Source organism: Chaetodon trifascialis, chromosome 10 (genome assembly GCF_039877785.1).
Source record: "Chaetodon trifascialis isolate fChaTrf1 chromosome 10, fChaTrf1.hap1, whole genome shotgun sequence".
Classification (NCBI taxonomy): domain Eukaryota; kingdom Metazoa; phylum Chordata; class Actinopteri; order Chaetodontiformes; family Chaetodontidae; genus Chaetodon; species Chaetodon trifascialis.
The window spans coordinates 20,022,255-20,162,327 of record NC_092065.1 but is presented as its reverse complement, the minus strand read 5'-3'; the positions used below and the strand labels follow the sequence as shown (position 1 = coordinate 20,162,327).

General features: G+C 42.3%; 12 protein-coding genes across 17 annotated transcripts; 4 read left to right on the top strand and 8 right to left on the bottom strand.

The window, feature by feature from the left end:
* Positions 1-4,686: 4,686 nt before the first annotated feature.
* cotl1 (coactosin-like F-actin binding protein 1) lies at positions 4,687-12,781 on the bottom strand. The gene is made up of 4 exons (XM_070972647.1): positions 12,310-12,781; positions 11,396-11,478; positions 6,825-6,982; positions 4,687-5,812 (listed from the first exon to the last, which is right to left on the bottom strand). The coding sequence occupies exons 1-4, from the start codon at positions 12,384-12,386 to the stop codon at positions 5,702-5,704; spliced, it is 429 nt and encodes a 142-aa protein (XP_070828748.1). The 5' UTR covers positions 12,387-12,781; the 3' UTR covers positions 4,687-5,701.
* A 6,373-nt stretch (positions 12,782-19,154) lies between these two features.
* klhl36 (kelch-like family member 36) lies at positions 19,155-27,098 on the top strand. Its single transcript, XM_070973209.1, has 9 exons — positions 19,155-19,295; positions 20,413-20,514; positions 21,832-22,026; positions 22,231-22,353; positions 22,734-22,955; positions 23,853-24,158; positions 24,336-24,563; positions 24,776-24,933; positions 25,693-27,098. The coding sequence occupies exons 2-9, from the start codon at positions 20,434-20,436 to the stop codon at positions 26,264-26,266; spliced, it is 1,887 nt and encodes a 628-aa protein (XP_070829310.1). The 5' UTR covers positions 19,155-19,295; positions 20,413-20,433; the 3' UTR covers positions 26,267-27,098.
* An 846-nt stretch (positions 27,099-27,944) lies between these two features.
* Positions 27,945-35,425, bottom strand: LOC139337813 (aldo-keto reductase family 1 member B1). The gene is made up of 10 exons (XM_070972586.1): positions 35,299-35,425; positions 32,981-33,157; positions 32,562-32,678; positions 32,072-32,149; positions 31,559-31,675; positions 30,834-30,946; positions 29,553-29,640; positions 29,395-29,478; positions 28,372-28,454; positions 27,945-28,286 (listed from the first exon to the last, which is right to left on the bottom strand). The coding sequence occupies exons 1-10, from the start codon at positions 35,386-35,388 to the stop codon at positions 28,253-28,255; spliced, it is 981 nt and encodes a 326-aa protein (XP_070828687.1). The 5' UTR covers positions 35,389-35,425; the 3' UTR covers positions 27,945-28,252.
* A 1,892-nt stretch (positions 35,426-37,317) lies between these two features.
* On the bottom strand, positions 37,318-43,368 carry tat (tyrosine aminotransferase). The gene is made up of 11 exons (XM_070972877.1): positions 43,071-43,368; positions 42,619-42,723; positions 42,378-42,445; positions 41,762-41,920; positions 41,489-41,627; positions 41,266-41,318; positions 39,098-39,250; positions 38,866-38,994; positions 38,430-38,513; positions 37,610-37,708; positions 37,318-37,458 (listed from the first exon to the last, which is right to left on the bottom strand). Exons 1-11 carry the CDS (start codon positions 43,366-43,368, stop codon positions 37,318-37,320), a joined length of 1,428 nt encoding a protein of 475 aa, XP_070828978.1.
* Positions 43,369-50,279: 6,911 nt separating this feature from the next.
* On the bottom strand, positions 50,280-60,627 carry LOC139337400 (uncharacterized). The gene is made up of 8 exons (XM_070971943.1): positions 60,382-60,627; positions 60,152-60,253; positions 59,281-59,382; positions 57,473-57,586; positions 55,976-56,084; positions 54,347-54,956; positions 53,561-53,716; positions 50,280-50,316 (listed from the first exon to the last, which is right to left on the bottom strand). Exons 1-8 carry the CDS (start codon positions 60,625-60,627, stop codon positions 50,280-50,282), a joined length of 1,476 nt encoding a protein of 491 aa, XP_070828044.1.
* Positions 60,628-61,762: 1,135 nt separating this feature from the next.
* On the top strand, positions 61,763-64,329 carry pdf (peptide deformylase, mitochondrial). Its single transcript, XM_070972628.1, has 3 exons — positions 61,763-61,873; positions 62,845-63,509; positions 63,709-64,329. Exons 2-3 carry the CDS (start codon positions 62,894-62,896, stop codon positions 63,864-63,866), a joined length of 774 nt encoding a protein of 257 aa, XP_070828729.1. The 5' UTR covers positions 61,763-61,873; positions 62,845-62,893; the 3' UTR covers positions 63,867-64,329.
* Positions 64,330-64,470: 141 nt separating this feature from the next.
* Positions 64,471-69,115, bottom strand: spata2l (spermatogenesis associated 2-like). Its single transcript, XM_070972370.1, has 4 exons — positions 68,950-69,115; positions 67,455-67,821; positions 67,023-67,316; positions 64,471-66,220 (listed from the first exon to the last, which is right to left on the bottom strand). Exons 2-4 carry the CDS (start codon positions 67,815-67,817, stop codon positions 65,210-65,212), a joined length of 1,668 nt encoding a protein of 555 aa, XP_070828471.1. The 5' UTR covers positions 67,818-67,821; positions 68,950-69,115; the 3' UTR covers positions 64,471-65,209.
* A 411-nt stretch (positions 69,116-69,526) lies between these two features.
* On the top strand, positions 69,527-76,146 carry LOC139338176 (peroxisomal trans-2-enoyl-CoA reductase). Its single transcript, XM_070973132.1, has 6 exons — positions 69,527-69,710; positions 71,476-71,583; positions 72,292-72,431; positions 72,684-72,780; positions 73,926-74,050; positions 74,930-76,146. Exons 1-6 carry the CDS (start codon positions 69,626-69,628, stop codon positions 75,104-75,106), a joined length of 732 nt encoding a protein of 243 aa, XP_070829233.1. The 5' UTR covers positions 69,527-69,625; the 3' UTR covers positions 75,107-76,146.
* Positions 76,147-83,156: 7,010 nt separating this feature from the next.
* On the bottom strand, positions 83,157-104,691 carry vps9d1 (VPS9 domain containing 1). 2 transcript variants are annotated; one of them, XM_070971859.1, is made up of 17 exons: positions 104,554-104,691; positions 103,695-103,767; positions 101,809-102,021; positions 101,490-101,631; positions 101,113-101,224; positions 99,258-99,320; positions 98,927-98,979; positions 98,298-98,385; positions 97,917-98,002; positions 96,555-96,708; positions 95,909-96,263; positions 95,608-95,737; positions 94,026-94,231; positions 92,799-92,883; positions 89,791-89,895; positions 87,175-87,282; positions 83,157-84,261 (listed from the first exon to the last, which is right to left on the bottom strand). In XM_070971859.1, exons 1-16 carry the CDS (start codon positions 104,644-104,646, stop codon positions 87,180-87,182), a joined length of 2,061 nt encoding a protein of 686 aa, XP_070827960.1. In that variant the 5' UTR covers positions 104,647-104,691; the 3' UTR covers positions 83,157-84,261; positions 87,175-87,179. The 2 variants fall into 2 exon arrangements, with proteins under 2 accessions (XP_070827960.1, XP_070827959.1); XM_070971858.1 differs by having other exon boundaries at positions 95,909-96,271; positions 96,560-96,708.
* Positions 104,692-106,234: 1,543 nt separating this feature from the next.
* LOC139338216 (C-C motif chemokine 4-like) lies at positions 106,235-107,109 on the bottom strand. Its single transcript, XM_070973207.1, has 3 exons — positions 106,899-107,109; positions 106,679-106,805; positions 106,235-106,372 (listed from the first exon to the last, which is right to left on the bottom strand). Exons 1-3 carry the CDS (start codon positions 106,960-106,962, stop codon positions 106,264-106,266), a joined length of 300 nt encoding a protein of 99 aa, XP_070829308.1. The 5' UTR covers positions 106,963-107,109; the 3' UTR covers positions 106,235-106,263.
* A 4,048-nt stretch (positions 107,110-111,157) lies between these two features.
* On the top strand, positions 111,158-117,124 carry znf276 (zinc finger protein 276). Its single transcript, XM_070972644.1, has 12 exons — positions 111,158-111,296; positions 111,738-112,041; positions 112,311-112,626; positions 112,728-112,765; positions 112,871-113,293; positions 113,766-113,847; positions 114,048-114,131; positions 114,243-114,362; positions 114,542-114,617; positions 115,103-115,220; positions 115,419-115,518; positions 115,638-117,124. The coding sequence occupies exons 2-12, from the start codon at positions 111,810-111,812 to the stop codon at positions 115,912-115,914; spliced, it is 1,866 nt and encodes a 621-aa protein (XP_070828745.1). The 5' UTR covers positions 111,158-111,296; positions 111,738-111,809; the 3' UTR covers positions 115,915-117,124.
* Positions 117,079-137,821, bottom strand: LOC139337849 (Fanconi anemia group A protein-like). Of its 5 annotated transcripts, none has more exons than XM_070972638.1 (42): positions 137,599-137,821; positions 136,978-137,090; positions 136,401-136,497; positions 135,647-135,801; positions 133,920-134,015; positions 133,087-133,160; positions 132,215-132,324; positions 130,762-130,872; positions 130,500-130,563; positions 129,204-129,316; positions 128,404-128,480; positions 127,787-127,928; positions 127,347-127,480; positions 126,883-126,993; positions 126,114-126,209; positions 125,926-125,988; positions 125,458-125,540; positions 125,273-125,333; positions 125,094-125,143; positions 124,714-124,784; positions 124,308-124,406; positions 123,928-124,061; positions 123,735-123,805; positions 123,396-123,495; positions 123,084-123,271; positions 122,874-122,970; positions 122,543-122,746; positions 122,269-122,342; positions 121,967-122,095; positions 121,757-121,838; positions 121,403-121,578; positions 121,178-121,283; positions 120,988-121,047; positions 120,795-120,899; positions 120,464-120,579; positions 119,868-120,021; positions 119,425-119,487; positions 118,657-118,750; positions 118,479-118,560; positions 117,734-117,884; positions 117,542-117,640; positions 117,079-117,422 (listed from the first exon to the last, which is right to left on the bottom strand). In XM_070972638.1, exons 1-42 carry the CDS (start codon positions 137,657-137,659, stop codon positions 117,324-117,326), a joined length of 4,365 nt encoding a protein of 1,454 aa, XP_070828739.1. In that variant the 5' UTR covers positions 137,660-137,821; the 3' UTR covers positions 117,079-117,323. The 5 variants fall into 5 exon arrangements, with proteins under 5 accessions (XP_070828739.1, XP_070828740.1, XP_070828741.1 ...); XM_070972639.1 differs by having other exon boundaries at positions 117,207-117,422; positions 118,479-118,554; positions 137,599-137,786; XM_070972640.1 differs by having other exon boundaries at positions 117,207-117,422; positions 118,479-118,554; positions 121,757-121,835; positions 137,599-137,786.
* Between the last annotated feature and the right edge of the window lie 2,252 nt (positions 137,822-140,073).

The following is a 140,073-nucleotide window of genomic DNA, read 5'->3' as shown; positions in this document are numbered from 1 at the left end:
TGCACAGCTGGGGGCAATCGACTGACCTGATACAGACCAGCAGCCATCACTCATATTGAAAAGCCAGCATCGACAGCGACAAGAGAACACGCAAATTAGGCCTCTCTATTGGAAATCAGTGTTCAGCCATTGATTATTTCACTGGTCATCTCCCCAGACTCACCACACCTGACCGTGATGTGAATGCAAAGTGTAAGAGGCTTAATAACTGTGGGTTCAGTCATCAGGAAGCAGCGTTCAGTGCTAACACACTTATCAGTAATGTAATTGTCCTGGTGAATAGTGGTACAAAGAAAAATGGTTTAAATACAAGGGAGTGAAAGAGAATATTGACTCAGTGCAGCTAATCTGATCATTCACTGCACCATTTGATTTGGACAGGAAGAAGGCGAAGTACAAAACAGCTAGCGATTAACCTGAAAGCATTTCTTCTGAGCTCACATTTAATAATTGACGCATTAATTTATTAAAGTTTACTAAAATGACAGCTGAGATGTGGGAGGACCTTTTGGCTGCAGCAGAGGGATGAGGACGGATAGTGAGGACCTAAATGAGACACTGACTAGAATATTATGCAACATTTTGTCTTCCTCCCCGACAACTGAGAGGCTGAGCATGACGGTTATGGTGGTGTCCATGGAAACCCTTGGGAGTCCCCTAAGCTCCCAGAGATGGTTGCTTTCTGGACTTTGAATCCACAAGTGCCAAAATGCTCCCATTACCTCATCCGACACAAGAGGTTTTAAAAAATGGTAGTGACAAGTTCTTTAGTAGAGGTTTTTAATAGCATTGCAATGCACTCATGATGGGTGGTTTAACAACCAGACGAGCCTGAAATATCTCTTTTATTCCACACAATCACTTCCTCTTTGTTGAAACCTGGCACCTAAATTCGCATAATGCAACTCAACCTCAGTTTGGTCGGAAGTTCAGGTGTGTTATGCTAGTAGCAGCTAAGGTAGCCTCAATTCACAACTTGTAGTTTTCAGCCCCACCAGACTCAAGTGACATCACTTGAGGCCACAAAGGCTTTATACAGCTTTTTCACATGTGCAGTAAGACTTCCTAAGACCTGCAAAGAGACGCATGTGTGAAATCATTGGGGTTCCCTTTAAGGTTAATATTGCATCCTTCTTAAACATGTAAACCTGAGTGGGTGGGCTGGTGTACGCATTACATTGACAGTTGGTCAGCAGTTACACAGGGACACAATGTGAAAATAACCCTCGAACTCATAGCAGTAGTTTACAAACCACAGACAGACAGCATTTTTAGCAGTGGTGGTTAAGACAAAGGGTCACATCATTTCACATCTAAAGTGACCAAAGCTGTATTTGCAGCTACATTTTTTAAGCTCTCTCATGTACAGCTGATAGCTAGTTAGCTATCAAGGCTGCGAACTACAGCCAGGGCCAAAAGTTTTGAAAATGACACAAATATTCATTTTCACAAAGTCTGCTGCCTCAGTTTTTATTATGTCAATTTACATATACTCCAGAATGTTATGAAGAGTGATCAGATGAATTGCAACTGATTGCAAAGTCCCTCTTTGCCACGAAAATGAACCTAATACCCCACAAAACATTTACACTGCATTTCAGCCATGCCGCAAAAGGAATAGTTGACATCATGTCAGTGATTCTCTCGTTAACACAGGTGAGAGTGTTAAAGGGCACAAGGCTGGAGATCACTCTGTCATGCTGATAGAATAACAGACTGGAAGCTTTAAAAGGAGGGTGGTGCTTGAAATCATTGTTCTTCCTCCATTAACAATGGTTACCTGCAAGAAAACACATGCAGTCATCTTTGTTTTGCACAAAAAGGGCTTCAACAACAAAGATATTGCCGCTAGTAAGATTGTACCTAAATCAACCATTTATTGGATCATCAAGAACTTCAAGGAGAGAGGTTCAATTGCTGTGAAGAAGGCTTCAGGGCGCCCAAGAAAGTCCAGCCAGTGCCAGGACCGTCTCAGGTAGCAGGAAGGTGTGAGTGCATCTGCACGCACAGTGAGGCGAAGACTTTTGGAGGATGGCCTGGTGTCAAGAAGGGCAGCAAAGAATCCACTTCTCTCCAGGAAAAACATCAGGGACAGACTGATATTCTGCAAATAGTACAGGAATTGGACTGCTGAGGACTGGGGTAAAGTCATTTTCTCTGATGAATTCCCTTTCTGATTATTTGGGACATCCGGAAAAAAGCTTGTCCGGAGAAGAAAAGGTGAGTGCTACCACCAGTCCTGTGTCATGCCAACAGTAAAGCATCCGGAGACCATTCATGTGTGGGGTTGCTTCTCAGCCAAGGGAATGGGCTCACTCACAATTTTTCCTAAGAACACAGCAATGAATAAAGAATGGTACCAAAACATCCTCCAAGAGCAACTTCCCCCATCCATCCAAGAACAGTTCGAGGACAAACAATACCTTTTCCAACATGACAGAGCACCTTGCCATAAGGCAAAGGTGATAACTAAGTGGCTCGGGGAACAAAACATCGAAATTTTGGGTCCATGGCCAGGAAACTCCCAGACCTTAATCTCATTGGGAACTTGTGGTCAATCTTCAAGGGGCGGGTGGACAAACAAAAACCCACAAATTCTGAGAAACTCCAAGCATTGATTATCCAAGAATGGGCTGCCATCAGTCCAGATGTGGCCCTGAAATTATTTGACAGCATGCCAGGGCGAATTGCAGAGGTCTTGAAAAAAAAGGGTCGACACCGCAAATATTGACTCTTTGCATAAACTTATTGTCATTGTCAATAAAAGCTTGTGACACTTGTGAAATGCTTGTAATTATACTTCAGTACACCATAGTAACATCTGACAAAAAGATCTAAAAACACTGAAGCAGCAAACTTTGTGAAAACCAATATTTTTGACTATTCTCAAAACTTTTGGCCACGGCTGCAATGCTGACAACCCACAGTTCCTTCTCGAATATTTGTTTGGCAGATCATTCAACAAGCAGGAGACATGACCTGGAGACATGAAAGTTTGCAACTCTTTTTCTGTGACCGTCAAACTACGACAGGGTGGTGATGTTAGCGTTTCGTACAAATAAGTCATGAACACGTAAGTGAAGAATACATGTCTTCCTTTTGGTTTCTGATGGTTTTCTCTCTCTCTCTCAAAAAAAAGAGTCTGATAGAATTTCATACTGTTCAGAATTTAATGCACATCAATGGCTGCAATACATTCAAAAGTCTAAAAAAACACACCGTACAGCCTGCATTTGAAAATGTCAACAAATATGGAAATGATGTCACAAACAGAAACTGTAGAGAAGCTTGCTGGGATTTCAAGATGGGTTATTTACTTTGATTTACCATTTTCTAGAACAAATCAGGGAGGTCTTTGACACAGAACAGCTCCACAGTGTCTACAACGACTAACCTAACAGATAAGATGTTGATGAGCTCTCTTTTTCAGGGTCGAAGCCAATTAAAAAAACATGTACACAACCCAACTCATTTTTGGAGTTTTAACTTCCTACCAAAATATCTACGAATTAATCTAGGACTATTCATGAGCTTTACAGATACACAAAAGACGAAGAGAAGCAGGTTTTGGAAAAAAAATTTATTTTGAAATGACTCATCTTTTGCCCACTCAGTTGTCTTTCTTTTTCTTTTTGTTTTTTTGCATTATTTTTTGAAAATCTCTTCTGCCAATGTCCAAGATAACAGCGTTCTTAAAAATAAAATTAGGATCAGAGAAAAACAAAATTCATCTCAAAAACAAAAACAGTACAAGAAAAAAAAACTTTTTTCTTTTTTTTTTTTGCAGGGGGTAAGGGGGGCTTAAAACTGAATAAACAGATGCTACAACCAGGAAATGGCTCCCCTGGGTTGGGACGGTACACCCAGTGTTGTGATGGGAACATGCTGATCAAAGTCCCGCCCCCATGTAAGGACACAGTCAATCACAGTGTAGTGTCCACCACAAGTTGCCCCTCTTTCCCTTGGGAGACTAAGGCAGTCAAACACAGTAGGTTACATTTTGCGAGATGAAACACCAGAAGAAAAGATCTCCATTTTCAGAACCCTCTGGGAACATTCAATACTTCCCTACAAGCGCCGCTGAGCACATTTGCTGTTTCTCTCCATTTCTATGGCATAACATGCACAGGCTGAAAACCTCCTGTCCCATTCTTTGCCTTGTACTTTTCTACAAATTCTGCCTGCAACTCTGGAAACCGCTGACATCAATTACAACCGAAACTGGAAGGAGAAAGTGAAAAAGTACACTGAAGTAAGGTCCACTCACAAAGAAAAACACATTTGGACTGGTGATAAAAAGGATTCACAACATAAAGCAGGCAAGTATGAAGACAGGAGGATGAATTGCAGTCCGCCTCAGAACAAGACGTCATGGTTGACTTTGAGGCTGTTATCCAAACACAGCTGTCTGGCTTGAGATGAAGAGGTTAGCTAAATGTGTACTTAGGACTGTGACTCAAGCTCAGTCGAAGCGAGCCGCCAACCATCACGAGGATATTGTTAGAAAATGGAGATCTCTCCCTCCGGGAGGTACAGTGTATCATGACTACGAGCATGCTCCGGTGTCAAACACATGTCTGCAAGTAAAAGAGTTTCATTTCAAAACGAGACATCTGTCCTTGTCAGCCAGCTCAATCTAACAGTACGATCCATCAAACACGAGATCTTTGAAGTGAAACCCTTCAGTTTTGTTTTGTTTTTTACATCCTCGGTACATGAAAGCAAACAGTGCTGAAGCTTTGATGTAACATGTTGCTCAACTGCAGCCCAGCTGAGATGAGGATGAGGGTGAGATGACGATGCACAGTAGATAACCAACCATGAGCTGACTGGGGAGAGGGCAGATGAGAGGTGAGGAGAGAAGGCAGTCTGTGATCTTTAAGAGCGCTTATACACTCGCTTTTAACTACGCTTGTGTTTGTTGCAGGCATCCTCGGGAATCACCATCTCACATCTGTCAACGGGTGCAGACGCCCAGTGTAGTGACAGAAGTGTGCTGGCGTTTCTGGAATAGATCCAGGCCTTAAAGGAATAGTTTGACATTTTGGGAACTTTCTAGATTTGTTCAACGCAAAATCTGAAACTATTCCTTTACAGTCACGTCCTTGAGCGTTGCCATGTTCAGATATCTTCATGTGTGCAAAATCTGAAGGTCTCTAGGAAGGCATTCCAGTGTTGGCCAGAGACAATTTGACAATTGTGTGGATGCACTTTCTAATACTCCAAATGCACAAACTGATGCAAACAATGCAGCTCGACCACAAGCTTTGTTAAAACCGAGTGTGTAAGCGCCCTCATGCAGATGTCATCATTTTAGAGGTGCACCAGCAGCATGTGCCAATACACAAAGAAACTACAGTAACTCTGATCTGTTTTACTGGTTACTGTATTCTGAGGCTGTTAAACTAATGAAGGATGTGAAACAGTTAAACTACTTCTTCAAACTGCTCGTGGTGCACCTCTGCTTTGTTTTTCTGGACCTCTGTTCTTGCAAATGAGCAAATCGTTCACTGTGAAGGTGCATGCGTTTCCCTTTCACCAAGCAGCCTCTCCATCCCGCCCAGCCCCTCTCCCCAAGAGGTAGCAGCCCTGCCCCACCACTCCCCGCCCCCACCTATTCCATCCCACCCCACCTGGACCAGACCCTCCCCCCCCCCCCCCCCCCCCAACCCCAACCCTTCCAGTGGACTGTGGCACTTCTCTACTCAGCCTGAGCATCGTAGTTGGCCCCACCGGCCTTCTTCAGCTCCATACGGATGTTGTCCTCGTCCAGTTCCCTCAGGTCACTAAACATGAACTCCTTGGCAAAGTTCTGCAGAAACAAACACATGCTGAGGTGAAGGACAGTTGCAGCAAAAATGCAACGCCAGTTTACATCAACTGCATTTAAGGATCACTTTGCCGACATTCAGCCTTATCTCTATATATTTGAGTTAAGGATACAATAAAGTGTGAAAACAACAACAGGTTTTTTAATGTCCTTTTACAAACCAGTGACGTCATGCAGAGGATGTTACGAAGACCAGCAAGGCCAGAGGGTTCGCTACAGGCTAGGGTGGGTGATACACAGCAACGCTGAATGAGCTGTTTTCTCAACACGCATGTCTTCTTGTTCGCCAGGAAAATCCATTAGCAAATTTTCACAAGTGTCACCTCATGTCATGTTGCCAAGCACGCTGCTCTATCACACCGGCTCAAAAGTTGTACCTTCATTCTCATGTTATTTGTTATTTTAACTGAGCTAAGACAACTTAGCTAACTTGCTATTACAGTGAGCATAAGCTTCCTGATGAATAACCTCTTTCCTCCATGTCTTCTGCTCTCTGCAGACAGTATTGCCTGGCTGCTTATTGCTGTTTTGTTGAGTGGGTGTGACATGTGAGAGACCTGGCAAAGGGAACCACATCGTCTTGCCGGCTGTGTTTGGCCTGGGTAATGTTTGAATCATTTCAAAGCGTGTTTGTACAGAGCGTAAAACAATACTTTCAGTCACTTTGAGAAAAATAAACATCTTTTCCCAGAAAATGAACAAACCGCTCAGTGCGTCAGTGCTGCCTCGTGAATGTGAGCGAGCAAATCGATGCCAGCATTCAGTATATGATGGTCAAGTATGAGCTTTAGTAACCTGCCATCCAGCCAGGTGAAGGAGGAGAGTGCAACAGCACTGCTGCGAGCATGCCCTCATCGCCTGTTGCTACACTGTCTCTGTAACCACCCAGTTTCCCCAGGGAGACCATCCCAGCTCCACTCTGTTTCACTCTCATGATGACGACCATTATCTTAACTGCTGCTCTCTGCACATGCGACACCGCAGAGGCTCTGACCTGCACGATCTCTTTAACCATCGCCTTGTCGGTGCTGATCTTGGCGCGCTGCAGCCCGCTGATGTTCTCGCCGATCCAGGTGATGAGAGTGAACTTGGCTCGTTTGCTCATGGCGTCTCCCGTTGTGATCCGGACGAAGGCGAACAGACGAGAATCATCTGGGGGCAGAGGTGGAGGGGACAATGTCAGGCGGAATATGCAGACTGAAGGCGTTTGAGGCTATTTTAAAGGGCTGCACATTTCATTGCAGCCTAGTTAAAAGACACACTGACCAGAGGCTAACACACACACACACACACACACACACACACACACACACACACACAGTGGCAAATCATTATCCCAGTCTGGTGCTAACTGGCCTCTTGCCACGTGATGTAAGGTCAGCTTCTGTTCCTGCTGCTAGAAGAAGGTGACAGATTGCACCTATAAACAAAAGAATCTCAAAGTCTGTCTTTAAGTTATATTTAATGGATTCCTTCCTCGCATTCAACCCATCCTAAGTATCAGGAACAGTGGGCAGACACTGACAAACTCCACACCTGCCCCGGCTGGGAATCGAACCCAGGATCACAAGTTTAGAAAGGAAACAGCACAGCAGCTCAATCACATTGCAGATGTAGCTTCCCATATACACTGAAAGTACTATTGAGACATGTTACAAGACATGAAGTCTGTAAGTTAATAACATGCATTTAAATCTGTATTTCTGTCTTTGTGTTCTCATGTAGCTCGACCACATCGTGTGAATGTCTACATACGGGCGTGCGTGTGTCAAAGATAGACGAGGAGGGCGAGAAAAAAAGAGTTTCAGTGCACATGAATACAAGGTTCTGCTTTTTGGCTGTTTCGTGAGGTTTGTGCGTGTGTGTGTGTGTGTGTGTGTGTGCGTGCAATGAGGAAATATTCAGGTCAGCAGACTCAATGAGTCAAATCTTTTGTGAGCCTCCCTTGCAGTTTTAACACAGACCTTGCAATGACCACGCTGGCCGCTCTCATGGTGCTCCACTTCAGCACTGACTGCACATGATGTCTGAATACACACGACCGGACTGAAGGAAACATGTCTGCTGCTTCTAAATAACAAGAATGAGTTTATGTACGCGACATCTTCCGAGAGCAGACGTCACAAAGCGCTTCACAACAGAAATAAGAAGAAAAACAAATAAGAGACGGCAGAGAAGTTATCACATTCTGTCTTATTGGACATGTTTGGGTGCTAACGCTAACAAAATATTTCAATGTTCAGATCCATCAGAGGTAAAATAACAACTTCAATGTCAAAAACAACCAATTCACCATTTCACCTTTTTTTTCCTTTGAGTCAGCCGTGCTTTAATTTAACAAAAGTAACCAGGGGTGCGCAGTTGCTATCTACAATTGGCTAGTGGTGTCTAATAAATCGAATAAGCCCTCTATTGAAGTCGTGCTCTTGCCACCACCATGTTGGCAGGCAGAAAACACACTCCCCTCTGTCCTCGTAGCAAACCCCAGATATACAGTGTGTATATATATATTGCCCCATTTGAGTGACAGACAGCACTTCTACTCAAAAAAGGATATCACAAAACGTCATTTTAGACATTTTTTATACATTTGTTGACTAGTTATTCATACATTCTCCTGCTTTTGCGATCCTTATACTTTGACAGGCGCATTTCAATCAGCAAAAAATTTTGTCCACGTAAGTAAAATTAGATTTTAGGATTTCCAAGAGATTTGAAGAATTTCAAAACCTCGACTTTTCTCCTTCAGGAACAAATCATCTCTTCGCCCGGTTCTCCAGGACAAACAGGCGCCTCATTACCCACACAGCTGGTGTTTTTCTGCAACTTCTGATATTTAACACATGGGTATGATTTTATATGCGAGCACCTTTAAAAGGTGAATATAAGAAGATATGTAAGAAAAGAGAAAAGGCCCCAGGTAGGATAGTTCAAGCTCCAAAACCACTGCTATCCTACAACTCCCATAATGCAACTCAAAAGCATCTTTCATTAGACCTTGCTGATGACATCAGCAGGGTCATGATTTGACTTAGTTGGAACCTTAACACACTAAACGCTCCACGTGACATTTAGCCAATCCACTCTGAAAAGGTTCTGAAGGTGATAACGAGCTCATTTCATCAAACTGTTAAAAGATTATTTGATTTTACTGAACTGCATAAAGACTTTTTACAGTGTAACCTGTATTATCTTTATGTACCTGTTGATAAAAACTTTCCTGCTCTCAGATCGGGCCAGCTGCACATTAACACCATTAACAGGAGCAGCCACTGCAAAGAGTCTTATCAGTGCCACCACGAAGGACGAAGTTACAATAGCTCGTCTGCAGCAATGCACAATCAATGCAGAGACAGTCAAGTGAGCCTTTGTCTCATCTGTCCGCACCACTGTTTGAGATGGCAAAGAGGAACACACCCTCACCCCAACCTGGAGCTCGCCCACGCTCCCACACTTCCTCCCTCTGCCACATTCTTCCTGGTTTGTCTTCCCTTTAAAGCCATGCTGACTCTGCAGCTGACCCCCCCACCCTCCCACCCCCGCTGCAGAGAAAACTGCACTGAAACTACAACAATGATGAGACAGCAAAAAACAGTCATTGGGAGAGACTTTGTTCTGCATAAATTGACTCGGTTTGAGCGCAGCAGAGGTTGGTGGGTGACACTTTATCTTCCTGTGGACGCCGCCTCAGCCAGCGCTCGGCCCCGTGTGACACAGCCTGGAAATTGGAGCTGTCTCCTGTGAACAGTGTCAGGTGGGTTTGGCGAGCGGTGGAGCCACCAACACGTTAGCTGAATCCCAATTTGCTCTTGTTTTCACTCTTATCTCTGCTGACAGCAGGACGTGAGGATGGAGACGCCAGTCAATCGGCGGTTGAAATTAGCCTAAAAAAAATAGCATTTAGCAGCAACTACGTAACTACACGCACCTCTAAACACATCAGATGAGTCTGTTGTTACTCTGTTCTGTCAGAGGCAGAAATGGCGACCTTGTGGCCGCACTAGAGGAGAAGTCAGTGGGATTCATCCTCTGAGGACAATGAATGTCAAACCGCTGAGCTCGTCATGAATCATCTCAGTCTATCCAATGGCTGCCAACGCCGGCATCCCAACAGCCAAAACACTACAAATCTCCTGTGAAGGCTTAAAACCTGAGAAAACCTTCCCATCAGGGGACATTCAGGGCTGAATTTCCCTTTAGCTGATAGTTTGGTGACCTGCGATGAATAATTCATGGACACTGACTAAATAAGTTATTGGTTGTTGCCACAGATTTTCAGCAGAAATCAGGTTTACAAGCTCTGGTAAAGAACAATGACTGTCTTCTCACGTTGATCCAGATGTGTGCACACCAGGATTCCTCTACTTTCACTTCCTGAAGCTGGATAAGTTCAAGATCACTATTCAAAGAGGAGCCCTCCTCTTCAAGCGTCGCCACACGATCAGTCTGCATCAGCTCCTCCTACACTCAGGGTTTTTTTTTTTTTCAGTGCTACAACTTCATTGCTAAATAAGGAAAACAAGCCCACAGACAGACAGAGTGATGTCTGATAAGGCGTGTGTCATCTCTGAACAGGAACTGATGGCAAAGGCAGCGGCTGAGCTGTTGCAAAGCACGGTGGTACATGACTTATTTCATCATAGGAATGTGAGCTCAGAAACAGCAGGAAGGAATAAAGGGGAGTGCGGCCCTGAGGCAGCGAGCTTTAAAGGCAACAAGAGCGAGCATCAGGCACAGCCACACCCAACAGCTGAGCAGATGCTTTACTCCAGAGGACACCGAAAGAGGGGAACATGCATCTGAGTGAGAGACGTCTTCCCTCTGCATGCAGCCAGCACCCATTAGCTATCTCTGCTCAGTGGGAATCTTCATCTGAAAGTCCCTACTTTTCTCCTTGGCTGCCTTTTTTTCCCTTTTAGTGAGGCACAAAAATAAGCTCCATGCAAACAGAGCTCCTACTAATCACTGTGCTGAACAGTGAACACACAGCAGACCTGATCCCTCATTAAAAAAGACACACCAGCACACACACACACACACAGTCAGACAAGAAAACATGTTTATAACTGTGTATTGCTTCACTCAGCTGCAGGGCCATGCTTCAGTAGGAGCGGCTGTAGAATTCAGAGGAGGAGACAGGTGAAAGGCTAAACTTGCATGAATGCCAACTGGCTGGAGAGCGAGGGCTGGAGTTTAACTTCGACATATTCCCGTAAGAAATCAGGAAAAGATTATGCACCGGCCCACAAAAGTCTGACCTTGTAAAAACCACGCGCAGGATAGTCGAGCAGATTATGCAATGCAATGCACACAGTGTTAAGTGCTTTGACAGTGTAGTTACAGGGCTCAAGGCCAACCGGTGACAGAGCACAGAGTCTTAAAAGATTAGTGTCCTGCCAAGTCAAGCTGTGTGGCATATAGACTGTTTAACCCGTCCAGAGACAGAGGCCACACACATAACACAAAATGTACATTAGTCAAAGGCAGGGAGATACATTGCAGCATCACATTACACTGGTACGGCACAGCTATAGGTGCGTATTTGAAAGAAAACCCACTCCTTACCTGTGCACATCCTCTTGAAGTCCTCATAGTCAGAGCCTTGTCCTGCAGGCATGATCTTAGAGCCCTCATATTTGAACGCAGCCCTGGAAGAAGCAGAAGGCACCGTGCGTTATTCCTCCACGCATTATTCACTCTCATGATCTGTTGATTCTCAACAATGGCGCAATGTGCACAGCAGATCCATTTTGCAAACTGGTGCAACGCACGGAATGCTTAAGACGCCCATGCAAGGTGGCAGCTGCATGTCAGCCATGTGTGCCACCACTACAACGTTATCCTCCGTGAATACAGGACAAAGGAAATTACTTCTGCCCCGCTGGGCCTGATAACTGTGCCGTGTGTGACCGCTAAATGGCCAGAATACAGATCAGCTACGGCACAGAGGTACTGCTGCGTTTTACAGGATATTTTTTATGAACAAAAGCACTGGGATGAGGCTTCACGCATCCACGAAGGTCTAAGCGTGCCTCAATGCGCAGGTTGAACTACTTTGAAATATCGAGCCATTTAAAGTTACCTTGGCTGGACGGTAACTGCTGCTCATGACATTTTCACTGTCTTTGGGAATATGTCTTCCATTCGGCATGTATCCACGTAGCCACACTGTGGTTATTTAAATAGAAATGTCAAGCTTTACAAAAGGTCCGCTTGTTATTCGGCACCATTCGAGAGGAGAGCGCAGTGGGCGGTAACAGGCGATGTGAATTAAAATTACAGATGAGATTATTACAAAAACAGTTTGTTTCAAGTATTAACCGAACCGATTGCTTCATCAAATAATGGTTAGAAAGTTTACAATATTCAGACGAGGCTCTGGGTTACACGTGCGACACGTTTCCTTCGGCAAATACGAAAGGCAAAATAGCCACATTCTTAAATGGAGTATGGTTAAGACGCCGCGTCCGTTCACTCACCAATTGGTGTCCGTGTTATCGTCTCTGACTTGGTTGTAAGCCTCTCTGCAAGCGTCTTTATCGATTGTGGTTGCCATTTTTCGGGTGGACAGGAATCAAACAGTCGAAGTCAACGATGTGTCAGTCCAGAGCGGGGGGAGCTAGCTACGCGGTAATAAAGCAGCTAACTTACACAGTGGATATTATACATCAGACAGCTATAACTGATAACGTTACACAATGGGCTTCACTCCAAAATCACGACCACCGCACTGGATGAACAGAGCCGGCCGGACTCAACAGAAGAAGACGGCTCCTCTACTAGCAGCTCCGATCATTTCCTGGAGGTTACAACTTTATGGGCGTTGGTGATGTTAGTCGATCAGGTTGCCGGAGAAGACAGAGAAGTCCCCCAGACGCTGGAATCACCTTCTCCCTGTGAATGGGCAGTGGTATGAGGGCCGCTGTCAGGGCAGCTGCAACGCACAGCTACACTTTCCGGTAATGACTTTCAAAATAAGGTAATTGTGACGAGGACAATGGCTGCAGTACATTTAAAACAATATTGTTTTAAATCAATATTGTTTTAAATGCACATTTTTACATTTATACAATAGGACATTTATCTATAGAAACGTGCAAAACACTGTTTTTGATATTATGTTTATTTACAAAAAGAATATAAATAGAAATGTTATTATGTTACATTACATTTATTTAGATGGGGCTTTTATCCAAAGTGACGTCCAGTAAGTGCCTCCTTTCTATATTCTTTAGTAAAGGTACCCCATAACAACCAGAAAACATAAATAATCTACACATAAAGCAACCAATAACAGCTGAAACAAAAACTAAAACTTTCAAACACGTACGACACCAAAAGAAAAAAAATGAAAAAAGAAAGAAACACAGACTGTTATAATGTTAATAACATCTGCAATAGCGTTCAAGTGACTTTTTGAGGGAATATCTATTTTTGACCTGTTTGATGTTGCATATTCCCAGTTGAAGAATCTCTATACAGATCAGCTTTCATCACACTGGAGCAGCCACTGGTATTCGGTGCAGGGTGTGGAGCAGCAGTGTGGTGTGGGCACACTTGAGTAGGTTGAACACCAGCTGGGCTCTTTCCTTCTGCATGAGCTGCAGAGGTTGGATGGCGCATGTCAGCACACCAGCCAGGAGCGAATTTACAAGGGCCTGGACCAGAACCTGTGTTACCTCCTGGGTTAGGAGCAGATTGCTCCAGGACAGCAGGTCATCCAGTGTAGCTCTGGGTTAAGTATCAAATGAGAGCCTCTATCATAGGAAGTTATTAAAAGATGCATCATTTTATTTTGCTGGAATGTTTGGTTGCCCTGCTGTTAGTGTGCTCAGCCACTTTGCACATATTTATTAATCTAGCATTAGCCTCACAGAGTAAATTATTGTTTTTCTGTTGGCATTTAGAAGTGCAGCTAGATACAAGTATTGTAATTTGGTGCAGTCATAGTAAACAATTTGCTTCCTTGCTGCACTAGCAAGAGCAGGCCCAGTGTACAGTGTAGTGTGGATGGTCATGTGATATTTGTGTTCATGTGTCAGTCTGGACAGATAAATATTGAAACAGTGCTAAAATTCTTGTTTTAGAACACATATTAATGTAGATGTGGCCTAAATGAGTTGTGAACCAGCACAGCAGACAGAGTGAAGATAAGAAATGTCTGTCAGGGAAATGTAAGCAGCAGTGAAGACATCATTTTCTGAACATGTCATGATCCTTTTTATATGAATATACATCCTACAGTGATCTAATTTTGGACAGAAAATCCCCAACAACACAGCTACCCTCATTTTAAAAGCATGAAGTTCGATCTTCATTTTACTAGATTTGTTTATCAATTGGAAATTATACAGAAAAAAAAAACAGGAGAATGGGAAAGACGGTTGAGACGTGAATGTTGCTGTCAGGATACAAAAGAAATAAGAAACAATGAGCAGAAATGTCTCAAAAAATAATCCTTAATCATGAGAAATAACTGCTGCCAAGAACAAAAGAGTAAAACTACACAACACATTGAATGATGTGACAAATAATGTGTATATCTGAGTATCCTGTGAGGTATTATGTATTTTAAGAGGTACAACTGCTTTGATTGCGTACAGGAGAAAATGCAGAATATTTCAATGTTGTTGTTTTTTATATATATGAAAAACGCAATTTACTGTTTTATTCTGAAGGGAAAGCATTCAACTTCCGGTTTACTTTTGCTAAATTGCGCACCTAGACACAACTCAATGAGGCGCTATTAAAATCCACCAATTTTGTTTCAGTAATTTCATTTTAATTGGTTTCATTGTCCCTGGGGGCCAATTAAGGACTTTCAATAGAAGCACCCAGATTCACGTTATTCAGGTTACAGGTCAACTGAATGACAGAGCAGACTGTCAAATAAAACAGTGATTTAAATCCATGGAAATAATGAATTTAACTTTAGGACTAAAGATGATTTAATTCTAAATACATATTATAACTATATTATAGTATATTACTATATTATATATTATTATAACTCAGTATAATCAGTTAAATAAATGAATTTTAAAAGCTTGTTTATTTTACAAGGTAATGTATTGATATTTAGAAATGACCAATATTTGTTCAAACTCCTGAATCAAAAGTTCATACATCTGTTTCTTGGTCCTTCACAGCCTTGTCGCCTTGTCACATCATCCAGGTAAAGACGTGCCAGCAGCAAATCTCATGACAAACTGATTCTGTCTCCTGGTTGGCTGGTGCTAAATTTGTGTTGAACTATTGTCACAAGTAGCTCAGTTTTCCAGCAAACCCACCAATGATTATGTGTGCAGCGTTTCACCTGATGTTAAGAATTCAGAATCTCAACAAAAGACGATGGTGTCTAATAAACCTACTAACAGGGAGAAGGCCGGGGAGAAAATGGCTAAATCAGATGGGGAACTGCAGGCGGGGCATCGTGGCTGCAGGTCGCATCAATTTTGGAGGCCAAACTGAGGGGGGATGGTGGCCATGGCTGTCATGGCCTCTGTGAAATTCCCGCCCAGAGGCCTGCAGAGCAAAACTGTGCAATGCTCTACTACATAAAATATTGTGATATGCTTTTAATTTATTTATCAGTGAACATTATAGGAAATCATTAGCTTGTCTAGGCTACCTATCGTCAGAAGTCAGAAGCTACAGATACATTACTCTGATATACTCCACATATTTTATACATGACACATAATATGGATATGTCCTTAAATACAGATGCTGACAGGTCTTTATTCTCCAGTATTTGTTGTAAATGTTGGCTAATAAAGAGCTTAGCCAGATTGTGTATCACGATCCCCGTATTCATTCATGCAGTGCAGCGACTAACGCAGCAGTGCCTCAGGTGGTTACTAACGGTCAGGAGTTTACCGCAGGGTGGAGCAGCAGGCGAACAGTCAAACCAAGGCATCCTGTTACATTTCCCATTTGAGGCAGTAGTGTTGGAGCATGAGGAACATGCTCTGGAGGCGCTTAGGTGCACTGGGGAGGGGCTTGCTGAAGATGGAAACCAATGGGCGGTGATCTACCTCTGCTGTCAGGTCCCCCCTCCCATACAGGTGGTAGAGGAATTGTTGACAGGCAAATACAATGCTCAGGCATTCCTTTCCAATTTTGCATAGTTGCTCTGTCTGGCACGATAAACAGGAAGCGAATGAGAGTGGCTGCGCCTCCTGTAGCAAGCAGCTACATGAAGGTCGGAATACCTCGAGATGTCATAACACCTGAAGACATGCACAGTCGTGACCAGCGTTTTGATCTACTTCACGGCCATGTCATGTTTAGGCAGCCAGTGGCACATTTTATCCAGAAGTTCCCTCAGCCACTCACAGATCTCTGATAAGCACGGCGTGACCATGAACAGGTAATTCATAGCACCACGAATCACAGCACTCCTTTTGCATCTGTGTAGTCCCTCCTCCACATTAAGGCTTTCCCCTGGCCTGGAACCGCCCAGCACCATGGCTTTTAATTTAGTGTACATTATCGTATCATCTCAACAGCAGATGTCAACGTGAGCTCTTATTTTTCATGGACGCAACATCTCATGCCCTCATCACTTATACCAATGACAAGCCTATGTCTTATGAGTTGCTCTCTTAAAATCCCTGAAGGTTTTCACACGAGGCTCCCTTTTCTCTCAGTCTGGTGACAAATGCATTGTTTCCCAGCCTTATTGATTAAGATTGTCAAAGACATACCTCGTGAAGATGACAGTCATAGCAGGCGTGAAGTATTGTCAAGATTATCTCCAATATGGCCACTGTGTCTTCCTGCTGAGCCTCCTGACAATTGCTGCTTACAACTCTGATGATCATCATAATAATGATCCTCAAAATCTGCTCGAAAACCTGCCCAGTTTCTGCTCAAGTCACCAGACGTCTTCACCGGCTCTGGTGGTGGACTGCTTGATGCATTTTATTCCAATGTGTCATTTTATTGCACATTATATATAGTCAACTGGGTCAGGGTCCTGTTTTATTACTGCCAGTCTTTTTAGTATTACGTGAAATACCTGAATGGATCTGAGAAGACCTGACTGTGATTTGATGGAAGTCCTGTATGTATGTGTGTGCGTGTGTGTTGTCTTGCACTGTATGTGTGAACAGCTGAAGTTATCTTCATATGCTCAATGCAAAGCTGATCCTGAATGAGTCACATTTGTCATGAGTCACCGTGACAGCAAGTCCTTCAAGATGAAATAAGGAGTGGATTAGCCATCAGCAAGAGAGGAATAACAGAAAAACTTTAAAAAGTACTTTTCAAACTTTGGCAAGGAAGATGAATCATGCATCACGACCAGGCACAGGAGAGAAGGCCACTAACATAACATCGTGTAAAACACAAAGTTTTGTTTTGACAACTCGGAAATTATCATTAACTTGTTAATAGCGATCAGTCAGGGCACTCACTGACGCAGACACTGAACCCTGACTTTATTCAGGCATTAGCTCAGAGCTGAAATGCAGAAAAGTTTCTTTCTGGCCCCATCAAACAGAGACATGGTAAGGCAAAATAAAAAAACACTGCACTTTCCAGACCTTGTTATGTTGAGACCCTGATCGTGATGCCAGTTTGTGAAAGCAGTCTTGAGCTGGTCAAGTATTTAACCCTTTACCGGACCTATGAGATTGGCTTCATGTCCATGTGAGGTTGTTCTTTCTCCATCCAGACTCTGTTGGGTATTGGATTCTACAGTTCTCGGCTCTTCGTGGGTGGTTGCTGGTTGTAGTAGCTTATTTGTACCCAGAACATGTGGTTTTATTAACTTAATAACGTGATGCTGCTAGGTTTCAGCAACCAGGTTTCATTCAGCCCCCCCCAGCTCCACCCACAGTCCACCTCTTTGCCCATTTTTGTATTAGCCAAGAGTTTGTAGGAGTCAAGCACTGCCAAGATGGCAATGACCAGAGCCACTGTCACTGAGCTTTACAATGGCTCTTCAGAAACCCGTGGGCGACGTCACAAAGATTACTTCCACTGATTTGTACAGACTGTGGTATTTCCCAATCCCATGACACCCTCAAGGATTACGTTGCAGCCACTGCAGCGCAATCTCCTTCTTCTTTGTTGGTTTTTAGAGGTTTGCATCCAAATTGTTTTATGACCACCTGCTACTGGAATGAAAAAATCTTCAATTCTCCAATTTATTTCAGATTAAAAAAGAAAAGAGAAAGAACATTTGTTCTCCTCCTTCATCCCATTAGGGGTGTAGGCCCTAAGAGGGCCTGGAAACCTTTCTCAAAAGCCCCTGCACTTCTTCTACGGTGACTCCCACAATATCCAACAACTTTGTCACAGCATCAACATCTATTTCTCTTCTCTCAGATTTCTTTTCCACTTCAGCAGCACAGCTAATCACCATGTCCAGAATGCTAAGATCTTTATCTTGTCCATTTCTTTCCTCGCTGCTTCCTCATGACTTCCATCTCTTTTTTTCTCTTTGGACAGGCTGCTCCTTCATGACTCTGCCAAACTGATTACACTTGGGTTCTTTTCTACAGTTTCTACAGTTTGCATATTTCATGTCCACATTTACCGCATATTCCTAAACAATGTTTACACACAATTGTGTCCAAATTTCCATCTGCACTGAATGGGTTTCAGAACAATTCAATTCAACAATGGTCAATCCGCTTCTTTTAACATCAACTAGATTGGCATCTCCAAGTTAATCCAAGTCGCAACTTCAAGTTTTCCAACAGAACTACAAATCTCGTCTTGCTCCAGTGATGTGTCATTCATGAACTCTATGAACCGACTCCTTTAAGTATATGATGGGGGCTGTTTTCATCTTGTCTTGGTTTGTTTTTTTGTTTTTTTTTCTATGAATGAGCACAAGACAGAATCATATCTGATAATATTTTGTTAAATCGATCCAGAAATACCCCACTTTGGTAATAACATTGAGATTCAAGTATGGTGAAACTTGCATATTATATATATGTATATATATTATATGATATGTTGTGGTGGTTGCCACAGTAATAAAATAATGACAAAATAATAAAATGTTTAATACACAGTGTATAATATCTTAGAATGTTTTTACATTATTTAAGGATTTTACAACAAACATGATGTAAAATTCTGATTAAAATTACGGTTTTTTTGTAGGCGAAGAGCGTTTATTTTGAAAGTCTTAACCGGAAGTGTATTTGTTTATTCAGGCTAGCTAGCTAGCTCGTTAGTGATGCGCTACATTGTGTAGCCCTGTGTGTGATCTGAGAAACTATGTATTTATCGGAATATGTATGTGTAAGGAGACACTGTGTTGAAAGAGGTGGTTTCAGGAAGCGGGTCACTGTGTGTCATCGTTGAAAAGCGTCGCATGTTGGTTTCCTCCAAATATGAAGCTGCCTGCTTCTTCTTGTGCTGAACTGCGGTAACAAGAGATGCTATTAGGCTAACTATCTCAGTGCAACCAGATGCCATCTGCTCCACCATAACTCCAAATGTAAGCACTTGCCAGCTTATAACTTGACTTTGTGTGACAGTGTATTCTCTTTTCTAGCTAAGACCAAAAACGTCAACAGCATAAAATGACGAGGACAGTAGTTTCTCTATATCTCCACTTCCATATAACGCTAAATAAGATACGTAGCTTCTCTGGGGCCTCTTGTATAAAGGATGCGTACGTACTGAAAGTTTGCGTGCGCAGGTTATCACTCACACGCGGGATGCGTAAAAAAGAACGCGACGTCAGAACGTGCGGACGGTCTCGCGAAGTGTCGTCCGGCGACACCAAAACTAAACTAAACTAAACCATATTTTTTTCAAAATGAAGTTTCCACTCCAGTTCCGCTGCTCTGACGGTGAAGTCGCCAATGAAAACCCATATTTATGTCCGCTAACACATCATAATACTTTGATCGTTTGTGTGGATAATGTGGAAAATGCTGTTTTTCCCTCATCCTCCGTGACTTTTTTTTTTTTTTTTTTTAATATGAGACTCAAATGAATGAAAGATGAAGATGTTAGCGCACGTCAGGGAGCGCACCGTTGCCGAGGCGCACAAAACATAAAATGCAGTGTCGTGTGGGCAAAGACACTCGGAGCAGGTCACGTGTCATTTGATCCCATAGAGTGTGTGTAATTAACTGATGTGTAATTTGACATCCAGTTTGATGTCAGACCATGTTTTCTGTGATTTCGACCATTGTAGGTGTCTCTGAGCCAGCTGCGTTGCCACTGCGTCAAACCACCAAATAATCCATCCCAGTAACCAGCACCTCCAACTCATACTCGGTGTTCTGCAGCAGGATTGGCCGTTGTTAATTGGACAGTAGGTGACAGAGGGGTGCAGTTATAGTCAATTATATAGTTATATGTGGGAGGAGCCAACGTGGGGTAAGTGTGCTAAATTTCAAGTTGATTGGGATGTATAAAGGGAAAGGTGGTGCAGGACCTGCTACACCATCTTTGAATATGAAAGCTGCGCAGTCTTTTATATATGAGGCCCCAGATTCTCGTTAGGATTCATTTACTACTAGGATTGAGGTACAGTTACAGTTAGGTGAGCTCTTGCTCAGTATTGTATTACCACTTTGTGTGTGCGTGTGTGTGTCATTTAGATGATGCCAGCTTGAGGGGACATGTCTGGCGCATTATGCATTATGGACAATGGCAAGCCGAGCCGTGTGTGTCGGCCCCAGCGGATCAGCGAGTCGTCCAAGGTCAGTGTGTGTCTGTGTGTGTGTCAGTGTGTGTGTCAGTAACAGGACAGATCACAGAGCTGAGTCATACAGTCAGACTCACATATACATATAAACAGACAGTGTTTCACTTCAAGAGACACTATAAACGTGACCTCAGACCTATAAGGAATAGTTTTAGCTTTTGTTATAAGCAGTAATCATATACATGTTACTCTCTGATGATGTAGTGCAGCGTGTAACTGCTTTGCCAGCTCCTTTGTCATCAGATCTAATCCTGCCCATCTGAACATTTTTAGGTCTTCATGTGCAAGGTAGTTAAAAAAAAGACAAGGCTACCATACGTCCTTATCCTAAACAGCTATGGTATAACGCGATCTCTTTAGCACCAGTTTCAACACAGATGGAAACAGTGGAAAAGACTGCAAACAAATTCATTTCTCTCTCTGGACATCAGCCATATATATTTGCGGACAGCTGGTGAGCTAACGTTAGCATTAGCTATGCGGCTACATAGCAGGGACAAACTGAATGCAGTGAAATAAGTGAAGTCTGTACACTGCTTTGACTCCTGTCTTCTACATTTATTATTGAATATAACATTGAATTCAAACATCTTTGCTCTTGGATTGCCTCTGCTAGAACAGGTTCGATATCAAAAGGAGACAGTGGCTGCCTTCAGTTGCGTTGTGTGTGATGACTAACCAGCTGACCACCACTCAGAGTAGCATGGACAGCGACTTGTCAGAATTAACCGGCCATGAGCAACGACTGGCTGGAAAGACAGGGAGTCCATTGAAGCCGTGAGAGTCACTAGAAGCACATTTACATCCCTTTGAGAGTCACTGTGTGGGTACATGAACTAGCATCTCTACTATGAGAGGCTGTCACAGTGTGTGTGTTTGTGGGGGAGTGTCAGTGCAAAGCCCTGCTGTTACACTACCAGCATTGCTGTTCGCCAGCCTAAAATATCTTGTTAAGCTCTGATTATGGCTCATGTGTTTGCTGCCACTGCAGAAGAACAAATCTTGCTCATTGTTTTCCCACCGGCCTCGTGCAAATGAGCAGATATGTGCGAGAGGGACAAAGTGGGCCAATGGTCAGCCCGGGTCATGCTATTTACACTTGGCGCGGCAGCTGACGTGCGAAATAGACCTCGGTGTCGTCACGGTTTGGGAGAGGCCGCAGCATTTGGCCGTTGGACAGCGGGTGGAATTGAATTGAATGAATCAAACTGAGATTGTAAAAGTGAAATATTGCATTTTGAACAGTGCAAACCCTCTCGGGAAAGGCCTTCATTGAACTTGTCGTCTGCGTTTCGTGGTGTTGTGTTGGCAGGTGTTCCGCTGGGTGGATCAAGCTGTGGAGGTGCTGCAGGGCCTCAACGAGCAGCGGCAGCACAGCCAATTCTGTGATGTGGTGCTGGTGGCAGACGACCAGAGGGTCCCTGCTCACCGAGCCCTGCTGGCCGTCTCCAGCCCCTACTTTCACGCTATGTTCACTTTGGGCATGAGGGAGGAACGCCAGGAGGAGGTACACAAGGAACACTTTCTACACGGGAAAATCAGAATCATCATTTTCTTCTTCTTTATTTTCTCTGTCTCAATTTCCGTACATATAGATTATTAAAAGTAATTTCATAGAGATAACTCCTATGTGTGTTGTTGGATGGTGCACACAGACAGTATCATATGTCCCACTCCTGATTAACCTCCATTGTCCTCTTCCTGCCTGCAGGTGGAGCTGGTTGGGATGTCCTACATCGGTCTGAACGCTGTAGTGGACTTCCTGTACAGCGGAGAGCTGCCATTGGATGGAGGAAACATTGACCATGTGCTGGAAGCTGCCCACCTTCTGCAGGTAAAAGCTGAACTGAATTTACAGAATAGGTTTTGAATCAGAACAAAGAAAGGCTTTTGCTTCACTGTAGGCCAGAACTCAGTGAAAATGCAAATGCAAGTTAACTTAGATGTTGTGAAGTATTGCAGTTGTGAGAATACTAAAACATGACCTAAAATTGAGGCTCATAGTGAGGGCAAGGCTCATAAGGGAAGTGTAAGAAAGTGTTTGACATTGATAAGCATGTCCTGGTTGTAACTACAGTGTGTTATAAATTATTTATTCATTGTATTCAAAGTGCTTAGAACTGCTTAATAAGAGAGGTTAAAATAAAGTGTCATCATTTAAATGGGCAAGAAATGTAAAATGTAATGCAAAAGTAAGAACGTGCTATCGTTCAGGTGTGGCGAGCGGTCGATTTCTGCTGCCAGTACCTGGAGAGGGAGGTGAGCGAGGACAACTACCTGTACCTGCAGGAGCTGGCTCTGCTCTACAGTCTGGAGCGGCTCGACACATTCATCGACCAGTTTATCCTCACACGCTTCGCTACGCTCTCCTTCACCCCCGATTTTCTTCGTGACATTCCTTTACACAAACTCACCTCCTACCTCTCCAGTGGCCAGGTAAATGCTCTGCACTGTTTGTACGGTTAGATTGGAAGTTTATTCTTGACCTTTGAAACAGCCGTTGAGAAAATAACCTCAGCATGACACAACATGGGACCCACGTCATGTTTGGAGAAAAGGGCTTAGATAATAAGAGTATTATTATAATAAACAAACTTTATGTATATAGAACAGCTCCAAAAGAACATTTACAAAGTGCTTTTTCATTCAACAGAAGGAAGCAGCTCAGCGAGCCAGAATTAAAGCTGGGAGCAGCAACGAGCAGGTTTCAGGCTTCACAAAGATGAGCAAAGTCATTTCAGCCTCTTTAATTCTCTTAAACGAGGTGTCTTTTGCGGATGATATTAAAATTTGTTTGATAAAAGCTTTACTAAAATCACTCGCAGAGGCAACTCAGGACCCGCTGTGTACGTGAGCTGTTAAAACAAGGGGATAAAATGAACTTACAGCATATTGAGCAGTGATCAGAACATGTCAGATGAGATGATCTAAACCAGGCATGTCAAACCTATTCCACAAAGGGCCGTGTGGCTGCAGGTTTTTCCTCCAACCAATCGAGGGCATGCAGTCTGATGAATCAGCTGTCTGAAGACTGTGATCAGCTGATGAAATGAGTGAAGTCTGGTGTGCTGCTGCTTGGTTGGAAAGAAAGCCTTCAGCCACTCGGCCCTTTGGGGAATAGGTTTGACATGTGATCTAAACCCACAAGATAAAACAAGATCATAGTATGGCCCTGACAATGAGTTGGCCCACAATTTAATAATCCACACTACTTAGTCTGGAAATAAAATTGCTGATAAAATTATATCCTGTTGCCAAAGAGACATTGTGCAGCCTCTGATGAAAGCTAGAAGCCGCCCTAATTAATCTCTGAGCTCCTCTCTTCATCATCAGGTTCAGCATGACAGCGAGCAGGCGCTTCTTCAGGCCACCCTGCAGTGGCTCAGCCAGAGCCCCGAGCGAACCGCCCACGCCGGACAGCTCCTCTCCCACATCCGCTTCCCTCTGATGCCGATGGGGGACCTCGTGGGCCGGGTGCTGCCGGCGGTGCGGGCCCTGCTGCCGGAGGAGGCCGGCTGCGAGGCGCTGGTGGAGGAAGCTCTGCTGTACCACGCCAGGCCCAGCGCCCAGCCGCTCCTGCAGACTGGACGCACCACGCTGAGGGAAGGAGTAGAGCAGCTGCTTCTGATCGGAGGAGAGGTACAGCTTTGAATTTTAAATTCAAACAAGCCAGGAGCAGAGTACAGCGTTACGTTGTCAAACAACAGAGGAAACAGAAAAACAACCAAAGCATCTTTCATAATGAAATCTGCAGACCATCACTGATAAATCACTGATTGTGCTGAAAAATTAGATCTCCTCTCTTTACTTTTCAAGGTGTCAGAGCGCGGAGAGGAGCTGAGCGCCAATGTTTGCCGGCTGGACGGTGAATCAGGAAGCTGGGAGGTGGAAACGGAGCTGCCGGCGCAGCGGAGCCACCACTGCCTGGCAGTGCTGGGGGGCTTCATCTTCGCCGCCGGCGGCAGCTCGTCCAGGGACAATGGTGGAGACGCTGCCTGTAATCTGCTGTACAGATACGACCCCCGCCACAATCAGTGGACCAGGGTACTGAGCCAAAGAGCCAGTTCTGTTCTTCTAATCAATAACTTTTCAGCTCACAAACATGCAAAGCAGAACATTAAACTAAGTATCAGAGTAAAAGTAGATTCACCCTCCAGCTGCCATTATTTATTCTTTTATGATTTATTGCTTCCTGTTTGTGGCTCGTTGTCTGTTAGTAGCCCAGGCACAATAACAGCGTGCTGTTTTTTTTCCAGGGGGCTCCAATGAACCAGCGGCGGGTGGATTTTTACTTGGGGGCAGTTGGAGAGTGCCTGATCGCAGTGGGCGGCAGAAATGACACTGGAGCTTTGTCATCTGTCGAGGTTTATTATCCCGCCGAGGACTGCTGGTCCTACGTGGCAGGACTGCCCAGGTAGGAGCACATGTCACTACTAGGGCTGCTATTTCATGGGAAATTTCTCTGATGGATGCGTTGTCATGAAATTGGATGCAGACATTTACGGTCCCCTGAGGACGTCTCCTCAGTGGCCACCTGACGTGTGAGATACACACTTGATGCTTCATCAACCAACACCTTAATACGATCAACAGGTCAAATTACTATGACAGGTTTCCCTCGTCGTCAAGTAGTATTTGTATCTTTCTCTGCAGTCCTTTGCAGCTCTGCTCTACTCCCTTATTATGTGTCGCGCGAACACAAACATGACTGATGCTAATACTGCTCTGTACCTGCTGGATGTGTAATAAGCAATGGTGTGCTAACATTTTAAACAAAACAGGCTTTTTCTATAGAAAAAGTTGAGCCCAGTCTGTTCAGAGTTGTCCTTAAATGGCCACTGCACAACAACCCCTTGAGGAAATTATATGTCCTTTCCTCTGGTAACAAATGTGGGCCAATATTTCAATTTTTTCCCCCCATTTAACGCTGAAGTTGTCAGTCCAGTTTTCGGTCATACAGCTGTTGTGCAGTGTGTGGCATAACAGCCTCAGGCCTGCTGGCATGGCTGTAGACATCTAGTCTTTCTGCTTATTTATTGTTTTGCCAGATTTTTCTGTTTTCTGTTCTTTAACTATGATTAAACTGTTTCTTAATCATAGTTTAAGTTCTAACAATCTTATTAATTATTTTTAACAGTCCTACATTTGGCTTTTTGAATTCTGTCTCTTCCAGGTTCACTTACGGCCATGCTGGGACAGTCCACCTTGGCATAGTCTACATTTCAGGTGGTCACGACTATCAGATCGGCCCATACCGCCGAGAGGTCCTCAGCTACGATCCATCACGGGACAGTGATCTGTGGGTGGAACGCCAGGCCATGTCTCTGGCCCGGGGCTGGCACTGCATGGCCTCCCTCAATCACCTCATCTATGCCATTGGGGGCAGCGATGACCACGAAGACACCACAGAGCGCTTTGACATCCTGCAGGTGGAGGCCTACAGCCCACACAGCGGCCAGTGGACTCGTGTGGCACCACTGCTGCTGCCCAACAGCGAAGCAGGGCTTGCAGTCTGGGCAGGGAGGATCTATGTGCTGGGGGGCTACAGCTGGGAGAGTATGGCGTTCTCCAGAGCCACTCAGGTGTACAACCCTGACAAGGGCTCATGGTCCAGAGGGCCAGACCTGCCAAAGCGCATTGCAGGGGCCTCCGCATGTGTGTGCACTGTGAAGCCTTCACCGTCGTCTTCCTCTCCGGAGAAGAAGAAGATGGGACGAGGAGTGAAAGGAACATCACATCCCACGTAACGACGACGATGAAGGACTTTCTCGATACGAGGCCCGCAGAGACGGGCAGAGACAGATCCTGATACATAAGTCTAATATGAAATCTCAGAGAGAAATTATTTTACATCAGAAGTATCAGAAGCATTTTCTCAAAAGCCCAGAAGCACTGGAGCATCACACCAAGGGAGAGGAGGAGGAGGAGGAGGAGGAGGAGGAGGAGGAGGAGGAGGAGGAGGGATACTGATAAACGCTGAATTAACCAGAGGTTTTCTTTGGCAAAGAACACCTGATAAATGTATTTTGACAAAAACTACAGTACATGAGGGACAGTGTTTGTAGACATTTGCATTCACAGCTACATATATTGTGAAGGTAGCAGTGGTTTTTGTGTCCTTGGTACAGTAGATACAAAAATATGTTTTAGCATTCAGGCATTTCTGTCGTTTTGAGGTCCGGAATGAGAGCTTGTAGAAGCTCAAAGGCCGGATGGTGGATTAGTATGAAGTGCAAACCTGCAAGACAAGCTGAGGGGTGGGAGTGGCCCTCTGGAACTCTTCGTCTGCGCTGTGGACAAATCTCCACCTGCACACAGGAAAGCCACCCGGAAGGATGACTTAAAACTGGGCGTACCAGCAGATTCTTTTGTACAAAGCTGATTTCTTCGAGCTGCCTGAGCTGTGAAAAAAAACCAAAAAAAAAACGAGTTCACTACAGTGTCTTTATTTTGGATTGCAGGCTTCACATAACGTGACAGCATGGCATGTAGCAACAACTCTTTTACCACAGTTAAGCAGTTGTTAACTAGCAGACGTCTGTCTGTTTGTATTAAATCTTATTAAATATTTAATGTTTCCAACCCTTGTTTGATTGTGATGTTTTAATTTTGAATGACCCAGGTCCTCCTGAAATCCTCCACCAAACAGCTTTTGTCCAATCATAACAACCATAACAGCACCAACTCGCTCTTAGGGCTGTTTTTCTCTACACTGCAGTACAAGAACGATGGATGATTTCTTCCGTGTCCTCTCAGTGAGGGTGCTGACTTGTTGCCTGGGATGTGTGGCTTTAACCTCAGTCTTTTTGCACAATGTCATGCGTGAAGTCAGCACATTTGAGATAAGACCTTATTAATCCCCCGTAGGGGAAATTAGGGATATTTTGAGGCTCAAGTCAGCCAGAGCGAGTATTTTCAGGCACTGATTTTACTGAGGGGGGATGGGAAAGATAAAATAATTCACTTTGCTTTTGTTTGTTGAGCATCTCCTACAAGAACTATAGTAATGAGCGTACTGTATGCCTGAGCCATAACACCGACAGACAGTTGGTTTTGTTGCGGTTCCTCTGTTGGATATTGGGTCAGATGACCGCCATGGTAGGCCAAATTCCCAAAATAATCAGTGATACTGCTCAGAATCCTCATTCCAGCTCCAATGTCAGTCTAACAAAGATACTGTACCCACCGCCTCAATACACTCATGGAAATGATTGTATTATTTTATAATTATACAGACAGATTTAAACTTAATGCACAGACTGAAAATCCTCGTCTGTACTCTGTTGAATGCTTTTTCAAGGTCCATCCAGAAATGCCTTCCTTAACACATCACGTAGACAGAGAGTGTGCGAAACTAGAATGTGCTCAGTATTTTGTGCATGCCTTTGTACGTCTTATCAAATTAAAAGAGAAAATCCAGCGATTGTGTGAACACAAGCGCGCAGTATTTTATTCATCAGAGGAAACAATTAGAAAAGTTAGCATCGCAGTTTTCAGCACAATAGAAAAGAGCTCATCAACGCCCTGATATTATTTATCACATTCATTGCATTCCTATTTGGAGGCTGAATCCTCTTCAGTCTTCAGATTCGTCTTCACTTTCACATTCCAGTATTATTCGGTAAACAAGCCACTGATGAATTCCAGTGTGTGACGCTGTAGGTGGACTTCATGCAGCTGGCCTCGGAGATGCTCATGCTATTGGCAGATCCAGTCTCTTGTCCTTTCTCTCCTCATACGAAAGGGTAGTACGGATGAGACTTGATCCTGAGAAACAGAAAAACAGCCATGACTGCGAAAAGAGTCGAACCTTGCAGATGACTGTTGCTTTAATGGCAGTGTGTCGACTTACTCATCCAGTAGGCAGGCTTTCCACCCTCGGTCCAGTCCTCTCAGTGCTCTCATGTCTTCATCGGTCAGGCTGAAGTCAAAGATCTGCACAAAACACCACCAGCAGTGGAGATAACATTTGGATCCAAATCCAAGTCAAAATACTTATATATGTATGTGCACACTCCAAGAGGCTGACAGGCTCTATGATGATGTGTCCTTAACCTTTCAACCTGCTCCTGGTGATAAACTTCTCAAAGCAATTAACAGTTGAAGAAGGTGCATCTCATAGATTAGAAGCACAAAGGCTTTAGTAAGAGGTGGAGGGGATGTGAACACTGCTTTTATATCTTTACTCTTTAAACATCAAGAGGGCTGAATTCAGAACATGAAAGAGGCTTTTTTTGGTGTGAATTCAAGTTGAAGTTTATGTTAGGCAAAGCTTGTTGTTGTTATTTGTTGGCGTTTTTTTTTTTTTTACACCCGTTTAAGAAGTCTGTCAGTCAATCTTTTTTTTTTGGGGGGGGGGGACATTTCTGCTTTATTTGTGATAGTGACAGTTGTAGAGAGACAGGAAAGGCAGGAGAGAGGGGATGACATGCAGTAAAGGACCCCTGGCTAGAATCGAGTCCTGGCTGCAGCAGTAAGGACTCAGCCTTATTAAATGGTACACACTGCCAGGTGGTACTGGGGTGCCTAGAGACAATTATTTTATACAAGCCAAAGCACCAAAGCAGCTCTGCCAGTGTGAATACTAGACTTACATTCATCTGGTAGAAACAATCAACAGAATAACTTTGCTCTGTGTCTGCTGGATCTGTAATAAGCACTTTCTTTTGAAAACATATTCCAATATCAACTTCAGAAGCTGGTCATATGACAGTGTTTTCAGGTTACTCTGTTAATCAGTTAATACAGTTTTAAATATAGACATATGAAAACACGAGCAGGGCTTGTTTTCAGAAATTGGGCAATTGGTAGGAGTGAGCGTGAGAGATCGCAGCAGTAAGTGGATACAAATGAGAGAGGACGGGGAGGTTTTTACCTTTGTGTTTTCAAGGATGTGATGAGGCTTGTCACTCTTCGGGATGACTGCAACACCCTGCTGCACGTGGTACCTCAGCAATACCTGGGAGAGCATCGCTGTTATGGACAAATACACACACATGTTCACACCTTTTCAGTGCTCTCACTCGCACTGACCTGTGCAGGGCTGTGTCTGTGCTTCTTGGCTATATCTGCTACGACTGGGTCCTCCAGGAGCTTATGTGGATCGGCGTCTTCTCTTATTCTACGATAGGTGAGATAAAAAGACCAGAGCATGGGATTTTTAATTCAAGATTTAGTAAGCCCAATGGAAAGATAAATTCAATTTCTGTTACTCTCCATATTTCTCAAGAAAATACTGCATCCTACTTCAGTCTGCATCAGAAATATTGAAGAACCTCACCCACCATCTGCATTATGAGCTGTGAATTTTATTACACTACTTCTTAATGAACTCCAGCTCAGAGGTTATAGATCACATACTGTAAGGCTTATTAAGATTTTAAAACTGGTGGCATAACAAAGAGTCTTGGGGTTGTGACGTCTGCTGACCACCTAACCTCACAGTCAGACAACATCATTAAGATCCTCCACAACATCTAAAGTCTTCTTTGGAACTCTTGAGAAGTCAAAGTAAAAGAAGTTTCTCTGCACAATGAGATGACAAGTTTCGTTTGGATGTGCTGATCCCAGGCGTACAGAGAAACCTGGAGACAAGAGTTTGAGTTGAGAAGCATACTGTGGCATTATGGAAGATTTAAAATGCCCATTGCAATATGTCTTTCTTTTTACATGCACTATGTCACAACTAAATGAAACCATACACTGCCCACCACAAAAGCTTGATTGGGTACTGTCAGATGGCTTTTGGTTGGTGTTTCATGCTTTTAGTTTGCAGAGAGTCCACTCAGCAAATAGATTTTTTTTGAAGGGTTCACAAAAAAAAAGGTAATGTTTTGTATAGGGGACAAAATGCTGTACAATGGTTCAACCAGACTGACAACTGAAAACGCAGGAAGAGACAAAGATACTTCTAAAAAGCTAAATTCTTGTCCTTTTAACATGTTCTCCATTTAATTATGACACAGTAAATACATAGATGGAAAGGAAATGGATACTGTATTACAATGTATGTTGTATTTCACTTTGTATTTATTTATTGTTTTGAATCATCCATATTGCAAACCAAGATTTATCCATTTTTTTGAATGAATGAAATTAAAGCGCAGATGGAAAAGCTGTATCTTTGAACTCTCTGAACTGACGCGAAGCTGTCAACAACGTGGACTAAATAAATGTGTCCTTTATGGATCAGACAATGATCTGACCATGATCACACCTGAGTTTATGACATCAACAGCAGCTCCCAGGTTCTTAATTCATGTGTAATCATCACTCTCTGTCAGTGGAGGGTGTGAGTGATGCCGTGTGTCTTACAGCTCTGGAGATCTCGCAGGTGAGCCAAAGGGGCTGTAGGCAGTCAGGGCAATGTTCTTGGATTTACAGAATTCTATCAGCTCTGTCTGCACCAGGTAAGGGTGTAGCTCCACCTATGAATGATATAACACCAAATAAAAGGTGTGCACATATGGATGCTGATGGAGACAGCTTGGTTTTAAATTCAGCTGCTGAACAGGACTAACATTCAGCCCCAGGAAGCTCTCCCTAAAGAGCAATGAAAGTAAAAGCATGACTCTGGCGCATTATATTACATTACGATAAGCTAGGTGCACCACTGTATGATGTAATGTGAGTACATCATATTATTACATGAACAGGCCATGCAGTGACATCATGTGATGATGCTATGTTGAATTTAATGCAACGTAAAGCCATTTTCACATATTCTGATTTTATACTTGTTCCTGGAATGACATTTCAGCCCCGCACAGGAACAGATTCTAAAACCAACTTGTAACCAGATTGTCTTGTCTTTTCCTCTTTCTATAATTTAATGTGAGTTCTACCAGGCAGCCCATCAGTTAATCAAAACAACCCAAATGATGTCAGACCATTCACTTCTTACTTGCACAATAAATGAAAGTATGGAGCATGACTCCATACCTGAAGATGTATGAGGTATAAGGCAATCAAAAAAAAAATAATTGAATGACTCAGACTTTCTCCTGCTTATGTCAATAAAGTAGCCGAATATACAGTACCTGATTGACAGCAGGAGGCACCCTGCACAGAGCAAGAAGTCTCTCCAGCTGCAGGATGTTGAAGTTGGACACACCGATGCTCTTCACCTTCCCTGAGGCTTGCAGGGCTTCCATCCCCTGCAAACACGACAAAGACAACCACAGTAAAAAAAAACAAAAAAACAAAAAAAAAAATCCATCCCCCATCCACTCAAAAAGACTTTTGTGGTTTAACTGAAAAACTTGAAAAAAAAATCACCCTTGTAGGACATCCAGCTGAGTTTAGGAAGTTATTTATATTCTGTTTTCTGTAAGTGGCATGACAAGCTGAAGTGATTGTATATCAGTCTAAAAAATGTGGATGTCTAAATATATCCTCTATGTGTACATCTGTGTAATTTCCATTCTCTGTTGACATTTCTATTACTGTTCCAGCATAGATTTTTGTTCTTATTTTTAATATTTTTCAACTGCTAATTGAGCTGTGGTGGTGCCAGTGCACATTGAAACCAGAGAGAGTACATGTGTTCTTACCCTCCATACGTCTATGTAGTCTATGTCAGAGGTCAGCATCTTTCCATCTTTCTTTGGGAAAAGCTCATCACCCATTTTCTAGGATGTAAAATAGCAGTCAAATAAAAGCTTGTTGGCAAAGATACGGTGTGTGTGTGCTTTCTTTAATGTTTAGAATTTATTCCCTCTCTCAAGGATATTTAGCAAATTTAAGAATAAAGCCAGAAATGACTCTAAACCTGTGCTACATGAAATTATCATGTGTCTAGCTGATGGATAAAGTCAAACATCCAGCAGGTTAAGATTCAGATATTTTTCTGAACATTGTATGCAGGTATTTTGTAGGAGTTGGTGGAGACCAAAACTGAGTAATAATTAAGTTATATTTGATAACACAACTTCAATGTCACACCTGCTCCACCTCCTCTTTTTTTCCTAGCCTGTGGCAAGGGCAGGATAAGAGATAGCAAAATTTTAATTCTGCCACACTATTCCAGATGTTACACTAAACCTTTAGGCCAACAGGGAAATGCACAAGGTAGAGATCCAGGTAGTCCAGCTGGAGATCATTCAGGGACTTATTCAGGCACACAGGGATGTCTTCTGGGGCATGATAGGTACACCACAGCTGTAAAGAAAGAAGTACAGAACAGCAGGGTTCACAGAAGAATTAAATATCATATATGATATATAATGCAGTAGATAATGCATTAGTTATTCTAAAATATGGTACTTTTTTTCCTTTTAGTAACGAAAAAGCTCATTTAAATAAATCAAAGGATTCAGGTTCAGTCAGGTGTTTTTTTTTTTCTACTGTTTGCAATTCAGAAAGGACAAAATGTCTCAGTTGTATAAACAACTGAAATGTAATTCCCCCTCCTCGTGTTGCACCTTGGCTCAGCGGTAACACCTGTTCTCCTCAGCACCCACCTTACTGACGATGAACACGTCCTGGCGCCTGATGATGCCTTGCTTCATCTTGGATTGCAAAGCCTTGCCAATATCAACCTCATTGTTGTAGCTGTAAGCAGTGTCTATGTGGCGGTAGCCAGCTGCAATGGCAGTCTCTACTGCACCCTGGATTGAGGTCCGGGGGAAAAAGGAGGACTGCAAGAAGAATAACATTTAAACATTTTGAAAAATGTTTTAGAGGTGCTGCTAGGTGAATTTTCTTCCCTTTGCACAGAATCAGGCAAGCTGTTTCCCCTTATTTCCAGTGTGTATGCTAAGCTAACTGACTGCTGACTGTAGCTTCATATTTAATGGACAGATATTGATTTTTTTCATCTAATTCCCAGCAAGAAAGCAAATAAGTGTTTTCCCCAAAATGTTGAACTATTCCTGTAAGATTTATCAAGTTCAAGGTACAGTTGAATAAGATTAGCTTTATTACCCCTACAGTCAGAAATGCTGCCATGGGACAAAAGCAATCAAATGCAACATAAACATACAGCAATAACTGGCAGTAAAACATAGTAGCATAGGAACAGTATACACATCTTGCAGAAACAGAGACAGCCAGACATTTAGATAAGGTTAAAAAAAAAAAGTCATAACACAGAGTTTTATATAGTAGGTATTTGTCTGAGTTTTTTGTACAGTAAGCAACAGGGAGTGTTCGGGTCATTGGACTATTATTCCACTGTTGTACACCACATGCAGTAATAGATTTAGAGCAGGTACCAGAGCTGTAGAATCTATAAAATCTATTAAGGTTGGGGTTAGTGTTATGTCAAGGTTTTGCTATCTTCATTTGTTAAATCCATACAAAAACTGAAAAGTAAAAATGGAAAGTCATGGTTTCACAGGACGTTGCCTGCTTGAACTAATGCCTAGTCCTCACATAAATGGGTATTTTTAAAAACACACACACACACACACACACACACACACACACACACACACACACACACACACACACACACACACACATATATATATATAGGTAGAGGTTACCCAAATGCCTGTCTCAACAGGTAGGTCTTTAACTGCCTTTAAAAGACTCCACAGAATCAGTAGACTGTAAGGGTATGGGCAGCAGAGGCAAGAGGCCCAATACTTTGCATGATCATGTGGGCTACCTTTTCTGCAGCAACTACCCTAAACTCTGTCTTACTAACAAGTAAGTGGGGTTGGGTATCTGCAAATAAATGATGAGCAATAGTGAATTTGCTTATTATTTGTCACGAGGGCAGCAAATATAAAGAGAATGACAGAGGCCCCAGAACCAAGCCCTGTGGGACACCACAAGACAGTGGAGACACAGAGTCTCCAATAGAGACAGTGAAACTTCTGTTGGTGGGGTAGGATGAAAACACAGTAATGCTATACATGATGTGCCCACCCAATCATGTAACTTCTCAATCAGGATATGACGATTGTCCAAAACTAGTGACATTGGTAGTACATTTTAAATGCCTCTGTTCCACAATAGAAGTGTCCTCAATAAAGTGTGTATGTATAAACATGTAGAAAATCCTGTTAGCAAGGTTAGCGCCAGCACTATTTTGGAGTTTTGCAAAAAATCCGGTTTCAATGACCCAATACTGCTCGTGTGTGTGGACAAAACACCAAAACACATTTTAAAAAAGCTTAATTTTGAAAAATACCTGTGTATGTGTGAACTAGGCATAAATCTCTCCTGGCACAATAACATCCTGGTGTCTTGTCATCATAATGAAGTAGCCAGGAAACTAGGGAGGACTAAGGAAGCCATATTTTGTTTTTTTTATAGGCATTAAACAAACAAACTATGTGTTAATTGATCAGCTTTAGATGTGCTCATGAGTGTATTTCTGAACATTGGTCAGAGCGAAGCTAGCTGTGTCCCTGTGCTTCCAGTCTTTATGCTAGGCTAAGAGAAGCTAATTGACTCATGGTTGTAGATCCATAATTATTCTTATTATTCTGTAATTATTATTCTCATTTAACTCTTGGCAAGAAAGCAAAACAATCTAATTTCCCAAAATGTCAAACTATGAACAACCTTCCATAAAGGAGACAGGATCTGTTTGCAGCCAATTTCTCTGCCAGGACAACCAACTGAAAATACCAGAAGTATTTTCATTTGCCTCACTAGGCAGTCTTCATTCATTACTTTATTCCACTCAACACTTTTACCTTAATGCATGTAACTTTTAAGAATCATTAAGAGCATTGCTCTTATGCAGCAGTATGCAAGACGACAAACTGATGGTAACTGGATTCTTGACAGTAAAAACAGATATAGAAATGACTGTTGAGGCTACCTTCCACGTCCCCAGACCGAGAGCTGGCATTCGTGTGCCATCATTCAGGTCTATGTTCCTGGCCACCTGAGTGTCCTCCACGGAGTTCATTTAGCCACTGCTGTAGAAAAACAGAATGAGAAACTCTGCACACACTAGTTTACTGTCAGGGCTTTCCTCTTCCTCTTTTCCCCTCAAACTGCAACTGCTGAGTCAACGTCCTTTTTCTTTGCCAAGTTCATTTCTCTGTGTCATGTGTTTCTTTCCTTTACTCTTTTTCTCCCCCTCTCTTTCTTTCTCTCTCGTCTTCCTGCCTTATCAGTGCTGCAGTTAATTATTGGACAACGCAGTACTTCACTGCTGTGAAGTATTTATACTCAGTAAGTGAGGAGGAGCATGTTGCAAAGGTCACTCTTCTCATAGGGGTAGTAGTGCACACACACACACATAGAGGCAGGGTGACATTGTCAGAAAAATCTGCTGTAATATTTCCTTTTCAACATTAGGTGGTGATGTTGTATTACTGAATTGTGCAGCTTCAGTACAAAGGCTGTAGATTTGAAGAAAAGTGAGTTGTTGTTTTTTACTGTATCGTCATAAAAGTCTTCCTTCCTTCAAATATAATAATAATAATAATGAAGGGTTCATTTGTAAAACAGATATCTTGATATTTATTAAAGAATGTTTAGTTCCAGAAGAGGAGATTGTGAAGTAGCATTGTAAATTAAATTAATGCCAATTTTTAAAATTCACATTTTCTGAATGTTTTTATTGCAGAGCTTTTTTATTTTTCCTATAAGAATATTCAAGACTGGATTACCAATGAACAAAGCAAGCAAACCTCTGGGTCCAAAAGCCTCAAATTCATTGTGTGTCATGTTTGTGCTAATATGATTATTGAAAACATGTTTGGACTCCTAATTATTGAGCTAAAATGATAAGGGGCTTAAGGTGGGTCCTGCATTGTTATCTTATTTTAAATATGTTTAATCCAATGAACAAAAAAGTGGTCACTAGGGGCCCATTGTGGGATGTGAACATTTCTTTATAGTTTCAGTTCTCATTGTAATTTGAAGACTTTATTGTAAATGTTAACATGATATAAAGATTCTCAACTTTGATGTCAGCAGGTGGTTTGAAGAACATGATAGCATAAAGTCATGTAATTGTCAGGATTATGCGTATCATGTATTATAATGCTTTCCATTTGCAATGGTCAAGCAACAGAGTGACAGTATACAGCCCTGCTATGAGAGTTCTGTCAGGCTGCTGTTGTACACAGTACAGTCTTCATAAGGCTCAGCACATTTTGTGTTCAAAAGTCCACTTAAAGTGTATATAACATCTGTACTGCTGAGGCAAATTGTGTATCTAATTATCTTTTATGATATTAATCAACACCAGTCATGTCAAAAATGTTTTTATTAGGTAACTATTAAGAAAACTACTAAATCAAATTTTGTGTCTATAAATATATGTGACACACAATTAATTTATATAAAAATATACTGAATGTTCTGATGAAGAGAATTGTTTTCTAGCACAAGCAAAGCATGCATACGATTATCAGTTCATAACATTTCTAAAAAGGGAGGCTCAAATTAATATTTACTTTCGCTAATTGTGACAGCAAAGAAGCCAGCTGGTGTGTACAGTATAGAGAGATCATCCTACAGTTAATATCAAAGAAGTTACATTATATAGTTACACAAAGCGTTACACAAATTATATAAATACATAAGACAAGTAGAGGTTTCTTGTATAAAATATAAATATTAGGTCTGCTCATTTCATATGGTTTACATAAAAAATTACACCATCAATGGACCATCAGATATGTTACCTCCAAGCTTTTTCTTGCCACAGTGATGACTATTAACACAGTTCTGACATCAGATTTCTGCACCTCTAACTTCATAACATGGTGGAATCAAATTTCAAAGCTGATTCCAGCTCTGCGTATGTGAGGATCAGTTCTTCCATCCTCCAGGCTTTGGTCTCCACAAGGTCCATGCTGTCTGTCTCGGCCGCTCTGCTGCATCACTGATCCAGATCATTGCTGTCGCGGCTGCACGGTCGATAGTGGTGCTGGCAAAACTCCCTGATCCGAGCACAAGCCTCCACCATCATCTCCTCCGGCACCGTCACCACAATGCGACAGAAGTTAGGATACTCAAACGCCTGGAAGAGGACAGAACATGGATACTCTTAGGTATTAAAGTCATAACACATGTTTGTCATTTTGAATCGAAGCTCGTAGGCAGATGTAAGGACAAATGGAAGGACAAATGGGTGAATGATAAGCAGTGACAAAAAAGGGATGGAGTCTTACTGAGGCAGGCAGACAGAAGACAGACTGCTCGGTTACCAGCCGTTCAGTGAAGTCCACGTCATTTTTAAAATCTGGAAAGTGATCCATGTCAATCCCCACCTGCACAAATGTGGACATACACACACAATTTTCTCTTAGAAGCAGCTCAAATTCATATTCAAACCTCTAGTAATTCAATAAAATAGTGTAGAATGATAGAAGGTTTAGGTTCACGTGCATGGAGGTGGGATTAGAATCTGAATGTGAAATACTTCTGATGTTACAACGTCCATTAAGTCTGGCTCATCTGGTGAATGTATATGTTTAATACATGTATATGATGTGTTTTTTTTTCCTGCTAAATGACTTTAGCTTCATATCATTTTCTAATACTTGTATCAGCCACACAAAGAGCTAAAAAATAATTAGCAATGGCTTTCTAAAATTAACGCACTAATTTGAGTTTAATTGTTTTTTTCCTTCTTAATTTCTTAGTGTGGCTGTAACATAACTGCTACTAATTTCCTGAGGATTTTGATATCTTTCATAATTTATAGGATAAATTGGATATTTCAGGACATTTTACCAAAAATAGAAACACACACACACACACACACACACTGTATATACATAAGTATATACATAAACTACAATACAATATATGGTTATCTTTTGGTATTGATCGATAAGGTACAGTCTGACTTGAAATCAAGTGATGAGAAAGTTTGATGTGTACAATCTGTCCCGTACCCCTTAACTACAAAGTCACCATGACACAAAAACTATGTGCACTTGTGTGTCCATGTTCAGAATAAACCACACACACACTTGTAGTACTGACCATGAGGTACATGGCTCCTGAAGGCATGACGGGGTTCAGGCCGGGGATGGTGGACAGCTCATTGTAACAAATCTCTGAGTTGGACTGAGGAAGAAAAGACAAGTCAGTGTCATGTGATGCATATTGCTGCAAGTCAGAACAAAAATAAATGAGACATTAAAAAAAAAAAGTTATAACAAAACAGACCACACATCATGAAATAGTTAAAAAGTTTAGTCACATAAAATGAAAATATATGTATATAGAAATACTTTTAATATCTAGAATGTGATTCTAACATATAACAGCTGCAGAATATATACATTTGCATATTTTGACCAGATATCTGAAAATGTAAATAAAACTATGAATTCAAAATCTAAGTGTTGTGATCAAGGTGTAAGTCCCAGTAAAATGAAGACACGGTAAAAAGTATAAAGATATTACTCAGTCTTACCTTCAGAAAGCTAATGGTCTTGTTGTAGAAGCTTTGAGGTGTGTTGTTGAGGATGCTCTCCAGGGCGCCCTGAACGATGCTGCAGGCCCCCAGAATACGTTGGGTCAGTTTCACCAGACCCTGCCGAATCTTCAGAGAGGACACACTGCATGTGTCAACTGGGTAAATCTAACAGAACTGAAGTCTTCCTATTCTATCTCTGTTAAAACAATGCACAAAAACATCTATGTACCTCAGATCCAAATATGTCATTCCTGTCATGGATGAGGATCCATCCCATCCTCCAACCGGGCACCAGCCAGCGTTTAGCCAAGCCGCCGCAGGAAAGGATGGGAACGTCACTGCTGAGAGACGCCATGGACGGACAAGCGGAGCCTGGGAAAACCTGAGGACAGGAGCAGGAACAACATGAAATGCGCTTAGTGTGACGTATAATGATATTTTATTTATTAACATTTGATCGCATAATATTTCATATTTATTCTGGGGTTGAGGGAGAGACTAAAGGAGGGATATGAGCAGAGAAAGGGAAGTAGAGTTAGGGGCTGGGGGTTGGGGAGGTGGGCGAGGGAGAGATTGATGACACAGTAACCACAGTGAGATATGCTCCTCCCACACAAAGCTGGATCCCATTAAAGCCAGACAGCATCTTTGACGCTGACCGGGGAACTGCCCCGCGTCCTATTGGCCAGACTGCTTTAATGACACAACAGCAATTGACATCTGAAATGTGCCTGTACAGTGTATATGTCAGCATAGCTCTCTAATTTAGAGCAATTTCTGGCTTGTGGCTGACTCAAGCATCCCTCATCTCTCTGAAATCAAGTAAGAGTGGTACACATTAAAACATTGTGAGCAGTATGGTGTGTGCAAAGAAAAATAGTATGTAAATGAAAATACATGCAAATGTATGAAAAGTGTGAAAAACGGTTAATTCTGTAAGTGTAGAATAATAATGGCTGACTCATGCTGGTATACAGAGAGGACCTCGACTGTGCAGACATGAGTTAAAAACACATAATTTACTGCTCAGGGGGGTTATGGGGAGAGGGACACAGGGGGTTATGCTCCACTGACTGAGCCTTGTTTGGTTGGTACAGTTCACAGATACCCTGCCCCCTTAGCCTTCAAACACTCAAATCATAAAAGAAAGCCTCCAACGCCACATCCCCAGCCCAGCTCTCCACCCACCACTACACGCCCCCAATTCCTCCCGCTTCTGCTGCCAAAACCCCATCCGCATTAATTGCAAGCACATGCAGGCGAAAAAGTGCCGAGTCATTCTGCTCTGCTGGTGTGAAATGTGAAATGGTGACATGTTAGTGCTGGTGGACTTTTCCACTCACAGCAAAAGCAAATTTCATTCTTCTTTGCGCAACTGATGGAAAGACGCTTTTTAATTGTTTATATTTTTCGTAGATGTGAGACAAAGTTTAATTTCTGGAAACCTACTGAGAGATAGAAAGACTGAATATTGGATTATTTGATATTCAGTGAATCAAAGGCTGAGCAATGCCTTTAAACATGATCCATGATTCGCATTTATCACCTTATCAGAATGTTGCCTAAGTGGAAAACTACTGCACCAGACAATTCCACTCTGGCCTTATCACCACATTTTTATTGAGCTGACAAACAACATTCAGCCTGCCTGTGAGTGTGTTTGTGTGTTCTTGCCTGTCTATGTGTCTGTGTGTACAGGACTCCATGCGCAAGTGTACTGTATATCTGTCTACATGTTTGCACGACCTTCAGCTTAAGCTTGACCAATACAGACTTCGTCAAGGCTGACATTGATCTCGGCGCTTTGGACGGAATGTGCCAACAATGTTGTTATCTGATTTCAACTTTTAAATTTGGTCATTTGTGAGTCATAATATCCCGTAAAGAACGTTGTAATATTTTGAGAAGTAAGTTGCAATACTGCAAAAAAGTCATGATATTAAAATAATGAAATACTCAGATACCATGAGAGGGGTTCCCCCAGGAATGAATTCTGGACCGAGCAGCACCATAATATGAGAAAACACTGTGATAAATCATCATTATATTTGAACTGGGTGTCACTTTGGAATGTGTGCATGCACGCAGCCTGAGCCTAAAATGCTATCACCCACATCCACGTCCACTGCTTGCCCTTGCTGACCTCGCTGCCCCCTGCTCATCCAGCGTATCCGCCTTACTGGTTGCTGCTTCCAGGCCTCATTCACAGCACAAGGCCTCATAATCCCCCCTGTGCTGATGTGGGGTTGTCCACCCACCATTCAGAGCCAGGGCAAATGCCATCAAATACCACCAAACCACTATCATTGTACTGAAAAATGTGTCTCGCTGGTGTTACAGAGGGCCAAGGCCACCTGCCAACCTGTACTCCGTGACTTGGTGTGTAGCTGTACTCACCATATCACTGTAGATTTCATCAGCCAGAATGGGGACACAATGTCTGGAGGCCACTGAGAAGAACAAGAATAATTTTGCTGTTACTCTGAGATGAGACAAATGCTGCGTTTATGTGATCGTCCAAATGTTAGTCTCTCACTTCAACTGTGATGGCAACTCAGAGTTTTTTAGGGTTTTAACTCTTGTTCCTGCTAAAGCAGAGTGGGGCGGAATTGCAGCTCACCTTTGATGATCTTCTGTAGGTGTTCCTTGGTGAAGACAGAGCCACACGGATTGGATGGGTTGGTCACAATCAAACAGGATGTTCTCTCGTCAATCAGGCTCTCCAAATGTTGCAGGTCAACCTCCCATGACTTGTCTGGCTGCAGATCAAAGTGTATGTATGTCAGGGTGAGGACAGAAACTTCATCGTGCAGGAAGTGTACCAGGAAGGTGAAAGGTATCCTTTTGTTGGCTGCCTCAATACTCTAACCCCCCCCCCCCCCCCCCAACTCACCAGCAAGTTGTACAGTTTGACCTCAATGCCCATGGAGACAGCCAGAGTCTTATATAAGGAGAAGCCTGGGCATGGGACCAGGATATTGTCCCCTGGGTTACACAGAACACTGATAGCCAGGTCAATGGCCTGACTGCAGCCGCTGGTCAAAATCACATCCTGCAAGGGAGAGCGGGTGCACTTTACTTTTAAGAGCATAGACACCAAAAGCAGACAGTTTGTTTGTTTGTTTGTTTGACCTGAATAAAGCCACTGCAACAAGCAGATTAACTTCCAAGACATGTACTTTGATGGACTACAATGTGATTTTAGGTTTATGTAATGATGAGAGTAATATTGCACATATTGTGTTTATAACATAATGCTGATAAAAGTAATTTTCATTTCGTCACAATATGGGAGCAATGCACTAAGTTGTCATATACTGTGACTCAGATGTAAAGGTAGCACTGCAAATGTAATGTACTGTAATAAACTTATATATTCAAGTAAGGATAACTTGAGTTTAACGACTTTTTACTCTTCTATTAATCAAAGTGAAGACTGATGATAAGTACTTGTTTTTCAGTGTAAAAGCATGAATGAAAAAGGTATGAAGAGTATGAGGAGTAAGCACCTCTGCCTCCAGTGGAGCCTCAGGGCAGCTGTAGAAGTTGGCCACTGCTTGCCGGCTCTTCAGATAACCTGCCCATAGACACAGAGAAAATATACAGGACATGCACACAGAGATGCATCAGATCCACAGACAGTGAAAAATCTAATCATATAACTGCCACTAATTTTTTTGGAAAACATGAGCATGCATTTAGATTCAGTACATTTCTCAAAAAGTTATTCTGCTAATCAGTGTGACTCACCAACAGAAGGAGCATAGCCGTTGTATTTTTGGGAGTCTATGGCATTTTTCATGGCTTGAAGCACTGCATCATCTGTAGGAAGGTTCCCAAACACAGTGGGATCCCCTGAGGAGCAAACGTGATGGTAAGCAATCAGTCAACAATGAAATAAATGTAAAAATCAGTGAATGGACAGTGTGCCATTGCATTGTATTCATCACACATTCATTGATTTACTTTGTTTCCAATCATAGAAACTAACTGGAAATCTAAGGGGATAGTTATTCTTTATTGATTATAGACACACATTATTGGATTGATGTATAAAGTGGAAGTTTTTCTGGATTGTTGGTAAACTGATTAATTCATTAATTATTACAAATTAACTGAAAATGTCCATTGAATGTGAGCGACATACTGGTATCTCCAGAAGTTTTTAAAGCACCTCTTTTGTGGTGCAGAAACCCTCTTACCTATGGAGAGTGCGATCATGGGTTTATCCGGGTTCGGGGTGATTTTCATCCCATCCACGATGGCCCTGATGGGATTGAGTGTGTTTTTGGCCATCTCTGAAGACTTCACTTCCCATCTCTGCCTGCGGCTCTTGGCTTTTGCCGGATACAAACTTCCATTCACACTGACGTGGTGGATGCCGTTCCCATGCACTCCTTTGCCATTGACTCCAGTCCCATTCAGGCTTTTGCCGTTGACAGTGCTTTTTCCGTGGACTCCATTCCCATTCATCTGAACTAAGTAAGACTTGTTATCCATCCTGGCATTGAAGATAAGGACGGACAATAAGTGTTAGAGCAGCAATGTAGTGATATTTCCAGTGATGGAAAATATATATATATACTCAATACTATCCTTCAGTTTAACGTTGAGGTGCTTTGAGTATACTGTTAGATGCTAATTTATACTTCTACCCCATTACATTCATCTGGCAGATATAGTTTCTAGTTACTTAAGGCATTTAGATGTGACTTATTAAATATAAATTATTACAGATTAGAGTGACCAATACTAAACACAATATATAAAATCTTCAAAATTAGCTCCCCTGCCACCAACTACGACTTAAGCATGCTCCTTTCACGTTAAACCGATAATAGCCCAGTAACATGACTATAAAATTGTGACACCATGAAAGAGATCATTCTAAAGAGCACTTTTACTTTAGATATCTTTGAGCGACACTGTTTGCTAATACCAACATTTTTAATGCATGGAGTATTTTTCCATGGGGTATTGCTACTTTCACTTCAGAATATGCTAACAAGCATTATTATCAGACGAACATATCAGGCAGACTTTCACTGAACTGACAGAGAGGAGATTCACCGACCTGCTTAAAACAGTGTGTTACAAAGACCAAATTCTCACCTCTTATCAAAATAATTCATCTATTGTTGTGTATCACAAATAAATTTTGGAAGATCAACTGACTGACAATGACATATTCTCCAAACTTGGATAAAAGAGATGAAAAAAACATCTCAACAGCATACATTTGTCTTTATTTTTAACTCCTCCCATTGTTCATTTGTTTAATATCAGACTACTAACTGAAACAATAAAGCTTAAAAAATTGGATTTGAACTTACCTCAATCAATATTCTGCAGAACGTCTCTCCAAAAAGTTTCCACGCAGGTTAATTACTCTTACACAACTTAGACAGCATGGGATGTTTTAAGCCAGTTTTATAGCGAGATCCCAGAAAAAGGGTGTTGAGCCCTGCCCATATTTCCATTGGTGGAGAATGAGGGTTGTGTCATTACACCCCCCTTACATCACTAACCAGAACCATATACCTAAAACCCTTAACAGAATCAATTACCAGCCGGAGGAGAGGGTAGTGTACAGTGGGATGGTTCTGACGCACTTAGCGGCGTCTGCAGGATTGTGTCACACACACACACACACACACACACACACACACACACACACACACACACACACACACACACACACACACACACAGAGGGTCCACAAAGCAGGTCTGTCAACACAGCAGCAGGGAAGAAATTGAAAATTACCTACATATTCACCTAGTGGGTTTATCTTTGCTTTGAAGTACTTTTAATATTACTTTACTTTTAATACGTCGTTATACCTCATTACATTTATCTGACAAGTATAATTTACAATTTCAGATTGTTCATATGGTGATCTTAAAAAAATATGATGCAGTGTTGACCTACTGCAGCAGTAGAATGCCACAGATTAACGTACCAACAACGATAATCCATTGATGTTATATATAATGGTACATATTAACACACAGAGGCATTTTCTCTAAAATTAATATATCTTTGGGTACATATACTGACATGTTTAAGTAACATCAATGGTGGACACTTGTAATGTAGAATATTTCCATTGTGGTATTACTACTTTTCCTTTCAGAGAGGAAAGCATTCTTTCTCCACCTGCTGCGGTCAAAAAGACAGTAAAGTTGTGGGCTGGAAAACCTAAAACCAAAACAGTGAGCTGAGTTGAGGGAAATTACAGAGTCAGGTGATAATCCTCCGTGTAACGGAGATACCAGGATTCAAATGCAGCGCCGTCTGAACGGAGAAGCACGTGAGTCTCACAGATACTGTGGTCCAGAGGGGGCAAGACGAAACTCATTGTCAGGATCACAGAATAGGGGTCTTTATGGGGGAACAGGAGAGCAGACGAGGTCAAAGGCAGGCAGCGTTGAAACCGGGGACTCTGTCCGAAAGTATATGCTGGAGGGTCTTGCATAAGGGCTAAGAACAATCTGGCGAAGTGTGAGGGAGCCACTTAACTATGGCACAGGGAGTGATTAGTCTCAGGTGTGCGCTGGCTGAGCAGATGGGCAGATGAGAGAGAGAGAGTGGCAGCAGAATAGGACCTGGCTGATGTGACGCCTCTGTAGGTTCACGACTTTCATATTCAAGTTGCTATTAAAATAGAAATAATGATTATAGCTGCTTTAAAGTTATTGCCAACACGTGTGTTTTTCCTACTATGACCAGTCAAAATGCCTGCAGTGAAACAGGTCTGTGTGTCAATATGGACATATCTTATAAAATTAGACTTTGATCTCTGATTTAGATCTCGGATCTAAACATGTACAGCGCAGTACTAATGGTAAGAGTTACTGTAAGTCACTAGACTTTCGCTTCTGTTCTAGTTACTTATTCATGGTGGTTATAACATACCCATAACTGAGTCAACAAAACAAGTTAACAACAAGTTATGATTCCTGTGACGCAGTGTTTGCCAGATGTGGGCCTGCAGACTGCACAGTCACGTTGTGTTAAATCAATATCTCACAGACAAACACTAATTTAGAAAAAAACACACTGATGATGGTGTTGATGTGCAACTGGAGGCAGCTGGGTCATCTTTCAAAGGTATCCCATTTTCCTTAGTTGCGGTCAATGAACTGCTGTTTGAAATATGGACAGTGAGCAGCCTGACTGGCTGGTAGTGAGTGTGGAAAAGCAGGTCAAACTTAAACATCTGTGGAAAACCACTCTTTGTATAACAGCCAGTCAGTCAAGCTGTTTTTTCTTAACTGTGGGGATTTCAGTGCTCCTCGCTGGTTCTTTTTTTTTTTTTTTTTTTGAATGAAATAGTGCCACTGAAAGCCAAGGAAGTCCTCTGAGAGTAATTAAGTGGTTAAAAATGCAGTAACTAACTAAACTAAAAGGTAGCTTTTGCAGAAATTATAACAAGGTTATTTTTCATTATTGACAAATCAAATGAAAAAGACAAAACCAACAATGAATTGGTACAAATACAAAACATGTGGATATCCAGCACAAGTTGTATCTGGTCCTTCCTGAACAATAGAAAAAGGACTGGGTTAGGTCGCTGTGAGAGGGGGTTCTGGCTGCTTGTGTGGACCTGAAGTGTGATCTCAGTTTTCATGCAAAAACTGCAAAGTCACTGTCTGGTACTACATCAAGGGGGCACCTCGCAGTTTCATAAATCAGCTCGCTCGAGGAGTCAACATGCACTCAGCACAAGAAGTCAAAGCTTTGACTTTAAGGATAAGAGGCCACAAATTTAGAGCCAAGCACAATTAGAGCCATTACAATCAGAATCAGAAACGGCTTCATTGGTTAGTATGTGTGCACATACAGGGAATTTGACTTTGAATTGAAATACTACACTCAATGTATTTGCATAAAAAAGAAAAAAGGACATGCAGCTCAATGAGGACAACTGTACATAACCGAACAGTTATGTAGTGCAAAAAATATAAAATAATTAACATATATAAAAAATGATGAGGCAATATATGTACAGTGAAATTTACCGTGTGCAGGTATTTATGTGGACAGTGACAGTGAGAGGTGAAGGTACATGTTAAAAACTGCATCAGTGGATGATAAATGTCGGTCAGTGGATGTTTTGGTGTCAGTGACACAGTATGACTGCTAACTGTTCATCAAGGTGACGGCTTGTGGGAGGAAACTGTTCTTTTTATCTGGTTGTTTTGGCGTTCAGTGGCCTGTTGGAACAGGTTGTGCCCAGGATGCGATCGGTCTGCAGTGATGCTTCCTGCCTGCTTCCTCAGTCTGGAGGTGTGTGAGTCCTGAATGGAGGACAGGTTGGCACCAATGATTTTCTCAGCAGTCCTTATAGTCTGTTGCAGTTTGTTCTTGTCTTGTTTGGTTGCAGGCCCAAACCAGATGATGATGGATGTGCTTAGAACAGACTTGATTATTCTGTTAATAATATTCTGTTCTGTTAAGGCTTTTTTTTTCTTAACAGTGCATTTCAATGAACGGAATAGGATTTTCAGACCAGGAAGTCTCTGGTTGAATCCTCAGACAGGAAGAGTAAATGTGGGTAAGGAAGTCAGACGAGAGACCTGCCATTAAAATGCTTTTGGTGACAGACACCGAATCACCAGCGGCACAAGTGGAGCTCAGTGACAACAGGACAGCTCTGAGTGTCAGAAAGGGAAGCAGGACAAAAAGCAGGAAAATGGCAAAAAAGAGTATTGGGACAAAATCTTTGGAACAAGGCCACGGCTGCACTAGTGGCTCTGTGAGGCTGCACTTAGGCACAGTGTTGCTTTGAGCTAAATGCTGACAGGCTCATAATGACACTGCTGAGATGCTGAGATAAGGTCATGTTTAACATGTTCTCTGGATGCTGCCATACACGGTGGATTAAAATCAACATTAAAGTCCCACTCCATGGGTCAAAGCCCAGGCTTTAACGGCTTTAAAAACAAAGGTAAAAAAAATTCAGTGTTACTTCATCAGGTGGGAACATGCAACAACACATGTGTCTGATGTAATACTGTCATGAGGAAAAACATTCACAGCTAGAACATCTCACAATAAATAAATAAAAAGCTAGCCCTCAAGGGAAAATCCACCCTAAAATAGAATTTTTCATTGTTTTCTGAAACACGCCACATTTTAATTTGTTCAATCAAAAGCATTTTCTGATGAATTCTAAAAAAAAAAAAAACTGTTGGTTGTAATAGCCCGAATAGAAATCTTCATTAAAGCATGATGCTGTGATTTCTATCTTGTCAGTGGACGTTAACTTTTTGTCTAAAATATTGTGAATGTCATCATAAAACTTCAGTTTTAGGATAGATTTTCCTTTAAATAGGATCTTATGTAATGACTCAACACACACACACACACACACACACACAGTATACCCATTGAAACTTTGTACCCTGCCATTCAACTTGAACTGCACCGCTTGCAAAGACCCTTGATCATTCTGTTGCTCACAGCCAGTGATGGCATCTGTGCACGAACAAAATACATGCAACATGGACAGCATGAATAAATCACAAGTAAGATAAATAAATAATAGAAAATAACACTTTTAGCAAACCCCTCATTTAATCAATTTTATTATTTTACCAGAAGTTCCATTGACATCGAAAATCTATTAAGAGAGACCCGGCCGTGATAGCAGCTGCACAAAATCACAGCTACTAAAATACAAGACAAGATAGAAAAATCCACATGAAAACAGAAGAACAGCTATTCAAACACAGTGGCCTCTCAAAGACAACCACATGCCTCCTTCACCACATTCTTTACGATGCCCTGAAATTCAGCAATGGATATAAACATCTCTAATTTTAGATTTTGGAGTCAGACGATTAGAATTTTGCAGGGGCTAGCTCAATGCGAGTTAACCACTAAACATCGTGTTGTGGGCAGGAGGTTTGATGGACTCGTGACTTGGTGTGACACATACAGGTGCATGGACGTCATGCCACGTGTGTGGTGTTGCAAGTAGATTTAAAAAAGCTAGTGTTTGGCATTAGCTTGATAAGCTAATAATCAGCAATAAATGAAAGACAGCAAAACAACAACAACAACAACAACAACAACAACAACAACAACAACAAAACAGTTTGAGTACCAAATTGGGTTTGGATTTTGCTGTATTGAAAAATAACTTAACAAAAGGGTGAAAATCAGTGTTTTACTGCCCTCTGTCGGTGAAAGCTTCATCCTTGTTTAAGTGTGCTCTATTGCAGTGGTTCCCAACCTTTTATCCTTGAAGCCCCCTTTGCCGGTGTCCAAGATAAGCCAGGCCCCCCCCCCCCCCCAGCCCCAACTCGTACCTGCATACATGCACTAAAAAAATGATTAATTAGAAACTTTTATTTGCAAAAATAAAAGGTCAGAGGTAATAAATTAGCTTAATGAATTTAAATGTGGATCAAAAATATGTTTTAATTTGGATTATACAGAGTTTTGATTATCCAATTGGGTGTGTTATTGGGATTTTATAAATTTAATGTGCGCAAACATAATTTTAGTAACCTCACAACCTCAGCGCAAACAAAATTGTGCACACCCCCTGCGACCTCAGGTGCCCCCCATTGGGAGGAGGAATTCTGGTCAAATATTATCTCATTATGGACGATATTTTCCCACGTTTTTGTGGTCCAAGTGACAAATGGAGAAAACAATATTTTTTTTGTTTTTCCAGTACTGAGCGAGAGAGCTGCAGCCGGCAGCCACGAAACAGGCTGCAGTGTAATCCCTCCGGGTGTTTGTGCACCATCAGCGTACGTCCACTGAAAGTGTTTTTGCCACTGGCAGTATCAAATTGTTGTAAGTGTCATGGAAAGGATCCCTACAGCGATACCCTCTTGTTAAAGAGCCAGATCCGTTTTGTTTAACCAGAAACAGTCATTTTATCATTGCAAAACATACTTCATTCAAACTGCTTTTTTTTCTCCACAATCTAATGTATGGATTTTTGTTTTTACAATTTGAATAGAATTTCAAATTTAGAATATTTGTTGACAGCCCGAGTACTGACCCACCCTGGGGCATGGTACTACATCACTGCCGTCAGTGATGAATAAAGAAACACTCTCTTGTCAGTCTTCACTGACCTTAAATGACTGTATTTTCTAATGTTATGGTAGCAGGAAGTGGAGTGGCTTACACAGATACCCTGAAGCTGTTATGAGAACAAAAACATTAAAAGGAGTGTTCCTAGTTAAACATAGTCAAACATAACTCAAGACGATGAGACACCACAGTCTTTTGATCTTTATGGCTGGATGGTCCGACCCCTCTCTCATGCTAAAATGCTGCAGTGCCCACAGCGATTCAACAACGTGCAAATACATTCCAGCTACTTAATACCACAGCAGACAATGAAATAAAGCAAAAATATAGCTTCGGGTCTCGGTTTGGGTTCATGTCTCAATTTTGGCAGCACCGGATGGCATGGGTCTGAAAGACACAGACACAGGCTGGGTTATGGACTCAGACTGCAGGACATGCCAGTGCAGGACATATGCAGAAAACTAGAATCAGTTTGGGTTGCAGCCTTCCCACAGAACACCAGTTGCTAAGCAGGTAATTTATCTTCTCAAATTTTCTAATTCATCCCTTAAGATTTGAAAATGTTTAGAGGCAAAGCTGTAAGATTAAGTAAGGTTAACCTCGATCATTTCATGAACTTCATCTTTGGTCTGCAGAATCTTGGTGAAATGCCAGGTTCAGTATTTCATGATCAGAGTTGTAATGAGGAGTTCATCACCCTACATTTAGAGGACACAGAAGAATGAATTTGAAACAATTGACTGAACTGAGACTGATTCACTAGTGGTTGCATGAGCTGTCCATCTCAATCCAGTCACTGGCTAAGAAGCTTAATCCCTCCCCAGTCCTCTATTTGCCCAATAGGAAAACTATGATAAAATGTAACAAACAAAATTCTTTGACGACTGAATGGCCACATGAAAAGTTTCAGGTCCAGGTGAAGTCCATTATAAGACCTATAATAGTCAAAGTAACACATTTCTTATTCTTCTGTGTTGGCATCTGTGCCCAGGATGCATAATTCAAGGGCACAGTTACATATCAATCCTCAGGTTAAAAGCCACCAATCACTGTCCTCATTTTACCTCCAGCACAAAGGCCCTATCTACAATTCTCCCCAACAGAACTGTGTAAATACACAAATGCAAACAGTGAGGGTTACTGTTGACCTCGGTGCTGACCTCTTGGTGATATGCCACTCATGTCCATACCAGTTTTTTGTTCACACATTTGAACGTCATGCAGACAGTTAGTGCGGTGTCATGCCACTGCAGACCCTGCCTCACAGCGCTGACTTCCACTCAGTTGACTGGCTGACTCAGGAGACAGGCACATATTGGCCAAAGAAAAACAGACATGACTCCCAGTGGGCGGTCCATGGGGTATGAGTCCACGTCTGCCTAGCATCAACTGACAAGGCAGTCCACCCTTTTGCTTTCTACACACACGACTTTAAGAAGATTGGTTTTTAAAATGCGTTTGTTTTTTTTTTTCACTGTAACACCATGAAATGAATTTCAGAGCTTGAGTACATTGTTCCCAATGTTACCTTGTATCTAAGCAGGCAAATATGAACTACCTTCAAACTCAAAAAACAAACAAACAAACAAAAAAAAACCCATCCATTGATAACCAAAAACACCCCTATAAAACACACACACACTCACACACACATAAATAATTTTTTCTCCAACATGGTTACCCCTGACAATACCTCTGATTTGACTACCAATTGCAAACCTGCATCTCAGCCCTCAAACCCACACTCATTACATTTACCAAAAAACTGTACTTTGATTTTAAAAGATTATTAAATGCCAACCCTTTCATTCCTAAGGTCAACCTGGCCATCAAAGAGCGGCTAGCTTTGAAAAAAACTGGCAGGACAAGGGCGGTGCTGTAGCTGTGTTATCTGAGGACAGATATATCCTGGAGACTTGTCGCCAACTTCACACCAACTATCATGAAAGACTAGCAATCCCTTGCTGAACAAGAACACAGTTTGATGCTTTACTAAAGGGGGCTGTGTTAATGATAATAACTTATGGTTCGTTTAACATTTAAACATCCTGTTACGGGACTTTTTACCTGCCCACTAAGATGCATCCGGGATAACCCTCCTGGTCATCCTTTATACTGTATTAGGCACTGACACTTGTACAGACCTGTCATTCAAAAAAATTGAATCCTTTATTAAACCTTTGGTAAGAAAAGTTCCATCCTTTTTTGAGGACACTACTGACTGTCATGCAGTCTCTTTCTTGTCACTGTGGATACAGAAAGTTTGTATACAAATACTGACCACCAGGAGGTGCTAATTGCCTTTAGTCACTGCCTTTCAGACAGAGGTTACTCAACACCCTCCTCTGATTGTCTGAAATTGACAGAGACATTCATTCTTTTTGTTTAAACCTTTTACATTATTGTATCACCTGGTATGGCTGCTAATCTCGATCTGTTAATTTTTTTGGATTCATAGACTGGATGCGCTAAAATTTCCTGGTTTCAATGAGGGTATAGACTTGTCAAGTTTTCTGCAGTTTTTTCTGGATTGCACTCTTGTTAGACGTTGGTCTGTCTGGTGTTTGGTGACAAGCAGGTAGCATACAGGGGTTTTGCCGTTGGGACACTGTGTAAAACGTAAATAGAAACAGAATGTGATGATTTGCACAACAGCGAAAACCCATATTTAGTTGAAAGTAGCACAAAGACAACAAATGAAATGCTGAAACTGAAAAATGTCATTGTTTTTGAAAATGACATCCTCATTTAGAATTTGATGCCAGGAACATGTTTCGAACCAACCATTTAACACTCTGTAAGCTCTCCCCATCTTTACTTCAGAGAGACTCAGCCGTTCTGGGAGCCTCTTTTTATACCCAATCATGTCACTCACCTGTTGCCAGTTGACCTAATTCACTGTGAGATGTTCCACCAGGTTCTTTCAGCATTTCACAACTTTTCCAGTCTTTTGTTGCCACTGTGCCAACTTTTTTGAAACATGTTGCTGCATCACACTCTAAATGAGAATATAATTTAAAAAAACAATGAAATTTCTGAGTTTCAACATTTGATATGTTGTCTTATGTTGTGCTATTTTCAATTAAATATAGGGTTTCAATGTTTTGCAAATCATCACATTCTGTCTCTACAGTGTCCCAAATTTCTATAAATACATCTGTATTAGAGGTAGATAAATTGACCAGGCAGATAAATCAGTGAATATTATCTTATTGCAGATATACTGGTGTCTGTGTTGTCTTGCTGGAATTTAGAAACAGTGTCAGCATTACATAGTTTGTCCACCAGAGAGCACAGACAAATTGATTTTTACAGTTAAGTTAGTTTTTTTTTTTTTTTTTAACACCTAAAAGTCTTTATCAGTATTGGTCTCAAAGTACTCAATATTGGCTGGCTCAAATGTTGTCATATATGAATCAGGCTCCTTGCAGTCTCATACTCTAAGAGAAGTCTTTTCTTCTTGATGCAAGGTTTGTAGTCAGGGTCACAATTAAGCGAGTCCTCACTTTCACCACTTGATGAATGACCAGAGTAAAGACTGTTCGGATCGAAAGAAGAATCTACATCTTCCTCCGTCCTCCTGTCTCTTTCATTGTCATCACTGCTGCCTTGTGCCGCTGGCTCTACATACCTGGTTGAGGATCTACCCTTGGTCACTTGATAACACTCCTGAGCGCTCAGTCTGGTAAGACTCACATAGGGCTGCAGCAACTTGGACTGCAGCAGCACAGCCTGACTAGGTACTGACAACCTTAGCTGGGGTCTTCGGACTCTGTTGGTCTCAGACCTGAAAGCCGTGCAATTAGAGTTGGCGGTAGAGGAGATGACAGTGGAGCATGGTGGGGTTTCTGGTTGCAAAGGACTGATGTGTGTCCGAAGCTGAGGTTTAATGAAGCTTTGAGGTACGACTTGTTGAGGTGATTCAGTAGACAGAGGGATTTGATTAACAGTACAGACTGAGAGTAGAGTCCTTGATTGAGAAATAGAGGTAGAAGCATCTCGTGTAAGAGGCCCAGAGACACTTAATTCATCAGGCAAGGGCAGACAACTTGTCTGAAAGGTAGTTGGGGCCATTTTGAACTGTTCGGCAAAAGGATTTTGACTGAATCCATGAAGAGCCTGTGAATGTGTGGTGGTAGTTGATGGTTGACAGCTGGTAGAGGTAGACGCATGGGAATTAGTTGGGAGCACAGTTTCTGGTTTGTCAAATGCAGAGTTTTTCATCATTCCTTGAGGTATGGCATCATTTCCTGATGTATGGTGAAGTGGAGCTATAAGTATCTGAGGGCTGGAAGCAGAAGCTGCCTGTTTGTTACAAAAAATGGTGAAGTGATTTGGAGATGCTTGATGGGGTTTACATGTAAGGTAGACCCCTCTGACAGAGGCAATGTCTATCAATCGGACCACAGGCGACAACCAGGCAGGCACCAGACTGTCTCTGGATGAAGAGGGCTGACGTAGTGATTCCCTTTGAGAGGCATCGCTTGCAAAACCTCTCAAAGGTAATCCAGAGCTCAGCTTCTCTCCAGAGTTTGCTTGTTCACATGCTTGAGCTGCTGTCTGAAGAATGGCGGAGGTCTCCGGAGAAGGACTACGTTGGTCAGGGGGGTATGGAATAAGATCAGAGGGGGTGAGATCCTGTGATGAAGTGATGGATGAGGATGAATGAAACAGCGGTGGGGATAAAGAAACATTAGCTTGAAGCAGCAACTCTTCTGAATACTCGTCAGGACACTCCTGCAGGATGCTCTTCACCCATCGCTGGTGTTTGAAGCAGAACTGAGAAGAGTAAGTCGCCTCCTGAACACAGTCACTGCTTCTCTGGCTGATTCCCTCCTTTTCCTTATCACTGCTCTCTTCTTTCAGCCTTCTGACCACCTCACAATCCTCCTCTGTTTGCTGATGTCTCGTAACGTCTGAATCATTGTCACTGTCCAATAAAAGAGGGCTGTCCTTGGACACATCTTGGTCAGCCTCCTCTCCTCCCCTAAAATCCTCTGGCTGAAACTCAAGGGGTGTTTTGGCATCTAAAGGAACGGAAAGGCAGTGCATTTGGATTAACAAATGCATAATTATCATCAGGAGAAGAAATGCATTATTGGCTAAATGTAAATTCAATTTTTTGTTGTCATTGGTGCAAAGACAGCATTAAGAAATGCACACTAGAAGCACAATTATTCTTCTGTAGTATGTTGAAGAGGAACTACAGCAATTTTACACATCAAAGCCCTTTTATAGGGCTTAAGAGCGCTATTGCATCTGTGAAAAAAGCTGTCTGATAAATAGACTTTGAAAATGACAAAGGTCTCAGGGTGTGGAGTTAGAAAGAAGTGATTTTACCAGACCTCCGTAGCCCACTCCTCATCTCTGCTTGAGACGAGCAGCTCAAGGCTACATCAGCGACTACTAACATGACACAACTGAACCTATGACTGAAGTGTTGCCGGTCAAGTTGCATTGTGGGTAAGGTATACGCCGTGCTTTGACAAAAAAGAAGCATGGATGTAGGAAAAAAGATGATTTATCAGGTCGTGGCCTTGACCCATCATGGCCTTTTCAGACATGGAATACATGACACTCCGTCCTATTTATGTGTCCATTATGTAAAATGTTTGTTATGGCTTTATTCAGACATGACAAGTCAGTTCAAAAAACAGCCATGCTCACATGTTATCTGGCAGGGAGCAGTCTCACTGCCAGAGAACAGCGGTGAGTTGAGAAATACGATGTTACGAGTTGTCTCGTGGGTTGTTCCAATGATTATTGTGAGTTCAAGGAATGCTACATCAGCTCTTTTGCTCATATTTTATGTGAAGCATTTCACTGGATATTAATAATTTGATCAATGCACTTGGCATGAAAGAACATTGAAAATATGGAGAGCAAGTGTAGTGTTTATCTATTGATATTTGGAATACATTTGATTACATGGTTTGTTCGTTTTTTTTTACCTGCTTTGTAACCTCCCTCCACTCAGCCAACTTGGAAAATTGCCATCATATCTATGCAGTGAGCCTTGGGTTGTGTGCGGGGAGGTGTTTCTTACCACAGTGCAGCAGTTTCTCTAGAGTAGTTGCTATGGCCCTGGAGTCTGAGGTAATCACTTCCAACAACAGCTTCTCCTCCTCAGTAACAGGACTTTTTTTCTTCAGTATCTAGTTCACACAAATGGGAATATGGCAAAAATGGAATCAGTGGGAAAATCCCTTCATCATATCAGAGGCAATTAATGTGTTTCATTTTTATGGTCCTGTTGAGTTTATCATTATTTTGATAAGCATGCCTCAATAATACATGTGTTTTGGCGATACACACTGAATGCAAACATAGCGGACGGTCACATGTGTAACCCAGTGTTCTCAGAGTGGAGACACAACCGTAAATATTCTATAATGGGGATTGGCTCCAGTGGGGAAAGTGGACAGAGAGCCTGCTGAGTTGCCAGGCTGTCTGTGAAAGAAAATGACAATCGCTGCAAGCCAGTAAATGGTGGTCCCAGAGGCATGGTATGTCGAGGCATGTCCTGATGCACTGAGCCCAGCACACATTCAGCAAATCAGGTAACAGCTGCCACATTAATGCAGTGAAACACCATACAAATCTTAGAAAGAAGGGCATCTCACCAGACACCTTGTGAACGTGCAGGGTGCTAACGATAAGCCACATGAGATGACACAGAACTTGCAGGTTCTGCCATCAAAAGCGAGGTAACGCTGTTGTCCCTCCATATTGGTATCTGGAAATATGCATCCTCCAGATAAAACATGGAAAACCAGTTGTCTTGGAGGATGGTTGAGGTTCAGACGGTTTAGCAAACTGAGCAAATTAGGAAGCAGCGGTACCAGAAATCATCTTCATCATCAGAAAGGGAAGGCCCCTGGCCTAAGAGGAGGTCTTCACCCTCTGAGTCAAACCCCAGGATGTGAATTTCCCCCATCTGACCGGGGGCATACTAGTAGCATGCCCGTCGCTTCCCCTTACGAGGTCATTTCACACTCACACACACGCACATACCCAATCGCTTTACCATGCAAATCAAGGAACTGAAGTGGCCACACACGAGGTATTATACTGTATAATCACATGCTGGTCCAGGCCACCATCGGTAATGTTTCTTAAAAAGAATCCATGTCAGCTGTCACTGTTTAGGTGAGTCACAGTGCATGCCATGCGACAAGGTAGAGAGACGGACTCAACAGAATAAAGACATCTGTTCATCTGCAAGGAAACTCTCCAAGATACCTTTAAGCACTTATTTACTGATATACATATCTTTACTTTTTATCGGGTACTGTGTAGCCCTGACAACATACATTTACAGTGCTTGCAGCAGTTCTCTGAAACACAAGATAAGCCTCGACGCAGCAAAGTTTTCATTTTTTACAACAAATGAGGGCAAAATTTCACATTGTTCGAGTGTTTATAAGTTACACCATGAGAGTAATTACATCCTTTTAAAAATCACTGTAAAAATCATCTCTTTCAGAAGGGGCCACTAAACCGTAAGCACAGATTAAAGCAGATGCAAACATAAAACACACACCTTATCAATGTAGGTGTCTCCTGGTAACACAGTTTCCAACTCACGCAGGTAGTGCAGCAGCCTGTCCTCTACTTTCTGGGCATAATGTTCACCGTACTGCTCCTCCATTTGATTCTGCAAGACAGTAAAGACTTAACACGCCACCTAGAAACAACGCTGAGCCAGACTCTCTTTTCCATACAGTTTACACACATATTTTGGGTTTAATCATACATTGCAAAAACTGGAACGTGAAGGCCCCAAAGTTCAGTGTCAATAAGAGCCATAACCTGGCGTGGATGGAAATTTGTGTCATCAAAGCTTTATTTACTGCACAGGACAAAATAAACAATGACCATTTTTTGTGCGCACTGTTGATCAAGATTTGTATGTTTAATGTTTGGCCCAGTGAACTTTAATACCCGAGTATCAGACGTTTCTGGGAAACTGTTTTTGCCAAATTCCACTCCAGCGCCCCATAAACAACTTTGAAGAATTTTCTGAATTTTTCCCACAAAGTTTAGAGTTTATTAAATCTGGTTGGCCACAATAGGAAACAACAAAGCAAAGAATTTTTAACTGTTCATTAAGTCCCTTTTTGGATGTTGTGAACACATGGACAGCTCTACAGTTCTGTGGTACGCATAAGGATCTCTTTTTATAAGGATCACCCTGCTGGATAGAAAAGGACTCACTGCTCAGGCTGAGAGAGAAAACAGTGAGATGCATGCAGTAACTTGAGACACTGACCCATCACTGTTTTACAATGCCAGTGCACAATTTAGACTGATTCAAGTTTTATTCAGATTTTCTGAAAATATCTTGTCAAAGACACAATTAAGGACATACGTGCTTATTAAACAAAGTTTGGCCCTGAATCACATGTTGCATCTCACTTGTCTGGTTTGGGAGCAGCAGAGAGTGAAGACCCATTTTTATTGTTGGATCATTTGGATCAACTGGATTTGAGAATGCCATTTTTTCATGATATTGAGTATGGAGCACAACCCTGCAATCATCTGACGCACAAAAAAAAAAAATTGGAATGATTTTTTAATTCTGATGTGCTTAAGTTCGCTTAGTTTGTCTCAAAAGCCTGGAAACAAAGGCAACGTGGACTATCCAATTAAGATGTATTTGGATTTCTCCAGTTGTATACATGTTTTGTCAGTGATGTATGAATTTAGCTGCAGACAGGAAGGTCTGAAAATCATGAAATTGCTTTTATCTTTGGGCTTTTTGTAATATTGACTGAATATGTATGTAAAGCATTCTCAGCCTGGCTTGTATTCACTCGCGGTGTCTTGTAAGCCCATGCTGCCTGGGTACAGGTGTATGCATTCAGCACGACACAATGATAAAAAATGTCACTCACTTATTCAACCAGCTGAGATGTCTGTTATCTTATTACTTAACATGTTAACAATAGGGTTTACTTAAAAGCAGTGTGTGGGATTTAGTGGCATCTAGTGGTGAGGTTGCCTGCTGCAACCAGCTGAACACCCCACCGAATATTCTAAATTTGAAAATATATTGGACTTGTAAAAAAAATGCATACATACGATTGGGAAAATTAATTTTTCACTGTAGAAGATAAAAGCAGCACCACTGCAGCAGATTCACTGACACACAAGTCTTTTCAGGAGCAAATGCATTTTCAGATCTACAGCTCCCCGTCCGACCTCAGTGTCTGATGCTAGATACCCCTTCTCAGAGAGGAAAAGTCAACATGAGTCAACAAGTCGCTTTAAACTTGTAACCGTGCATCCTTTGCTCTACTCTGGCAGTTACTCTTACTGCTTTAAGACAACATGGAGAAGTCAACTAACCATCATATAACCTTCAAGTCTGTCCTTGTCTGTAGCAAGTGCTTGTGCCAGAGCCTTGAAGTCCAGATGGTTCTTCCTCATGAGGAACATTTCATGTTGGTTCTGTGGAAGAACGCATTAGTAAGAAATTGGTAAGATTTCCATGTGAAAATGTAATATTTCACTAATACCAGATTCTAAGTGAGTTGAACTTTAAAATAATAGCTAAATAAACTAGAAAATGCATTTCCAAGCTTGTTAACTTGCTAACCACTAACCACTGGCCTACCAATCATCCTAGCAGGACTTAAAGATCAACTGGCAAACACATCTTTAAACCGACACTGCTTCAGATGTAATCAATCACCCACACAACCATGTGTTACTGTATGTGGGATCTGAAACAGCTCAAGTTTGGGAATATTTCTTTTCTTCTTCAGCTCTTCAATTGCCACATGCTGAACTATGTTCACCAGATAGTTGCTAACTAAGCAGGAAATGTACAGTGGGTTATTCAGACCCTTTTTTTTTAACAAAAAAATAAAATAAAATAAAATAAAATAAAAAATCAAAATCAATGACTTTTTTCCACTGTTGGAAACAGTAGTGAGAGTAAACAGTGAGGTTAAAACCAAAACAATGAGCTAAAAGATGCTATAATGCTATGTGGTGTTGAGGGGATCTGCAGGTGGGTGATAATTCTCTCTTTGTTCATCACTACAAGCGAACCCTTTGACCTTCCAAGCACTTCATTGTTCATATAAGCAGTGATTATTCTTAAAATGAAATCATTGCCTCTGAATTAATACTATGCTAACGGCTAAACTCAACTGAGCGAGAGCATGTATGACTGTTAAAATATGCAGAACGGACTCATAAATTGGCCACTTACACAGTGGTCTTGGTATTGAGGTAGTTTACTCGGGAAGAACTGGTTGATTTTAAACACAGTGTCAACCATTCCTCTGCCCTCCCTGAGCATCCACATAATGGCCTGGAAGGAGAAACAATAACCGAGAGAGGGGGAGAGAAGCATGTAAAAAATACAGCCATGGATCAACTGCAGCTGGAACACACAGATTTTGCATGCTTGCCAAATTGTACCACCACTTATTCCCATACCATGGTCTTGAGGCCAAACATGATCTTCATGTGTTTGATGGGAGCCACCAGTCTGGGTAGAAGTGTGTAAGTGGCTTCCAAAAAGCCCATCGCTCTCTCAAAGTGCTCTGTGTGCCTGTTCTTCACAATGGAAAACACCTGAGCAGAGGCAACACGCAGCCTCCACGAATCTTCAAGGCTCAGAGGCTGAGAGTCCACTTCTGGCCAAGAGGAAGGGTCCACAGCTGTGAGGAGCCAATATGGCATGACTTTAGCTCAGTGCTTGAGGAAATGTAGCTGAAGTTACTTTGAAAATAAGGATTTACTGTCGCTAAAAGCTCAAGCAGCACGTACTGTGTGCAATCCGCCACAAATGACCCCTATTATACAACTTTGCATCAAACTGAAGTATCTGATGTGACAGCCTGTTCTAAAACATAGGGAAAAATCCAAATTGTGTTCAAGCGCAATAAATAAAGACGCTTCTATTTAATTTGGTGGGAATTTGACAGTCACTGGTTGCAAGTTAAGCCACTTCATATTCCAGATGTGGTGGCAGATGTATTCATATCCTTTACTTAAGAACAATAGTAATACAACAATGCATAAACCCTCCATTGCAAGTAAAGCTGCTGCAAAGTGTTACTTCAGTCAAATATTATCAGTGTACTTCAAGTATCAAATGTACAAGTACTCGTTCTGAAGGAAAATTCAATATCATGTTATTGGATTGTTAAGACTACAATTTATTTCTGAGGGGCCACAAACCTAAAAGCTTTGAACCCCTGTTTGCAATTTTAACACTGCATTTAATTTTGAAAATAGTGTCAAAAACTAAGTAAAGTACAAATAGGCCTACTGAAGCAGCATAATGAATAAATGTATTTAATTACATCCCATCACTGACTGCATCTGTGTAAAGTCTTAGCTATACGAGGAACAAGGAATATTTCTGATATTTAAAATGGGGTGTGCGATCTGCATGTGAAAAAGGTCAGTAGTTTGCAGTATTTGAATGATGCAAATATGCAAACCCTGGAGTTATAAAACCTATTGAGAAAACAAACCTTCCTGTACATCCGTCATCTTGTGAGCCCAGACATACTCTATGATCCACAGCGGTAACTTTGGGAAGCTCTGTAAAGTCAAACATTTACGGACAGACACTCCTTCCATCCTGTCCTCGGTTTGTGAGGGGTTAAATCACCGCCGATCAGACCGGTCGAACTTTCAAACTCCCAGCTGGACATGTACCGGCAAGTTACAGATCGTTTGAAAATATTAGAAATTACTTCCTTGCCGAACTCACTGGGTGTTGTCAAAATAAAGGTTTCTTGCGGAACCGTGATGTGGGCTAAAACGTCGAGACTTTTATTATGAAGTTTCGTGTGACGCTTTTGACACGGAAGTAGTTGGACGGAGCTGTGAATGTCTCTTACCCTTTCTTTTTCACCCTCTACCCTGAATATGTCGTCCTTTTCAGTGAGCATGGAAGTGTACACATAAGTGTGAGGTAACTTAGACATGCATCGTCTTTAAGTGCAAATATTACGCTTAGTTAGAAGGATTTATAGCACATTTCAAACAGAATTACAGCAACATGCTAACGACCTAGCTTTATAGCTTCTGGTAGCTGTTGAATGGGGGCGCATGTTGTGTGTCACCTGCCTACTCCGTCGGCGGTGTTTGACGCTGACGGAGTAGGCGCACACATTTTTATGATTACCGCTTTCACCGACAATGACATGTAAATTATCCCTGATAAAATGACTAAAATGCTCATGTTAATACTCCAATCAAGGTGCTTTGACAATTGCGCCCCCCAGTGATTATAATTAGAAGTTACTGCAGTGGAGTTGTGACAGTTTTTCCAAAGCTATGCCAACAGAGTAATTTGAAAGATGCTATAATTAGATTCCAATTCCAAACACAGTGGCTTTAAAGTAATCATTAATTATGGCAATGTACAACAAATGATGGAGGAACACAAACGTTACATTCTAAGGGAAGCCTTAATGCGACAGTACACAATAATATTTTAGACAATCGTGTCCTTCCAACTTTGCCTCAACAGTTTAGAGAAGGCCCCCTGACATTGCAGTGCCACTGTACATGCAGAACGGGTTGTCCCAGTTTAATGTGGAAGAACTTGACAAGCCTGCACAGAGCTCTGACATCAACCACATCCCACACCTTTGGGAACTGGAGCGCCAACTGTGAGCCAGAGCTTATCATCAACATCCATGTTGGGGTTGAATGGGAGCAAATCCCTGTAGCCAGCTTCCAACATCACATAGCAGTGTTATGGCAGCAGGTTAAAACCCCTTGTTTTGGAATGAGTTAGATATTCACATCCAGGTGTCTGTCTAACTTTCGGACATATAGTGCATCAATTGTTTGGGCTAGATTGGCCTTTGTCACATCAGGTGTTCACGGTTAAACTTACAGTAACTAAATGTTCTTTTCTATATGACTTTCCTACAGCACCGTGCGTCACTATACTGACGTGTGACATCCCAGCTGCGGCTCCACCATGAACACAAAACCATGCATGTCTCTGCTTCAGCTCTCCAGGATGGGGTTCAGACTTTGTGCATCCAAAGCGCCTCGCTGCAGTGCCGGGGCCTTGAACTTAACACCAGTGACTTCACATATCACACCCCACTCACCTGTACCCTGCAGTCGCTCTTATTCCAGCAACGTCAAGGTGCGCTCCTACCTTCAGTACATTAAACACAAGATCACGTCCAGTCCCAGTCCTCCATACTGTCATGTGTGTCAGGTCGGGGACCCGGTGCTGCGTTCACATGCGGCGGCTGTTGACCCCGCAGCTGTAACAGGCCCCGAGATCCAAAAGGTCATCAGCACTATGGTGAAAGTAATGCGGAAACTTGACTGTGTGGGACTGAGCGCGCCTCAGATTGGGGTGCCGCTTCGCATCCTTGCCTTGGAATATACCCAAAAGATGCTGGAGGAGAGTTCACCTGAATCGAGGGTGGCCCGCGGTCTTTCTGTCCAGCCTCTGAGGATCTTTGTCAACCCCCAGCTGAGGATCATGGATGGACAGACTGTGCTCTTCCAGGAGGCCTGTGAGAGCATCACGGGCTTCTCTGCCACAGTTCCACGCTTCCTGTCTGTGGAAGTGTCTGGTATGCATGTTTACAGCTCAGTCCTGCGTTTTCTATACAGCACTGCCTGTCAGCTTTTGTCTGTTCAGGCCATAAAAAACAGAACACATGGAATCAGAATTGCCTTTGTGATTCATCCAAAACAGAAAGCAAAAGTTTTAAAATGGAGCACATTTTTCATGCTAAGGCATTCCTGTTTATCTTTCTCGTTCCTGTGCAGGTCTGAATGAGCAGGGCGAAGCTGTCTCGTGGCAGGCCAGTGGCTGGCCGGCTCGTATCCTCCAGCACGAGATGGACCACCTGGATGGGGTCCTTTACATCGACCGCATGGACAGCAAGACCTTCATCAACGTCAACTGGCAGGCATACAATGAATAGAAGATCCTCACGACTCACGATGCTCCACAGCCATCTCTGATCAACCTACAGTGTGTGGCTGAAACTTTCACATTTGCCATTTGAGCACAAGATTTTGTGACACACTTTGGTTTCTGCTTCTGGTTGGAATAAGCGCTTAATATCAGGATCACTGTGACTGTGATCCATAAGCTGTGATCTGTCCGTGCATCACCTTCAAGTGCAAGCTAAGAGAGACCTGTTCTGTGGACCACCGGTCTATGTTTGATGCATGAAGAGGGCTGATTTGTTGGCTGTTATGTGAACAAAAAAAACACAAGTGAATCACAAATGTCTGGTCCTCATCTGGCACCATCACACCAAAAAATACAACTGTGGTACTAGGGAGAAAATTAGGGGGAAGTGCTTGTGGATCAAAGGGCTTTAGCCATTTTTCTCAATGAATTACATCTGTTTTGTTTGTGTTATTAAAATGTTGATCATTCTCATTTTGTATGTCCTTGTTTTTGCAGTTTTAGGTATTTTCAAAACACTAAATGTAGTATACTAAGTGAAGTTCAGTGGATAGTTTGACCTTGGATTTGAATTCGATCCATCCAATGAAAGCACACACACCACCAAATTTAGGTGATTTTCAAGTTTATAGATATCAATATTTTATTCAAAATTTGACCTTATGTGCTCATAAAAGTTTTTGAACCAATTCAATTATCCCACTACTGTTCTATCACACACATTAAAAAGGCATCTCTTTTCTTCTGACATACAGATCATCATATAAATATGTAAAAAAAAAAATGCTCAAATTTGATAATCCATTAATCATTTTAGACATTTTTTAAGTACCCATGACTTGGTTCCAGAGTCCTCAGTTATCACATATTTAATGTGATAAACTGATCCTCCAGGTATTTCTTCAAAGCCACAGGTAAATCCCTAACTGTCACCAAAGCAATGTATTCATGAATTACAAAAACACATTGAACACAGACAAGTGGCATATTGACCCTTTTTACTCCAGTCTGTGGAGGCAACAAATACAGATGAAAACACACTTCCAAATGACATTTGAGTGACAGGAGCAGACAAATGTAATCACAACTTCAAGTCTCAACAATGCACATTATTTGAAAAATGTTGGCAAAGGTAAATATGGCCACTGACCGAGTAACTCTGACAGAGCAATGCAAGTTTCAGAAAGACGACCAGAGTAGAAAAACTGGAACAGTGTCAAGGCAACATATGAATTTCTGATTTTTTTGTACTTGATTTTCAAAACAGGAAATCCCACTCCAGTACACTGATTTAAGGCACTGTCATTTTGCTAGCTGTGCCTCATTAGTGTAACACTTTTCCAATAGAAATCACACAGAGGACGACTGGTCAAAAGTTTTGCCACATATGCATACAACTGGATTTCTGTACCAACAATCCCTACAATACTCATTTCCGCAATACCTGCAGAGAACCAGAGGCTTTCTGCAGCACGGCCTTCCACAGGAGCACACTCCCAGTGGCTTGATCTTGTGGTGAATTTGGCAGAAGTCTTTTTCTCTGCAGGAGTCAGAGTGGAAGACACTGCAGCTGAGACATAGGATCTGAGGGTCCAGCTGGGCGAGGTCACAGCACTCGTGGTAGGTGATTGGATGAATAGATGTAATGATTGATTTAGGGTCATCGTCCAGGCCTAAGGAGGACAGGGCTGCAGTGGCGGGAACGGGCGATGCACTCCTACCACTCACTCTGAGGCCTCTTTCCTGTGGTGACACTGCTCTCAATTCTTCGGCCATGCTGTCGTGTAATACCAAATGGTGGCTCGCCCTGTAGCACTGCTGAAGCAAGGCACACGTGATGTCGTGCATGGCGTTGCATTGAATACAGAGTTTGACACAAAGATGAGGAGATTGGAGACAGCTGCAAAAGTGGTTGGCTTCAGCCTCACTCTTGCAAAGGCCCATTGCTTCTACCTGCGAACTGCGTAACTGCGAGTCCGCCTTGTCAGACTCTTCGCAGGGACGTCTGTCTTTCTTCATGCTGGCTGAGGAGCTTCTGGTAGTGTCTGCCTCCAGCGGAGACGTCTTGGTCAGCTGGCAGTTGAGCGTAGAGATCCGCATGTCCTCTCGGAAGGACAGAGAGGTGGATGAGGGGGACGAGGGAGTCACTCGGTTGTTGTGCGTTTTGACGGCAGGGGGTGATGCAACGCTTTGAGTCACCCAGGTTAATGAGCGGGGACTCTCGTCATCATTGACAACCGTCCCCCTCTGCCCCCCATTAACCTGCTCGTCTGTGTACAGATCCTCCTCCACGTCTCCGTCAAACGGTTTCATCAGCGGCTGGGTGACTTCCAGCATCTTCTTGGTGTTGTCGAGGGCGACCTGTTAAGATTAATGACAATGAATTCCTCAACAGTTCAAATTCACTCACCACCATTAGATCAAGTTGACGCTTTGTTCAGTGCGTCTCAAACATTCTGGGATTATTCGAGGTATGGAACGATGGCAATGAGTGTCACTTAGGGCTGAGTATTTCAAACAACACCCAGGCAGAGGCCAGAGGCATCTTAGCAAGATACAGAATCCTTTAAAGGTGATGTCACCAAGATTTCTGTCTGAAATAAACATACTTTATGAGCCCATTGATAAGACAAATACAATATTAGCAGCTCTATTCAGTAAATCTGACTCTCAGGTTTGGATGGAACTGTATTGTCTTTTACTGGCTTCTGTTTTTAATTTTCCTTTAATTGTATTTTATTTTTATTTTTCTATTCTCTTCTACTCTCTTTCTTTCTTTCTTTCTTTGAAATGTGTGATTTTAATGTAATTTTATGCTTCTGTAAAGCACTTTGAATTGCCTAGTGTATGAATTGTGCTATACAAATAAATTTGCCTTGCCTTGCCTTGCCTTGTATTGGGTGCCAAACTGCAGCGAGGGATTTGTGATAGATGATGCATTCCTGCAGTCTACTACATCAAAGATCCCCTCTCAGAAGGTTGTGCAAGCAGATTTTCCTTACTTGAAATTGTCTTTGCCCGTCTGTGTGGTGTTTTGGTGCCCAGCACAAAGCGCATGATGCACAGGTGGCTATGGATGTGCAAGTGCTTCCCAAAAAATATGAGTCCAATTGGCCAGATGGTGGACTGGTTGATTGGTTTGCCAAATGCCAGGCACACATACCTGTAGACTGTTTCCTTTCTGCCGCTCCCTCACCACACTCAGCTCCCACTGGGCCTCACCAACGTGCTTCCCCAGAGCTGTGAGAAGGAGGCGACACTCACAGCGGGCAAGAAAGAAGGCACAAGACAAGCGGAGGAGGTCGTCCAGAGAGGCAGGACTGACTCTGGGTCCCTGGAGACGAAGCTGCTCGTGCCGAGACGAGCTGGGCTGGTACCCGAGCAGGCCGAACAGCTTCTCGATCTGTGGCATCGACAGCACTGGTTTGATGTAGTGGGTGAACATACCGGAATACATCTGGGAGGCAAAAAAGAAGAAAATGAAAACCAATAAAGCAAAAATTGAGAAATATATCAGGTTTTTACCGATATATATATCTAAAGGTGAGATAAATAAAGATGATAATAATAAACGTCTCCGGCTTTGTCAGCTAACCTTGACGACTTTGTACTCCTCCCTCCAGGGCCCGAGGTAGAGGTTCAAGGCCGCTTGCTCCACAACCTCGAAAGCCTTAGCCAGGCCTTGAAGGCCTCCTCTGGCCTTGACTCGCCCGGCGCTGGCCGCTGCTGTCGACGCTGCCGCTTTGAGCGACTCCTCCATCACCCTCAGCGGATCCAGACCCAGGCAGTGCGTCTCCTGAGCATCTGCGTCCCTCAGCAGCCCCTCCACCTGCTTCCACAGCTCCTCATCTCGACACACCAGGTTGGAGCCTCGTCCCACGATCTGCTGCTCCAGACTGCGATCATAGGCGACCACCAGATCTGTGGCCTTCTGCCTGGAGGCACTCATCTCTTTCATTCAGCTGAGAGGGAGACAAACAGGGCACTGAGACGAAGGGTGGAACTATGGCACTTGTCCTCCCTTGATAATATATACTGTATGTACAGAGTGAATATTTAATCTATTTCTGTATGGCACAGCTCTCCCTCTTAAGTAGATCCATCTTTTCTTAAATAAAAAGTCAGTGGGAAACTTAGATTTAAATAACATTTGGACTAATTTTCCAGCAACAGGAAAAATACAATGTACCTAAAGATATACATAGATGTACTACACAACTGAGGAAACTGTGAACACTGGAAATATTACGTATTATTTCCTTTAGCTACTCCAAATAGTACATACATGACGTTCGCATACATTTATAACCGAAAGTGAAACTTGTGACACCTTGGCCTAACTGAAAGAGAAAAGTAAGGTCACACACTTCTGTCGTAATGAACACACCGACGAGTTGACCGTAACATTAAAGGTGCCATCAGTCATAAAGTGCCTGCTCGTGTGTGAACACATCTGTGACAGAAAGCGACGGTCCTCTGCAACTCCCTGTGACGTTAGCATTAGCTTAACCCGTTTCCTCAACGACTAGCTAGTTTTGCTAGTTTGTCTGTAACTTTCATTTCGATATGTTTTAATTACGAGAACTTCACACCCAGCGTCGCATTAATATGTGCTCATTAAAACCTTCCTTGCTTTAAAAAACAAAAAAAAAACTTCGGCGAATGTGTTATAAAATACCCCTCAGTAAGTTTTCTGAAATGTGGTCGCCGGTCTTCAATTCGGTTAACATACATAACACCAACGAAAGAAGAGCCAATTTTCAGAACTGGCCCAGGCTGCTCTTCACCGCCAGCCACAGTGCGGAAAGACCCAGGAAGTAACGGTTGATTTCCTCAGAAAAGTTAGAATTTCGAGGGTGATGAAGAGTTTCGTGTTGTCTTGGACATACGCCGATTTGAAGGGCGACTCTCATTGATTAGGAAAACGTTGTAATTCGCGGTTTAGCAGACACGATCGTTTACCAACATGAAAGGTAGTTTTAAATTAGTAGAATTATGAATGAGGAAATGACTTGTGTCAGAGCTAAGCTAACGTTACCTCGTAGCTACAGCTGAGAGTTTGATCAAAATATACAGACACACAAACTCACCTGTGTCCGGCACTTACTCTGATGTTTGTCAACGAATCGCGTAAAACATTTCCGGCCACACAGTCGTCGCCGTGCAGCTGATTGTTGCTTGATTGTTCAGAGTAAAGTAAACATTGTCACGTGGCACGGATTTTCCCAGCTCCAGACGGGTGCGCGTGGTAGGGGTACCGGGGCGGACCGCGCAAGAGGAGTCCTGCAGTGGACAGAAGACCTCAAACTCAAAATGCTGCATCAAGGCTACAAAGAAAACCTGAGGAAGAAAAAATAGACAGAAACTATAAACGGTGTCAAGAAATTAATCGAAAAATGTCCTTTTTACCTGTGTTGAGTTTAGCCGACATATATTCTCGAAAGCGTTCATCCACTAGAGGGCAGCATTTGATCATTGAGCGCTCTACTTCAACCGCTTCCATGAACCAATAGCCTTGTCTAAGTCGTTAGGTTTAATCATTGAGTAAACACGCGCACATGCACACGGTTCTGGGGTGAGCCTCTGCTGCTGACCTGCGGGCGTGGCTTCAGTGACACTGGTCGAAGGGCGGAACTGTGGCCCCTGAGTTTAGTTTAAATCATCCTGGGTTGGCCAAGATGCTCCGCACAAGTCAGCAGCTTCACTTCCAGCGTACTCAAGGTGTCATCCTCCATCCTTCAGCGGGCCTGTGCAGCTGCAGCCAGCATGTCAAACTCGGACAGGGTTGTGTTAGCTCTGGGAGGAGCGGGGACAGTGGGCTCTGGGATTGTTAAAGCACTGCTGGACAAAGGTAAGCTGGCCAGGGGCCACTTGGGGCCCCAAAGAAAACTCTTGTGTTGGGCTAAGCGCACACTTAGAGGAAATATTCTTGGTGAACTCTTTGAAGCAGAGGGACATATTGCATTTTCCACGTTAACGCTGATATCCACATTAATGTGGACGCTGTTTAAGCAGTTTTACGCACAGGTGTCTGTCGGTTCGCGGGGTTTATGGAGTGAATTCCATAACGTTAAACTGCAGAGCAAACATTTTATGAGTGTTTTATGTCTATTTTAGTGCTTCATGAGTACTTTCTGGCTTTGAATTGTGAAATGACTGGTTATTAATCCGGCGTTGAGAGTGCGTCTGCGTGCGTAACTTTGTCAATTTTCGCGTTTATCTCCAAGCGTCTCACTGACAGATCTAATAATCAGCTATTTGCCAGAGTCGTATAACACTGTGCTGTATATTCTGGTCTGTAATGTTCCGGTTGGGATGTTACTTCCTGCAGGAAAACATTTAAAGCGCATCAGAATTGGTTTTGGCTGCGTGTTCAGCGATCCAACAACTGGTCAGAGCACAATACTCGTGGGCAATCATTATTCAGAATAGTGTGAAATAAAAGATTTGATGGAGCGCAGATTGTTCACAAGTTTAATTGAATCTCTAGTCAATGTGATAATTAGAAGAGCTAATTTCATGTTGAATCACAGAGATACAATTCTGAACAATAGGCGACTTGGATGTGCCATTTATGGCGCAGTCATTACAACGCTTCTTGGATTTGAATTCATGTCTTTCAATATGAGCAAGATGTGTCTTCAGAGAATCCTTTGGACAACAGTTACAGAGCATGTATGAGACATGTTCATGCTGTGTGGACAACATGATTTGAAACACTGAGGATACATTTAATAGGAACATTGGTAGATAATAAGTATCTTTCACAGCAAAACACTGACCTTTGAAAAGTGTAAACACCCGTGTTTTTAACGTGTGCTGTGAGTTGATTATCACTTGTGCATTTTGATTTAATGATATTTGGAATTTTTGTTGCTTTGATCAACAAGTCCCATACGCACTGACATAAACTGATGTCAGCTCTGGTGTCAGACTCTGCACTACATCCTGTGAACATCTTTTTAAAAAGTGATATTTTTAAGTTTGAGGTGGTGGAGTGTCATTTCAGTTTTGATTGCTGAAATCTATTTGGGCAATCTGTTGTGCTCTGCTGCCTCTGCACTCTGAACCAGTGATGGAGGCAGTGCAGGACGCTGTGATGAGAGTACTCTGACTTTGGATTTGATTGCATGTGTAGCTTTGAACAGAGCAGAAATTTACCATCTGCTGCTCTGTCACATATATCTTTCTGATGACCTTGATAAACAGATTAAGACAACGCCGGCATATTAGTGAATGTTCATTTTCATGTGAGAGGGATTAGTCATACTGTATATGTGTTAAAGGGGCTGGTTTTGTTTGTCTGGACTGCAGATTAATGTAGTGATGTGTGCTGTCTATGTGGTGTGGGGGTGTGTGTAAACAAATCTGTTTACATTGTGGGAACTCTCCTTCCTTATGGGGACAAAACGCAAGTCCCCATAACATAAGCCATTGAATATTATGGTTTGGAGAGTAGTGGCTATGCTCAGGGTAAGTCTCAAAGGAATTAATGGAAGTCAATGTAATGTCCTCTGAAGTGATGGAAGCACAACTCTGTGTGTGTGTGTGTGTGTGTGTGTGTGTGTGTGTGTGTGTGTGTGTGTGTGTGTGTGTGTGTGTGTGTGTGTGTGTAGGTTTCAGAGTTGCAGTGATCTCCAGGGACAGCAGCCGTCTGGAGAGACTCCGATCATTCGTCTCTCCCACCACAAAGGATAACCTCACCACTATAGTCGGCAATGTGGGTAAGTCGGGTTTCTACTTGACAGTTTCCCTCTATTTGAAGCTCCAGTGTCTCCTCAAGCTCTTCTAATAAAGGCGTGGATACAGTGGGAGGTTCTATTAGTCTCAGTGAGAGGCTTTTCTATTTCATGCTGCCCATGTAGGAAACTCTACTGGGTGTGGCTACATACAGTACCATTAGATTAGATTACTTTATTTATACCCGGACGTAGATTTGGTGTACAGATAAGTGAGATGGCTTTCTCCACACACGAGAGACACAGCGCACATACACATAATAGTACATATAATAAAATAAATGATACACATAATAAAACAAAATTACAGCAGCAGTGAAAGGGAAAGCGCAAGTCATGCATCCTATTGAATGACAGGAATTAGAAGAGGCGGGAGCAGTTGTCATTATTTCAATTCCATGGCTGCTTTGAAAAGAATTCCTAACACCCTCTAAAGGTTGTGTTCATTGCGCCAATACAATCCAATTGTACAAAAAATAAAAAAAAGAAGATACTGGGTGTATAATTTCAAATTTGTCCAAAATTTCTATGGACCATCCTCCAAATTATACTGGCAAAAGACAGCAGCTTCAAGCAAAAGCTATCAGTACCTTTAAAACCTCATATTAGTCTAACCATAGTCATAGATATTGGTCGAAAATGCTGGTTTGAGAGTTTTCCTGCCCCCCTCCTGAATTTTTCTCTCTGTTCCAGGGTCAGAGGAGGGAGCAGAGCAGGCAAAGCAGGCCCTGCTGAAGGCAGTGGGGAAGGTGACGGACATCATCTCCTCTCTGGGCTTCAGTTGGTGGCAGGGGGGACCTCCTCACACCCAGTCTCTGAAAGACCTGCACTGGGTGAGCAGACACACGCATAAAGTAGACATCGGTTAGACCAGTAATCACTTTTAATAGTTATAGTGGTGGCAGTAATGGGCACCATCAGAGTAGTTTTAGTTTTAGCTGTGGTAAGCAGGTCCTGGTTGTCCGCAGAGAATCTCCTGTCACATCATGTCTGAACGTTGTTGCAGGGGCTTTTCCTCCGTTACAAGAATGAGATTCTGATTCTTGTCTGATTGTTTCATATCTCATCTCCCATCAACTCTCCAGGTAATTGAGACATTACTCTTCAGTACGTTTGTAGCATGGAAGGCCTTCTTCCCCTTGGTGAGGGATGACCCCAACTGTACCTATACCTTCATAACAGGTGACTCCTTCAGCCATTTATTTCTACTAATTACTCAGCCTCTGTCAGAAATGTATGTAATGTGGTGTGGGAGGTGCTTGTCTGCATGTGAGTAACACTGAGAGTATAGAGCTGACATGCTGTTCGGTTTCAACAGTATTGTGCAGTGAGTTTTTCGGAGCTTCTTCACTGAAAGGGGATGACTGCTGCTGCTGGAAATGAGGTTAATGAGAACGGTGAGACTCAATCAAAAAAGTAAAAGCTGAGGGCCGAAAAACCAAAACAATGAGCGGAAAGATGCTAAATAGTGCAGTAGTAATTGCCGTAATAATTCTACTCCTTTCACATGACACTAAATCACTTGATCCATCATTAGTATAAAAATCTTGACAATGACAGCTTTAATATATAAGCATATTAAAGTTTGTCTAATTATCATTATTATTATTATTATTATTATTATTAGTAGTAGTAGTAGTAGTAGTAGTAGTAGTAGTAGTAGTAGTATATATGCATATGTATCTATGTATATATACAATATATGTAATGTATGTAACATTATGTGTGTGTGTGTGTGTGTGTGTGTGTGTGTGTGTGTGTGTGTGTGTGTGTGTGTATATATATATATATTTTCCTATTCTAATTTTATTCCTCTAAGGAGCACCTGTAACAAAAACAATTTCCCTTCGGGGATCAATAAAGTATTTCTGATTCTGATTAAAAATAAGAAAAAGATAAGGATGAAAATAGAAGCATTAAAGGTCTCCAAACTCTCTTTTTTCTTAAATACAATGGCCGTCAGCAATCCGACACTTAATAGGGGAGAATACAGAAAGTATTTCGCCTTGTGTGCAAACTCTACTAATCGGCACCTCTGAAGCAAATGAGCCTAACTGAGTCTCCCAATTTCCAGATGGACACAGATATACATATAGCAACATAAATTACAGCCAGTTTGTTTACCATTTTCCCCAAAAAATAAAAAAATAAAAAAAGGACAAGAGTGTTTCATAGTTTGTGAAGAAGATTTCTTTAAATTGTCTGTTGCAGTCTATAGTCACCTCAACTGCTCCTCAACAGCACCTAGCTGCAATGAAAAAGCAGTAACAAGTGACTGCTAGTGTGTGTTTATATACTTCTATGCCCTCTGCTGCTCTGCGCTACAGGAGGAGCAGGGGAGAAGTTGCTGATGCCTGGTACAGGCTTCCTGACAGTGGGAGCTGCCAGCACCCTGGCCTTCTGCCAGGTACTACGAGAGGAGTACCCCGAGATGCCCTGCAAACTCAACCAGGTGAGACTTTAATGGGATTACACAGCAAGACTTAACAAAGAACTGAAGCTGATAGAGGATTTCTACCTGGCCTCAGTCTCATAGCCTCAGACCTGTTCCTTTAGTTCTACCCAGCTCAGCCTGGTAGAGATCTGTGCTCATCTAGTTCATTCTGGTTTAGAACAGGAGCAGCTAAAGACTGGGAAAGTTATGGAATGCTTCAGAAACACCTGTTTGGAACATTCCACAGGTGAACAGGTTCATTGGTAACAGGTGATAGTATCAAGAACTGTTGATACTAAACACAGTGAATCTGCAAATGATTACATTGTGTTTTAATGTAAGTTTTACACAGCATGCCAACTTTTTTGGAATAGGAGTTGAAGATTTCAGGTGTGGTCACTTTCATATATAGTTTAGATAATTTGGATAACCGGTTGACTTGTCTACAACCTGTCAGATCAGTGAAACCAGTGTAGTCAGTCTGACTAAACTGGTTTCCTGTTGGATAACTATTTTTGTAATGTTACTGTTTCCCCACCTCTCAGCATTTTCTTTTTCTAATTTGTTATTGGCCAAAACTTCAGAAATAATACTAAAGTTAAAATTAACCTGAATGATTTCTTATTGTTATTTAAGGTACAACACCTTGTGCAAGAATCACTGTTAAAGTGTTTTCTGAGCAGAGGTCAGACTCACACAGTGGCACTCAAAGCAGATGAACTGATGAAGAACCAGTCACTACTTCTGCAGCTCCATGGCATCCTTCATTCTTTCCATTCACTTGTCTCTCCTTCCATCCTTCATGTCATTCTTTCCTTTTGGCTTTCTAACCTTCTCTTGCATGTGTCCTACCTCCTCTCTCAATCTCTGTCTTCCTTTATTGATTGGTCCTGGCAGGTGAAGATCGACACAGGTGTAGGCACTCCAGAGCGCATGGCACCTGGTTACCTGAACCACCTGGACCTGGGTGAGGCTGTTGCCACCCTTGTGGAAAGACGAAACACCTCTCACACCGTCTTCACCGTCAACTGCCCTGCAGACCTAAAAACTGTCCTTCTGGAGAGGAACCTTTAGACTTGGAAACCTTCCTCCAGCCTTACCTTGTTGTCACATGGACACATCTATACTTCTGCTCCTACTGTTACTGAACACTCCAGAAACACATTTATAGTGTCTTTGGTTCATTTGTTTCCTTCTCCCGCAACTCTGAACCCCATCCATGCACCACTTCATGTGAACTGGCTGTTGTTTCATCTAATACTGTATATTCTGCTTTCTGTTTTCAGATTATTAACTAATGTTTTCTCTGCATGTGCTGTTGTGTGATTGTCTGTTTAAACAAAAAAAAACACAGAGGATTTGTAATTCTCATTTTCTCATTATTGCCTGCTTCTGTCTAAATATCACACAGTTCTGTCTTCTACATCACTGGAAAGACATGATACCCAATATAACACAACAATTTGTCTGTGGATCTGCTAAATATAATTGGTATAAATGAAACTGCTGGACAGAGCAGGTGAAGATTGGTGGCAGAGGGAGGAATTTTTGAGTGAGCCAAAATCCCCACTGACATTTTGACAACTGGTCATATGTATCGACAAACCTGGACTTAAAGGTACCCTGTGGAAATATGGAGTCATGCTTTGATGAGTAGATGCCTGTTTTGTTCCATATTAGCATACACAAGAGGACAAATGTGCAACATTTATGCTATTCCACTGATTGACAGTTGGTGGCGGTAGTTGTCAAAAAATGTAGCAGTGTGAAAAATGAGCAAAAAGCAAAGAAGAAGAAGAAGAAGAGCGCTAGCTAGCAAACATTTTCTGTATGTAAATAATTCAGGTTTTTGAGACTTTGATGAAAATTGACTTTGCAAATGTGTAATGAAGTGCCATTAAACCTCTGGTGAGGCCTCAAGGAAGCACTGAACGTATGCGTAACTGTGTTTGCAAGACAACTCCATAGGGTACCTTTAACATCCTGACCTAAAGTTTAAATGTGCAACACGGTTGAAGAGTGGATACAATGCAGCTCTTTACAGTTGACCAATGACCTGAGATGTTTAGGACTTTGAGACACCAGAAATGTAGCTGGTAGGGAACTTATGTGTTGCAGTCTTGAAAAGACTTGAGATGTTGAGGACCTGACATAGTAGGAAACAGACATTCACAATCGTCTGTGTTGGGGACACTGAAATGTTAGGGAAATGATGTGAGGTAAAAGCAGGAGAAGTGAATTCATTCCACATCCTGTTATCCTTTTGGGTTTCAGTATGCTTGAAACAAATTCGCAAGATATGTCACCTGACACAACTAAAGAGAAATGTGTTCATACAAAAAGCCTGCCATCATATTCTCCACTGGCTGCATCCCACAGCCTCCCAGTCTCTCTACAAGAACTCTGTAGCTTAGCTCTGTAGTAGATCTTTGTAGTCTCAACGTAACTGAACTCAAAAAATTGGGATGACTGTTCACAGTCTCAGTGAAGACATTTGTGGTGCTGCGCTTGGTTGTACATGTAAAATGTGACAGAAGTCGTCGAGTAAAGAATGAAAAAGAGAGCTTCAGAGAAAAGTTCAAATCCTGTGTTCTTTTGTCACCTCTGCACACGTTCATACAACATGTCAAAATAGATGTGCAAAAGAATTATAAAAGAGAGTTCAGCTCTTTGCACTCACCTCGCCAACCACTGTTTAAAGTGGCTGTAATTGTAAGATTGTCAGTTTTGAAAAGTTCTAAAAAAACACAGCGCTCAAAATTAAGATGTCAGATAGGTGTGGGGGAAGTTACACGACCATACAACACTTTGTTTGAAGCATACTGGCCTCTTAGGGATGAAGACCATGGCTCTGAATAGTAAGTCTCATTGGCATAGTGTGATTATGAAAATGTCAGAACCTGACTGATTATGGCTGATGTGGATACAAAGGTTAACCAGGCTCGGCCCATTTTAGCCCCTTTGTAGAGCCTTGATCATGTCAAAATTTAAGCTTAAATGTGCAGTGTTTTGCTTACAAATAAACAATAAACAAGATATGTTCTACATTATGGATCCTGTGTATTTATTTCAGTATTTACCAGGAAAATTTGTCTTTTTAGCAATGTCAAGGACAAAGTTACATGTCTATATGGGGACATTGCAGCGCTCAAACAAAATTAATGTAATAATACACAGCAAGTACTAGAAGTTGCTCTTTGAGGTGGGCTGGATTTGACACACTGACACACCCGTAGCGTGACTCTGTCCTGTTCACAAGGACAAGCACTGGCCCCCTATAGGCCCTTTCATGTTCAATGCATTATTTGGGCCAGCATGTCCCTTAGATAAACTGAACAGAAGTTTGGAGGCCACAGCAGACTGCATTATCAGAGAGGGCATTGTTGTCTTGTATACTGTCCTGGTGACATACAGGCTGCATGCTTCCTCAACAATAATGCAAATTTGTCATGCAAATAAAGATGTGTGCTAAAGCTCTGAGTTACCTTTGATCCCTAGGTACAAGGATAACTGGCACTGGATTGGAAAAATGAGTGAAGAAAGAGAGAGTAATTGTTGTGGGGGGGTATTCGGTCACAGTTTTGCTTTGAACTTGTCGGCTGACAGCTCAATTAGGCCAAATTATAATTAAAGGGCAACTAAGAGGCCATTGGGCCCCACTTTCTTTTCCTCTTCAGCTCCTCCTTTCTCTCCCTCCCTTTCTATCTGTCTGAAAAGGGCAGAAAAGGTCAAACACACCCACACAAACGGCCATGTTCACTCTCTGACCGTGACTCATCTCATTCTAATAGGAAAAGAAAACTGGCTTTTGTTTAAGAGGCCACAGTCCTCTAAACAAGACTCAATAGACTAAAGATCACTCAGGGAAATGTGGGTGAAGAGATTAAAGGAAAAGAGTGATAGTTGGGTGTAACACTGGATTTGATGTAGGAGCAGGAGAGCAGTACACAAAAAAGTACTGTGGTGGAATTGTGATTTTTCTTCGCTATGAACCATCTAGAGTTGTCAGTCTGTCTGCCACTTTGACTGAAATATCTCGTGTTTTACATGAACTTTGTTGATCCTTTGTTGACTTTTTTTCTAGTGCCACCATAATGTTGATTTTTTTCAATTCAATTGTTGATCAGAGTGCTATGCAATGTAACAAAACCATTCCTTTTAAATCAATCATATTAGATCTTATGTTAACAAATAAGCTACTTCAGTACACCACTGATGCAGTTTTTGCTCAAGACATCAGCGTCCACTGTCCAATTGCGTTACAATCGCGAAATATTGTCAGTCTAGAAAAACCACCCGACTAAATAATCTATATATATGACCTTGAAAAGTTTTTTCACCTAGCAGTGAATTATTTTTATTAAATTTTTAACAACATATCTAATCAACGTGCTCCCCATACAGATTCTAAAGTAAAACTCTGTTCTAATCCTTGGTTCTCCCCAAATATTTCCAAAGCTCTTACTGTCAGAGACGTAGCACGGAAGCCAGCCAAAACTACCATTGAGCCGACTGACAGGCACCAGCAGAATTAACTGTCTCAGACTTACTTACTTACAACACTAGTCAGCTTTCACCCATTCACACACACAGCTGTTCACTGGTGGCTATGTGCCACCTGCTAATTATGAACAGTAAACCATGCACAGTTACACATCGATAACACAGCATCAGGAGCAATTTCGGCTTCAGTATCTTGCTCAAGGATACTTCGATATCTAGACTGCAGGAGCCAGGGACCAAACCACTGACCTTCTGATCATTGGACGATCACTCTATAAATTTAAACACTATCATCTCCGCCACCCACATGGCAATGTACATTTTTATGCAGATGACACTGTGTTACTGGCTCATCTCTTACTCTGGCCGTTGCGAATCTACTGTCTGCTTCTGATACATTTCAGATCTCAGATCAAACATAAGCTTGTTTTAAATTCTGACAAAATGAAGTGTATGCTATTCTCTATGTCACCTAAGAGCATCCTGCCTACTGCTCGTATCCAAACCCTTTAGGGCTCTGAAATTGAAACAGCTGAAAGTTCCAAATACTAATTTTTGTGTGGGGACATAACAGGTTTTTATTCTAGTTGAGAGACCGTTGTAAAAGCTACAATTCTGTCTGCACTTGATTATGGTGACATGGTAGATATGCATGCTTCTCCCTTCACCTTAAAGCCTCTTGACTCCATATATCAGTGTTCTTCATCACAGGTGGTACATTTCTCACTATATTGCATTGTATACAAAAAGGTGGGATGATCCTCTTTAACAAACAGAAAGGAGCAGCATGTTACTTCTGTCCTCTGGCTGCAGTTAGACAGTAGATACAATGTCAGATCTCCAGGAATTTTAATATTAGCTGTAACTCTTGTTTACACTGAACTTAGCAAAATGTTGCATACAAATGGAATTAGCTCCAAAAAAAAAAGTTACATTGTCTTATTTCTTTTTGACATTTGAACAGATTGTGCTTACTTAAAAATTTATAATGTCTGTCATGAAGAGTGTGTGTCCATGCTTTATATGTTTCATTTTTTTTAACACAAATCCTGATCTCAGTGAGACTACCTGTTTAAATAAAGGACTGGGATAACTGGGATTGCACAGACACAGATCAGAGTGAACACATGGACAATACTTTTGACAAACTGATTGAAGAGACAGCCGGTGAAGAGGGATGAAGATGTCTGTTGATGGTTTAGTCCTGCCTTGTACCTGATGAGAACAAGGAGATGATGACAATGAGGGAAGAAGAGCAGCTCAGTTGAGAGGTGGGTGTCAAATTCATCCTCTGCTTTTGATTAAAAACTGGAGTGGCTGAGACGAGGGGGATTAAGAGTTTGAACCAGATGGAAAAACGAGCCTTGATCTTGGCAGTACGGCGCTCTGCCTTTCGTGAGAGAGCAGCGAGACCTCACCAAAGCAGTGTTGCAGCTTTCAGTTTCTGAAAAAGCCACACACCACATTTTGACTCGAGACACCACAGGACGCAGTCACACAGGCCGACTGACAGACGCTAGTTTACTTAGAGAGGCAAAACAACAATGAAGGCAGGAGAATGTGTGTGTGTGTGTGTGCTTGTGTGTGTGGTCCCCAGTGAGATATCACCTTTCCCAGGCTTGGAGAGTCACTAGGAGTCACGGTATTGTGGAAAAGGGGGACATCTATTTAATAACAGCTGCCTTCATGCTTGTTGCATTGGAAATTATTGATGTAGGCTTACACACTCCAGAGGCTTGTGTCACATCAGTGGCCAGCGTTGAGGTCAGGGAACCGTGGAGTCAGAACGCTCAAGTCACGCTATCTCCGCCAGGGTGTGTCCCACCACACTAACACGAGACACAATGACTGACACTGCAGTAAAACTCACTCATAAACAGAGACGTATGGCAGCATGTCACACAGAGAAACTCAATTATAAACTAATTGGTTCAAAATGTGGTTTTGTAAAGTGGGTTTGGGCCAAAGTGTGACAACAGTTCATGCCGGTTCTTCTTCTCAGTCATGGCTTACAGAGGCATTTGAACACAACAGTGCCATTGTTAATATTATGAGTTGACACCTACACTTCTCTTACTTTGACAAGTCGAGATGTAAAAAAGGTCTACTGAGTGCTGATAGCTGGTGATGTTCAGCCTTAAAAGCAGTTTCCACCTGTGACATCATGCACCTCATTGATGCAACTGACCAATCAGTGCACACGCCTGCCGTTTATTAGCAGAGTTATAGACCCTTGTCATGAATCTGGACTTTAGATTTTCAAGGATTGTCTTCATGTTGACATTGAATAAATCTATCAACATGATATATTACTTGACATCGTGAGAGTTGAGCTAGCACTATGCACTTCTAGGAAAAGTATGACACTTTTCAAACTGCACTGTATGCTGGTGGTTTAAACTCGAAGCAGGAGGTGGTGACCCCACTGACCTGGAATGGACCCGAGGAACTCTGAAACTGTGGTTCAGTTGCTAGAGGGCCGATGAGGTAAGTGAACTGGAAAGGGACACGAGGAACACACAGCGAGACAGAAAAGAACATTCATGGAGAGAAAGAGCAAGAGGAGGATGACATGCTGGGTGGCGCTGTGATTGATTCACAGTGGCATGTTGTTTTTTCTTCTGCTGCTATTCAGCCATGTGCCCATCACAGCTTCCTGCATCATCCAGGCATCATCCTCACACAGACACCCTAACAAGTGACAGCCGAGTAAAAAAAAACGAAAACAAAGAGAAACATGTCACATCAGGTGCTGTTAGCACTGAGCGTCAAGAAGCGGGAGTGTTTTCTTTTCTAAAAGTTGTCTCTGGTGTACATTTAGGGGGCCTGTCTGGTGAACGTGGTAAGATACAAGTGATGTCAGGTGTGCTCTTGGTGGGGTTCTCCTCCATGGGCATACAAGACACTTTTCAGTGATAATCATGTCCCTACCTCTTGAAAAGCAGCTTTTAGATTTTCAAATGACAATTTCCCATTTTAATGTCAAAGCAATGTTCTGAAATCATGTGTCTTTCCACAGACTGAGTTTTTGCCTTTTTGCTCACAAAGGCTTGGTTCTCTTTTAGTGTACGCTTTTTGTTGTTGTAATTAAATCAAGAGCTCGTACTGATTTCTCAGTAGTCTGCATCTTCTCTTCTAAAATCAAAATGACATCAGCGCTCTCTCATCATAAATCTAAGGAAGCTGCCATTTGTATCTGAAAATGACTTCACCATAAAATGTCTTTGTCATGACTGTGAGCAAGATGCACTTCTGCAGGTGTGGACTAAAGGACTTTCCAGTTCCAGATTTGGTTTAAAACAGCCTCAAAGAGGCAAAAAAAAAAAAAAAAAAAATCCAGATTCATGTCACATCAACAACCCAACCATCGATGTTAGTGCAGCCAGGTACGTCACAGAGAGCCTGAGTATGTTGAACTAGTTTCTTGATACAGACCTGACGGACACATTAAACAATTTAAACATTTCTCTGCTCTTTTTATTGATCCATTCCTTTAAACAGACGTTCATCATTCTAACATTCCCAACCTCTCACAGTAGCACTGTTTAATAATGAAATTACACATTCAGTTTTCAAAAGCTATGCAAAATGTACAATAAATCATTTACGTGAACGTAGTGGCTTAATCCACTTATATCACAGCAACCTGCCATTTTTTATTAGAATTACATAAACATTTATTACATAGACATAAATCTGTTTTGGTGTTAATGTCACAAAATGTAGGTAGTGGTATCAAAAACAGTTCTTAAGACATCTTTTCACATCTTTTGGACACACACAAAATAAAAATTAAATAGTTCAAGCAAGCAAAGAAAGCAAAATTAATAAAAGGACAATTTCTAAAACTAATTTCTCTGTCTGAAAGTGACAGTGGAGTCAGTCTGCTTTAGGTGTCTCAAAACACAATCCAAACAATACTTTTTGCATATATTAGCCCATTTATGACACCTGAAGTATAATCTAAGTCACTGCCCATCATCTACTGACGCACACCAGTATTAAAAATGTTTTTACACTTCCATCTTCCAGGAGCTGCTGGTTTCCATTCATTCCAGTGCATTACAAAAACAGACTCAAAGACTGCTAGACATTAAGACATTAAGCAGTTGAGCTTTCAACTGCAGCCATGACGCAACTGGCAGGTTGATTTGGAAGCCGTGCTAAAATGAATGGAAACCAATGGCTGCCTGGAAGGGAAGAATGCACGCTAAACTTAAAAGAAAAAAAAAAAACCAGCATGCTTTAGAAAATGGTCACTCAAATAAACATGATGTGTAGATAACTAAAAAAAAAATGCAAAAAAACCCCCCCAAAACCTTTCAGGTGAACATCCACTCTGATCCCTGCATGTATTCAAAACCAAACAGCCTGAAGGGCTTCTTACAAACGCATTTTAAAATGTCAAATATCAGTAAGGAACTGTCCAGTCATGCCAAATCAACATGATCCCTTTAATACCATACATTTCATTTTTACAAAGCACCACAAACTCTACCGCTGGATAATCATTTTCCACATATAGGTTGGCATTTAGCTCCTATGGCTGTGAATTTGGAGCAAATACATCACTGGGAAAAAGGTGAGAACTCTTAAACAGGCTGTGAAAATGCGTTTGTTCCTTAGCTTTCCTTTGGAGTTTGTTAATTTTGAACCTTGGTGTTAAAAAATGAATTAAAGGTTAAGGAAGGAACTCTATCATGAATGAAAATGGCCAGATCACGGTCACATGCACCTGCAGGTTCACAGGTTCTGTGGCTTGGCTTACAAATTGTCTTATAAAATACAAACACCCACTAACAAAGTGCAACAGTATTACTACCTACAGTAAGCACTGCTATACTAACTGTACTCCTGTATGCCTCATGTAAATGTAAACCGACATGCTGCTACATGCAAACACAGTGACTGTCAACAGATGCTACAGACTGGACTCACAGCAGTTACCCCTGTGCTCCTCCAGTGTCTCACATTGTCTCCATTATCCAGTATCTCTGACTATCGCTGTCTCTGTCCTGTAGGCAAGTCTGTCTGCAAATAGATGAACTGCCCGAACTCAAAAGAAAAACAAAAAAACATCCAGTGTAGCCCCGCCCCTGAACCCTTCAACACCTGCAGTGCATAAAATCAGTCTGTGAATGGATTTTGCCACCAGTCCTGAAAACATATGAACAAACACACAAACACATGCAGACGCTGTCTAATTTGAGAAATGCAATAGAATACATGGATTCAAATTTTCAATGCAAGGGAAAAAAAATCTCAAGAAAATCCTGCAGTGTGGTTTACAAAAACATTCCCTCGTTAATAAACCATGTCGCAGCTTTCTCCTCTGTAAGCATTCAAATAGTCAGTGTCATCACTTCCATAGACAACTTCAACCTAAATCACATACAATTCGTCCCTTGTACAATACAATCCAGTGCTAGTTAACACAGCAACCCTTCACAGTTTGAAAAGACATCCTTAGAGGTCCCAGCAAAGCCCAGTTTGGCCTCATGCAGGGTCTGATTTGGTTAGACACAACTCACAGGCACAGGGTTAGTTCTCTTTTGGAAACAGAGCAAAATGAGTCCTTCTGTTAAATGCTGTGCAGTATGTCTGTGTTTGTGTGTGTGCAAGATAAACATGCATCTGCACAACCTGTAGGGAGCTGCAGGTTCAGCTGTAGCGCAGCAGGAAATGTTGGATGAACTGTCAGGAGGGTCTCTTGTGACTGCAGCAGCCTACAACACAAAATGGGATATATTATTCCCCGCACTGCCAATACATTAAAGAAAAAGAATGTATTCATTGTTAGCGTTTTTGTCCTGTTGATAAAAGGATAAGGCTGGAAGCGTTTTATATTCTTCTTACTGTCTTTCGAATCTCATGAAAAGACCAAAACCAACAATGGCAGTCTGTGTCTCACACTTACACTCAGAGAAGCATTTTCCTTCCTGATGTGCAGCTTTGTTTTTAAAATGTCTCAGACCCTTCCTGAAACCACTGGCCAAGGAAAATAATGCATTAGTTTTTAAATACTGTTGACTTTTATATCAACTGTTTTTGGACTTTTTGAAGGTAAGAACGCTTCATCAATCATTATCAAAATCAACTTAAATCCAACATTTGTGTAGCCTGTCACGTGTTTTCAAGTGGAGCTGCTTTCAGCTGACTTTTTCAGTCAACCTCACGCGCATCAAGCAGAACAAACACGCTTTGTGACCTTGACCTGAAGGCATTTCTACTCTTTGAGTCTATTTTCTTCCATTTTAAGGACGTGATGACAGTGATTTCTTGTTGGGTTCTGACCGCTGCCAAATTGTGGGTGACCTACAGTCATCACCGTCCCTAAATGCATCATGTGTGGACAGAGAAGGAGCGCTGAATGGAGCTGCTGATGCTCCTCTGCTAACATGGTGTGAAGAGAATCATGTACTGTCTAGCCAGGCTCTGGCAGCGGTCACATTTACTTTCTCTGACTGTTACAAAAAACATGTTACACCCCATCAGATGCTGCTGTAAATCCAACTAAACACGTCTAAAGCAGACTATTACAAACACACTATTAACAGACTTTAAGAGACCTGCTAGCCGAGCAACATTGAGGTTACATACAACCCATAATGTAACGCTCTTAATCCAAAGTACCAGTCCGCCATTGAGAGAACAGCTGCTTATTTAAAGATTAGTTGCCAAAAAAAAACAAAAACCCCATCTTATATTCGGGCTCATGCAGTAGTTTTTGCAGCAATCGAGTTTTATGGATTTATCAAGTTTTGAATGTAACATTGGTTAGTGGGATCGATTCAGCATCGGCTTTGAATTTTTCATGGGCTATTTTGCTATTTTTATATGTAAGAATTAAAAAATTTCCAACTCTGACGCCCCCCCCGTGGTAAGTGTCAGAAAGGCATTGCCCTCCTTCCTCTAACTGATCAGACCCAGGGGCACTGGGGAGAGCTGGTGAGAACAAGTTGTTCTGATGGCAAAATCAAAATATTTCACACATAGAGACACAGCAGCTAGAAATCCTGATAAATTCATCTTCCTCAGTTATGCAATTAATTCATCCAGGTTTTTCCTTTAATCACCTGTCTGTATATATTCTATTCAACATACGCAAGGAATAATCTAAATCGAGGCTAACTTTTGTCCCTGGATGCTTTAAAGGATTTCTAAAACTCTGGCGATGTGTTCCTCCAGTAAGAAACACTCAGAATGCTTCCACTTCCCAATCCAGCCACCCGACAGATGAGCGACAGCTCTGTGGAGCACAGCAGTCTGCAAAGTTAAATATTTGGCTGTAGTGGTATCATTGTGTCACTGGGAATTTTGGGGGATGCCAGTTGAGGATGTCACACTTTATAACATGCAGTGTCATCGCACCCTGTCCCGCCGAGCAGCAGTGTGGAAACATTACCTTGGGCGCCAGGCGAGCCATTCAGAGATACACTCATCCCTCAGTGTAATGCATCAGTCTCAGTCTACTTCACTCCAACAATCCCTCTATCTCTCCCCCCATCGCTCCTCACAACTGTTGGCAAAACTACTCAAAGAGTGGCCTGCGCTCCACAGTACAGTCTGTTCTGAGATCAGGTCTAAAAAATGGTAAACTGGCTGAGGCACAGGTCAGCAGGTAATATTAGGTTATTAATACACTCACCTCCATGTCAGCTGTGTCAACATGTTAAAACAAAACAAGGAGTTTGCTTCTGTGGCTCCACCTCAGCCTTCGATATCTCTCAAATTTGTAAAAAGAAACAGCTTGTGGAGAAGCACAGAGTCCAGAGTCATGACACTAGGGTGCACTGCGTCGCTAACGGCAGCAATCTGTGATGTTGATGGCAGGGAGGCGAGCATGGTGCTCCTGGTCTTCTCCAGCATATTAATCTGACCAAAGATCTTATCCACCTGCACATTTTGACTGCACACGGCAGCAATTTTAGACAAAACATTACAAAAAAAGTTTTTACACTTGGCCGAGTGGAGCGGAATCATGACGTGCATGAAGCATGTGACTTAACGCCACTCAAGCCTCCACTCCAGAGGCTGGAAACAGGACCTCTGTTGGTGCCGCAATTGGATGCCGTCTGCACTGTGAGACCACTTGAGTTGGGATGGTTCAGGTACGTTTGGTGTTCACCTAAACTTCAAGAAGTCTTAACAATATAAGACAACATATGATCATCTTAGTACGCTATTAAGACAAATTATCCCTGAATTACACATCCAGCAGAAAAGGACACATCTGGAGTTGTGTTTCTGGCTTCCTTCAAGACTCCCCCTCCATTGTTTTGGCCTTAGGTTTTGCAACTGAGCAACATTTTGTTATTGGAGTTTCCACAATTAATTTCTGTTTTTATGTCTCCATTTTACTGCCATCATTAACAAAGATTTAAAGAGTCAAATTCCAAGATGATATTTTTGACACTACTGGTCTCTGGCCAGTCAGATAGTTTGGGATTTATGTGCAGAGGTTTTGAGTGGGGCTGGGATCACATACTGAAAGAATTTCATTTCACTTTAAATCATTTTCATTTCAATGCATTTTTCATCTCCAACAGAAAACATGTCAAGACTTTTTCCGTTACACATGCTTTCAGCTTACTTTGCCCAAAGGTCAGCAAGATGTTTACCATACGTTTATCCTTTACCTCTGTCAAACGAGCTTGTCTGCTTGTCTTCCTGTGTGCAATGACTCAACGTAGGCCAAGGCACTCTGCATGGAGGTCAGACAGTAGCCCTCCTCTCCGATCAAATAGCTGAAAAAGAGAACACGTGTTAGAAGACGTCTGAACGTAAACATGGCGATCTTATTGAGGTCAAAGAAAACAGTAAGAAGTCAAATCAGGGCACGTTTTATTCAGTTCTTCATCCTGACAGAACTGAATAAAACAAGGCACGAGAAGGCCACAAGAATCCCAAACATCCAAGCACAGAACAGAGCCCAGTTTCTTCATTCTGCAGAAACCACCACATCAGCTTTTTCCCATAGTGACTAAAGGACCAAACACGTCAGCTCAACCTTGACCACAATAGTTAGAGAAAACGATCTTCCTTTTTCTCCACTTAGGGAGCCATTATACATCCATTAAAAGGGTGGGCAGCATGAGGACAGAGGGGGGGTGATGGATGGAGGATTGATATGTGAGAAGAAGAACGAGTAGGGAGGAGGTTTGTTCGGAGAGAGCACACAGGAGACAGAAGAAGGCTGGAGACCGAGTCAACTCTGACTGACCTTTAACTAACGAGAGCAAGACACGAGACCCGGCTGTGGCCAGGACGCTGCACTGCACAGATGGACAAAGAGTGAGAGACTGAGAAAGGAAAGGAGATAAGAAGATACTTCTCCCTCGACTGCGGCCTGGAAACGGCGAACAAACTACGGCTGAAGCAGTGTTAGCTTGGCACAACAGCCGAACTTTCATGCTGTGGACTGTTATGGACTACATTCATCTGTCAAGCCAGTTGTTTTACGAACTTTAAATTCAATTCTTGCTTATGTGGGATGACTAAAGATGTCAGGGGCTTTAACGTTGCTCTCAGTTTGCTGTCTTAGGTAAGTGGATCCAGGTTCTGACTCTGATGACTCTGGTGAGCAAGAACAACAGTCAGTGGAGGACTTTTTCAAAAAGACTGGGACAACTTGTGGCAGACAAAATCCATCTTACCTTCTTAATGTACTTTTTGAGGCTTTATTTATTGACTGTAGTTATAACATTACATACCTGGATATAAAAGCCCGTATACATTGACTGATAGCTGACTCAACCAATCATTCTAAAGCTTTCTCATTCATCACCTCAGGAGAACTCGAGCATATCAACCCTCTCGCAGCCTTGTGGTCCGTCTTGCTTCCACCTCTTCAACCCTTCCAATCCACTGAACTACATAAACATCACGTGGAACTTTATTTGTATTTTTATAGAGAAGGAAAACCAAATCCCAAATATCCTGACATTCCTCAGCCAATGCCAATCCAAACGGCTGGCTTTTACAACCAGCTGTTTTTATGGCCGTGCGTAGACCTCTCGGGTGTGGTCTGGGCTCACACGCAATGACACTCAGTATGATGTAGTATCTCAGACCACCACCCCTCCCCGTTCCACTTGACTGCTTATCTTGGTATCTGCTAACATATATTCAACTTTGTGTGGCAGTTGTGGCGGATGTTCACAACACTATTTTAAGTCCAGTATGCACCTGTTGAGACCAGAAAAGAGATCAGATGAAAAAGTGGATACTGGACTGTCAAACAGCAAAGAAGAGCGACTGAGGGAGACATTTTAAAGGTGAAACCCTGTTGGTACTTTCTGTATTAGTCAGGCTCTAATCATAGAAGGACTTCAACTCTACTGCATTGCTTTGATCTAATTCCACGTCACGAGTGATTTTATCATTATTACCAGTAATTGTTTCTCATGGTATAAGTAGGAAATAACAGAGGATCTCGTGAGATCTCATGTGATTTAGAAATTAACCCCGATGTCTGCACGGGATAAGCAAAGTCTCCATTTTGCTCAAATTTACCGACATTATCCCCTGAATATGATGTCACGGCTCTGTTTCAGAAGCGGAGCATCTGGTATAAATATAGTTTAGAGTTATGTTGCCCACTTTCCGCATGTGTTACAAGCATAAGTGCACATTTGCAGCTCATTCAGTTCAAGTAACAGATTCTTTGTGGGTGACAACCTTTCATTGCTCCTAACCGTCCCTTCCATCACTCACTCCAAACATCAGTATAGCTGAAGTCAGAGCACAGCTGTTGTCCGCTGTTCAGCAACTGCATACTTGTTCAGCTGTCTGACAAAACAAAAAATGACCTCTGCGTTTGGTGAAATATAGTAGATAATCTCTGGTGGAATTTCTACTTTACAAATTATGGACAGGGCAGATTTGCATGGGATTAAGATAACAGACAACCTCTGTGATTGTTACAAATACTAACAACAACAACAGCCTGTGGGTGCTACCTGCTGATGGTGGACATGAGGTTGATGAGAGATGAGTTTGAGGGCTGGAAAACTAAAACACTGAGCTGAATGACACTAAAACACTCATAATTCTCTGCGGGTTCAGTACTACCACCACTTACCTCTTTCACATGATAATGTGACCCATTGCTAATATGAAAATCAGTGCAAGATGGATATGATACTGCTGGGTTCTATCTGACAAATACTGATGTGCTCGGAAACCCCGCAATCAGTCAAAGCAGTTGCAGTGATGAGTAATAATCAGCATCTTCTTCCATCGTGATGACTCACCCCTCATGAATGAACTCTTCCAAAGCGGCGCATTCAGACACCAGCTGAGGATACTGGCACCGCAGAGCCACGAAGGACAGGATGGGCAACAGGTCATCTGCACCACTGTGAGAAGAAAGGAGGAAGAAGGCGGTGAGATCAAGTAAAAGAGGAAAACAGAAGTAAATAAATAGAGCTGAGGGGAACAAATATAGAGTGACATTTACAGAGCACGATGGCATGTGCTCCCCGGGGGACTGAGTGGAAACTAAATCAAATGTAGCCCTTAATGGGATGCGTGTTCAGGGATGGAAATGATAAAGCTTTTTTTTTCTCTCCCTGAGATCTGTTGGGAGGACAAATTGCAGCCTGGGAGATGATGACAGCCTGATAGCATTCTCCCTGTGTGCAGACAGTGACCATTTGTTTATCAGGACTCACACGCAGGGCGAACCGCTTGCTTGCAAGTTTGCGTGAGAAGTAGGGTTGCTAGGCCGCGACTGACCCGGCCGCATGCAACTGGATATTCTCCTCCTGCAGGTTCTGGAAGGTGTGGACAGGCTCATGTAACCACTGAGACCTGGACCTCCCACACACACGCACACACACGCACACACACACACAGTCGCAAGCCCGAGTTCTAATCTTCTGAGTACATTACTGTAAACACACACATCGATCCTCTCACACGAAAACTGGTGTCTCCGCATTCCACAGACACAATGCACTTTTCCCACGTGCAGAAATACTGATTTCAGCGAGAAGATTAGGCTCCATTATGCGTTCGGAATGCATTCCAATTTAGTGGAGGATAAAACAGCAAGTTGGGAAACAGCAGAAATGGGCAGAGGGGGAAGAATTCTTAATCAACAGGATGCAGAGGAAGAGTGGTGACCAATTTAGCAGCACAATGGAGGAGAGAAAAGAAAGGCGTGTGGACAAAAGCACACGGGAGAACAAATGAGCTCCTAGTTGGTCAAGGACAAAGAACTGACAAAAATGGAAATGCTGGTCAATGAGTAAAGGAGGGCAGGCAGTACAATAAAGTGTGTTTGTGTGTGTGAGAAATTAGAGACTAAAGTGGAAAAGCAGAAAGTACGAGGAGAGCTGAATATGCAACTCACTGTAAATACACAATAGATTCACTCCTGCTGAAATGTGCTCGTCCGTCAGCAGAAAACTGCAATTACTTCTGAATCCACTTCCATCCATCAGTCAGGCCTTGATCAAAAACACTGTGTGAGTTGCAGTGACGCGCAGAGAGGCGACCTGTATTTAGATTACTAAGAAAAGCAGCCTCATACGCGACTGCGCTGAGCTGCGAGCAGGACAGAAAAAAGGGGAACACTGGCAGAGTGGAGGCAGAAAAGTGCGCAGTCCAAACCCAGAGTGTTCAAGGAGTCCAATTTAGAGACAAAACTGGAATTTCTCTTCTGAACGACAGTTTTCTTGCCAGAGTTTGCCTCTGAGGAACAGCTGTCCCTCTGAAATGCCGGTTTTGATTCATACAATTTCTTTTTCTCTGGCCAAGCTGCAACGATTTCCCCTAAAGGTGATCATAGATGATATATCATCAGATGCCAGACATGATTGTATTCCTGGTCTATAAACAGGAAAAAATAAATACCCCACTGTGGTTTGGCCATGTTTGACTCACGTATCCAGGTAACAAAACAAATCTCACACGACATGATTCGGTTTTCATTTCTCGGAACTACATTCGGTTTCCAAGTTGTGTGTTTTAGGCGACTGGGAGAACACACAGGAATCCTTCAACGTCACAAGTTTTTTGGGGAAAAAGCTTTGAGAGGCGCTGTGCCCGGTCAACTCTGCTACTCTGCCGTGTCTGATCACTTCACACGCAAGGCGATACAAGGAGACAGATATGGAGCAGGAGACATAGCCCCAGCCAGTCTCCAGAGGAGGGAAAAGGGACGAGGCGAAGAGTGCAAGAAAAAAGACAAGATATCAGATAACATGTATGCAAAGAATTATGGCCCTTCTCCAAATACTGGAGGTTTGTGGTTTGCACTACATGCTAAACAGATTATTCCAAAAAGCATTAGAGACATGAACTTGTACACATATTTAACCCTTTAAACGCTGCTGTCATGTCCCATAGGTTTCATGTCAACTCACTGTGAGCCCCGTTAAAAAGCTCCTAACCTGAACCGAAGACCAGCTCTCCAAACAACCCAGTAAATGCTCCTATTCTAGGACTCAGGTCCCCACCCAACACAGAAAAAAAATGTTGGCTCTCAGTTTGTTTACTCGTTCACTAGTAGCCTCAGTCTCCGCTTGAACAATATTGATGCAAAAACATTCTCAGTCCACTAACTAACTTGCAGATGACTTGGCGGCGCTGTTTTGGATGTGGTTCAGGGGATCACGTGAAGCCACACCGGGACACACATTAAAAACGGTTTCCTCTGCATCCATGTATTTGTCAGTGTTTCTATCAACACAGCACAGCTTAAATTGAGTCCGCTGTGCACTCCGTGTTCTCCATTATGGCTGCTACAACCCACTGAACCTTTGTCTGACATCATCGTGGATTCCTCAAACCTCCATCTCTTTTCTTCTCTTCCTTAAGCCCCTTGTTGGGTCCTGGGTCTGTTCCAAACCCAGACAGGACGACCCACTTTTTAGGCCTGGCCGGGAAGAGGAACTCTATGGGGGGCAACAGACCTAGGAGAGCCCCTGCTGTGCCAGGCTTAGCTGAACTCTGATGAGTCCTGACAGGGCAGCTACCGAGGCAAGGAGGCCTTAAATGATGTTTGGGTACTTCCACCAGACTTTGGGACAGTCTTTCCCTCCCTATCATAAGCATGGAGTAAGTGGAGACAGGGCTCTTATTTTGAAGTTTAATGAGGTCTACTTATGAACTAAGAGAATAACACACCACACACAGGCAGCACCGCTTTGATGTTATCAGGTGTCTTATTTTGCCATTTTCCTGTAAAAGTATAAAGTGAGTGACGCCAGAACCCCAAAGAGCTGCCACCTGTTGCAGCTGATGATGTACTCACATGGCGGCTGTTTTGGGTGAAGAGTCCCCCTCGTGAAGACACCTGTAATCCTCGGCACAGGCACAGATCAGCCGTAATGTCCGAACTGCAACAGAACACATCGGGGGGCAGAAGTTTACATTACGAAGATACAGAGAGTGAGCATTGAAACTTGAAAACCAAATGACCCGTCGCAGTTAAAAACAGCTGCAAAATTAACTGGTCCCACGTGACAGGAAGCAGACAGGACTGTTAGAGGTAATTTGACCAATTAAATGATCAAATGTGGGCTATTACGAATGACTCTCACTGTGCAGACAGCAACCAATGCTGCATTTTTTTTTTTCAATAAATGCCAAATGGTGCGTTAAATCAGCCAGAGGTTCGTGGAACGATGTACCGCACGTTTTTCAAATGTTGCACATAAAGAAGCTGCAGCCACCACCACAAAGAGAAGAGCACCATCTACAGAAACTTTATCAACAATCTGATGAAAAGGACATCTCTGTACTTGAAACACTGGCTACACCCCAACTTGGTCGGATATAGACTTGAAAAGGTGTAGCATCCAAAGGACTGTCTGTTAGTTAGGAGAACACGCTCCTCTGCTCTAAATAAGAGTCTGACAGATCCCAAAAGTCATGAGTTTAAGCACTCCTCATCCTCCACGAAGGAGGTTACGGTTCTGACGCTTTTTGTTTGGCGGTAGTTATTTATTCTCAAATAAACAAATCGGACAAACAACACATTGACAGCAAATGTATAAAATAACATCACACAAAACTGGAAAGCAATTTGTCAACAGGAGCTCGGGGTGATTTTAACATTGCACGTGCTATTCAGTAGGTCTCATTTTAAGCCCAATTAATTTGCCACATGTGATTTTCCTTCCCCACTTCAGGGATGATTGCATCCCCAAATATCTGTTTGCTTGGTTCTCCTGAAATTAAGATTCCTTTTCAACAGACACCTACGTGCTTCTGTTATTGAATTTCATCAGCTCTGCACATGTGCTCTGGGTAGGGGGTGGTCCTGTCTGTCTGCTTGGTTTATAAACCAAAATTTATATTTTTTTACTAAAACTGACTCTCGCCCATTATGAATTTTTAATACCTTCTAGGATGCAAGGATGAGAGACAAGTCTGTGGTCGTGGTTTTCTTCCTGAAAAGGGTGGACCGCCCTCTTTGGGTTGAATGAATACACTCCATGAATAGCTATGAGTATAAAACCAACACAATCTCACTCACCAATACAATCCAGCTTCCTCTGTGGACAGCAGTCTGTAATGAGAAGCTTGAGCTCCTGAACAGCGGACTCGTAGGGGTAGGAACCTTGCAGCGCGCCAGGATCTTGGGGGAACAGTTTCAGGGGAACTCCAACATCTCCAGGTGAAGCATCCTGGTACAGCTTCATACTCATCTCAAAGGCCTGCTCTCTATCCCTGTGGACCTTCCTGAGGAAGAAAGACAAAGGTTAAAAGAGTGGAAACCCAGGCGGGTGTTCATTTGACAGCAATTTGATAGTGGTGGTGATACAGGGGTCTACTTTCAAGTGGTGTGAGTATTTATTCCAACATAACAATTAGCTGTGTTTGTGGGTGGGAAGCCTGAAAGGTTTTATCATCCTTGTGGCTCCATTAGCGACTCCTCGTGGTTAGTGGGGGGAAGTGTGAACGTGTTCGGTCAGTGTTCTCAAACTGGGGGCTGCAGAGCCATCACAGGGGGCATATACAGTATGACCAGGCTAAAAACGTGGCGTGAAACTGAAGGCGAATAGCTGACCTTTTTCACAGCAGGGGATTTCACAGACATGTCAAAATAAATACTAACATTAATTGTTGCATTGCATTACAATAATTACTGGAAGTGAGCCGTCAGTGATATTAATAGCTACACCTTTGCTTTTCCTGCTCACTACTAGAGGGTCTATGAAGATTCAACTGAGTTCAACAAGGAAAGAATAAAGAAAAAGAACACGTTAACTACGAGATGGACGAACACCTCAGTGAAATCACTTCTTAGTTACCAAAATAAGTATTTTTATCTAAACGCTCTAAAACCAAGCAGTTGTCTTTAAGACTAGGAAATACAGAAAATAGCTTGACATGTAAGCAACGGCAACGCAAAAAGTCCTGTGATAATGAGAAAAGAGGCACAAGAACATTTAGTTGAAGTCACAATATGAACTTTGCAACACAGCTGATACTGTTAAAGACTGTTATTGGAGTGGAATGAGAATCAGCCACAGAGGATGGAAGAGGCTGACATACTTAGAGCAGCACTGCCACATGCTGGTCACAGAGAAATCCTGACCCACACTCTGACCCACCATTCAGGCCAAACCTTCATTTTTGCTTTAAATGCAGCACGATAATAAACTTTACCACGGCTGAATGCCTGAGCTCCTTTCTGACCTCCTCCAAAACACATCGCCTTTGCTGGGAGATGGATTTTGTTCCAGTGGATTAAAAATAAATCCCCAAAAGTAACACAGTGGTTCAGAGAATTATACAAGGTTTTACAGACGGAGAGTTTTGCTTTTACTTTAAAGGGGAACGGCACGGATTTCTTAAGAATCAGGCAAACAGTCCTGGCGTCCACATGTGTGGACATCACATTTTGGGTTGTCTAGACCAGTGGTTCCCAACCTGGGGTCTGAGCCCCCCCACTGGGGGACAATTTTATTTGCGCTGAGGTTGTGAGGTTACCAAAATTATATTTGTGCACATCTACAACTGCTGTTTATTTTTGCAAATAAAAGAAAGAGTTTAGGTTTCAGGAGGCTGAAGTATGAGGACATTTTCAGGTCTCAAGGATTTCGGCCCAGTACCTGAAAAGGGCCACCAGGGCGCTCCACAGGGGCCTGAAGAAGGCTTCCTCTATGGCCGCGAGGCACAGGTCTTTAGAACTGGCTGTGTTCAGACACTCAAAGGATAACAAACACAGTGACAGAAGCTGATCTGCAAGATAAAGAAAACAACACTAACATTCAATATACAACTTTTACATTGACGGTATGTAATATCCAGCCTTAACATTTTCAGAAACAGGAATTTGTTGAAAGTCAACATAGTAAGACACTTTCTACGCACGCAAACACAAACACACCTGTCCTCAGTCATCATGCTCACCAATTGCAATGTGAATGTCTTTGACGACGGCCTTCATGTGTTCTCTCAATGCTCTCATCTCCATCTCCTGGACGTTTCCCTCATCCTGCTCGGCCTGCGTCGAGGAATCGCAGCTCAGCTCTAAATCGGAGCTGGGCTCATCGGTGGTGCCGTGGGGTGGGGTCCAGTCCAACTGGGTCAGGAACTCCTCCAGGTCTTCAAACGAGTTCTCCTTATCCATCGTCACCTGTGCGTGAGGCTCCTCCCTGTCCTCATCGTCGTTACTGGTGTGGAGGTCATGAGAGAGTGAGGGTGACGAGCCGGTGCTGAAGCTGTGGCCACCAACGCTGCTGCCTACAGTCCTGGTTGGCTTCCTCTGGGCCTCTGTATGATCAATGACATTTTCACTTAAAAAAATGTATTAATGCTAACATGGCATCCATTAGTGACAGTGACAATTGTGATTCACCCTCTAGCGACACGTGGCTACAGCATGGCTCCTTTGCCATTATGATATCATCAAATTCATTACACCAATAACTTAAGGAGACTCAAATGCAATCCTATAAAGGTGGGTCTTTAACCCGGGATTGAAAAGTGCCTTTCAGCTTCTTTTCGAGCCCAGTCTTTTTTTGATCAACCCGCCTCACCAACACCTGGCTCTGACCCTACCTGGATGACACAGGTTTTGAGTGCTGTGAGAAGGCCTCAGCGGCAGGGCAGGACTGTGGGGGAGGCCTTTACTGACGATGGGGTAGAGTTTGTTGTAAACTCGGTACTGGTGTTTCTTCAGCAGCTTCACCACTGGGTGGTCGGACCGGCTGAGGACACAGTGCAAATGTTAGGCGAGCTACAAAATATATTCTGCATTATTTGAATGAGAAGTGACTTAGAATTTCCCCTGAAATTCTCCCTTAAATTTAGTTTCAGCAAAGCCGTTTTAACTAGTGCTGTCAAAAATATCGCATTATTAAGGCGTTAACGCAAATCAATTTTAACGCCGTCATTTTTTTTATGGCGCGATTAACGTTCTTTGTGAACTAGTGAACTTGTAGTTATTTATAAGCTGTGGCCACTGCTAGTAATGTTACAAAAACTACAGGATCCGATTGTAAACCGGAAACAAAACAATGGGCACACCCCACGCATGTTTTGGTCTCGCCTGCTCGCTAGCTGTGAAAGTGGAGGCGGATGTCAAGCGCGAAACGCCGAAATGGATGCGAACAAGATTCTGAATAGAAAGTTTAGTTTCACAAAGTTGCCAAAGTTGTCGACTGACAAGACCAAAGTTTGGACAGAAGCATATGGATACCGCAACTAAAAACAAGCTTACTGCAGCCACAGCCAAGTAATGTTCATTCTGTCTGGAGAGAAATAAGAGGCTACGCTGATGAGCCTCTGGTGAATAAACAGAAGAGCATCACAGTCTGACTGCTTGTATGTTCAGAGGAAACTTAAGAAAGGAAAGTTTAAGCCATTAACTGCACTATAGGCTGAGTCCTAGTTTACAATGATGTGCACTCTGTAACTTTATTTTGTATCACCCTGTCTTGATCCCTTAGAAAGGGTTGCTGAAGGGGCTTTTTTGTAACCAAGCATTTATTTTTTTTGTCATCTGTTTATTGACAGTGTTAAATTGTGTGAGATTTGATTCATTCAAATGTGAATGACTGCTCAAAGAGAGAATGTTACTGTGAAATATAACACTACACGTTGTTTTCAATAAAAAACATTTGCACAAAGCAAGCCTATGTACTTCTCCATGTTGATAACAGTATTAAAATGATAATTAATGGGACATTTAGAATAGATAAAAATGTGCCATTAATTTGCGATTAATCACAAGTTAACTATGACATTTATGCGATTAAATATTTTAATCGATTGACAGCACTAGTTTTAACCCTTTTAGCCGCTGGTCAGCGGTACCTAAAAACTTGATCACACAGGGGCAAAACACTTGAACCTCCAGAGATGGACAAATATGACCTTAAACTGGATTTAAAATGCACATGCTGCAGTCAGTTACCTGAGCAGGTATGAGACTAGACCTGATACTAATGTGACGTCATCAGGATTCTTCCTCATGTTGGCTTTCCACAGTTTGGGCCAATCCTAAAGAGACAAAAAACATAGAAATGACTTACCGGCCTCTATATGTACACTTTCAATAAAAACACTGATTGGTTGATTCATTTTGACAACTGCTTTCTTCAGTGGTGTGACAATACGATTTATCAGCTACACATAAGCAGGGAGTTGTTTGCCTTTTAGCATTTCATAGAGTCATGTATTGAGTACTCCACTAGTCAAACGAGGCAAGTGAAACTCAAAGCATCTCTTTGAGCTTTGGGACCTTGTAATCTTTCATCGGTTTTGATATATTTATAATGATTACTCTCAAACTCACATGATCTTGCTCATATTCCAGTACATTAGTGTAGAGAATGCGTTGCTCTTGCTCCTCTGCTGTCAGTGCGCCGGATGCTGCAAATCTCCTGTTAGCACAAACACACAGAGAAAGTATTTCCCTACATGCATACCTGCAGGCACACAGCACTCGCCAACCTTGAGAGCATCAGAGTTTTTGAAAATCATGAGTCACTGATGTGTTTTTGGTCTTCACAGTATGAAACCTGTATACTGAACTAAACACACAAAGAACACTGGAAGGACATGCTGATTTATTTCACATATTATCTGTATTGATACAAAGTTGAATGTCATATACAAAACAGTGGATGTACTATATGATCATATCTCATTTCCTGTCAGACTTATCATAATTTGAAGGTATTAAACAGGGGTTTCCCACTCTGTGATTTCTGAGGGCGTATTTTGAGTGAAATAGCAAAAATGACAATAAACTATCTTCAAAACTGTGTGGCTGTGACTGATTTGCAAGACTGAATAATCCCTTTCCGAGAACTAACTGACTGCTTCACTCTACCCTCAACACTTCTATTTTAAAGTGGTTCGAGAAAGAAGGCAGCAGCTAAAAACAGAAGAAAGCTTCACCCAAACTCAGTGGGTTTGTACCTGTTGGCCTCTTCCTGTAGTCTTAGTCTTCTCTCCTCCATCTTCCGCTGGAGCTAATTTTACAACAAACATTAAGGAAACTGCGAAAGATCACACTCCTCAAGTAGGTCATAAGTGACGATGTCACCCACTGACCCACACATTCTATAAACAGAAATATACAGTTAAACTTATATTGTATTACTTTCCATTTCCAGTGATCTGGGGGCTAAAACTTGTCAGCTGCTGTATGCCTGAGTAGATCAAACAGTCTCTTTACCTTTGAATATTTGCCTCAAGTCACATAAAACATGGGAACAAAGCATCACAGTGGCTGACGACAGAAGGATACAGCGTCCTGTCTGGCTCTGGCTATGATGAGGTTCTCCATCATCTGCCTCTGGAGAGAGAGTGTCTGCGTGGGAAAAGAGGAAATTACTTTCAAAATATGCATTCATGCAATCAGAAATGACGAAGGAAAACAATAGGAAAAGTTGCAACGTGTGAATTTCTTCTGTTGAGAAAAATCTAGTTCATCTCAGCACAAACATGAGGGTCTGTAAATTAAATACTGCTTATATTTTGAAAACCTGCTATAAATGCTGCCTGATCGTCGTCGTGGCGTCCAGCTGACTGACTCCCCAACAGAGACAATCAGAAAAGCAATCATTTCACTCCTGAGCGCATTTTAGTTTGACGCTTCCTCCGTCACTTCATCAGCTGATGTAACTTTACCTTCACAAACGCCTTTAGTTTTCTCCAGTAATCACGGAGCTCCACTTGACGCCGAAACACTTTCCGTATCTGAATGATGAGTTCACATGAATTATAAACTGGGATCGGGTGAAAAATTGTCTCGCTTACTAAGCGTTGTAATTTAAAGTCAAATTAAATGTTATTCCTCTCGCTTACCATCTTTTTTTACCAAAGAGATGAACACGAGGAGAAGAGAAAGCTGTTTTCTACAGTTATCCGGCAAAGTAACTCTCACAGACGACAGACCTCCACACCGCCGCTCCCACGGCCCTCAGGTATTCCTTCAGCAGCAAAACGCGGCAAGTTAACGTAGATACCCGGCCGGAAGTACCGCATGAAATTCAAAATAACAGCACGTACTTTGTGTTTGGAATGAGTGGAGTCTTTCCTGGGCTTTAGAAAGTTAGGTATGATGAGAGCATTCACGCGGGTAATGTGTTTTGATTACCCCATAACACATCTGGGGGCAAGGTGTCCATCATACACTTGTTTACAGTCATATCTGCGTCGAATTTAAGGATTCAAATAGGTTTTATTTTGAACTAGGGAAGACACAGCTGAAGGAAGTTTAGTGACGGTACAGCATTATTTATGTGGACAAGGATGGAGGAATACAACTTGCTGATTTAGCTGTGTCAGTGGTTGTTATGAACACTTTCTTTGAGTTTAGAAGTGTGTCGGATCACGTCACCGTACAAAAAACAGTCCAAGCACGGACGCTGAACCAATATATCACTTGATTCAACTCAGTCAATTGCGGAATCTCAGTCATCTGCTAAACAACTTCCATGTGCAATTAATAAAATCTATTAAAACTATCATCAAAATGAACAATCAGCCCAGATAAAACGATTCGGCCACTTTGAACATAATTTATTATTTATTATTTCAAAGATGCCTTTTCCTCATTAAAATTTAAGGCTTTACAACCTGTTAACACATTTCTAGGGGTTAGAAATGTTGGACACTTTGTATGACTTGACTCACAGCGGTTAAAAAAAATCAGTGAGGTGCGGCCTCCTCGTATATATTGCACATTGGCTTTAATGTTGGTTGATATGGGCTTACTGTGAAGCCCCAAATCAGGGGCAGGATCCTGCACAAACCCCTCCAGCGTTGGACTGAACCTGGAGGCTAGACTGAAGGGCACATCTCAATTATCTTATATTCCTGTATCACATCTGTAAATTGTTTGCCTCACAAATAACAACAATTCTTTTGCCTTGATCTTGCAGAAACTGCAGATGTGCCATTTCCATGTTGACATCACAGTCAAATGCTGCATGTAACATGTGCACGCTCGGTTCAAGCATGTCAGAGCAGTTACTGATGAAAGGCAAAATAGTTTGAGTAAAAACGCTGAAAAAAAAACACCCTTTGCATTTTCAACAAAGATGCAGGCCAATAATACAAAGGCTGCCACACAGACGCAAACATACAAACACACATACCAAAGACGTCTTCTGGTAGGCCTGACCAGGTGTGAGCCTTGCCAGACGAGCTTCATAATTGGCTTTCAACTTCTGGTTCAAACGTGATGCTTCTTCAATCGGTGTCAGCTCCCTGGAGTGCATGCACACACACACACACAAAAAAATGTAATAGTATTTCCAACCGCAGGTCTAAAATTTAGATAACTGAATTTAAGACATTAAAGAATGCAAGAATCTGTTTGACCTGGCTGCTCAGCTGAAAACATGCTCTGAGTGGAAACTAGAAGTGACTGGTCTAAGAAATCTTTTTAATTCCTGCTGCATTGTTCACTGTAGACGATATCTGCCATTGACTGGAGCAATAGTTGCCCTCTTTGATAAAAACCGGCCCTTACTTTTTGCTTGTGTCCTGTGACTCCACTGTTTGTAGTCTCTGGAAGATTTCAGGAGACAGAAAACGCGAGACCTCCACCTCCCCGCCACCATCCGACATAACCCTGCGGTGACTGGTTTTTGTTGGGCTGGCCGCTTGACAGGCTGTGTCAACAGGGGTATCAAGTGTGGGGGGAGAGTGTTATTGGCTTACAGGACAAAATCATGTGGCTACACATTGGCTGGTTTTGATTTGTGACCCCTGGGGCAGGCTCCGAGTAGGCAGTGATTGAGTGGTATGTTAACAGATGATATGCCTCTGATTGGAGGGGATGTATTCACCAGTGTTTGAAGAGGTGGCTGCTCGGTGGACATCAGTCTGCAGGGGTCCTGACTGGCCAGGTGAACACGAAGAGGACGTGGAGACGGAGGCAGAGAGGTCAGGGGGGTTGGCACTCTTTCCTATAAATGACTTAGCTCGCTCCAGACACTGCTCAGCCAGCCTCAACATCCGCTCCACCTCCACCTCCACCTCCACCACCATCTCCCTCTCCTCTGAGGCCGGGACAGAAAGAAAGAGAAGACAGAGAACATTGTGAGATGTGAGGCTTTTTTTTTTTTAATTTTTAAGAAAATTACTCATAGATGATAAATTGAATGCGGGTCTTGTATATGAACGTCATCACATGGCATTGATATCTGATTGAACTTTGTTCAAACAATCAGCCACTGTATCCAAGCAGATTAGTTCATGTCTGGATAGAATGATTAACTACATTGGCAGACGGTACTGCATGTGGTCTGGTCCCAAGTCTGGAAAGGTCCCATCCACCAATCCACATTGGACTGCCACACATTCAAACCTCTGAGGCTTTTAACTTGGTTTGTAAATCTCGTGTCAGCCTCAGCTGAGATCCTCATCACGGCCCAGAAGAGAAATGGTACGTACAAATAATATTTTATAACACCATGCAAACCCCAAATAAAGCATATGAAACTGGTTCACATATCATATGATGACTCAGCATGTGTGATTTCATGGCACATGTACAATGTTAAGTTGCCCCCTGTTTAACAGCACCACAAATTACATTGTCCAAAATGATCATAAAGCTGAATCAACGCCTCTCTAAAGCAGATTCAACAAAATCAGAACATAACTTTAATGCCGGTGTGGTGCGTCGCCTTCAGAGATTTACTTGCCAAACAGGAAGTCTACCCACACTTGGAGCTTGGCGGGTGTTAATTTCAGCCCCTTGAGGGATGGGATCTGGTCTTCTCCCACCCTGAAGTGGAATTTGCCAGTGACCCTCCCTGTCTTCAGAACCAAGGGCCGGGACTTTGCTAGTTAGAAAATCATGTGTGACCATGATAGGAGCAGGAATGCTGCTCTCTTCCCTGCCCTCTCTCTGAGTCCCTCTGTGCTCCACTCTCCATAGGGTCATTTTCTGAGTTTATATTTTTTTAATAGACTAATAAATAAAGGTAGGACTTCAAATCACCACAATGAAGGCCTAAAACTATATGATGTCATTATATAGGACAGCACAATGTAAAGCTACTTATCCAATGAGAGGACTCATGGAAGCTGTAACTTTAAGCTGCAAACTCTAAATAAAGGCTCACAGCTGTAAGTAAAGTAAATAAAAGCATTTCACAGTTTCTACTGATGCAATAGTCCTCAAAGTCTAACCTAATAATGAAGCAGGTTCACAATTAGATATTTAAATTGAGGCTCTCAAAAGTGACATGTTAACTTTTTAATATGAAATGTTGCATTTATTAGACGACACTGCAGTCGCGCAGCATCACAGTCGACAAGTTGGCCCAGGTGAAATGCTTCGGGCCCTCCTTGCCCTGAACTGGGCCTTTTCATGCAGCGCTGCGTGCCAATCACAATATCAAGTTAAACAACCTTGCTAGCAGTTAAACTTGCTCCTAGCTGGAACACAGCAACATAATTTTTTGGCTGCACCGCAGTAATCCTCATTACGTCCCAGACAGCCCTCAATTTTGCCCTCAGGAGCACCCGACCAAACACAGTGCAGCTACACACTAGGTTTCCACCAGGTCCTGTTAGATGGTTTCATTTTTTCAAAAGCTGACTGAAGGCCCACGGGACAGCTCTCATGAGTAACAGAGAAAGCAATCACGATGTTAGATATTTTATCATACAGCTTAGCACATATCTTCATCATCAGTCATGTATGTCACTCCTCATATCTTACTTTGTGATCCAGCTTCCTCCAAAAGTGCATGAGATATGAAGTTGATAGTCCGGAGATACTCACAGTAAGCTTCCTGCAGAAACACCACGAGCATGTAGTATCATCTTATCATTATAACAACAACAACAACAATAATCAGAAGAAGAAGAATTACTGCCAATGAGACAACATGGCAAAGGTAACACGTCAGGATTAAAAATAACATTAGGCCTTGTTGCTAAATTTGACTAGTCAAGCTGAAAATACATTTGTATTGCAACTTTAAAAATTGTAAATGCATGAAAATACAGCACAGAGAACCAACAGAGACTTTCATGCAGTGCATTAATTATATTATGAGACAAACATTACATTCATCTGTGCAGAGTCATGGTGACATTACATCAGTGTGTTGTAGCGTAATCTGTGAGATGTCTTATTTCTTTGACATATCTGACGCAGTTTGGCTTATTAGAAAAATTGCGCATCTAACTCAAAAGTGATCTAACATTATCACAACAACCTAAAATAAAAGAACAGGAACAATTACATTTCATGAGGCTAACTACTGAAATAAAAGTACTCCTGTTTGAGTTACTCCTTAGTGCAAAAATAGAAACTGTGAAGCTAGTAATGCTGACATCTCATGACATGACAAGTGAGGTTCATATGATGACCGTTAACAGCGCTGAGCCGCTGACTGACAGCAGCCATGTGTCCCGGCTGTGGGTTAAAGTCAAACTGAAGCAGGTTTAAGTGACAGGTTAGCTAGCTAACCCACTGACAGCTCCCGCCCCCTCCGTCTGTTTACATCACAGTCTGCTTCCTGTGGCGTTAAACCTTCGTGTTTTCGTCGCGGTCGAGCTGTGAAGCTCACTACCTTATGTCTGTTCCCTCCGTCCAGCTGTATTGCTACTTTAGCCATTTTCATGGCAGTTTGAAGGGGCTTCACCCCGCTGTCAGCTGTAGCCATGGCAGGAAGAGGTTCGCCTGCTCTCCGTCCTTCTTCTTCTTTGGCTTCAGTCTTGGCAGATTGTAAACAAACTTTAAAGAGCTATACTGCCTCCTGCTGTACAGATCTGGCAAAGCAAGGCACGAATTTATCCCAATACTGATATCAAGTGAATTAAAAGCAAATCTGAAAAGTATTGCACAGAACAGTTGTTACACAATTCTGTGACTCAAAAGGTTTTTGAAAAATACTCTCATTGAAATGCTTGTGAACGACATTAAAATTATACAGATTTTTTTCAAATATTTTCTTTCTAAGGTTTTCTACTATTCTTCTTTGCTTTATCAAGGCTTCTGTCTGTATTATTATATCATTACATATGCTGTATTAGTATAACTATCAGTTTTATCCAATGCAATATTACATATTTTTTTTACTATTCTTATATACGTTTTAGTGTGATATTTGTTCTAGTAGTCTTTCCAATAGTGTGTGACACTGACTGGTGGTGTTGCAAATGCATGCACAGAAGTCATCTATATAAATAGGTCACAGATGCATTGCTTTTGTGGAGTAGAACAAAAACACTATTTACTATCCATATCTTACTCGTGCAATTCAAAATCTTCCACTGTCAAACTGAGCCGTCCTTCTGAAAGCCATAAGATAAAAATGGCCATTCTTAACTGTAAGATATTATATTATATTATATTATATTATATTATATTATATTATATTATATTATATTATATTAAAATTGCACAAATTTTTTCAGTACCAGGGCAGGACACGTGTCACTGCTGCCTGCATTCAGTGAAGCAACATACTGCTACTGACAAGTGACAATGAGGTTGCACATTGCAATACATATCGACAGCGTCTCAGGACAGACAAAGGTTCAGTTGATCTTGGCATATGTAAGTGTGGTCAGGCAGAGACAGAAACAATAGATCGTGAGAGATCAATAATCTTTCACACAAGAACCGATGTGTTCTATGATAAGTTTGCAAACCGTCGCTGATCTTATCACACCAGAAGATCTTGTGATTTCATTTTGAGCAGGGCAGCTGACAGTCACTGTCTCTTTGTTATCGGCACAAGTAAGTCATTTTTTTCTTTTTTAAGATTAACCATGGTTGTACCCTGATAATCAGACAAACTGCCATTTTCACATTATTAAGTGAACAAACTTGAACATTATTTATGCTACCAGGTGGTTGCAGAGTTGCATGGTGATGATATTTTAGATTAGCTTAGACTCAGACGACCAATAATGTTAAAAGTGTTGCTTGTACTGACAAACACAGATAATTATCAGACAAATCAGCAGTTGTATTGTTGTATTGTTTGGTTTTATGGCCCAAACATTTACTGTATGGACTCTCTGCTCTCATTAACGTCCTTTGGCAGTTATTTCCAGTACAAATAGCTCCGGCTAACCCACAGCACACCGCCTGTAAAACTAGGCAGTAAAAAAAAAAAAGCAACAGATTTGTTGTCAGAAAATACAGAACCAGCAATACAGCTCATTACAGTAATGACAATTTTTTTTAATTAAAATATAAGTCTTCAGACCTTCGGGCCTGCAAAATCAGACATAGATTTACCGCAGTATTAGTATTAAACAATAATACATCTTCAGAGCTGCAGACCACTGCCCTCAGTGTTGTGGAGCTGATTGTAGACATCCAGAGCCCACTGGAAAGTCTGATTGTAGCAGATCTGTTTTCCCTTGATAGTTTGAACTCTGAAAAACATACAGAAGAGTAACATAAAATCAACACCTGCAATGAAATCAATTTTAATTAAAGCTCATTCATTGGCTGATAAAGAGAAATCTCCACTTCACTCCACTGAAACAGGACTGAACTAACACAGAATTGTTCTAAACAATGATGTTCTGTAGAGCAGTAGGACCCAGACAGACACACACCTTCTTTGAAACAAAGTGTAATTAATAATTATGAAAGGTCATCGGTTGTCCGTCTTTCTATCCATCATTTCAGTACCCATAGTGAGACAAGAATAGTAGAAGAAAGAAGCAGAAACTTACATGAATGCCGGCTTCAGACAGGCCCTGTGGGTCTTGGATATGTCAGATACTCTCTTTAATGGTATGCTACGGGTGTAAAAGTTGAAGCAGCAGTTTCCAGGTGCTGTGCTGTACTGCAGAGCTTGAGCTGTGAGGAAGGTAAATGGATAAAGTCAAGATAAACATGTCTGTGAGAAGCCTTCAAACAAAACACGACGAGACACAAGTAGAGGTCACTCACGCATGGCGTCGCAGCAGCAGGCGATGAGCAGCAGCAGCCCCAGAGCGAAGCAGAGAGTCTTCATGATGCTGTCAGGAGAATGATGGTGATGGTGCTGATGATGGTGTTCTTCTTCTCTCTTTGCTGTGATCGGCTCTCAGCACCAGGTCCAATATAAATCATGGATGACGTCAGCCTTTTCATCAAAAATAAATCCTACCGTGAGGGCAGAATTTCCCCACACCTCCTCAGCTTTCCACCACGAAGAAATACAAGTGCTGCTGCTGGTTCAGGGAGGGAAGTTACCGTGAAAGGGACAGGCCACAGTTTTTCTGTCAAGAGCAAAATCCGCTCCCCTACCACAGAAAACAAAGCAGTCTTCTCAGCATTTATCTTATCTACATCTGTGCATCTTGAGTCTGTTCTTCAGACGCGTCTGTAAGTTTTACTTACATTGAAGATAAAGATGCATTTTGTTCTCACTGTTCTCTGAAAATGTGCTTAAATTCATCCTCTTCCTCTATCCATATTTACACATTTCACCTTTTACACTTGCAGAAGCACAGAGCAAAATGACTTCAAATGAGCAACATTAGCTTTAATCACAGCCCAAATGGACACAAAACAAACAAATTTGTCAAAACAATTTCTCAAAGCCATAGATGAACATTTTGGGGAAAGGCTCTTATTAGTTTTCTAGATTGATACCACTGTGTCTACAGTCATGGCCAGCGGCAGTTAGCAAAGCATAAAGACTGAAAACAGGGATACGCCTAACCTGGCTCCAATCCACCCATCAGCTCACTAATTAAGACATTATATCTCATCTGTTTAATCCAACAAATGCCAAAATGTAAAAACATCAGTTTGTGGCTGGCTGTTATGTACCAAACTACATCGTGGCTGGACACAGTGACTTCCTGAAAGTTGCTGAAGTTGTCACCATGAGATTGACATTCAACAAGCAGAGACTGCAGGAAGGTGCCTTAGCTGTGTGCCCCTGCTTCTAGTTTTTATGCTAAGCTAGGCTAACAGGGTGCTATACTTACTGGACAAATCGTATCGAGTGGTATTGATCTTCTCATCTAACTTGGAAGCAGCATAAGTATTCCCCAAAATGTTCAAGTAACCTTCGATGAATTGCACACAATATAACTTTGTGCTTTTGATTATCATCACTCTTACAGCTTAAATACCCTTTTAATTAATATTTTTCTGTAATATGTGTGTAATATATGATGATTTGAAGTTTTTCTGCCAACCTTTCACCATGTTTAGAGGGTTAGTCATGGATTAAAATACAGTAAGATGACTACAGGCCTGCAGGACAAGATGACCATGATATAGGCCTACTGTATGTGTGGGTTTGAGTATGTCTGTAGGAGAAATACTTTGAAATAGCTAACTTTCCACTTGGTCATGGTGTTTGTGAGGAAAGGTTTTTCCTTTGTATTTTTGTTTAAAATTGCAGGTTATGTCAGTGAGCTCTCTGACACAAAAAATACTTGTATTTGGGCTTTAAAGAAAGATGAAAGTTCCGGGTTTATTATTCAAAATGTCTAAAAAAAACTTTTCTGCCTCCTTCAGGGTAAAATACAATTTAGCATGAGTCACTTCCCCCTTTAATGCAGATCTTTGTGGTGCAGACCGACATGATGGAGACAGCATGATGCGACTATGATCTTATCACAGGTATTTTCAGAAGTGTACACAAAAACCAGATATAGCAATGCATCCGTGACCTATTTATATAGATGACTTCTGTGCACGCATTTGCAACACCACCAGTCAGTGTCACACACTATTGGAAAGACTACTAGAATCTTCCAGCACAGTTACAGTTACTTTGCTGATATTTTACATCAGATGAAGAGAAATTAATAAGCATAACAACATACAGTTGTTAAGAAAAAGTAAAACCCTCTGATAAAACTTTCAGAATTCATCACCAGCAGACAAACAGCCACTTAATTACAATTAGCGCATAATGTTTGGATCTTTTACTAAAGTAAAACTATTTTACTTTTACTTAGAGGCAACACAGCAAAGCAAGAACACTCAGCTACAAGTAAAAGTCCCATATCATATTGAAAATTGTGTTATCAACAAAAAGGATCAGAGGTGAGTGTTGCGTTGCCAGTGTGAATTCTTCGATTACTGGATAATGATTGTTGATTGAAACAGTATTTTAATGTTGTTGCTGGTCGAGGTGGAGCTAATTCCAATGAATTGTAGTGTGATATCAACAATGCAGCATGACGTAAAGGAGCAGCATAATGTAACATTTCCCTCTGGAATGTATTCAAGTAGAATATTATCAGATGTAAATATAGAAATATAAAATAAAGTTGTACATGAGTCAATATGCTGTGTGTGTGTGTGTGTGTGTGTGTGTGTGTGTGTGTGTGTGTGTGTGTGTGTGTGTGTGTGTGTGGAAGAGATAAAGAGAGGGAGGTGGGTGGATGGCTCTCACCACCAAGACTGTAGGTTGTCTTGGACCAGACACATTGAGAAATCCCCATTTAAGGTCAACATATTTAAAAATCCAACATTCTCACCATGTTTAAATCCAATTTTCAGATGAAGATTGATATTGGTTGGACTTGAGATCTGTCCTCCTCTGCCCAGCCTGCAGTCTCTCTCTCTTCCCGAGTGTCTGTGTGTGATTGTCTGAATGGAGACTGGAGCAGAGTGCCACCAGCTTCCTGTAATCAAAGACTCGGCTCTGCCACATCCACCCGGCCAGATCTTAGTTCCTCCTCATCAGAATCAGAATCAGAATTCCTTTATTGACCCCCGAGGGGAAATTGTTTTTGTTGCAGGTGCTCCTTACAAAAGAAACAAGAGCGACTGCAACAGGCTGCATGCACCGTTGTCTGCTCTGGTCGCTGTCCCCTGTCCCTGTGTCTCACCTGTCCATCTCCCCTGCCTTAGCACCAAGCTCGGCCCAGCACCCTAACAGGTCAAAAAAAATCTGTGCCCTAACCCCAAAAAACCAGTACCCAGAACGAGTGTTGTGCTAGTTACTTTCCAAGTCAAATTAATTTCATATTACTGGTTGCTTTCATTTAAAAGTAAGAGATAAGATAAAACTTTATTGAGGGAAATTAAATAAAGAGTTACTCTAAGATATTATTGCGTGTAGAGTAATGCTTTTATGACTACATTACTTTTGCATTAAAATAACCACAGAAGTATGAAAAAGGAAACTTTGGCATTGAAATGCTGGAAGAAGTTATATACGCACTGAATAAAGTTCAGTGTAGGTCAAATGCAGATTTAGTGATAAGATGTGGAGATGGCGGTCTGGAGAGCTAACCCACAATGACAGATAACATGAGTGAGCAGAGAGAGCTGAGTAGTTGGTTGCAAGGCAGATTCGCAAACACTGGGCTAAACAGACAGAGAATATAGAAGGACAGAGGCACAGGAAAACACAATATCACACTGGACTCAAAATATGGGAACTACTGATGAGACTTGAACTCAGCCACAGTTTTAATACCACTCTGACAAAGCAAACAACCTGGTGAGGAGCAGAGTGGCGTATATATACTGCAGGAGCCTGATGAGTGGATGGGTTTAAGGTGTGCAGGTTGATTGGCAGCAGGTGGCTAAGATGAACACACACCAGCAGACAGAGAACAAACAGGGGAGGAACAAGAAAGACAAGGACAGAGACAGAGCTACTTTAGATGCTAAAGTAAATAATTACAGAGGATTATTTGAAGTGGTGGATCTTGTGTTCACTAAAAAATATCCCAGAAAGAAAATTTGTGCTTGAGATTATAAAATAATGCTTAATTAATTTACCCCTTTTTCCCCACCAAAAATACTGTTGTGTCAAACTTTTTAGGTCACATAATCATATAAGATATTGCATGTAATTAAAGTGGCTGTATATTTACTTAACTACTGACCTCAGAAATGTTAATTCTAGTAACAATCAAGTTTATAGAATATCAAAAAAGCCAAACATATCAGGCAAAATCTAGGTGAAATCATATGAGTGTATATTGAATTTAAGCATAATATTTCCATTTGATGTTATGGTTCACCTATTCAGAGCTGACTGTGTGAGGATCGTCATTTGTATTCATGGTGCATGGAGACCTCCATTGGCCTCATGCGGGCGCGATGTTTTCTTTGTCTCTGTGTGACTAATCTGAAACTCTGGTGCAGTGCCGCATCACGGACACTTGATTGACTGGCGACGTTATTTTCCGTGGACAGCTGGTGGCGCTGTGTCACATTTTCTCCTGAATTTTGCTCCAGTAGCTGTTAGCACTTCCGGGTTCTAATGTTTACAACTGGCAGCAGCACGGAGCGCACAGAGCTGTTGAGCTGGCTCATGATAAAAACATCTTGCATGTTAAAAGCAACATGTGCTTCAAGTGCTAGGATTGACTTACACTCACGGTAGGTTGTGCCTCAGGAATACTTTAGTCGTAACGCGAAGACATTTTGACACGCTAGCTCGCAAACGTAGCCTGCTCCTTAAGCTAACAGCTAACGCTAGCTAGTGGAAGTCAGCACTAGCGAGTGAGCATGAATATGCCGTGATGAAAGTGTTTCAGCGTTTGTTCGCAGTGATTTTTCATCACTGTGGGCAGAGTTAGATGAAACAGTACTCTATATGCATGAATGCAACTCTATTTTAAATATGATAACTAAACAGTAATGTATGATCGCATAAAATGACGGTTTGTCAAATAGGGAAGTGACTTCACTCTAAAGATGAATAAAAAAATATTTCGAGACAAAACTACTAAACCATGTACAGTCATTTTAAGATAAGAAATTGCTTATTTTTTGCACATAGATGAGACTCAGATAAACTCAGTGGAACTTACGTTGCAGATCTTCCCAGTGGAACAGGCAGCAGGACTCCATCATTGGGATCAGCTGCTGAGAGTCCATACAGAATAGGCAATGAAGAAGAAGAGCAGACGTCCAAGGTCCAGCAGGACACAGACAATAGTGAGTGGCAGTGAGGAGAAGAGGCCGTCGGGAAACAGAGGAAGACCTCGAAAGCCTGTCCCTGTAACCACAGACGGTTTCCACCATGATGACCCTGCAAAAGACGAGGCCGCCAAGTTGGACCTCAGTGTGACGGCAGCTGACAACACACAAAAGCATCCAGAGAGCAAGTCCAAGTCTTCAGGTGAGTCCAGACCTAATTTTATTTACCCTTGACTTCCACACAAAGTAAAATTCTGTTGTTGGTCAGGTGCTGCTGTTAAAGCCAGGTTTATTTTTGAATGGAGTTTGGTATGGTGTCTTTTTCACTTAATTTAAGATAACATATTTGAACTGAAGGTCCCCTGCTTGACTCATTTCGGTTTGTAGACCCATCAGAAATTGTGGCCATTTGCTGGTTTTGGTCACGACCCACAGTTTAGTAAAAGGCTTATCCATTATTTGTCCCTGCAGGTAGACTGTCAACCGCTGTTTGTCGGCTCTGCCATGGGAAGTTCTCTCCACGCAGCCTGCGGCACGCCTTCAACAAGTGGCCTCAGGATTCCATTGATATCGTTGATGACGAGTCAGACGCCATGGCCCAGTCACCCCTCTTATTCCACACAGACTTCCAGCGACTGGTCGGGGTCCAGTTGGATCGGGATCCCCGGTTATCCGAGTTTATCTGCAAGAAATGCCACAGCAAGTTCTACAAGTGCCACAGCATCCTGATCAGGTTTCTGCAGAGAGTCAACCTCCCACCAGTTGGGAAAGATGACCTGAAAAGCCAGTGAGTGCAAGTGTGACTTTAAGAGTGTGTATTCATGCAGGGTTTTCAGTTGTTCAAGCAGAAAACCTACAATCATAAGCAACTATTTTTTTCTTTTTCAGGAAGTGTCCAGAGTCCTCAGTAAACCATGGCTCAACAAGTAAAGAAAACCATTTTTTGCTTCTGTTTACAGAAATTACATAGAACACAAAGTCAAGTTAACTGATTGCATTACTCTTTGAGATGTTTTGCTCTTTTCTTTTAGTGCCGCCATCCTTTACCTCAGACCCTAAGTGCCTCCACAGCCTGGTTTCCTGGGCTCACCACCATGGAGAGGCCTGTCGCTCCTGCCCCGACTTGAAGGAGGTGCTGGAGGACCAGTGCTGGGGTTCCGTTAAGGCCGTTTGGGGTTGTGTTGATGGTCACAGATACATCATGGACACTCAGTGTGCAGCCGCTACCAACCCAGGGTACACGATGAACTTCAGCAGCGGAGCGTTAGGGAGTGGCAATGGTGATGGAGTGATGTCAGAGGAGGAGGAACAGGAGGAGGAGGAGGAAGATGGAGAAGAGAAACCCAGCGGGAATGGAAGGACCACAGCGGGAATGATAAGCAGTCTGGCTCAACACAATCCACCTGCAGTGACTCAGAGCTCAGCACTGGCTCACTGGACCAGTAACACTGAAGGTGAGACTGAGAGCTTCAGAAGGCGTGAAGCAGCATCAGATAGAGAAGTGTCAAAATGTTTGAAGGGGACCCAACAAATCCCGCTCTTTTTACCCCTCTGAGGATCTGTGATGGATGTTTTTCGATGCATTTTTCGGTTCAGTATTGTTGAAATGCAGTCTCTTACTCTGCAACAACTTGCATTTGATAAGCTGGTCTTTGTGTTGGTCACTGAACCCCCAAACCACTTGTACTTGTGTCAACCCCCCAGAAGGTGATCTAGTGATTTTGGATATCTGCATTCATGCAAACAGATGAACCAGCCAGACAGTTAACAGTACCTTTGTTACTCCCTGCCTGCAAACGGTTCAGCTCAGACATGTCAATAACGTGTTCTTCTACTGCAGATGCTGACACGGATGTTAAGCTTATAACTATCTTTCTGGCTTGAGGCGTTTCTGTGTGAATGCTTGACTCACACAGCCTTTGTTAGCTTTTACAGGTCACGAGGAGGCACTGTCTCCTGCTCCGGCCCAGCTGGAGGACAGAGCTGCAGACAGTGATCTGTCTGACAGGTTGGTCACGTTGTTCACCTTTCTCACCCGATTGTGAATTTCCTCTTCTCTTACAACCACTGATCTGTGGGACGAAAACTCAATACCTGCAGTCGTTGGGTGTGTTTCAGCCTTTACAGTGATGGGACTGAGAGAAAAGGTCAAAACATCAACAAGAACTCTAACTGTGTGTGTGTGTGTGTGTGTGTGTGCGTGCGTAGGGTTATCTCCGAGGATGACTTTGAGGAAAGCAGAAAAGGAGTTTTATCAGATGATGAGTTGTTCGAGCCGTATTCAGACAAGAGGTGGGTATCGGTGAGGGTGTTGTTCCTTCTGAAACAGCACAGATGGGCTGAAAATGATGCAGAGAGAAGCCCAAGCTCTGTGTTTAGCGCACCTTTCTCTCCCCCTCCCAGAGCTCGCAGGGTGACCGTCCCTAACAAGAGAAGACGAAGCCCGAACGCACCTGAGGAGCCCAAAGTCAAAAAGAAACCCGGACCCAAACCTGGCTGGAAGAACAAGTTCAAACCGAAAGGGTGTGTGGGCACATGTGACACAACCTCCATTCAGCACAAGTTAAATGTGACATTTAAATGTGTAACTCATCTCAGTTGGAAGCAGATTGTAGTTTGTATCAATTAATTGTCGCCAGCTGATATAACTTTATTTATCATTCATGTGCATTAACAAACCACTGTTCTGTTTTTATTTTCAGAGAGGAGCTTCCCAACATCTACAAGTGTCCATATCAGGGCTGTACAGCTGTCTATAGAGCTCCTGATGGTTTGAAGGTGAGAATCCAGACTCTGACATTTCACTGTCCTTTAAGTGGTGAATGTTCTTTAATTAGATCAATAGTGTGTACGCTTTTACTCTTATGAATGCTTCAGTACTCAGCATTTATGTTCAGCCTAGAACAACTTTTCTCTTCACTTTCCGGAGTAAACGCATATCTCATATGAAATATATGTGTATTATTCATATCAATATATAAATGTATAGTGTGTCATCTGAATTTGCATACAGAAGATGTTAAGAGAACAAAAACACTCTCATATAGTAATTTCTAATCCAGTTCTTGTGCTCCATACTCCAGACTGGGTGTGGACGCAGAGGTCAGTGTCGCAGGGCTTTTCTGCCATAAAAAATATTCCATGTGGTGTAACTTCTTAGTAGCTGTGTCCAGGAGTGCGTGAATCAGTAAAAATGAGTCAGTGTTTGACACCTGCATAAACTTGCAGTATGCTCTGCCTTTTCTTATCGGGTGGGTCTTTAGAAGCACATCAAGGAGCATCATGAGGAGGTGAGAGAGCGACCCTGCCCACATCCTGGCTGCAACAAGGTTTTCATGATCGACCGCTACCTGCAGCGACACGTCAAGCTCATCCACACAGGTGAGCTCAACAGAAGGAGCTTTCTTTGGTTTTAGACAGTGTTGACATGTGATGTTCTTACCACCTCGAAGCCTAATCTTTGTCTTTAATGGGAAGGGATGTGCCGTCTTAAACTGACTGTACCACCAGTTCAATGAAGAAGGCATTCGTTCTGGGTGTAAGTGTGTATTTTCTCAAGTTTGTCATCTGTGTTTCCAGAGGAGCGGAACTACATTTGTGACCAATGTGGCCAAACCTTCAAGCAGAGGAAACACCTCTCTGTTCACCAGATGAGACATTCAGGGGCCAAGCCACTACAGTAAGTACTGATGATGTAATTTGCTGCTTCAAAGTTTCAGGTATGTTTTCCTGTTTGAAAATCGGAAGCAAGGACTGGAGACACACACCTCAAATGCTGTTGTTTTTTTCCCCCTTTAGATGTGAGGTGTGTGGCTTTCAGTGTCGCCAGCGAGCTTCACTAAAATACCACATGACCAAACACAAGGCAGAGGCCGACTTGGAGTTTGCGTGCCTGATGTGCGGGAAACGCTTCGAGAAGGCCCACAACCTGAACGTCCACATGTCCATGGTCCACCCGCTGACTCAGGCCGAGGCTCAGAGAGGCAGCAGTCAGCAGCAGCAGGCGCCGCTGTACTCCGACCTGCACACCATCACTCTAACCGGGGAAGTGGTTCAGCAGGACCAGGACAGATGACGGCAAGGAGTCGAGGTCCACGTCTGCTGCACGGGTACATAAACTGTGGAACAGGGACCAGTTCTGACCACATGGACTGTAGTTTTCATTTTTCCACATTCAGGTCATGGACTTGGGCTGAGGCCTGAGGGCTGTATGGCTACGAGCTCCACCGGCCGATACAAAACATGTATCTCAGTTCTCTTCCAACATGGCAATTTCAGCTCAGCTTGTGTCGTAACATCAATGTGAAACTATTGACTTCAACATAAATGAACATTTTAGTGGATGTTGACCAATCTGTTGATAATACTGTCTCATGGACAGCTCTTTAAGGTTTTCAAGAATCACTTTTCAGTCCAAAATTAATCAGATTTCTCCGACTAACTGTGCCACAAGTTTAGGTTTTAGCTTGTCTGGGGCAAACAGCGCTCTTCTTATGGTTTGTGACAGTAAAATATGTTCGTCTGTCTTAAGGCAGAATAGATTCTAAAAATGTTATACTGGTTTTTAAAGTCGTAGTCCTCAAGCTTTCAGTTGTTTGCTTTGGCAACACTCGTGGTTACCATGGTAACGGCAAATACCATGTTATGGTAGAGCAAACACTCACAGAGCAGCTACTTTGACAGAAACGCGGCAGAGGAGCGTGTGATGGATGTGATCACAGTGCAGTGCAGCCTGTCTCTGTATCAGCAGCTCACAGCGACTCCGTTACCCCCTACAATTTCAAGGTCACTATAACTAGCATCAAAAACTGGTGTGATTTGATGAAAATCTTGAGGATTCTAACTAACAACAACCACTTCTGGTGCCTCTGTTGAAGATGATTTTACACTACCTGTGGTAGTGTAAAATTTTTGTTAACATTTTTGTTAGTACACAGTAGCAGCCACATGCTAACGACTGCGTAACCCTACATAAACGCAGCGGTTAAGTCCTATAATGCAATACTCTTGTTACGTAAATATATGTAAAGCACTTGTATGTGCTGTGTAACCTCCTCACAGTGGAAATGGTTGTGCAGAATTATTTCTAAGAACATTCACCTCAGTTTTATAGGTCACTGCTTTTATTATTAAGTTATTACATTGCCAAGTACTCTTTTTAAGAGGTTACCTCTGTATTGTAAACAGTGAAAAGGGCTTCAGATGTACATGTAAGAAGGTCCTTTGTGCATTATGTACAAAAAGGCATGTAAATAAAATGTATAAAAGACTTTTTCTTTTTTTACAAATCTGAGTATCAACAGTTTTTTAAACTTTACTGCTAAAGTCTCAACAGTGACTTGTGATGACAAGAGGAACATGTTTGTGTTAGATGTGACGTTGGAATACACCTGAAGGCTTTACAGTCTGTTACCACTGAAAGTCTTGTAGTACCGTGGGTAGACTGCAGACCGCTTATCTGCCTGAGTCTCAGTCTGCAGCTGTTCAGAGGAAGTCCATCTCTGGACTGAGGCTGTGAGGGTCGAGGTGCATGGAGAGAGCTGCTGCCACCTCTGGGTCCAGGTCTGCACACTGGGACTCCAGCTGAACGAGGAAACCCGGCAGCAGAGACGCCAGACAGGAAAGAGTGATGAAGACCAGAGAGATGAGTGAAAGCTGCTGTCAAAGTTGATGTGTATGTACAGTATGTGTTGGTTGGTTACCTGTCTGAGCTGACTGGAGGACAGAGCAGCAGGAGATGTCTGCGCGATCGCTCTCAGAAGAAACTGCTTGGCATGGCTCAGAATCTGGAAAGGCTCCATCTGACGATACAATTCATAGATCTGACATCAGTACGACGTCACAGGTGTGAGTGACATCACTCTGACATAAAACGTCACCTGAGGCACAGTCACCTGACTGTCAGCACACTCTGAGGTTGGTGAAAGTGTGTGTCCTTCCAGGAAGAGCTGCATCAGACTGATGTAGCAGAGGACAGCAGTGTGGAGGAACCCTGGACAACATACAGCGCGCTGCTGCAGCTCAGCACTCTGCTTTAGGAACAGGCTATACACACACACGCACACACATTACAAAGTGTGACCGCAGTAAAAAAAACTTTTTCAGGACTATAAATCATCATGTAAATGCATAATATTGATAAATCTTTTTGATTTTTCTTAAAGTATACACATGAAAAAAACAAAAACAAAACAGACAATGAAAAAGAACCATGACCAGGAAAGTGTGACCTTTTCTCTGCAAAAGAATTATTGATCTGTAAAAACAAAGTCAGGCCTATAAAGCATTACATAGACTCTCCTGTGATAACACTCCCTGGTCAGATTCTTCTCACCAGCCACCAGCAGTATATTAAATATTTATCTCTTTTCATCCATTCTTAAGGTATATATCCAAAATATTCAGTCTTCATCTCTAGGAGCATTTCACATTTAAAACTGTCTAGTATCTTTCTCCAGTAGTCTCTGATGTTTTGCACATTCTTGTTCTTAAATATTTAACCTGATGCACTTTAATAATAGTTTTGGATTTCTGCAAACCTTAAATCTCTTGCTGAGTTAATCGATTAGTTGACGGGTTAGTAACAGGCAGTATCTACAGTGTGTGTGATACGAAACACGAAGCTCTTAAAAAACTAACCTGTAAAAGGCCCAAGGCATCATTTGAGTAAACTCATCTGATGCCACCATGGTAACCGAGTGGTAAACACTTTGTTCTAGAGCTGGGGGGAAAAAGATACAGCACATTAATCTAACAGTGCATAAATATACCAAAAGGCAGCAACCGTGATTGTGGTTTTACAGGATATGCACTGTACCGTTAGATTTAAAGATGAGCAGCCAGTCGGCACAGTCCACCAACACAGACAGAAGCTCTGTGCAGAACGTCCTGCTTTTCTGACGGTTCTCCTCCTGCAGAAATAACACAGCCAGAACAGAGTGTGTTAAAAGGCTTTACTGCCATACACGAGGCGTTTTAGGCAAACAAATTAGGGAGTGTGTATGGCTTAAATGAATTTGTAAAACCTTTGCGTTATCTTCAAGTAATAGTTCAACAGTTTAGGAAATGGGCTTATTTGCTTCCTTTCTGAGAGGCAGACAAGGAGATTGATGCCGCTCTCATGGCTGTACACTAAATATGAAGCTGGTTAGCTTAGCATAAAGACTGGACACACACACCTGGGTGGCTGTTCACACATTCACACAGAGAAGATCTGTGTGTGATCTAAGGTGTCTCCTGGCTATAGCTTTATAATCAAACATCCCCTCCAGACCTGTTTTAACTTGGATATAAAATACTTTGAATAGTAAGTTGTGTCTGGCCCTCCTGGATGTTTTATTTCTATCCAGTGTGGTTCTCTGCAGAGCATGTGTGTAACAAAGAGTTCATGCATATGATACGTGAGTCAGACCATGTGAGTATGCATGTGTTTCATTAGGGTTTATCAGTGTGAGCTCGGCCTCATAGACAGATCTGTCTCTCTAACTGGATATAAATGCCAACTGCTTTAGTCCATGCAACCTGAACCTGAACCTGAACCTGAACCCAGTCTGTTGGTGGATTAGGAGAGTGCATGGTTAATTACCTGAGGATACAGGAGCGCTGACAGATAGTCACTTACACTCAGGAAAAGCAGAAAAACTAGCACCTGGAAGAAGACGTGACACAGCAGCAGGTGAATACATCACAGGTGGAAAACACACCAAAAGTAACCTCTAACAAGTGTTAAAACTAAATCATTCACATCTGAAATGTACATTTTTAGAGAGCAGGAGCACTAAGAAGGCCTTAAGAAATGGTCCAGTGACACTGATTAGCATTCCGGTGACTGAATATCATGTTTATTTTTGGATATGATCAGAGATAATAAACAACGAACCCACTGTTAATTATGGAATACAGTTTACCCACCATTACTGCCTCGCATGGCGGCATTATACAAACTAACTTACTGCACATAAAGGTTAGGCTTTGGACTGACATGGGGTGGTGAAATGACATGAGTATGAGACAGTTCTTCACTCTCACCTGCCGATACTGAATGCCCTTCTCTGTCCGCAGCGTATTCAGGGCAGCACTGATGGCCTGGTTGTCCCTCCCACGGCCTCGCCAGGCGCAGTGCAGGCTGGCAGCGAGCAGCAGAGGTGTGGCTGCCGGCACTAGCAATGGGCCCTTTTCTAAACTGAACAGAGGACAGAGGTAACAAATTAGCTAGTTAATTAACTTATATGCCTCTGCCAGCCAGTTGTGTTGCAGTTTACATCCACGTCTGTCCAGACTCATTTGATATATGTATGTGAAATATGGCCACAATCTCCCCTTCTGTTCTGAGTTATGGTGTCCAATAATGGCCAGAAAAGTATTTTTGCAGTGAAGCTGAACTTTGACCTTTTGGATATAAAATGTTATCACTTCATCATTCTCTCCTATGAGGAATCTGTGTGAAAGTTTGCCTTTATTGGATAATTAATTCTTGAGTTATGTTCGAAAGTGAGGTCACAGTGATATTTGATAAACAAAATCGAGTCAGAGACTGAACTTCCACTGCATTGAACACTAACAGAGACACTAGGCATGAGACACTAACAGTGCAGAGACAGTGGTTTATGGGAATCAGGTGTCACCTGCAGGCCCAGTTCTGACAGTCAGTGAGGAGCTGCAGCTGCTCTGGTAGAGGCTCTCCATCACATAGTCGACTCCACAGTGACAACAGCACCGGAGACAGACGCTCCCACCAGTGCTAGGAAAAAAAAAAAAAAAAAAAAAAAACAACCACACACACACACACAATAATAACCATATTATATAATCATGATGTCATGCTATTGTGAAAACAATGCAGTAAGGATATACTGATGCTAAATAACTAGGCAGGCAGAGCACTGCATGAGAATCCAGAAAATGAAGCTTGAAAAGAGAATCAAATTCGCTGGCTGTATGGAGAACAAACAGTACCGCTGTGGAGACCAGGAGCAGAGGGCAGCGTAGACTGATCTGAGACCAGGCTTTGTTGACTTCATCTGCTGAGCGTCCACATCGTGCGCTGGCACATAACACGCCCTGCAGGGGAGACACAGACAGCACTCACTCTTCTTCTCTCTTGTGGACAAACAGTAAGAAATGTCCCTTAGCTTTGAGTCTGTCTCACTCTCAGGAGGTGTGCTGTTAGATGGCAGGGCAGCAAGCCGGCTGGAGAACACGCCTTCCTCTGTCACATGACCAGAAGGAGAGGAACGCAGACAAAGAAGGATGTGAGTTGTTGATTTTCACTAAAAAGGACATTTCTCACAGAAAAATCCCTGCACATTTCCAAACAGCTGATTTGGGACATAGCCCACCTGATGCTGGTTGACGTGTTCTATCAGCTTGCTACAGTCCAGAGTCGTCCTCCCTCCTTCAGTCTTTACTTTAATGAACAGCACGGCTGGGAGAGCCAGCATTACTCTGTGACACACACACACACACACACACACACACACACACACACACACACACACACACATGCAGATTTCAGTGGCTGTACATGAAATGACAGAGATGATCTACATGATACGTTTGTGTACCTGTTCCATGTGTTCACGGCGTGCTGCAGGCTTAGCTCGGTGCTGATGCTCCCTGACTCTGACATCACCGCGGAGGAGCATCTCTCAGACACCAACTCAAACAGGAAGTCAGACGCAACAGATCTGCTTCCACGGCTGCCAGAGAGGTCGGTCACTTCCATCTCATAGACAAGCTCCTGCACACACACGCACACACACACACACACAGATGCTGATTAAACATCACCTTCCTGAACATAGCTTTTTGCCTTCTAACTATGAATTAAGAACCACACCACGCTAATGAACTGTTTTCACTTGTGTCAGCTGAACTGAAGTCACACACATACAGTGTTGTATACACACTGTACACACCTGGACTCTGGACAGGATGTCTGGCAGACAGGTCCCTGTTTCTGACACTCTGTGATCCAGCTTCTCCAGGCTCTGATGGCTGCTGACAGAAAATACAGTGAAGAGTTGAACTTTTATTAAAGATTGAGTTCACCTTTATACACTGCAGGTGTAATAATTTATACAATTACATTTCACATATAAGACTTTTCTATGAACGCGCTGACACACCTTAAGTGCTGGTCCATGATGGCATGAAGCATATGAGAGCAGAGGTTCTTCATGTCTCCTCCACAGCCTCCCTGCTCCTCCGGGCGAGGAAGGAAGAGCTCCAAGCAGGCCCACTGCTGGAACTCCTGACTACACACACACACACACACACACACACACACACACACACACACACACACACACACACACACACACACACACACACACACACACAGTCATTAAAGTACACATACTGACTTTGTTGACTTTATTTCTTGATTTATCCACTCAATGTCTAATTGCATTTGTGTTTCCCATCTTACCGCTCTGGGTCTGACAGTGTGTCTTCATTTCTCTGTACTCTGAGCTCATTGGCCAGCCATTCTGTGAACGACAACTTGACAAACATAGCAAAGGGTGAGGATTTTGTTGTAGTCAATTACATCAATCCATCATTCGATTTCATTTAACACACAAATGAAAGTAAGAAAGCTACCGAATGCTAGCTGCTCACTAATGTGTAATGTTCTCCACCTTCACCATTCAACCAGGCTTCATTCAGACCAGGTTGAAGCAGACCCAGTGGACCCATGTTACCTGATATTCTGGTATGTGTCCGAGCTGATGGAAAGCAGGGTGTCTCCACAGATGCCAAGCAGTCTTCCTCCAGGTGCTGTTGGTGTCGGTGGCAGTGCTCCACAGGCTGGGCACGTCCTCCTCCTGGTAGTCACTCACTGGACCACCAGCAGTGATGGGAGCTCGTCTGGCCTCAGGCAACAGTCTTGGGATGAGGTACAGGAGCTGAACATACACACAGTTATCAAACATTTCATTTTTTCCTTTACATCTTAATGGTGTGAATATTTTCCTGTAGCCCTTTCATCACATGTCTGACATGAGTCTCATGACAGTTTTGTATAACACACACCTTTTTATAGAAGCTGCTGAGGATGTAGTCCTGCTGCTGCTGCTGAGGCAGTGAGTCCCCTCTGCACATCCCATAACACACAGCTGCCACACACAACCTGGATAGCAGCAAGGAGACTGGGAGTCAAGGTCGCAGCCAGGCCAGATGCCAGCATCAGAGACATTTCCAACGAAACGTCCGAAACGAGTCAGCTTCGATCTGTAAGCTCACCTGACACAGAAGAGCATGTTAGCGTGTGTGCTGCAGACCAGTGCCGAGCTGAGAGCTTCTCCAACAGGCACTGGATTAGGCAGAATGGGTGGGACCAGCTGAACTAGAGGAGCGTGGGACACGGAGGCCTGGAGGTGGACCACAAATGCTGCCAGACCGAGTAAATGACCGGCGCTCAGCAAAGACCCCTTTTTAACAGAAGAGGTTTGTCAAGCTTGTGAGTGAATGTAAAAACAAAACAATCCAGACAAGAAGTGAAAGAGAGAGAGTGAACAGATGCACAGTGAAAAAAAGGCATTTGGATTAATGCACCTGGTTATGACACAGGTCCCAGAGTCTTTGTATAAGGCTGGAGAGGAGCTGTGTGTTTCCAAGCAGTGCGCTGACAAACCTGGAGGCCCACAGGTTTTGTCTGAAGAGGCAAAAAGTCTGTGGTGAGTCACACGCCACAAAGAGACAGGAGATCTCATAAAACAATGAAATCCAGACCTGTTCACCGAAAACTGGATTTAACAGCTTTTGTGCTTGTTCCAGATCTTCTACAGCATGTGAACGGCCACTAAATATCACATTTCAATTTTTCCACATCTGGCAAAAATCAAATTCCTTGTTTATTATTTGTAAGACTTTCAAAGCACTTGTACTACTCACTTGTTAGGAGGGTTAGCTCGGGAAGCGTCTAACACGCACTGGCAGAAATTTCTCAGGATCATGTTGACAACCTGAGGACATGATGGAAAGATTCTTAACAGAATACACTTAATTACTGACATGCATACAAAGAGCCAATGAACACAGACTAATCAGCAGTTTTTAGAAGACATGGAATTTCATCAGTGATTACTTTGACGTGCAGCTCAGATGAAGGAGGAGTGTTTATGTGAAGTTTGAGGACTGACTGTCCAATCAGCTGATCGGGGTGGCCAGGGAAGATGACACTCAGAGTGTGTGAGATCCTGGACAGCTGGGCCGACATCTCTGTGGACACACGACCAACATGACAGATACAAAGATAAGGGATTCCAAGGTTGGGAGTGTGCGACATGACCGAACAGACTGAGGATGAAACTGAATTTTGAACACTGAATTTTACAGTTTCTCTCGTTTTTATTATTAAACTCCACAAGTACATCCGTGTTTTCTGCATCGTGGAAATCTCAGGGCCTTAATTAAGGTTAGGTTAGCGTGTGATGTACTGTATCTCCTTGCTTGATATCTGCTTACCTCCGTCATTTCCCTCAACAAGCAGCTCTGTGAACTCTCGCAGCTGAATCTTCAGGACCTCCAGAGGATCATCATTAGTGTCCAGACACACAGCACTGCCTGAAAGCACAACACAGCGTAAACGCAGGCATCTGTGTTTCATTTATATGACTGGTGTACAAGACTTACATCTGTCTTTGTCAGTGTTAAAAGATTTTAGCTCTCACTGCAGCCACACATACTGTCTGTGTGCTGTGCCACTCAGGAATATTTCACCCCAACATTCACTCATTTTCAAATATTGTCATCTCTGTGTTACAGAACCCTCTAAGATACTATGAGGCCAACATAAAAAAGTCGAATGATAACGTTAAAGATAGTTATCTTTGTCAGTACAGAACAAATGAGCGTTAGAAAGAATACCCACAATCCTGCTGCCTCTGTTTCTGGCAGGACTCCACATAAGATGAATACTGTGCAGCAGGGATTTTATCTGCTCTGAAAACAGACAAACAGCTGTCATAAAGTTGGAGAAAATACATAAACTGTCGCAGATAACTAGAACTGGTGATATAACATTAACAGTCTGATTCTTACCAGGCTTACAAACACAAACAAAAAAATGATAAGCAATGATGTTAAACTGATATTTGTTAAAACAATAAATTTGGGGAGATAACAAATACATAACAGAATAAAATCATCCAAAGTCAAGTCTATAAAGTCAGTGTAGAGAGACAGAATAACCATAACAGTGAGCTGGAGGAACTATAATGCACATTTTACAGGCTTCTGGTCATAACTCACTTTTTAAGAGCTTCAATGAAACTCATCCGAGTATCAGCTTTGACAGGCAGCTGGAAATGAAAGACAGGTAAATTTCTGTGATGTGATGTGATGATTTGTGATGAAATAACAAAAACAACTCACACAGAGAATGTGTCGATCCAACAAAGAATAGAAAATATTAAGGTGAAAGTGCTCACCACTCTCGGTGTCAGCAGAGCAGGGAGGAATCGTGCCAAGAAATACGGCCTCCGGAAAATACTGAGAGGACAGAACTGTCAGTGACCTGTCCATGTCTCTGTCTAAATCTGTTATGATATCTACATGAAACAGACTTTTAAAAGGACCCTCATACACTGATGCAGCCGATAATCTGACTGAGTACCTGGCTTCCATGACTGTGGCAGAGATTCTTCCTGTGCTCTCAAACAGAGATAATGCCTTCTCCACATCCTGGACAGCCTGGCACTGGAGCAGCACACACAAACATTACACCGTTATATTATTAAAATATCTAGAAAACTATCTTAAAATGCAACTTGTAAAGTAAGTAAGTAAAGCAAGTCATCACATCTGTCAGAGGTGTGAGGCTGGTAGTTGATTGATATAATTTACTGCATCAATATTTAACCAGGTGCAGAGGCGTCTGTGTTTTAAATCTCAGTTCAGACACTATGCATGAAATGTTTGTTTCAGTTCTCTTTGTCACCATCCAACCTCCAGTAAATCAAAGAGCCTTATCAAAATAAGAGCGCTTTGTACTGACATTTATTATCATCTCTCATTAGCCAGCATGCTAAGGCACCAAAGATTCATCAACAGGAGTTAAGACACCACTGGGTGTCACTGTTACCTGCACTGATGCTCCACCTGCGGCAGAAACATCCTCATATAAACCCATGTCCTCCACAGACTCCTGGACGGATGGGCAGACAGACAGGCAGACAGACAGACAGTTTTTTTAGAAAGGCAATCTCAAGGACAATAACTATTATAGTACAATCTATATGGAGGACTTTGACCTTTAACCTCTGCTCTTACCTTGAGGTCAGCAAGTCTGGTCTTGGCCAGAGAGACGTACTCCATCAGGAGGTTGCGATGTTTCACAGGTACATATGGAGGGTGCAGAATGTGAACCTACCGGTGAAAGCGACAGTGAAGGGTTAAAAATAAGCTTTCTTATAGCTCACACCGTCAACTCTAAATCTCTCAGCTAATGGTGTCATTCCGAGCCGAGCACAGACTGCAGACCAGCAGTGGAAGAAGGACTCAGGTCTTTTACTTCAAGACAAGTACCAATAACACTATCTAAAAATACTCCATTACAAGTAAAGGTCCTAAAATATTACTAAAGCAAAAGTACAGAAGTATGAGCAGCTGAATATACAAAAAGTATCAAAGTAAAAGTATTCATTATGGTAAAATGTCTCCTGTGACTGACTGGACTGTTAACGCTGATGCTGACTGAATAACGTGTAACTGGCCGAGGTGGGGCATCCTGGAAAGGCTCAGTCGTTCACAAGCGAGGATGGAGTGAGGTTCACCACGTTGTGAACACATGATTGCATAAACACGGACTCAGGAAAACTTTGTAAAACTGTTGTCAGTGAACACAGTTTGTTCAGTTTTACATAGCGTCCCAACTTTTTTGGAATCCGGTTGTAACATGTATTTCTGAATCCTGTTACTATTGGCTCCAATTATCCCATGGGGATCATTAAAGGTTCATCTAATATGAAAGAGACCATGTATCTTATGTCAAGTGAAATGACATCAATAATGTTTCAGTCAGACATATGCAGAACATCACCTTGAGGTACTGTGGCGGTTCAAAGGGCACCAGGTCAGAAAGAAACTTCAGCAGAAACACCAGAGATTTCTTACTGGTTGCATGGTAGCCACTGTTTCCACCAAAAGACATCTGAGAAGGCACAAAGGAATACTGCAGCTTAAAAGATGAGATCGGTGCAATCAACAACCCTATCAATCCACACAGACACACAATCCACCTTTGTTTAACAACCTTGAAAAGTAAGAAAACATACAGCACTTACAGCACATTTAAACTGATAATCATCAAAGAACAGGACATACACACTTTGGTCTAGACATCATTAATAGAGTTCAGTTAGTCACCATAGATTATATGGTGAACGACAGACCACAATAGCTGCTGGTCATGGTATTGAGAAAAATAAAGGTGCTAAATCTCAACAGCACTAATCCAAACATATCAATAAACTATCAGCTGGTGGTGAAAAGCTCATATGAAACCTTGAACCAGTCGCTGTAGGAGGGGAAGATGCCGGCTCCCTCCAGCGCACCCTGTCGAGCCAATAGGAAGGCAGTTATCACGCTCTCCAGGTCATAGCCTTCGAACGCAGAACTCAGCAGTCTGGCCAGCAGCTCTGATCGAGGCAGAGAGACACAACAGTCCTGACAATCTCTTTAAAACTGGAGTCATTACAAAGTCTTGTTTGCAACGGTCTGATAGCAAAAGTTGATATAGCTTACTGGTGTAAGAAGTTAAGCTTTTATTAATAATGCTAATTGCTAAATACTAAATCAACGAAGTGAAATCAGTATTATTAAGCTATTTCTTTTCTTTCATCAAAATGGTCAAATTCATTCTCAGCACAAAAAAAACGGCACTTGGCAATTTTAATCCCGCACAGCAGGTATCGGTAAAAGTCAGTTGCTCTCAGTGAGTTTACCTCTCAGGCTGGGCTGGGCAGAGGGGTTGTAAACCAGCAGAGTGGAGAGGAAGCACAGGACGTGTTTCCAGTTAACCTCATGGGTTTCCAAAATCTGCTGCAGGTGACACAGCAGCTGCTCCATGCTGAAGATCACAGCCAGCTTTTTACAGAAACGCAACAACGGCGCAGATGAGTCACAGCTGTTTGTTGCAGCTAAGAACATGATCACAGATAAATCGATACTCTCAGCACCGTGTTGAAGGCCGCACACCTGAAGCCTGAAGTGATTTGACTGCTGTCTACAGTTTAAAATACATGAATGACGCTGACTGTGTACACAGCAGAGGAGTGAGACTGGTTACCGCTGACATGATGTGCAGTTGAGCTTAATTATAAAGCTATAAAAAACAGCGTGACACAGATAAACACAGTCAGCCACTTGCAGAGATGCCAGCTAAAAGTCAGATTTCACAGATGGCTGTGAAGTCTAAAGGCAAGAGAGTCAGACTGAAAGCGGGAAATATTTGAGAAGCCAGAAAATGCATTACACATATACCCCATTTTAATCTTCACAAACTTCACAATACATGAGGGTTCATAAACCCACTCACTTGGAATAAATAAAAAACACTTACCTTACGGAAAAGAGAAGTCATCAACCAGCTGACTTTTGCAAACGTCCACTCGTTCTGCAGAGTGATGGCATCTGATACTGAGGACATATGATTTAGCTGTTACACCTCAGCTTTTTACAAAGGGTTTTGTTACATTGATCAAAGCAGCAAACAGTACATACTTATTTCAACGTCTTTCCAATTTCCTGACAAATCTGAAGTTGTCGGCATCATGTTTAAAGGTACAGGGGGTAAGAATTGACCACCAGTTGAAGGCCACCACAAACAAATAGGGTTTGTTGTTGTTTACACCACGGCCAAAAGAACCGGGCTCAGCAGCCTCCCAGTGAACACGGCCAGATCGGGACCAAGCACAGCGTCCGAGATCAATGGAGGTCGGTTTGACAATAGGGAAAACAGTGCAGAGGTGATTTACAGAGGCTCTGACCAGGACTCAGACGCGGCAGGTGGGAAGAGGAGAGGCGTGAACCTGGAGAGCATCTAAGGGAGGGTGAGCCATCACCAGTGTATAGAGGCTGAATAATCTGACTGTGTGAATTTAGGGTAAAGGCAGCAAACTCGCCGCCCAGATACATCTCTCAGATGAATCCACTGCGGATTATGCTATCTACTATCACCTCTTGAGGTACAAAGTGGTATTACGAGACAGGACGGGCTGCAGCCAGCTAGTTTGTTTTTTTTAAGGTTTTACACTATTCTGGCCACATCTTACACATTGCACCTTTAAAGGAAAACTTAAGCATACTCATTCTAAAACAAACAGCATCAAGCTGTTGAAATGGTCGGTAACTTGTCTTTACCTGTTAGTCGAGGCTTGTAAGTGAGAGTCTGTGTGAGGGAGTGAGTGAAGAAACGCCGAAGAGCATCCGCTGATGCTGAAACTCCACACAGTGAAGCGTCAAATATCTGAATCCTGTACGAAACACAGGACAGAAGAATAAGAAACAGAGACGCATAATATCATATATGTTCTCAATGCTGAGGCCATGACCCACTGTAGATAAAATATATCATCTAGAATATAACAATGTTGAAAACCTTGATGAAAAGCTTCTTTGAGTACTTCAGTTTTACAATTCGGACTCTGAGACTGAGAATAGATGTGCGTGGTGTTGCAGTGTGCTGCTTTCTTAGACTACCTTCACATTTAACTGAACAGCTTTCTGCTGCAGACAGGCTGTGAGTCTCAGTGTTAAGCATGCACCCTGAGCAGGGAGAGCCAGTTACAGTTACTGTTGCACTAAATTAAGCAGCCTGATCACAGGTGCCAGGTGCTCTGCTTCAGCATTTCAGGAGCAGACAAGTGCCAGGAGTGTTCACAGTCCAGTGTCAGAGCTTACTGATAACAGGCGTCATCATCCAGCCAGCTGCCGTCCTGCTGGATTTAAGGGTTCATATAAATGTGGTGAAGCTACCAGGCAAGGCAGCAAGTCTGCACAGTCAGTCTTGTGAAGGGCATCTTTTGAAGTTTGACAGCTACGGTAAGTTCAACTGGGCATGAGACCAAAACCGCACAGCTGAGGAGTGCACAAACATCAGCTGGACCCACAAAATCCTGCTTTCAGTGGTGACATGACAGAAGCCGACCAGCATGTTATTACTGTATCTTTTGCTCTTAGGATCCCGTAATCAGCTGCAGGCCAGTGCATTCAGGCGATCCTCATCAACTCATAAAATCAGATAACAGCATGTGAACATGGCATGTGCTTTTTAGTTGTCAGTCACTGATACACTAACTAGATTATGGCTGAAGCTATTAGTCTAGGAATAATTAGTCGACTGGCAGAAAATTAATCTTAGCGATTCTGCTAAATGAGCATCCTCTTAGTCATTCTTTACTGCTTCATTCCTCATTCATCTTTATTTTATTTATCTACTTGTTAGTCTGCTGCAGCTAGACACCTAAGAATTTCAATATACGTTGTGCTGAGTATGACTGTATATATCATGTGATATTGCTAATTGTCTGTTCATGTTCTCTGTCATGTCTTGCAGTGACATTTCTACTCAGGTCTCTTTCTTCAGACAGAGGCCTCAATCTCAAAATAACTATATGAGTTCATCGAGGTTAATAAGACAAATAAAAGACACAGAACCATAGCTCGGCTTCTGCTCCAGCAGGCTGCAGTGACAGACTCTTTTCAATGGTGTCCAGAAGCCCTGAAGAAGACAAAAAAAGACAAGAAAAAAACACTGACATGTTAAAAAGCAATACAAAATTGAGAGTACTAAAATGATACTTAGACATGGTAGCAGTTAAAGAAGCAGAAAATAGCCTTCTGGACCCAGATGTGTTAGTAAAGTGCTTTACTAAATAGTTCATCAGGACAGGGTAAGTGGGACCCTGTGCAGACTCACAGAAGAGCATGTCGTCCAGCACTGAGCAGCAGAGCACAGAGATCCTCCGGTCTGCAGCTGCTGGCTCACTGCTCCCCTCAAAGCCAGTTCCCACCAGGACTCCAACCACAGCTAAAACACAGGTAATCTTTTATTAGCATTACCCTTAGCCGCAGAATACGCCAATTGATGAACATCAAGTGACTGGGAAACTACAAAAATCCTTTGTTTGTTTACCACGTACAGAACAGACAGTAAGCAGGCAATGGGAAGGTGGGCTCTGAGCAAATATTCACTGTATTTAAAATTTTCTGAGGAGGTTAAATGTTGTAAGGATTCAAAGCATTTCAGGAAATGTGCTTCTCAACCAAGACTTTGATGAGACAATCAACAGCACTCTCATGTCTGTATAGCACCTATACGGCTACAGTCAGCATAAGGACTGAAAGTAAGGAGAAACGGCTAGCATGACTCTCTTGAAAGGTAAAAATATCCACCTACCACCTCTACAGCTCACCAGTTAACACGTTACATCTCATCTGCTTTATCCGTACAAGAACTTAAGTATCAAAAGACAGGTTGTGATTTTAATAGTGATTATGTGTTTGACTATTTTTTGGCAACTTGGTAACTTCCTGGAGTCTCTGTTGGTTTCCTGGCAACCTCAACATGACCACAAGACTTCCAGGAAGTTACTGTTTCCAGCTAAAACAGTGTCCTATAAAACATAAGAGGTGCTGTTTGGTGGATTCAAGACAGAAATATTCGATAAATGTTGGAAAGGATAATTTGAGTTTAATTAGAAACCTGGGGCTTCTAATTAAACACAAAGGGTCCAAAAACTGCAAATCCCTGAGTGGCCGATTCACTCGTGCTACACCTTGCTGGCCATTTTTGGATTGACCATGAGTTTGGTGGAATCAAGCATCGCCAAGATGGTGAAGGCCACGCCACTGTTGAGTGTCAACTTTATCCAAGCACAATGGTCGCTGCAACTAATCCTGTTTAGCATGTTTCAAGGCCTTTTTTTATCATTTTGAGCACATCCCCACAAACTACCTGAGGCACACTGGTTTGTTGATTTCTTTCTCTTAGAGAGCGTGATGTCTACTTTTTTTTCTTGACAGTGTTGATGATGCGTAACCGCTACGTGCATGCTGTGTTCGGGACCACAGGCAAGGATGTGTTAGTCTACTATTTTAGGTTATCTTCCTTAATTGCAGGAAAAAAAAGAATGTCTGTCGAGAGATTTTGTATTCTTGAGTTGTTATTTTTGTATTACTAATTGCCTCTGCAATGATCAAGCAGTCTTGCGGGTCACATACTGCCTGGAGTCTGGACGTTCTTCAACCCTGGTCAAGGTTATAGCCAGTTTAAAGTATTGTAATGAGCCATTTGTTGATGAATGATTAAGGTTACAGCTTCCAGGAAACACAACTCCAACTAGACAAGAGAGAGGAACGTGCGTCCTTACTTGAAAACACTTTCTGCTGAACCCGTCTGGTCTCGTCTTCTTCTTGTGGAGGCGTCCAGCTGCACAGAGCCTTCAACTGAGATGCCAACCACAACCTCACCCCTTCATCACTGAAGAGAGAAAAAGCAGCAAGAGGGCAGCGCTGAGTGAGGGGTGACAGATCATTTCCTGCAATCAGGTGTAGGTGTCAGCTATGCTTTTAACTTTCACTCTGCTTGAACTCAGATTGACTTGGATACCCTTCTTTGGTGCATGGTGCTTAAATCTGAGTCCTTCTGTGAACTAAACTCAGTGAACCCCTTCCCAATCTTGTAAATTTAGCCTGAAACACTTGCCCAAGGCATTTGAAGCATATGCATAGTTTTGGTGTCTTTTTGAAAGGGAGCACTCAAGTTTTATCTGCACCATCACTTTATCTGACACTGAGTAATAGCTGTCTGAAGATACTGAAGAAGGAGGTTTTTATTTCCACCTGAATATTTTTTGCAACTGATGCCTGCAGATGATTATATCTGGGACTTACTAGCTGGAAAACACAATGGGACCACAGCATGAGGCCTTACCCTGGTCCAAGTTCAATAAAAACTGATAACACCACAGAAAATGAATACTTCCGTATGTTTTTCTAATGTATGTCTCTGCAAATTAAGGATATTTCTGATATTTATCTAGACAAATATCTGTATTTATATTATATATTATATTATTTATATAGACTATATATCTTTACATTGAGGTCTTTTATTGATCGAGGTCCGATTGAGCCATGGCAGTCTGAATGTTCAAATTTGAATTTTTCATCATAGATTCTGTTGTCTGAATTTAACTAATCCAATCTGTGCAACCCTAAAAAATAACATAACATATCTTACCTCTCTAAAATGTATTTCAGAGTGAGAACGTTGTAAATGTGAAGATGGTACACCACCTCCAGTTTGGGTAGCCTCTGTAAAAACACCACAGTGAAGATTTCATTTTGTGCATCCACTCAATGATGAAGAAGTTTTCCCTGTTATGACAGTTCCAACTGTAAAGAGATACATAAACCTATTTTTTTTTTTTTTCTCTCTTTTATACTTCAAAATTAACTTCTTCAGTTGTGTTTTTATTTCAACTCATCTGCATAGAACTCAGACTAAAAATCCTAAGCAAACACGTTTTTTGAAGTTACTTTATAAACAGTAACTTAAAAGTGGCTTTTTAAAAAAGCCATTTGAGGCAAACTGTGATTTGTGACTTAACCAGAAAGTCCCCCGGAAATGACTGTAAGTTTATGTAATGTCCCCACAAGTGTGTTTGTGTGCACATGTGCACTCATGTTCATACACTGTATTTGAGGCCTAATTTGCTTCTCCAGTCAAGTTAATTTTATTGATATTGCAGAACAGCATGAATCACAGTTTGTCTCAATGTGCTGGTTTCTGAAGTTACTTTTAAGTTGCATTTTTCTAGTTAAGGTAACCCTAACCCCTCGCTCTAACCTAAACCTAACCCTAAACCAAGTTCACCATAAAATGTAATGATTTAAGCTATGGGGTCCAGCATTTTGGTCCACAAGAAGTTGTCAGACCCCATACTGTGTGTGGGCTTTCGGTGTTGGGACCCACACACACACACACACACACACACACACACACACACACACACACACACACACACACACACACACACACACACACACACACACACACACACACACACACACCTGATCTCTTCTGTACTCCTGCCAGAGCAGTTTAGGGCAGAAGACTCCTTGTGACAGCAGTTCTTTGCTGGATTCCAGCAGGACACACAGCTGCACCTGGAGAGGACAGGAAGGGGACACACTGATTTCATATTTGAATTGCTTTATGTGCTCTGAACAAGAATCCTGCAGATATGAAACACAAACTCAAGGTGGAGACTTCTGTAAAACCATAAAGGTAACAATCTGTCAACAGACGTGACGCAGAAACCTGTCCCTGTTTTGCTAATAGCTCGCTACAACTGAAGTCCCACTCCCGCAGCACACACCACACAATCACACACTGACTGGCTGAGCGCGGCGCAGGAGGACGGGAAGAGAGATTAAATGTCTTTCTCAATATCTGATGCTCATTTTTTCTTTCGTCTGCCTGGAGCTGTTTGACCACAACCCACAATTCATTCTAATAATGCTACTAAATGTTTTCCAAGCTGTCAGAAGGTCTTCTATTTCATTTGTGCATTGCATTGTGGGAGAATGGGGCACAGCAACAGAGAAATCAACAGTATTTAGTATGCCTATCATCTGGTTTCAGTGTGTTTTGTCACTTTTTCCAATGTAAACACACTGCTGCTTAGATTTAGTGCGTAAGTAGAGTGTGGGTCTGGTGAACAGTAATCTTGAATTTGAGAGGGGACGTGAAATACAGAGGCAGCTTTAGTCAGAAACCTCTACAAACAAAAACGCTTATAATCCAATGTAAACTATTATGGGATTTACTAAGTGCATTACAAATTTTATGAAAGCCAGTACTGATGTTGTAGACCAAAGATGATGTTTTTGTTTCAGAAAAACAAAAGTTCAGATGGTCCTTCAGATCAGGGGTGGGGAGCCTCCCGCCCGCAAGACCTTTTGATCTTCCAGCAAGGCAGCTCGAAAATCCCAAAAAGCAATAACTTTATTTCAGCGATAAAAAAGTAGCATAATGACAAAACAGAAGCAGATGCAGAGGGTCCTGCTTTCCAAGAGAAATCAATGGGAGCGTTGGACAAAGTAAAACTGTTCGAAAGCGTCTGGAATAATTCATAGAGATGAAGGAAAACCTGTCGCAGAAACTCAGCGCTAGCAAGTGTGTGTATGCTTTGGTCTTCATGGTGGACATTACAAAGTACCTCTCAGAGCTGAACCTCAAGCTCCAGCAGCTTCTCAGCTCCCTGCTTTCAAGTTTGAAATCATTTGAAGTGAAATTAAAGCTGCGGCAAGCGCAACTGGAAAGAGGAACACTGTGTATTTTCCTGCTCTGCAAGAACAAAAACCTGCTGTGACATCTGAATACGCTGCTGGGTGTGAAAACTCCTTCAGGCGTTTGGTGAGAGGTTTCAGGACAGTAAACAAAAGGAAGTGAATATATTTGGTGTTTAATGTGGAACCAGCTGATGTGTCTGACAAGCAAAAACATAAAATCACTGAGCTACAAAAGCAACAACCTCTTTTCAAAACTGACTCTTGCAAAGACTCAGTTTTGCTCAAGACCGACTGATCCATACCTGGAAAACCAGCTGCAAGTAGCATCGTGATCAGCATCATAGTAGTCCCAGCCATCGCACAGGTTAGTGTAATAAAGTGTTAGTGTGATAAATGTGTTCAATAACTTAGTATGGCCCGGGGCAGCAGCAACAAGGGGGGCCAAGGCCAACCCCCGAACGCTCACCTTAATATTATGTCAGATCTAACAATGAGACACTTACTCTCTGAGAGGACGTGAGCAGCCCTCTCCTCTGGTCCTCTTCTTCCTTCACCTCCTCAGTTCCAGTGATCTCCATCAGCCTCTCCAGCACCATCTTCACTGCCAACACTGCCACAGGAACAGCCAGCTGCGAGGCCTGACGTCTCAGCTCACACACTGCCCACGGACAATACAACACCTCCTCTAGTTTGCAGCATTTACTTTGTGCCAAAGTTAGCTTGTCATCATTTGGCACTCCCCATGTGAGCAGGGAGCATTTCCTTAAAGCCAGATTTCTATTTCTGCATTGAATTTACGTTGTAGGTACGCCTTTCATAGCTGTGTGCCACACGCCGTGGCCTGATGTGCACCTCACTAGAAATGTAACGACACTTTGCGGCGATGAAGACTGCAACAAGTTTGTATCGAGCTGCTTCAACCTGTTGAGACGTCGAGACACAGACGTATAAATCAGCCTTAAGTCTCCTTTGTGGCGTATACAGTAAAAGCAAACGGAAAACGGATAGTTGTCCAGGACACAAACAGCAGACAAAGATGGATGTGATGAAAAGGTTATGTGAATTTGTTCACGTCTGCCGTCAGTTGACTCAAATTTTAGATGTTGGAAAGTACTGACAATGAATGTGAATGTGTCTAGCAGCAGGTATCGCTGGGCCACAGCGTGTCATATGAGCTGTCATTTCAAATTTTTCACCTTTGACAAAATTGATGTGCAGCTCAGAGGCTTTTTCTGAGACGTTGTCGCAAACACTCACCCAGCAGTGAACGTGAAACGGCAGATGAGACGCATTCAGACTCTGCCTGCTTCTGCTCTCCACTCTGAGTGTGAAGAATCCTGCACACATCTGGATTCTACAAAAAATAAACAGTAAAGATACATTAATATGATATTAGTGAAAGGTCACCAACTCCTGAATTTGAACGTACCACTTCACTATCAGTTCCTTCTACACAAGTCCCTTGCACAATCAGCACTAAAAGAGTATCATAAATGTGTAATTCATCCCGATGCACTCTCACCGATAAAATGCCTTTTTTTAGGCTGGTTTTATGCTATAAAGCAACCTTCATTTGAGCCAGAATGCAAAGTAGCACGTAGGGTAAATGCAGTATAAAGGCCTGTATAAGCTGCAAATCTTAGCATACAGTCATAACATTATAATTTCCTTTTAGAACCCATTTAGAGGCACATCTTTAGTAAAAATGAAGTCATTACATCATCTGACAGTCATGACAATGTCAGTTGTTACACGCCTCCTCTCACATAAGTCTAAAATGTTGTTGTTATGGCAGTTTAATGTTCATCAGCCCAGCAGGTTCACCCTCACCCACCTCCACCTCCCTGAGCAGAGCGCAGAGGTTCTGCTGCTGCTCCAGCAGCTGGATCGCTGCCTCCTGCAGCCGCTGACCGTCATCCTGCTTCGGCCTCTTCGCCACACGCCCAGCTGGGAATAGAAGAGCAGGAACACAACACAATGCTCAGACTCCTTCAAGAGTTCATATGGACACAAATAGCACACTGTGCCAAACACTGTAGAATGTTGCTTCTTCGTTGTACTAAAATTATGGCAAAATTTAAGCTAGCTGTAAAAGTTGGCCAACCTAAACCAGGACATGACATGATTTCCAGATACCTTTAGAAAGTTATTTTGTTTAAATTAAACGGAATTAGAGATGCTTCTCCATTAAGGGTCACGTCGAACTTAAAGCAACTCAGCAATTCAATATATTTATGCTATTGACTGAAGGGTGTTAATTTAACACTACAACAAATGAACGAACGTCAGTATTTATCGGGACAATATGTACACAGTAACACAGCTGAGGTGAATGGACTAGGTTTATTAAAGTTTGAGGGTGTATTTTTCATTTAAGACTGTATTCGCGTGTTGTTTAAGCTGATAACCAACAAACTCCATAAGCAACGTTAACGCTGTCCTACTGTCAACACACCGAGGAGGTTCGACAGAGTCCTTTTCTCGGAGACAAATCCACTCGACACACTCAAAGACATTTCAGGTTGGCTGAATGTTTAAACACGCTTCCAGAGAAAGTCGACGGTCGGCCAAATGGCCTTTTTTCATAAATGCATTTACAGTGTTACTAAAAATTTATTGCGCTGAACGTCAACATTAATTCGCGGGCTTGCTTGTTCAAGCTGCAGCGGAAACGCTTCAGCTAACTTCCTCCTCCGCGTTTTCTTCTTCTTCTATAGAGTTTTTGGCGGTCGGATCCTTATGAATTGTATTACCGCCACCTACTGGATTATAACAACTTCACAGTGAGTGAAAACCATTTAGAGTGTGCACTAACCGTGATCCCATTTCCACAGGGGAGCCACTAGCTGCCACAGGGAGTGCCACTAGGTGGCAGTATTGGCCCATATAAATTACAGAACGACACAAACGAGCAATAGAATCTAACAATTTAAACATCAATTAAGACATTAAAAAACAAAAATGATCACTAAAAGCATAATAGATATAACCATAAGACTTGGCAGGCTAAAATGAAAACAAGGATAAAATCTCTATGATTAAATGTGAGTAACACAATGTTACAGTTTAAAAAAATGAACAACAAATTAGAAAAAAACAAACAATAAAGCTTCTGTGCTCTCAAGTCCAAATTGAGAAAGAACAATAAAACGTGGTCCTGTACAAAAAATACCTCTAATTGAAATATATTAATAATACATTACTAGAACTTTATTTTGGTCTATCAATATTATTGAGTTGTCAACCACCACATATAAATTACATATAACTCTAAACATTTTTCATTGATAAAAAAAATAAATAAATAAATACAATTAACAGATCCTCACTCTATCAAAATAAAATCCTCTTTTTTCCCTAATTTTTCCCCAAAGGACTCTGGCAGCTAGTGGCACCCCAGTGGTATCTACAGCTACAGTGAAAAACAAACAGGTGGAGCAAGACTCTTTCTCATATTTTAATTTTGTATTTATTAAGTTTTGAATATTGTTTAAGAATAGTAAAACAAAGGATATATTTTTCATTATTGTAATTGGTTGATATAAATGACTATAAAGTCAGTGTGAGTAAAGAGTGGATGTTTTTCCTTTTTGATGAACAAAATGGGCAAAAGCATATCTTCTGTGGTGGAAATAACTACATAATAAGAATGTAAAACATAAAATTCGAACACACTTACCCCCCCCAACAACTATCCTAAAACAGATTTACAGCTGCTGACCAGTTGTGACAACAAACTATACAAAGTAAACTGGTCTTATTGGACAGTGAGTCAAGAGAGGCGTTTCTCAGCTGCCACAGGCTGCCACTGCAGTGCCACCAGCAGCAATCTGCAGCGCTAACAAAAGAAGCCTGTAGTTCCTTGAATGGCCACTTGAGGCTGCCTCCAAAAGCTAGTTAATCCCCATAGACCTCCACATTAACTCCTGCAGCAATATGTCCTTATTCCTGACAGCAGAAACATGAGAGAAGCTCTCTAACACAGCCTCATCCTGTAACACACATACTCAAGGTGCACTCTCTCTGGCAATTTCCCTTCAAAAATCAAACACCAACTAACTGTCCTCCATCCCCCATTCTCAGAATCTTGTCAGCTTTCTTGCTTCACACCTCTCCTTCACACCACACCTGCAAAATCCAGAAATGACTCGGCCTCCACTGACAGTGACAAACCACTTACCACTCCCCTCTCCTCTCCTCTCTCCTTCTGATCCAGGTGGGAAGCAAGACACACAGCTATAATCTCCAAATACACAAATCGGGGCTCTTTCTCTCTGCCGCTTTGATTCACACTCAGTGAAAACCATCCCACCCCCCTTATTCCAACTGAGCGTACTCCAAATATCTCAGAGTTTTCCTCCTACAACCTTTTCAACCACGTGTGGATCCATGAAAATCCCGTCTGTTTGTGTCACTGCTATCATCCCACCAAGATAAGTCTCCTCTTTCCTCATTTTCTGACTGGACTCGCTTGAATAATTACTTCTCTTCCTTTTACTTTCAAGTCCTCTCTTGTCCTCATTTCCAATTTCGCTCTCCAATTCCTTCTCCAAAGCAATTTCCGCCATCCCTCACCACTTCGACCATCCGAGCACCATCCTTCATGTTTCCCATCGCGCTCCTCTCTTTCATTTGGAAGGACAGTGCACGCTTCGGCAAGCTCTGTGACCGTCTCAGCCCGTGAGTGAGGAGGGTAGAATGCATATTGGTCTGTGATCTGGAGATGATCAAAATAAATTGCACTTAGTTTTATCATAGGCTATTTTATTTGATAACCTGCATGGATCTTTTTAGGAACGCAAGACAAAAATCCTGAATTAGTTTGGTTTGAAAATAAGAGGTTTGACTGAGTAGCCAAGTAAGGGCTAGTTTTATTTCTTAAGCTTAGAAAATTTGGCAAACTAGACCGAATAACACCAGTCCATTGCTC

What these genes read in the sequence shown, in the direction of transcription:
- LOC139338216 (XM_070973207.1), bottom strand. Translation starts at nt 106,962, where the DNA reads ATGAAGACTCTCTGCTTCGCTCTGGGGCTGCTGCTGCTCATCGCCTGC. An exon ending in CTGCTGCTGCGACGCCATGC is followed by an intron (nt 106,806 to 106,898) that starts GTGAGTGACCTC and finishes CCTTCCTCACAG; the next exon opens with CTCAAGCTCTGCAGTACAGC. An exon ending in TGTCTGAAGCCGGCATTCAT is followed by an intron (nt 106,373 to 106,678) that starts GTAAGTTTCTGC and finishes TATGTTTTTCAG; the next exon opens with AGTTCAAACTATCAAGGGAA.
- LOC139337400 (XM_070971943.1), bottom strand. Translation starts at nt 60,627, where the DNA reads ATGCCATATTGGCTCCTCACAGCTGTGGACCCTTCCTCTTGGCCAGAA. An exon ending in GACAGTCTGGTGCCTGCCTG is followed by an intron (nt 53,717 to 54,346) that starts GTTGTCGCCTGT and finishes CACGGCTTTCAG; the next exon opens with GTCTGAGACCAACAGAGTCC. An exon ending in AAGGGTAGATCCTCAACCAG is followed by an intron (nt 50,317 to 53,560) that starts GTATGTAGAGCC and finishes TGTGTCTTTCAG; the next exon opens with ACCCATGCCATCCGGTGCTG.
- tat (XM_070972877.1), bottom strand. Translation starts at nt 43,368, where the DNA reads ATGGATAACAAGTCTTACTTAGTTCAGATGAATGGGAATGGAGTCCAC. An exon ending in CCTACAGAAGATCATCAAAG is followed by an intron (nt 41,319 to 41,488) that starts GTGAGCTGCAAT and finishes TGTTCTTCTCAG; the next exon opens with TGGCCTCCAGACATTGTGTC. An exon ending in AGACCATTAGCTTTCTGAAG is followed by an intron (nt 38,514 to 38,865) that starts GTAAGACTGAGT and finishes TTTCTTCCTCAG; the next exon opens with TCCAACTCAGAGATTTGTTA.
- pdf (XM_070972628.1), top strand. Translation starts at nt 62,894, where the DNA reads ATGAACACAAAACCATGCATGTCTCTGCTTCAGCTCTCCAGGATGGGG. An exon ending in CCTGTCTGTGGAAGTGTCTG is followed by an intron (nt 63,510 to 63,708) that starts GTATGCATGTTT and finishes GTTCCTGTGCAG; the next exon opens with GTCTGAATGAGCAGGGCGAA.
- LOC139337849 (XM_070972638.1), bottom strand. Translation starts at nt 137,659, where the DNA reads ATGTCTTTGAGTGTGTCGAGTGGATTTGTCTCCGAGAAAAGGACTCTG. An exon ending in CGAGCTAACCCTCCTAACAA is followed by an intron (nt 123,496 to 123,734) that starts GTGAGTAGTACA and finishes TTGCCTCTTCAG; the next exon opens with ACAAAACCTGTGGGCCTCCA. An exon ending in ATCATGGACCAGCACTTAAG is followed by an intron (nt 121,839 to 121,966) that starts GTGTGTCAGCGC and finishes ATTTTCTGTCAG; the next exon opens with CAGCCATCAGAGCCTGGAGA.
- znf276 (XM_070972644.1), top strand. Translation starts at nt 111,810, where the DNA reads ATGAAGAAGAAGAGCAGACGTCCAAGGTCCAGCAGGACACAGACAATA. An exon ending in GAGCTCCTGATGGTTTGAAG is followed by an intron (nt 114,618 to 115,102) that starts GTGAGAATCCAG and finishes GTGGGTCTTTAG; the next exon opens with AAGCACATCAAGGAGCATCA. An exon ending in CGTCAAGCTCATCCACACAG is followed by an intron (nt 115,221 to 115,418) that starts GTGAGCTCAACA and finishes CTGTGTTTCCAG; the next exon opens with AGGAGCGGAACTACATTTGT.
- vps9d1 (XM_070971858.1), bottom strand. Translation starts at nt 104,646, where the DNA reads ATGGCTACAGCTGACAGCGGGGTGAAGCCCCTTCAAACTGCCATGAAA. An exon ending in TCAAAACCTGTGTCATCCAG is followed by an intron (nt 96,272 to 96,559) that starts GTAGGGTCAGAG and finishes TTGATCATACAG; the next exon opens with AGGCCCAGAGGAAGCCAACC. An exon ending in TCACCCAAAACAGCCGCCAT is followed by an intron (nt 89,896 to 92,798) that starts GTGAGTACATCA and finishes TTCTTCTCACAG; the next exon opens with TGGTGCAGATGACCTGTTGC.
- LOC139337813 (XM_070972586.1), bottom strand. Translation starts at nt 35,388, where the DNA reads ATGAACTCCGTGGAGGACACTCAGGTGGCCAGGAACATAGACCTGAAT. An exon ending in ACGTGTTCATCGTCAGTAAG is followed by an intron (nt 32,679 to 32,980) that starts GTGGGTGCTGAG and finishes CTTTCTTTACAG; the next exon opens with CTGTGGTGTACCTATCATGC. An exon ending in AAAGCCTGCCTACTGGATGA is followed by an intron (nt 28,287 to 28,371) that starts GTAAGTCGACAC and finishes TCTGTTTCTCAG; the next exon opens with GATCAAGTCTCATCCGTACT.
- cotl1 (XM_070972647.1), bottom strand. Translation starts at nt 12,386, where the DNA reads ATGGCAACCACAATCGATAAAGACGCTTGCAGAGAGGCTTACAACCAA. An exon ending in GATAACACGGACACCAATTG is followed by an intron (nt 11,479 to 12,309) that starts GTGAGTGAACGG and finishes TGCTTCTTCCAG; the next exon opens with GGCTGCGTTCAAATATGAGG. An exon ending in CTTCAAGAGGATGTGCACAG is followed by an intron (nt 6,983 to 11,395) that starts GTAAGGAGTGGG and finishes CTCTGCCCCCAG; the next exon opens with ATGATTCTCGTCTGTTCGCC.
- spata2l (XM_070972370.1), bottom strand. Translation starts at nt 67,817, where the DNA reads ATGAAAGAGATGAGTGCCTCCAGGCAGAAGGCCACAGATCTGGTGGTC. An exon ending in AGGAGTACAAAGTCGTCAAG is followed by an intron (nt 67,317 to 67,454) that starts GTTAGCTGACAA and finishes TTTGCCTCCCAG; the next exon opens with ATGTATTCCGGTATGTTCAC. An exon ending in AGAAAGGAAACAGTCTACAG is followed by an intron (nt 66,221 to 67,022) that starts GTATGTGTGCCT and finishes TAATCTTAACAG; the next exon opens with GTCGCCCTCGACAACACCAA.
- klhl36 (XM_070973209.1), top strand. Translation starts at nt 20,434, where the DNA reads ATGTCTGGCGCATTATGCATTATGGACAATGGCAAGCCGAGCCGTGTG. An exon ending in AAGCTGCCCACCTTCTGCAG is followed by an intron (nt 22,354 to 22,733) that starts GTAAAAGCTGAA and finishes GCTATCGTTCAG; the next exon opens with GTGTGGCGAGCGGTCGATTT. An exon ending in TACGTGGCAGGACTGCCCAG is followed by an intron (nt 24,934 to 25,692) that starts GTAGGAGCACAT and finishes TGTCTCTTCCAG; the next exon opens with GTTCACTTACGGCCATGCTG.
- LOC139338176 (XM_070973132.1), top strand. Translation starts at nt 69,626, where the DNA reads ATGTCAAACTCGGACAGGGTTGTGTTAGCTCTGGGAGGAGCGGGGACA. An exon ending in TAAAGCACTGCTGGACAAAG is followed by an intron (nt 69,711 to 71,475) that starts GTAAGCTGGCCA and finishes GTGTGTGTGTAG; the next exon opens with GTTTCAGAGTTGCAGTGATC. An exon ending in TACCTATACCTTCATAACAG is followed by an intron (nt 72,781 to 73,925) that starts GTGACTCCTTCA and finishes TCTGCGCTACAG; the next exon opens with GAGGAGCAGGGGAGAAGTTG.